General features: G+C 36.1%; 1 protein-coding gene, 1 long non-coding RNA gene and 1 other non-coding gene across 4 annotated transcripts; 2 read left to right on the top strand and 1 right to left on the bottom strand.

The window, feature by feature from the left end:
• Nucleotides 1-28,281: 28,281 nt before the first annotated feature.
• On the bottom strand, nt 28,282-78,513 carry SAMSN1 (SAM domain, SH3 domain and nuclear localization signals 1). Of its 2 annotated transcripts, none has more exons than XM_030328822.1 (8): nt 78,387-78,513; nt 56,559-56,630; nt 52,977-53,126; nt 48,568-48,697; nt 45,896-46,047; nt 42,575-42,781; nt 40,501-40,651; nt 28,282-29,179 (listed from the first exon to the last, which is right to left on the bottom strand). In XM_030328822.1, the coding sequence occupies exons 1-8, from the start codon at nt 78,441-78,443 to the stop codon at nt 28,977-28,979; spliced, it is 1,122 nt and encodes a 373-aa protein (XP_030184682.1). In that variant the 5' UTR covers nt 78,444-78,513; the 3' UTR covers nt 28,282-28,976. The 2 variants fall into 2 exon arrangements, with proteins under 2 accessions (XP_030184682.1, XP_030184683.1); XM_030328823.1 differs by having other exon boundaries at nt 56,559-56,625; nt 78,387-78,507.
• LOC115523126 lies at nt 33,395-43,268 on the top strand. Its single transcript, XR_003971648.1, has 3 exons — nt 33,395-33,478; nt 38,313-38,322; nt 43,257-43,268. It is a non-coding gene; the product is annotated as an uncharacterized LOC115523126 (long non-coding RNA).
• A 7,379-nt stretch (nt 78,514-85,892) lies between the features above and the next one.
• Nucleotides 85,893-85,994, top strand: LOC115524311. The gene has a single exon (XR_003972024.1). It is a non-coding gene; the product is annotated as a U6 spliceosomal RNA (small nuclear RNA).
• Nucleotides 85,995-144,179: the final 58,185 nt, after the last annotated feature.

The following is a 144,179-nucleotide window of genomic DNA, read 5'->3' on the forward strand; positions in this document are numbered from 1 at the left end:
CTTTTTCTTTCTGTTCCAAGTTCTTCTTTGCTCAAGCTCCAGATTGTTCTTTTGTGTTTTATTTTCCCCTTTAAGATTTTCCTTGATTCCCACAATCTCTCTTCTTCAGGTAGGTGATATATCTCTGCTCTGTCTGGATTTGCTCCATGATCTTGAGAGAAACCTGAATTTAACCATATTTCTTAACTAGGGATTCTCAAGAGAGGGGTTTAAAGACAACTAGGCAATGACTTAAGATGATTAAAACAAAGAGATGTGTGGTTAGGCACTCATTTGCCTTTTTATGTTGTTCTGTCCCTCATCAAAAACTGTTTGGGAATCATGGTTTTATAAAAGAAAAGTGAACTAACAGTTTTATAATGCTTTCTAAATTTTTTAAACATGCAAGAGTTTTCAATGGAAATTCAACATAGTTTATAACATTCAGACCAAATGCCCAAGTGGTTCAGTCAGATTAATAACAAAGTCAGGAAAATAGTCTACAAACTAAGAATGCATCCCACTTTAAAACAGAATCTGAACCAGGGTGCCTGGGTGGCTCAGTTGGTTAGGCATCTGACTTCAGCTCAGGTCATGATCTCACAGTTTGTGAGTTCAAGCCCTGCATTGGGCTCTGTGCTGACAGCTCAGAGCCTGGAACCTGCTTTAGATTCTGTGTCTCCCTCTCTCTCTGCCCCTCTGCTGCTCTTGCTCTATCTTTCTCTTTCTCTCTCTCTCTCAAAAATAAATAAACATTATTTTTTTAATAGAATATGAAGCTTATGTTATTTACAGCATGATTTTAACTGCTTTAATGTGGGACATTTTTCCCAACGGAGACACCTTTACCAATCAGTCTTTGCTGCTCTGAAAGAAGCCATTGTAAATTTTTGGGTAAACAGTATTTCAACAGAGTGCAATGTTTAATCTCAGATATGCATTTGACTCTTAAAATTGTCTTTTTAGTCTGATTAAATGTGAATTTTTCATATTTAGTCCTAGGTTATGACATAAAGATGTAACTTCACCTTTTATTCCCTCCCCCCCTTTCAACTCTTCTCCCTTAGTAAGTTACAAGAAAGCAGTTAATTACAATTTGTAAATGGTGATCATAGTGATTCAAAACATGAGACATTCAAAGTACTCACTGAACTCATTTTTGATTCCATCACAAATCAATTTTATTTTCATATCATCTTTAGAAACTACGACGTGAAGAGGGGGAAAAAGATGGAACCCGTGAGCCATACCTACCTCTACAACCTCTGCCAATGCCTGCAGCTCCAGAATCTTCACTTCCCTGGCTGGGCCCAGGGAAGTTTTGTGCTTAATTTGAGACAACAGAACGGAGGAAAAAAGGTAGGAGAATGAATTTTGTTCTGTTTGGCTTATAAACTGTGTTAGATAGAATCAGTGGGAAAAAATAGACAAGTTATCTTTTAAAAAGTATTTTTATTTCAAAAATAATACATGTTCCCACAGAAAATACTGAAAAAAAATTTTAAAGAATTTAAGTATCTCTAAGAATCTCTAAAGGATAAAATATCCAATCCCATGACCTAGAGAACTCCTATTAATGTTTTTTCAACTTTTGTGTAGGTTTTTCTTATATGTACATACATACAGTGTATAATATGTATAGAAGCCGCTTTTAGGCAACAGGCTTGAGCAACAGAAACTTAATCAGCGCAAAAGGGCCCAGAGTGACCCCAACCTCATGACTGAATACAAACGGGCCCATTAAGCGGCCCATCTCAAAATATCCATAAACCCTAGCTGACCAATGGACTATTACAACCAGGCAGGAAAAATGCCATATGTCCCCATACCTTCTCACCCCCCCTTTAAATACAGCCCTCACCCACTGCCTCTTTGTAGACTTCTCCTTTGCTGTCTTGCCTGCTGCTCCCTTGCAGTATGTTCAGTGTATTTAATATACTTACATCTCCTTTGTCCTGCCTATGTCGCTGGCTTCCAGCTGATGGGGTTGCCCCACATTTAGAGGCCCCCATCCAGTCAGGAGAAACACCACAATATATATGTGTGTGTTTCATATATATATGCCCATATGCACACATATATACATTTATACAGCTGTGCATTTTATTTTATAATTTTAATAAGCTAGTAATAAATGATACATTCCAATGCTATTATATATAATCCTCTGTCCCCAAAAGCAAACAAATAAGCTAACCATTTCTCCATTGCATATTTTAGGTTTTACCCATTCACTATATGTTGAGTCTCTACTCAGTGTTAAGGATACAATTTTTGCTCTGGAGAGCAATCAAATTAACAGAGAGTGTAAACACACAATTTCCTGAGAGTGATAAATGCTGTAGTAGAAGAATGCCCAGAATTATATGGGAGCACACACATCAGGCTATTGAATCATAGTGAGGATATCTGGGACATTCTTTCAGAAAATGTTAGTATCTGAGCTAAGTCTTGAAGGCTGATGAAGAATTTCAGTAAAAGGAGCAGTCCTAGATATGGGGAGCAAGGGGGTGTGAACCAGTTTGAAAGGTTTGAGAGCAAAGCACATTGAAAAATTAAAAGCAATCTCCTATCACAAGAGGATAGGGTAATGAGGTAGGAGTGGTGGAGTGATGAATGATGAAGCTGGAGAATTAGGTAGAAGCAGATAATTAAAAATCAGTGTAAATGTTTGAATTCCTTTTAGATAAAGTACTTGAGAACCAGGGAAGGATTTTCAGTTGGGGAGTGGTGTAATCAGGATATATTAGGATATAGGATACAGTCTGGGGAATGGATTGGAGAAGATCAAGTATGGAGTTACTGAGATTAGTTGGAATTTTGATGGTATAATTTTGAAAAAGGAGATAATTACATGTCCTGAGGCTGAGGCAGTGGGCAGGAAGGGGAAGGAATAAGTTTGGAGTATAATGTTTTGGCATTGGTGGGAGAGGAAAGAATCAATGGTAATTTGGATTTCTTTCTTTTTTTTTTTCTTTTCATTTTTATATTTCTAATTGGAATCTGGGTGGATGATGGAGCACTGGTAGAGAATAAAGTTTTGGAAAGAAGGTAGTGAATTTAATTTTGAATAGGCTAAGTTGGAAATTCATGTGAGACATTGAAAGTAAATCATTGAATTGAAGGGCTGGGCTGAAAATCTAGAATGGATAGAATCACTGAGGTAAGTGAAAATATTGTTTTAGTTATTTTGGATACAGATCTGGGAGTGGAATTGCTGAGTCATATTGTAAGTCTACAATTTAACTCCATGGGACCTCTATTTGAAGAACTGCCAAAATGTTTTCTGAAGGGGTTGTGCCATTTCACATTCTTACCACTATGCCTGAGGGTTCCAATTTCTCCACACTCTTAACATTCGTTATCATCTGTCCTTTTGATTCTAACCATCCCAATCAGTGTGAAGTAATATCTCAGTGTGGTTTTGATTTTCATTTCCCTCATCACTAATGATATTGAGTGTGTTCTCATGTGCTTTGGGGTCATGCATATATCTCCTGGAGAATGTTTGTTCAAATCCTTTACTCATTTTTTAATTGGGTTATTTAGTTTTCTATTATTGAGTTGTAAGGATTCTTCATACTTTATGGATACAAATCTATTATCGGATATAGGATTTGTAAATATTCCCCCCAGTCTGTGGATTGTCTTTATATTTTTTTGGTAGTATTTTTAAAAAAGTATCCTAAAAAATGATTAATTTTAAGATTAATTCTTAAGCGTTGTATTATTTTCCGTACATTTTTCCAATTGAATAGTTTTCTTGATTTCCTTTTGGGATTATTCACTACAATTGTAAAGGAATGCAGTTGCTTTTTTAATATTGATCTTGTATCCTCCTTCATTACCAAACTCATTTATTCTATTTTTTAAATGTGGAGAGGGAGAAAGCATTCATTCTTTTACCATTAACTAGGATGTTTTATATATATATATATATATATATATATATATATATATATATATACTAATAAGTGTTTTTATCACGAAAGTGTTGAGTTTTGTAAAATACTTTTTACTGAATCTGTTGAGATTATAGAGATGATAAATTTTTCTTCATTCTATTAATGTGATGTATTATATAAATGGCTTTTTTTTTTATGTCAAAACACCCTTGCATCCTTGTGATAAATCCCACCTGGTCATGATTTATAATCCTTTTTATATGTTGTTGTATCTGTCTTGCTAGTATTCTGTTGAGGGTTACTGCCTCTATATTCATAAAGAATATTTATTTGTAGTTTTCTTTCCCTTGTAGTATGTTTTAAGCTTTTGTATCAGAATAATACCAGCTTTATAGAATAATTTGGGAAGTTTTCCATTCTTTTATTTTGGGGGAGATTTTCAAAATATTGATGTTAAATATTCTTTAAATGTTTGATAGAACTCACTGGTAAAGCTATTTGGTTGTCGGCTTTTTTTTTGTGGGAAGGTTTTGAATATTAATTCAATTTCTTATCATGCTATAGTTCTAGTTGAATTTTGTTTCCTCTTGAGTCAGTTTCAATAATTTGTTTCTTTGTAGGAATTTTTCTATTTCATCTAAGTTATCTAGTTTGTTGGCATGCAATTTTTCACAATATTTTTTATGATTCCTTTTGTTTCTGTGTAGGCAGTAATCACATCCTCTTATTCTTGATTTTACTAAATTGATTCTTTCTATTTAACTTCGTTTAGTTTAACAAAATTAGATTTATTAATTTTGTTGTTTATGTTAGTTGTTGATTTTTTTCAAAGAACTAGCTTTAAATTTGTTGATTTGGGGGCACATGGGTGGCTTGGTTCGTTAATTGTCCAACTTCAGTGCAGGTCATGATGTCACAGTTCAGGGATTCGAGCCCCGTGTCAGGCTTTGTGCTGACAACTAGGAGCCTGGAGCCTACTTTGAATTCTGTCTCCCTCTCTCTCTGCCCCTCCCCTGCTTGCACTCTGTCTCTCTCTGTCTCTCAAAAATAAATAAATAAGAAACTTAAAAAATTTAAGTTTGTTGTGTTTTTTTGTTACTTTCTATTCTTAAAAAAATTTTTTTTTCAACGTTTATTTATTTTTGGGACAGAGAGAGACAGAGCATGAACGGGGGAGGGGCAGAGAGAGAGGGAGACACAGAATCGGAAACAGGCTCCAGGCTCTGAGCCATCAGCCCAGAGCCTGACGCGGGGCTCGAACTCCCGGACCGCGAGATCGTGACCTGGCTGAAGTCGGACGCTTAACCGACTGCGCCACCCAGGCGCCCCTTGTTACTTTCTATTCTTTATTTTATTTATTTCTCCTCTAATCTTTATTATTTTCTTCCATCAGCCTGCTTTGGGTTTAGTCTACTCTTCTTAGTTCCTTAAAATAGAAGGCTAAATTATTAATTTGAGATCATTCTTCTTTTTCAGTATAGACATTTACCCTATCAGTTTCACTCTAAACATGGTTTTTGCTGCATACACTAAAACTTGTCATGTTGTATTTTCATTTTCATTCATCTCAAAGTATTTACTAATTTCCCTGGTGATCTTTCACCCACTGATTATGTAGAAGTATGTTGTTTAGTTTCCACATATTTTTGAATTCCCCAAATATCTATTGGTTCCTAATTCATTCCACTATGATCAGAGAGCACACTTTGTATTTTTGCAAATTTCCAATTTAAAAAGAATTATCACGTAGCTGTATACTCAAGAATGTTCCATCTGCCTTTGAGAAAAATGTGTATTCTTCTGTTTATATGGAGTGTTGTATAGATTTCTGTTAAGCCTACTTGGCCTATTGTGTTATTGAAATCTTCTATTTAGTGAATGACCTTTTGCCTAGTTGTTTAAATGTCACTGTTTTTATCTTTTTAATAATAAAATTTAACATAAAATCTATTTGGTCTGAAATTTAAAAAGCCAGTTTAGTTCTCTTTTGCTTAACTCTGCATATATTTTCCTGTCCTTTTGCTTTCATCCGACTTGTGTCTTTGAACTGGAAGTGTGTCTCATGTCAACAGTATACAGTTGAATCGTGTTTTCTAAAAGTCCATTCTGCCAAAAGGTCTTTTTATTTTTTATTATTTTTATTTTTTTAACTAAGTTTCTTATTTTAATTCCAGTATAGTTAACATACAACATTATGTTAGTATCAGTTGTAAAATATAGTGAGTTAACAATTCTGTACCTTACTCAGTGCTCATCGTAAGTGTACTCTTAATCCCCAGCACCTATTTAACCCATCCCCCTACCCACTCCCCTTCTGATAACTGTAAGTTTGTTCTCTGCAGTTAAGAGTCTGTGTCTTGGTTTGTCTCTCTCTCTTCTTCTTTGCTCATTTGTTTTGTTTACTAAATTCCACATATGAGTGCAATCATATGGTATTTGTCTTTCTGTGACTTTTTTCACTTAACATTGTACTCTCTAGTTCCATCTATGTTGTTGCAAATGGCAAGATTTCATTCTTTTTTTTATGACTGAATATATGCCATTCCTTCTTTATGCTTTCATCTATTGATTAGCACTTGGGCTGATTACATAATTTGGCTATTGTAAATAATGCTGCAGTAAACATAGGGATGCATGTATCCCTTTGAATTAGTGTTTTTATATTTTGGGGGGGCACATACCCAGTAGTGAGATTGCTGGATCATAGGGCAGTTCTATTTTTAACTTTGTGAAGAACCCTCCATACTGTTTTCCAGAGTAGGTGCAACAGTTTGCATTCCCACCAACAGTGTAAGAGGGTTCCCTTTTCTCCACATCCTTGTCAACACCTATTGTTTGTTTCTTGTGTTGTTGATTTTAGCCATTCTGACAGGTGCGAAATGATATCTCATTATGGTTTTAATTTGCTTTTCCCTGATGATGAGTGACGTTTAACATCTTTTCATGTGTCTGCATGTATTCTTCATCTGTTCATGTCTTCTACCCATTTTTAGTTGGGTTATTTGTTTTTTGTGTGTTGAGTTGTATCAGCTCTTTATATATTTTGATTACTAACATTTTATCAAATATATTTTTTGCAGATATCTTCTCTCATTCAGTAGGATTGCCTTTTAATAGAGTTGATTGTTTCCTTTGCTGTGCAGACCTTCTTATTTTCATGTAGTCCCAATAGTTTATATTTGCTTTTGTTTCCATTGCCGCAGGAGACATATCTAGAAAAATGTTGCTACTGCTGATGTCAGAGAAATTACCGCCTGTGCTCTCTTCTAAGAGTTTTATGGTTCAGGTTTCACATTTAGGTATTTAATCCATTTTGAGTTTATTTTTGTGTATGGTGAAAGAAAGTGGTCCAGTTTCATTCTTTTGCATGTAGCTGTCCAGTTTTCTCAACACCATCTTTTGAAGAGACTGTCTTTTTCTCATTGGGTATTCTTTCTTTCTTTGTTGAGGATTAATTGACCATATAATTGTGTGTTTATTTCCAGGTTTTTTATTCTATTCCATTGATCTATGTGTCTATTTTTGTGTTAGTACCGTGCTTTTTGATTACTACAACTTTTTAAATATAACTTGAAGTTTTCCAACTTTGTTTCTCTTTTTCAAGATTACTTTGGCTACTTGGGGTCTTTTGTGGTTCTATACAAATTTTAGTACATGCGCTGTTGAAGTCAGTGCTCTGTACAAAGTTTAGTATTGTTTATTCTAGTTCTGTGAAAAATGCTGTTGGTATTTTGATAAGGATTGCATTAAATGTCTACATTGCTTTGAGACTCTAGGCATTTTAACAATATTTGTTCTTTCAATCCATGAGCATGGAACATATTTCCATTTCTTTGTGTCATCTTCAGTTTCTTTTACTAGTGTTTTTTGTTTTGTTTTGTTTTGTTTTGTTTTTCAGTTTTCAGAGTACAGGTCTTTCACCTCCTTGGTTAAGTTTATTCCTAGTTATTTTATTAATTTGGGGTCAGTTATAGATGAGATTGTTTTCTTAATTTCTCTTTCTGCTGCTTCATTATTAGTGTATGGAAATGGAACAGATTTCTGACATTAATTTTGTATCCTGCAACTTTAGTGAATTCATTTATCAGTTCTAGTAGTTTTGATTGACTCATTCAGGTTTTCTATATAGAGTATCATGTCGTCTGCAAATAATAAAGATTTTACTTCTTTCTTACCAATTTGGATGCCTTTTATGTATGTATTTATTTATTTTTTGTTTGATTGTTGTGGTTAGGACTTCTAGTGCTATGTTGAATAAAAGTGGTGAGAGTGGACATCCTTGTCTTGTTTCTGGCCTTAGGGGAAAGCTCTCAGTTTTTCCTCCATTGAGTATAGTGCTCACTGTGGGCTTTTCATACAAGGCTTTTATTATGTTGAAGTCTTTTTCCTCTAAACCTACTTTGTTGAGGGCTCTGCAAATTCTGTCTTTTAATTGGAATATTTAAACTATTTACATTTAACTTAATTACTGGTAAGGTAGGATTTCTGTATGTAGTGTCTTTGTGTTCATTTATTTCTCCATTACTTCCTTCTTTTGTGATGTATAGATGTTTTGAATTAGACTGTTAAAATTTCTGTTTATTTTACTTTAAAGATTTTCTTAATAATTGTACTGAGGATTACAAAGTTGTAAATTTTTAAAAATTTAATTCTTATTAATAGAAGTTTAACTCAAATAGTTTGTAAACACTTATTCCATTATAGCCCTGTTCTCTCTCACTTTTTGTGCCATTATTGTCATACAGATTAAATTTTTACATGTTATAAGGCAGTCAACAGCTTTATAGTTATTGTTTTCTGTAATTTAAATCAAATAGCAGAAAAAAGTTACAAATTAAATACATTTATAATGTTTTTTATATTAATGTGCGCACTTATCTTTACCAGTGATCTTTATTTGTTCTTGCACATTTTAGTTATTGTTTAGTGCCTCTCATAGCCTGAAACACTCCCTTAGTATTACTTATAAAGCAGATCTGCCAGCAATATATTCTTTCAGTTTACAATTACTGAGAATATCTTCATTTCTCCTTCCTTTTTGCAGGATAGTTTTGCTGAACATAGAATTCTTGAGAACATTGGTCAACAATGTTTTTCTTTCAGTGCCCTGTACCTGTCATCCTACTTCCTCCTAGAACCTACGGTTTCTCATGAGAAACTAACTACCTGTTGATCTTTGAGGAACTTTGTACATTATAAAATACGTTTATTTTGCTACTTTCAAGATCATCTCTTTTCCTTGGCTTTTGACAATTTACTCTAATTTGTCTAGGAATGAATCTGTCTGAGTTTATCCTACCTGGAATTTATGTTGCTTCCTAGGTGTGCATGTTCATGTTTTTTTTTTTTAATCAAATTGGGAAGTTTCTGGCCTCAGTTTCTTCAAATTGTTTGTTTGTTTGTTGTTTTGCTTTGTTTTTTACCTTCTCTGTCTCCTTTTTTTTCTGGAACAACCATGATGTGCATATTGGTATGCTTATTGGTATCACACAGTCTCTGAGGCTCTGTTAATTTTTCTTCATTAACTGTCCTTCTGTTCTTCAGCCTGAATAATCTAAGGTGTTCTGTCTTAAGATTCTGCCATTTCAAATCTGCTGTTAAATCCCTGTAATTAATTTTTTCATTTCAGTTTTTATACTTTTAATTTCCAGAATTTTTATTTGACCCTTTTAAAAACAATTTTTTTCCTTTTATTGATATTCTCTATTTGGTAAGATATAGCCCTTAAATTTTCCTTTAATTCTTTAGACATGGTTTTATTTAGTTCTTAGAACATATTTATAATAGCTATTTTAATGTCTTTGTCTAGTAAGTCCAGTATCTGAGCTCCTCAAAGACAGTTTCTTTTCACTTATTTTTTTTTTCCTTTTTATGGTCTATAGCTTCCTGTTTCCTTGCATGTGTTATAGTTCCCCCATGCCTCACCCTTGAAAAATAAATCTTTCTGACTCTGGAAATCCAGCTCCCTCCTCCCCCTCCCACAATCCTTGTAGTTTTGTTGTTTGGTATTGATTTGGTTGTTATGGATGTTGGTTTGTTTATTCAGTTTCCTGAGCAAATTCTGTAGAGTCTGAATTCTTTGTCTTGTATAAAACTCAACATCTCTTCTCAGTTAGTGTAGTGGTCAGCTAATGATTGGACAGAAATCTCCTTGAATGTACTAAACCAGTAAGTCTTCCCAACTTTGTTGAGGGATTTGTGTGTGTTGGGGAGGAATATTTCAATACTCCAGTAGGCAGTTTAAAACACTACAATAGCCTTCACTTCTTGCTTGTGCAGACTCACAGGCATCTACACATGGGAGATTAGAGCCTCCTCAACGTTTCTCCTGAGCATGTGCACATTCTTGCACATGCATATGGCCTTTTAGATTTCCAGGAATATGTCGAATATTTTCAACATCCCACATAAAAATTTCATTCCCTGGTTTTCCTTTATAATATTTTAGTCAGTTTCTTACTTAACCCAACTGGTATTGCTACCTCAGGCACCTGAATTTTTAAACGATTGACATTGATTTTCTTTTGACAAATGCTGTAGGGGCAGGTCTGTTCACACCGAGTGAGCTAAGTCAAGTTTGATTCAGCAGTCACGCAGGTTAACAAAAAATAAGTGCTGAGAATGGAGATACAAGACAGGTAAATAGTGACAATTCTCTAGGGATGCAATTTTTTTGGGGGGGAGGAGTAACTCCAAACCTGTTCTGTTTGTTCCAGTGGCTGATAGGTTGCTGTTTTCACAATGAATAAAATCATATAGCTTTTGGTTTGAAGGCTACAACAGAGATTGGGGGGTAGGGGTAGGGATAGGAAGAATCAAAATGCCACAAAACTTTGTTCTTACCAAGTTTCAGCTATTTTTCTTGAATAAATGCTTCTTATATTTTTGAAAACCTTTGATTAATTTCCAGAGTTCTGAAAAAGTTTATTTTGCCTATTTTTGCTAATATTCTCATTTCTTTTATGGAGGAGTGGATACATGGAGGCCTTTACTCTGCCTTTTAAAGTGTTAGAATTTTAAAAGCTCCCTATGGACAGCTTCTAATGTGCAGGCAAAGTTGAAACCCACTTATTTTTTAGAGAAAGGTTCAAGGGCCTGATTATAGAAAACACAAGGCATTTAAGACCAGGACAAAAACAAGGAGCTTATGAATGAGTCAGATAGGGATTGGTTCAGAGATGGATGGGGCTTATAAAAAACAAAAGAGAAAAGAGTTTTAGGAAGAGAATAGTCAAAGCTATTGAATGCTGCCCACATAGTTCAGAAAATGGTTTGAAAACTACGGATTTGAATGGTCTACTAAGAGGTCACTGTGATCTTTGTTAGAGCAATTGCAGTGGGGTGGAAAGGCAGAATCTTAACTGCAGTAATTTGTAACATGAATAGGAGGTAAAAAAGAGAAAACAAGTTTAGCATGAAGAGCCTGGACTGTGAACAAAAGGAGAGATAATATAGGTCAGTAGCTGGAATAGAATGTGAAGTCAAAAAAGTTGCTTTGTCCTAGGGATCATTTTAACCACTTTACTCTTATTCACAATTTTTTTCTTTTGGTCTCGACCCTAGACCATAGGGCCATCACTAGTGGCTTGTATTTGAGGATAAGAAAAGTGACTTTTCTTCCATTGTATGGGAAAGAAATGTGACCTTAGACAGATAAATTTTGCCTCAAAACAGATTCTCAGTGAAACTGTATGACTGGCATTGTGAGGGGTAGTGGACTGGGACATATATAAAGTCTGAGAAAACTGAGTTGAAATCCCAGCTCCATCACTTTACTGGTTCTAGCTGCGTGATTTTAGTGGAGCTACTTGGCTCTTTCAGCCTCACTTGTCTCATGTGGATAGGAATACCAATCTTTTGAGATTGTTGTGTGGATTAATTTATATAATACCTAGGTTTTACAGTAAAGAAGTGGATGTTATATAAGGAAGAAAAAGTTAGCCATTTAATTTCAGTTTTCTCACCTATACCATAAAAGAGTTGTATTATGTAATCTCCATGATGTGTTTTAGCTCTAACCAAATGGGCCCCCAATATCTTTTCATTCAGTACTATTCTGAACGAAACCTCTATTCTGGACGAGGTAGATATTTGGAATTGGTTGATGACCTACACCATTCTGTGTAAGATAGTTTCCATTAGAAAAGACATTTAGAATTCCAAAGGATTGACTTACAAATAAATTTGAAGGATAGCTTTGCTGAGCCGGGGTGTACTTTTAAATAGATGAGCTCATCCCAGGACATATAAGAGAGAGCACTCAACAAAGCATATTTTAGATCCTTGAGAAATGAGCTTTCAGGAGATATACATCTGGCATGCTATCAGATCCCAAAGATACCATATCTGTATTTGGGAATACAGATTGATTGTTCTGGATTGATTGTTCTACTTAAAATATTTGTGTTTGTGAATGTTTATAACTGCTAGTTTTGGGCAGTTGAGGAAACTTTGAAACAATAAGCCACATGAAGAAGAAAGGCAGGTTTGAAACCAGCCAGAAAGTGCTCAGGGAAAGAAATAAAAGGTGAAGCAAGAATGAGTCAATGTATATAGGAGGCTTGTGAGACCAACAGAGCAAAATGAGAGTAGGATTAGATAAGGGACTCAGAGATACAGGAAAAAGTGAAACCAGAGGCCAATTGAGGCTGAACTGGACTAGAACAAGAAGAACGAAACAAAAATGATTTGCCTCGTCAGAGGCTGATTTATTCTTCCTACCAATGCTCTCAGCTTGTTTTGTTGAGTTCACTGATATATTTTGGTAGAATTTTATTTGGGTAGACATAGGGGGAGTGCCTCTCATTTCTGGCAAGCATTGAAAACTTGCTCATTTTCTATTAGCAGATTAGTGATGTAAAGATTAAGAAAATATGCCCTGTGATTTCAAAGATGAAACGCCTGTAAAATAAGAACACTGAAACACGGTGCCATATTTATTGTAATTTTATTAAAACCACTCTCCATGAAACTGAATCCACAGTGTCTCAGATACAGCTTCTTTCTGAATTATGAAAGATTGTACTTTGGTTCTTTTTTTTTCTTCCTCTGCTGATTCTTCTCAATTGGCTGTACCATAACTTTACTTTTAAAATTAACTATAGTTGGCAAATTTTGCTTTAGAAGTGCCCCAGTTTCACACTACTTCTTCAAATGACTCGAATTGTCCAGGGTGGACTGTTGATCTATCTTGTCTACTTTACCAGAGGCTTCATATCCGTTCAAGACACTTTGCTCACATGTAACTTTTGGCAAAAGAGGATGACTGGCAGGTCATTGGATGGCCCCTTGTCAAAGTGGACTCTTTAGATAGGACTATTGATGAGCAGGGGCTTTATAGGCAGCTGGGCAACACTGCAGCCCGAGCGATCTTCCTCGGCAACCTGCAAAGGAAACTAATGTTACGAAGGATTTCTCCAAAGACAGACATCTTAAATTAGGCAAAGTCCTATAACAGGACACATCTCAGGAAGATTTAAGGCAGAGCTGGTCGCTGTGCCAGCCCAGGGGCCTGCTCTGCCAGTTGAAAGGCAAGCACATCCTTCCCTGCCACCTTGCAACGAGCTCGTTCTTGCCGTGACAGCACATCTACCATGCATGTTTGATTTAAGGCCCGCCATTACCATGCGTTTGTAATTATCATCAGGCGATGACGAGCCCTGGGAAAGGTAGAAGTCTTAAATATGGAGATCCAGGAGCCTAATCAAAATGCAATGCATAGAATATATCTTTCTTCTTGATGCTCCACCTCTTTTCAACCAAGCGTTACTGGTTTGAGGAAAACTGTAGCACAACCCTTTGCCAATGATTGTGATTCATTTTCACTTCGCTAATCAAAATGTGTTTCATAAGGTCCTGACGGCGTTCAAGACTTCTTAAAGGAGGTATGACTTTTCTCTCAGTTGACTGGCATAGGTTTCATAATTTACACGCAGATGTGGCAAAGATTTGTGAAAGCCTCCTTGAGCTTATAAATTCTCTTATTCTCTATTAGCATCCTCATAGATTCTTATAGATTCTCATCAGGATTCTATATGGGCAAACATTATACTGCTGACAATTTCTATTTTGTTATTACTTTGGGTCAATGATGTCCAAACTAGTGATTCTACTTTTTTCCTACTTAGGAACCATATGTTATTGTATAGTGTATGTATGTATAACACAGAGTTTAGAGGATTTGTATAGGTGAGAGAAGTTACTTGTTCTTGATAAGACATAACTTCAGTCAGCGAAATTATGTTAAATATTCAACTTTACCTGGTACCCTGTGTTACTCCTATGGTGAAGCAGCATGCTATGAAGGAAAGATACCTGGAGTTAATTCCAGAAGATCTCAATGCAAATCTGAACTTTTCTCATTTGTGAATAGATGTTATCATGGATGGACCTTTATTCCTCTAGGCCTCCATCTCTTCTACACCATGATGGCATTGGAACAGACCCTCTCCAAGTCCCCTTCATGTCTGACATCTATGATTCCTTGAAGTCAAGAGTCCCTTCTTTTAAGGATATAGCCATTAGTATTCAATATTAAGTATATAATTTGTAAAAGTCATTCTTTATGACACTCAAGTGACTAATATATAGGAACTCCTTTCTCCCAAGATGTCACCCCTACCTGTATTGTATTATTGCAGATATTTGAAATTTGAGGGAATTTGAAATAGAAGAAGGCTTTATTTGCACCATTTCCACATTCATGGATCCAGGGTTACAATAAGAATGGCTTCTTTTGGTTTGAGGAGTATTATAACCACTGAGACACTTGTGTCTGACAGATTCATTCAGCCTTTAATGTATGCCTCCCTTGTATTATTGTGTCATATATAAAACCTGACCTCCTAAACAGAAGATAAGTCCCTGAAGGTCTGGGAGTATGTTTACGGGTTATGAATCTCCCTAACACCTACCGTTTAACATTTAGCCCCACAACTAATCACTTATTATGTTATATGACATGATATTTTTGTGTATAAAAATGCTTATGGAAAAATTATATAGGCTAAAGATTGCCTTTTATCACTGAAATGTAAAAAATTTTCCACAAAAATAAATGAAAATGGAATGTAGAAATGAATAATTTGGTCTACGGTGGGACATTGAAATTCACTCTGGGGTGATTAGTGGTTATTCAGTTTTTAACTGACAATAACTCACATAAGTCATATTGTATACAACTAAGTAGTTGGTACTTCAAAAATAGCTTACCTAGTATATGGTTATATAGTAAGTGTCTGTTTGGTTTCCGCCTCATTCCCCCCCAAAAATCTATATATTGAGGACCAGAGTGTCTCAGTTTAGAAGGCAAATATCCTATCTCCCAACATTTAGCAGTGTCTCCCTTCTTTGAACTCTACAGCTATTACTTTGTCCTGTTGGCTTGGCACTATGATGCATCTCTTGTTACAGGATTCTGTTGCTATGATACTTTTTGATATTTGTCATGCCTCTTCAGCTAGACTGCAAACATGTTGAGAGAAAACACCATGTATCCTATGATCATATATTCCAAAGTGTCTAATAGAGTTTTAATTATCTAAAAAATATTCAATTTGTATTTGCTGGAATTATATAGATAGGGCAAGAGACACATTGTCCATTGCAAGTTCACAATAAAATCAACAAACATTTATCTACTTATTGAACTTCCTAATTCATGAAACATCCTTACTGCATAAACAGCTATTTTTCTCTTATAGAATTTAACTTCTCTAAATTTTTGTCATTCTGTTTCTCTTATATCAAAAAGTATATTTAGGTCTTTTAGATATTACCACAGTTTAGTCTGGGATCTTTTGTGGGAATTGGGTATTTCAACATTTAAAATACCTTTAATTCATCTAAAATAACAATTTATTGGATAAATGAGTTTTTTATCAACATGCAGTACACATTAAGATTTGAGACAGCTTTCTAATTATTGAAAAAAGATAGTTGATTTTTATTAATAGAAATTTATGTGCTATCTGATTCTTGTTTCAAAAATGCACTAGTAAAGAATCCTTAAATTTACATACTTTGCCTACATTTTAAAGAGTTTTGGGGCTTTATTCAGAGGAAAACTATCCTAGACCTCTTAAAGCATAGTAAATAAAACATTTATAAAGGCAGTATAAAAGGTACACTCTAGGAAAATCTACATAAATCATAGTTCCCAGAGTCCTTTTTAAGATTCAGGATAAGAAAGTAATTTCTCTCATTTAACTCCCTTGGTGTGAATATGATACTTCAATATTTCATAAATATTTAATGAATTATTATTTCCTACAACTTATGAGTATTTGGACAATTGAAAGAATTATTTGAAATACACGTATATGTCTGGCTGTGTGGAAAAAAGGGTGATTATAAATGCTTGACACTGTGTGTCTTTAAAAAAATTGGGGAAAAATAATTTCTAAATTTTAAAGAGGGCAGGAAGGATGTTCGGTAAGATTCTTTATTATATAAATTTGAAAGTGCCTGGGAGTGCGTCTTCATTCTTAATTTTTTTTAATGTTCATTTATTTTTGAGAGAGAGAGAGAGAGAGAGAGAGCAGATGGTAAGTGGGGGAGGAGCAGAGAGACAGAGGGAGACACAGAATCTGAAGCAGGCTCCATGCTCTGAGCTGTCAGCACAGACCCCAATTCAGGGCTCGAACTCACCAACCATGAGATCATGACCTGAGCTGAAATTGGACACTTAGCCAACTGAGCCACCCAGGCGCCCCTTCATTCTTAATTCTTAAAGTATTATTACCAAAGATAATATCACTAATACAAACAATGGCCCTGACAGAGGTAAAACATTGCAGATATCATGCTAGGTGCCTTACTTGTTCAAGTTTGTTTAAGATACAACTCTGCAATGTAGGCACTAATGTTTCTTTTACACTGGAATAAACTAGAAGAGCTTAAAACAAATAAGTGCTGAAACCAAGTCTTATTCCAAATCTCTCACATTCCAAAAATCTATGCTTTTAAATTGCATCTTGTTCATTTCCTGTGTTGAGGAAAAGTTATTTTTCTTTTATTATCTAAAATATAGGTAGTTCTTTGCATACTGTTTCTGGCACTGTCTCACACAGGAGCTTCCAATAACTGCCAGTCACATGGTGACAATTATGCTTGATTAAGCAGATCCAGTAAGTACTTGATCGACTTTTTCCCATAAATGCTGACATTCTGCAGCCAAAGGGAAAAGAACGCTTGCCATTATTCTAAGCACTCTGGCCATCTCCCCTTGTCCCTCCCAGTAACACCAAACCAAGTTTCCTAAGAGCAGTGTCCCCAGATGCTTAGACTCAGCCCAGATTCCAAGGTTTCTATCAAATACTTACTTGGGTAATCTGAATTATTGAGGTCTGTGAGTCCTATAAGCTGACAGGTGACAATTTGTGAGATTTGAAAGGGATGTTTGACAAAGTGTCATTGTTGCTATTGATCATTCTATCCCTGATAATCCACTGCTATAAATTTTGAAGTCTTTACAATGTCCCAGAATCCTCTAAAATTACATAAGAAAGAGTGCTTTGGAAACTATAAAATCAAATAAAAAAGAAAGTAAATTATAAATTCATGTTATTATAAGAATGTAAAGAACTCCATGAGGTAATACCATAGCTATTGACTAGCACATAGATTTATAGTCAACTGAGAAGATGACTTTAGTCATTGTTCTCAAAAGATGTTTCAGAATCGCTCAATGAACTAAATATCGGTCTGGGTCCTATGCTCCTTGTCTCAGACTATCATACTACCAAACATAGAGTATTAGGATAATAATAAGTGGCTTAAGACATTAAAGTTTAATTTTGTGTGGCACTCTAATATGGGTCAAACAGCATAAAGAGCCTGAAAGGTTGTCCTCCAAAAATGACCCGGGGGTTCAGGCTTTTCCTATAATGGGCTCTTTGGTTAGGAGTTCATTGTTTCCAGCTATACAAATAAAGGAGTGGGAAAGTACAGGAAAGAATAAGGGAAACCTAGTGAGGTGAGAACATGAACCTCAAAGGAGATCTTAGGAGCTAGGTCCTAACTTTGGCCAGAACTTGTCACACAAACCCAACTGAGTGTAAGAGGGCTGATAGACACAGTTTAATGAAACGATAGCATTTTTTCCTGCTTCATAGGTTAGATAAGTTTGTATAAAGCAGAGAAAAGAGAAATCAAGCAAGCATGAAAAATTTTGATCATGATAGAATTTTAATGGGTCCCCAACAATGCCTTTATAGTTAACATAGGCCTGTGCAAAAAAATATATGACCATAATGTGACTTTTAGGCAGGTTATTCTCATTTTCATAATCTATAATATGGCCCTTGGGACAATCCAAATGGGGACAATTGATAAGGAATATCTGAAACCAGGACTAGTTTTACGGACATGTAGCCTGTGTTGTTGCACAGGACTCTGTTCCCACAAAGGCTCCGTATTTTTTTAATGCTCTGCTACTACTGTTTTAAGAGTCTTAATAATTTTGAATATGGGGCTCTGCATTTTGATTTTGTGCTAGGCCATTATTCTAAGCTCTCGACATCCCCCATTACATAGCTAGTCCCACCTGAAACTTATGCTTAAAATCTTTAAGATAAATAGTTAATGCTAATTAATGTTTTAAAGAAGACAAGTTACAATAGCAAAGTGTATGTGCATGCATATAAATATACGCCCACGCAGGAATGTATCTTTTTAAGAAAGAGTTTATTGGGAGGAATTTGTTTTAATTGATATTCATTGAGCATCATCCCATTGCTTATTGTTAGTTACTCATGTGAAGAGTTGGTTGATGTCTATAGCACAAGCATTTGTTTCAGATAAATGGATGTTTCAGTTGGATAAGTTTTAATTAAGCAACCTTTATTGTACAAGTAGTTGTTTTTGAAACCATGAGAAAACCACTGTAATTTGCTAATTCCGTCATCCAAAATCTGAAGGTGTTGCATCTTGTCTATAACCTTGAATACAGTTTTGTCTATAAATGTCTCAAATAAGGAATAAGAAACTTTTCCACTGTAATGTTAAATTCTTTTTCTACCAAGACACAACTTAACTCTTCTCAAGCTCATAGAATCATCTAAAGTGAATGATTTATTTTTAGATCCTGCTTCCACACCACTTGCTACGGTCACTACTTTAGCATTTCACATTTCATAGGAATTTACTTATTTACACATTTGCCAAAGGAGTAAACTGAACTCTTTAACTCCTTGAGAACAGGTGGTGTTGCTGTTCATCTTGCTATTTCCAGAGCCTGGTATAGTTTCCAGGCACCCAGAACATGTTCAATCAATATTTAATGAAGGAACGAAGGAATGAAGGATGAAATAAGTCATACAAAAACATTTTTGTTTCAGCAAAACATATATTTCCAAGTCTTAAAGAAGGTTATACTCTTAATAAAGCCAAAATTAGCTTTTGTTTTGTTTTGTTTTACAAGAATGTTTTAAACTTGCATTATCCTTTAGCTCATAACAGCTGTATTCCAGGGGAGGATGAAAGAAAGTATACTCCTATTAAGTGAAATTTTAAAACATCTGAAGGGTAAGAATAGTACGTATTTAAGTCATATTTATAAATTAGGTATTTTAATAAAAGAGCTTTTTTTTCCTATTAAAAAATGAGTTGCTTGAATACATTCACCTAACACATGTAAAAGTAAGGAAGAACAATATACACAGGTTTCAGCAGATATATATGTTAATATTCCTTTGTATTAAATTGGTTGTTAATACTGTAATTTTTTTTTTCCATTGTCTACTAGTAATACCCATGTATAGGGGTTACTATCCTTCTCTTTAAGGCTGGGAATGGTTTGTCCATGGTATTAGTTACTTGTGGCTGCTATAACAAGTTATCACAAACTTGGTGGCTTAAATTTATTTTCCCCTAGTTCTGGAAGTCGGAAGTCCCGAATCAGTTATCACTGCACCACAACTCAAAACATGTCTGGAGACCTACACTTCCTCTAGAGGCTGCAGAAAAGAATCTGTTTCCTGACTGTTCCAGTTTCTGGTAGCTGCCAGAATCCCTTGGTTTATGGCCACATCACTCAATCATCAAAGCCAGCATCTTCAAATCTCTTTGCTCTATCTTCACACTACATTTTCTTCCTTGTGTAAGAAATCTTTTTCTATTATAAGGATACTTGTAATTATTTGTAGGGCCCACCAAGATAATACAGCAGAATCTCTCTATACAAAGATCCTTAATTAATCACATCTGCAAAGACCCTTTACCCAAATAAGGCAATATTTATGAGGCTCTGTGCACTAGGATCTTCTGTCTTTGGGAATGGTTAATCAGCCTACTATACTTTTACCCTGCCCATTTTTGCATTACTGACTAAGAGGTGGAATTCTAGATGATGTATAATAGTATATTTTTCTCTATGCTCACTGACACAGGAATGAGGGTGCCATACAGTAAGTGAGTGCTGGAGAACTATAAACTAAATAGTTCTATAAAGGAAATGCTGCCTAAAGAAGCAGGCTTTGGCAAGTAGGGCTCAGAGAGGGAGCTCATAACTTCATGATAATACTTCACATAAATTAAAGTAATGTTAATTGTCTCTTCCAAAACAAGGCCATTAAGCAGTTTATTGCTCCTACCTTAAGAATTTATTTTGGTCTTTCTTGTGGTCCTACCTTTCCAATGGTATTTTACTTTTTACCCAGTGGGGATATAAACACCTCCATGACAGTCCTTTCTGGTATATTTCATCTCTAAGGATAACAAGAGGAGGAAATAAATGACCAAATAGGTCCCGATAAGCTCTGCAGCAATCAAAAAACAAAAGTCTCCAGGAAGATATCAGTAGGTGGAGCTTCATTTTGAAATACAGTTCCTAACAAATGGAAAGAATAAGTTTGTCTACATTGCCTAGTTGTGAACAGCTGAACTGTCAGTGACCTTGTGCCTGAACAGGGAAGAATTTTGTTTCATTTTTTCCACTGTGTGGAGGTAAGATATTTGAACCAGGAGAGAAGATGTTTTATTTTTTTGGCCCATTTTTATTCATCTCCTACTATGCGCCAGCTATTATGTGTAAAGCCTTGGTTAATACAATTGCTTTCTTTGTCCCTCTGTCAGTGGTCTTCCATTTCATTTTCAAGTTTCTCAAAACTTTGCAGTCTTATGCTTGGTCATCTACAACTGATCCAAGGTCACAAAAAGGACAGCTTAGCTGGAAGGGAAAAAGAAGAAGAAGAAGAAGAAAAAAACAAGAACGCTAAGAAGTTACATAAATGTCCTCTAGCACATTCCCTGTTCTGAGGGCTAATGTACTGTAGCAATTCATCAGTCATTCTAATAGTCTTTTAACTTCTGTCAGAAAGCCTACTAAATGCTAACATCTTAAATGTTTAATATTCTAAAACATATTTTCATTAATCATGCAAATTATCTGGGCATCCATATTTTACGATAACCTCTTTTGAGATTAAGAGTCCTGAGGCTTTGTGTATGAGAGACCCATGTTAGCAAATGATATTGTAGGTGAAATATAACTTAGAATTAAAGAATTTTAGCAATGAAAAGTCACTAGTAAAATTCCAGTATCAATGTGCCATCTCATTTATAAAAAGACCAAAATGCTATTAATGTCAGATATTTTTGATTAGGTAGCAAGCAGCTAAAATATGCATTTGCTTCATTCTATTTTATTACATAGTTGATGGATGAATATTAATGTTGGTAGATTGTATATTATCCCAGTAGAAATGATCCTATGTTTCACAGCAAAGTAGACTGTTATTAGGAAAGGATAGAACATGTGTTCCATGCATTTAGGTTGGTATGAACTGCACCATGAAAACCTTCATTTTTATGCTGCCAATCCTATTCCAGTGATTCTTAGCTGCTTGGAAAAAGGAGAAATATGTGCATGGGCCTCATTAAACAGATTGATAAGAAATTGAAAAGGGTAAAGGGCATGAGTTTTGGTAGTGTTAGTGGAAATGCTTTACCTTAAAGCTATTTGTCAGTAGGGATGGAGGCTGGTAGTGAAACAGATAGAAATGACCTGAGACCATGTAAATGTAGTTATGCTGGAGTCATGGAGCAAAGCTCATTAGACTCAAGAACATGACCTAAGTAACTGAAAGTCATGAGCAATGATAGATCAGTACACTAGTCCGGCTACCAAAAGGAAGCAGATGGCACAATCAAATTAGGATAATTCAAGGAAGGCTGATTTATAAAGGGACTAATTGCAACAGTATAGGCACAGTGAAGGGTAAAGGAACCATTAAAGGCTGTGCAGGTAGTGAGCTAACAGCCACAGAACAGTTATTAAATCTAAGCCTTTAGAAGTAAGAGGAAAGGAACAATTACCAGAATCTGAAGGAAGGAGAATCATGTACAGAATGACACTTTTAGACCTTTCCTTAAGGGAGACAGGCAACATAAGGTGATCTCATGGGGTGAGCAAATACCCTGACCTCATTCCTCTCTCTCCCTCCAGTCTCTTGATGGGGCTTCCCATTCATTGAGCCCAACAGGAACCCGAGGGTACAGATCAAGGATGTTGTCCATACAGATGAGCCTCTCTAAAAGGATATCAGGGCGTCACATGTGGAGAGTGGATCTGAAGGGAGACATGCAGGGTCAGAAACATCTAATTTTGGTATGAATACAACCTCTTTGGTTTTGTGACCAAAATTCATAGTTACACTTTGAATGATTTTCTTATGTCTCCCCCCCTTTTTTTACCCATTTCTTAAATTTTCTTTTATGGTTATTCTCTTTCAGAATATCTCCTGAGGCTGTTTTCATTAACAAAATTTCTAGTAGCAACGCTACTTACCCAGTACACACAAAGGAACAACCTTAGCCTCTGAGTAAATATATGTATGTGTATATATATATATATATATATATATATATATATAAAATAGCTAAATGCTATCCAGACAGTTTATTATTCTCTCTATATAGCTTTTTTTAGTATATCAGTGTGAATTTTTTTTTTACATTTATTTATTTTTGAGAGACAGAGTGAGCAGGGGAGGGGCAGAGAGAGAGGGAGACACAGAATCAGAAGTAGGCTCCAGGCTCCGAGCTGTCAGCACAGAGCCCGACACGGGGCTCGAACCCATGAACTGTGAGATTATGACCTAAGCCGAAGTTGGACGCTTAACTGACTGAGCCACCCAGGCGCCCATATCAGCGTGAATTTTAATGTCTGTAGTCTGTATTGCTAAAGCGATGGTGAAGTCTTCACTTTTCTACGTGGTTTGCCTTCTAATTGTATTTCTCTGGTACAATATTTAACCATCATTTCCTCAATCATGGGTTCTAAGGTGCAATGAAAAAAAAATCTAAAGGGAAATATATTTTTTACTTTTCAAAAAGATTTTTTTCTGGAGCATTTTCAATGATTGCTGCAGGAATGAATGAGTAAAGGTTTCAAGAATGAATAGTTGCAGAAAACCAACTTACTTTTGTACAGAAGTCCATGCAGCAGCCCCCCAGGGTAGAAGTACTTTTGTATCTCCTTTTGTTGAGTTCTCTATTTTTTTATGAATATGCATATTGGGGGAAAAACTTCCATCTGCTCTCTTTTAGCTGATTATATCACATTTTGGAGCTGCACATCGTTATGGAGCTTCAGAGAAAGATGATCATTTACATTACATATGGATATAAAGTAGAGAAGGAGTTGATGAATTGCAAACAAGTATAATTTATATGGACAAAGTGTGCCAGAAGTGCTTTTCACCCCATTTTACTCTGCAAATGGAATGATTCCTGCCCATTCACTTGGCACGGTTCCCAAAAACTCAAAGAGGAAAACGATCCCGTTAGCCTTCTGCATCAGGATTCCACTCCTTCCCTAAGAGGAGACAGTGCTCTGCCCTCAGGCCCACCAGGGACCCCAGAAGGCCAAAGGAGATCTCTGAACACACTAATGTCACTTTTAAGATTTTTCCGTCATGGCTTCTTAATTTATAATCTACATCACGCAGACAACCTAATACTCAGAACTGTTGTTAATTCAAACGTGAGAAGTTTGCATGATGAAGAAAGAAAGGGAGAATAATGAAAAGCTCATATTTTCCTCTGTGCTGTGATTTTCCCATGGCAGATCATTTGCCTAAATGCCTGTAAGCTTTGTAAATATGTGAAAATCTACAGTTAAGGTGTCTTTCTAAGGGCTTCTGTGTGGGCTATTGCACAGTCAGCTGTGACTCCATACTGTAAAGACCTGGGCCCAAGATGCAGTAATAAAAGTAATAACCCCAAATCTTGTTTTATGTTATTTAATTAATTAATGTGGGCATTTAATTATATATTCAATCATTCAGTCCTCAAAAGTGATTATTCCTATTATGTGTCAAGAGTGAGGAGTCAAAGCTAAATACCATACAGCCTCTTCCTAAACTGTCATAACTCAACAAAGAAATATTCTGTCAGGACAAAACAGTCATTTATCTGTGAAGTTCTGGTGAATCAGCTGATTCTCATTGCTACTGGAAGACACAGTTGTCCTAGCCCTCATACAATCTGGGTCTGAAGAATTTCAATTAGTACGAGCCTAAGCCCATCCTATGGTAGCGTATGCACCACTTTTATTTTATGTTCAGATATTAGTTTTTATGCATGCAGTGCATGCACTGTACTGAGTGTTTTGCACACAGTATCTCATTTAATCAACACAGAAATATGAAATATTAGTATTATAGCATTTGTATTTCACAGAGGAGGGAAAAAAAAGCTTGGAGGATAAGTGATCCACCCAAAGTCACATAATCCTCAAACCAGGACCTCTGGGTCAACATTGGGTGTGATCAGATGAATTCAATGGTAAGATAGGAGGTAGCCTAAAGTAAGGGTTACTTCCATCTTAGTTCTGTAGGCAGAAAACCTGGTCAAATTTAGAAACTGCTGTTCTTTTACCTATATTTAGTCCCTATTCATTTTTCTCTCAACCTTTACATAATTTTAGCATGACTTCCCACTTTAGGAAGGAGTTCTTGAAGTGTGCATGCTGATTAGTTACACAGTTTTCTTTGGTGGTGGTGGGGGAATGGAAGCGTGTGTGTGTGTGTGTGTGTGTGTGGCGTGACAGAGTATCTAAAATTTCTTCATGTTATTTTTCTCAGAACTTAGGCCTGTAACGGAAGTTTCTCAACATGAAATGTCATCAATTTGGCCTCACACAGGAAGTTGCAAGGTGCTTGACTAACCTCAGTGAACTGGATGTTGTCTAAAACCTGATAATCTTTAGCTATCACTTTAGAAGTTTTAAAAGTTATTTTATTTCTTAACTCATTATCTTAGAAATGTAACTGATAAAAAAGAAAAGCTTCTGATAACAATTTCAGGGTTAAGGTATATTGGTACTTATATCAGGAAAAGAATCGGATGAGGGGGCAGAATTTAAATGATCTCATTTTTGTTCTTATTATCAAAAAATTATAAGGATTTTATCCATACTTAGAATAAAATTTCTCTAACCATGCATACTTCACATCATACTTGAATTTGTAATTTCTGATTCCTGGGATCAGAATAATCATTGCATCCCAGAACAGTTTTACAACATTTCTGTACTGAAAGACTCAGCTTGTTCCAGTGAGAGACTATGGCAAGATTTTAATGCAGATTATCTGAGCCGAAGAGCCTTTATTGGCATAGTCTTGGGGAGCATATATGTCTTGGGGAGCAAATAAATGAACAAGACTGGGATTCTCTTGAAACCAGGTTTCAACCTAGAACCAGTGTGATCATCTGGTAACCATTAAAATGTCAACTTTCTAACCATCTTCACATCCACTCTCGAAAGGCTCAGATTCTTGTCTATCTTCTAGTCAAGGGCAGTGGAAGGCCTAAGTCTCTCAACTGCCTCACAACCTTGGATGAACTATGTCTTGCCTTTTCACTCCTCTTTATCCAGCTTCCATAGTTGAGAGAAAAACCTAAGGAAAATGAGCTTCAGGGATCCAGTCTGTGAAATGAAGGCAGCAGTACTCTCTTTAGTGTGGTGTATATGACTACAGGTATCCTTTTCAGTGCTGTGCTGTGTGATGGGGTCATCCTTCTGGTAACTGGAACCTCATGGAATCCAGTCTCTCTTCTTCTTCAATCTCCTCATGGCCTTTGCGGCATTTCTGCTCATAAGCGTTTCCATAAATCCTTGACTGGATGCCAGATATTCATTTTAAAAGGATAGAAATCATGGCTGAGGACATTTCACCAGCAATTTCCACCATTTTACATTTAAGCGGTTCCTTAGATGGTTCCTAACCTACAATTTCTTGGTATCTTCATAAAGAAGCTGTACTCTCTGGAACTCCCTGAGGCAGCAGGTTGATGAAAATTTAAAAATTATGGTCAGTGGCTACGCAGTGTCCAAGGAGGTCCTAGAATAATCTATTTGGAGTGCTGACCATGGCCGGGAGTGGGGCCATGATGCAAGAAGCATGTTAGAGGTTTGAAACTGAAACACTATTTCCTGCTGTGAAGAGAGAAGTAGGCATGTGATTTACTCCTGACCTGGGCGCTGCATATAGGATTAAATCTCATGGATCTGGAAAAATACACTAGAGATTAACAGTGTAATATTGTCTCCCAGCATTTGAAATAACATTTTGTGTTTCCTGATTTTTCCTAAAGTATTGTGTTTTACATATTTAAGAAACTTTTAGATCACTTTGGCAGGCATTTACCTATAGACTAAGTACATTGATTTAAACATAAATATAGAATTGTTATATGGGAATGATTCCATTCAATGCACTTCAGCAAACATTTCCTAAGTTCCCATTCTGTACCCAGTATTGTACCAGGCACCAGGGATCTCTTTCACAAAAAGATCACAGTGTTGTGGAAGGGTAAGTGCCTTTCAAATAGATAAAGTATAATATGTTAAGTGCCATAACCAACAGAGATACAAGTTGCTATGGAAACACAGAGAAGTACACCGAAGGAAATCACGGAACACTTCACAGAGTAAGTGACTTTTGTGATGTGTCTTAAGAGGAAAAACAGAGGGAGTCTCCTAGACGTAGAAATTCATAGTAGCCACTCCAGGAAAATAAATAGCATAAGAAAAGTCACAAAAGAAATAGTGAATTTGTAGAATTGCAACTAGATTGTTATGGCTGCAGAGCGTAGAATGAGAGAAAGGAGAGGAAAGATACAACTCATAGGTTAGGTAAAAAAATGGTTGTGAAGAACCTTATGTATCTTGGAAGAAAGTTTAAATATTATACTAAAGATAGTGAGGAGCTAAAAAAAAATTTCAAGCTGGAAGTACATGATTTGATATACAGGTTAGATCTTTCTGGAAGCTGTTGGGAGGATGGATTAAAAGGTAGGGCACAGGTAGAACAGGGGTGAGTTGGAAAGCCATTGCACTATTTAATATATGAGATAATGACATTCCAAAGCAATACAGTAGCCATGGGAATGGATAGAAAGCCATGAATGGCAGAGCACATCTAGAGGTCAGACTTGATTACATATTGAATCTGTATGAGAAATGTATGAGTGAGATGAAGTGAGAAATGATTTTCTGTTTTGGGTAACTGGGTATTGGTGCCATTAAAGAGAGAGCTTTGTTTGGAATAAAAAAGGAGAGGCAAATTTGTAGAGAAAATCAAAGATTAGGTATGTTGAGTTGAAGCTTCTAGAGTGTTATGGGCTGAACTGGACCCCTCTCCCCACAAAGTTCATATGTTGAAGCTCTCACCCCCAGTGTATGGTACCAGTGTATGGTATTTATAGATGGGGTTTTGAGGAGATAATTAGTTTAAATAAGGCTGTAAGGGTGGGGCCTTCATGATTGGACCAGTGCCCTTCTAAGAAAAAACACCAGAAAGCTTACTGTTTCTGATGTGTGAGGACACATTGAGAAGGTAGCTATCTGTAAGCCAGGAAGAGCTCTCATTAAAGTCCACCCATGCTGCAGCCCCATCTTGGACTTTTGGCCTCCAGAACTGTAAGAAATTAAATTTCTATTGTTTAAGCCACCCAATCTGTGGTATTTTGTTACACAGCCTGAGCTAAGACATAGAAGTATTCAGGAAGTTGGATGACACAGATCTATCAGGAGGAGACAGATTGAAGTGTTGATTGATTTGGAAATTTTATATATATATATAAAATATATATAATAAAATATATATATTAAAATAATATATATAACTATATATATTGTTTCCATAAGTAAACAATGTATTTGTTTATTATTAAAGAGATATTTACACTCAGATATTCAAGCCTGGCTATCCTAGAAGATAAAGTTTGCCTTTTCTTTTGCTCACTTGCAGTTTTGTGGGATTCATATATATATATATATATATATATATATATGGAGAGAGAGAGAGAGAGACTGACTATAAAACCTTGTATGGCAAGAGATATTTTGTCTAGAAGTCAAAACATTAAAAAATACCTTAAGCACCACTCGTGTGGAAAAGAGTAAATGCACCTAGTTCTTTTTGTTATTAAAATTAGGCTATTTCAAAATTTAAAATATTTATAATTAAAAATGAAACATCTGTACAATTATTAAAATTAGTTTTACTAAATAAGAATTGACAACATCTTGTTAACTCTTCTTTTATAGCAGATAACAGTGAAGAAATCAACAAAAAATAATTACTAAAACTCCACTCTGGATCAAGAGAAAATGTCTCCAGTATCAACTCACACTTTCCTATTAAGTATAAAAATGAGTGTAACTGCTGCTTGGACAATTGGTTATACAGATACTCTCTCCATTACTATTTGTTCAATAACGTACATAAGTTCAAAACTGGCAGGGATGAGAAAATGAGTTTTCCCTGCAGAATTTTTCATGTTGCACTTAGAAAATAAAGATGAATAAATCTTATCGCACACACACCAAAGACTTACACCATACCTCTTCTCATACAGGCAAATGAAATATTAACATGTAGCATTCAAAATAATAAATATACATACTATTTACAATAATTGGGAATGTTGGAGACATGAACTTTTGTGTAAAATCATTCTGATTAAAATATTTTAACTTCAGGTTGTATTCGCAAATACTTCTCTTTCTCTCCTATTTGATCTTTTAGCTCAAATAGAATTAAAGTGGAATGTGTCTGTAGATATAAAGTTGAGAATGTGTATTCAGTCACTTGGCTCTGTGATAGTAATCTTCTGTACCATGTCAGAGAGATTTTCAGACTCCACATCTTCTTTGCCATTATCTGAATTTTCTGATGAGATATAACAACCAGAGTCCCTTGGGCAGTCCTCTAACTGTGACTTATTTAAGGAGGTGTCTGGGCTTAAGGATAGGGGCACAGATTCATTTTCTTGCTCTTGAATAGCTGTAAATGGAAAAGAGGGCAGTAGTTAGGAGAAGCCAAGACAAGTTTTATTCATGCACTCATTCATCTTTGAGCCATTTTAACTGTACCAACCTTGACTTCATTACATTTGAAACTTCCATAAGTAAACAATGTATTTGTTTATTATTAAAGAGATATTTACACTCAGATATTCAAGCCTGGCTATCCTAGAAGATAAAGTTTGCCCTCTTTTTTGCTCACTTGCAGTTTTGTGGGATTCATGTGAACTGCTTGCATAAGCGAAGATCAATATGGACTCTCATTTTACATTAGTGATAAGTTGCCAGAGAAAGCAGATTGTATCCACAGTTTGACTGATGCCTTGTCCAAATACTCCTTAAAGTAACATTAGAAAAAGTCTTTTGTAGTTTAACTGTACAATACACCTCAATGGTGATCTTTGTGAACGATTCTAGAATCACAATAATGTAGATTAATGAAAAAAAAATCTCTGTGGGCAACAATGTACAGTTAGACTTCAATTACTTGGAATTTAACTAATAAAACTTAAAGCACTCAGATTTTCCTATGTTTGCATTCAACAGAAAAATCAGCATAAGAACCAGGTTGCTTTTAGATAGTAAAACACCACCATTTTCATTGGATCTGAATTGTTGGGTTTGTCTTCTACATCTTTGTAGTTCTGGATAACAATTATTTATATTCAGATTGGTGACTCTGTTATCACAGCAGTATTCTAGATTCCACAGACAGTTTCTTTGAAAAAAAATTGATATTAGAGATGTAACAAAATATATATTTACTTTTTGTAATATTTTTCATGTTTATAAATTTTGAGAGAGAGAGAGAGAGCATGAGGAGGGGAGGGCCAGAGAGAGAGAGAGAGAGAGAGAGAGAGAGAGAGAGAATCTCAAGCAGGCTCCAAACTGTCAGTGCAGAGCCTGATGTGGGGCTCGAATTCATGAACTGTGAGATCATGACCTGAGCCAAAATCAAGAGCCAGAGTCCTCAACTGGTTGAGCTACCCAGGTACCCCAGGAAGTATTTTTAAAGAACCTAAGCAGCACTATAAAGCGTTACTCTTCTCAAGAATCCTTCAGCATCAATGTTCTCTTTGTCAATGCAAAGTTTCTTTCTATGACTTCCCTGATACCAGTAAATGTGTGTTTCTCCGCATCACGAGATGGGGTCCTCAGGGAGGAGATGTATCTTAGGTCACCACCTGTCAGCAGTATCAGCATGTCTAGCTCTTTCCCCTTCTAACCCCAGAGCTTCCCCACGTTGCATGAAGTGAGTAACTCCACTTTGGAAGAACCAAACACATGCATTTCAGGGTGGGACAAGACCTCTGCTGTCAGAGACTATGTACTTCATCCTATTCTAGTGAGGAGAAAATAAATCCCAACTTCAAAATCCTGGAAGAAGGAAACTGTAATTTTCCTCAATAGACTTTTAAAAAGTAAAATGCTAAGTAATTTATCTTTAAGAAATCCACCCCTTGTCTTCTCTACAAATATCCCGCTTTTTGAATGCAGTTTCTAGGCTCCAGGTATCTTGTCAACATTATGTTCTACTGTGTATCCAATTGTTATCAACATCCTTTATGGGAAAGAATTGAGCCCTGGTGCCCTGAAGCATCCTTGTATGTAATGAATTAACTTCAATGTATCTAGAATGGTACTCTTTTACATAGCATCCATGGAAGAATGGAGAAAAGAGTCACATTATTTTTTGTATTCTGTGGTTTGGATGAGGAACACGGGTTGAGAAAGTTTGGGGAAAAGGATAAAGATCATTTTAGTCTACTCATCTTCAAAATGAATAACAGTTCTTTTAACCTTTTCCTCAAAGCTTTAATTTCCAACAATAAAATGTTTATGCCATTATTCTGAACCTTTGCTATATTTGCCACAACTTTATTTTTTGTTTATTTATTCTTTTTATTGAGAGAGAGAGAGAGAGAGAGAAGGAGAGAAAGAGTTAGTGGGGGAGGGGCAAAGGGAGAGGGAGAGAGAGAGAGAATCTTAAGCAGGCTCCAAATCCAGTGCTGAGCCCAACTCAGAGCTTCATCTCAAGATAGATCGTGAGATGATGACCTGAGCCGAAATCAGGATCCCCATGCCACAACTTTATTGAAGTGTGGATTCAAGAATCAGATATTTAAGTCTGGTGATGTTTTAACTATTTCTAGGTATAAGGAGCTTTAATTTTAATATGTATCAGTTGAGATTGTTATTTAAAAATTTTAGCTACCATGAAACATTTTCTCTTTGTTAGTCTTAGCAACTTTTTAAGTTTAGGAGGAATCTTCTTAACTTCATTAGTGTTTGTGAATAAGGGTCATTAGGTTTTGTTTCCAAGCCCTTCTGCTATGAAAAGACAGCGATGAAATGGGACCGCATTCTCTGAAGAAAACCTAGCTCCCCTGCCTCTGCTTTTGTATCTTATTGCCACTGAAATGAAAGAACAAGCTCTGAGTTTTATTATCCAAGTGTTTCTGGAAAAGGCCGGAGAAATTAGTCCTTTTGTAATGCTTCCTGCTACATCAGCAGTGATTCACCATATTTGGAGTGTGAGCTGAGCCATATTTCCCCAGATTGTATTTGGGCCTACCACCTCAACACAAAATTAAAAGAACAGAGTTAATTCCCTTCAGACTGACATTTTAAACGGAGCTTGGCATAATAAAAACTGCTCCCAATACTGTGTTCTATTTAGATTGATTACTGATTGTGGGCCCTCTTTAAGATATAACATTTAGACTTAAAGAATTCTGATTTCCAAAACCAGCTCTTTTCCTTTCAAAAGATAAGTACTTAGCTTGTTATTTCATCCTCAGAAGGCTGTGTCCATTCACCTCAAAGGCTAACGAAGAAAACAAAGAATAAATGAAAATCTGACTTTAACAGAGACTATGTCATTTTTTAATAAAATGTATTTGTTTGTTTTTAGTTTCACACGAGAAATGCTATATCACATTCTCTCAATTCTAGGAATTGGTTTGTTTTAAATACAGATTATTTATTGTAGAAACCTTTTATCTGCAATTTCTATGGAAAAAGGAAATAGTTTCTCAGTATGAAAGTTATGCAGCACAGTAATTTACAGAACAGCAGTAATTTGCTAAATGATTTCCTAGTGAAGTGAAAACATGACTATGCGTCCTCAAACACTTCCCACCAGGCTAGCAATAATTTCAGGCAGGTGATCAGCTAGAGCCCCTCAACTGTAACTATAAAAAGAAAAGGCAGGCCATTATGTTATATTATGGGAATGAAAGCTATATAGTATTCAGTTTTTGTGTTTGGAGGTCAAGGTTTTCCTTTTCTTCTTTTTTTGTTTTGTTTTTGTTTTTTCCATCTTGACACTAATGGCTTCGGGATTGGCACAAACCTAGGTCTAGTGCTATGGATAGTTTTTCCAGCACAGGGGATGAATTCATGCTAATATATCCGTATTTTCTTTCTAAATCATTTAGTCCCTTCATGTGCCCGTGAAACAGAGTAAAGCTAACTGACCTACCTAGACCTGATGCTAACTGATAACCTTCTTCGGTTTTGGCCCATGTTCCAATCATCTGAGCTAACCAGGCAAATAACACATTGGAATAAGGAACAGTTTGCCTCCAAAATTATAGACTTACCATTATGAGATATGAGTGCATCTTTGTTTAATATCAAAGTGTTTTCTGATAATATGTCAAGTTAAAAAAATCAGTATATATGATTAAGTATTCTATTATCAACATTATGTGACAACATATAGGCATATGCATATAATTCACAAATGAAAGTGTTAAAATTTTAGATAGATTTCCTCTTTATTTCTCACATCACCATAATGTTTTGTGTTTTAATAAAAAACAAAACAAAACAAAAAAATAAAATGGTACATGGGGCGCCTGGGTGGCGCAGTCGGTTAAGCGTCCGACTTCAGCCAGGTCACGATCTCGCGGTCCGTGAGTTCGAGCCCCGCGTCGGGCTCTGTGCTGACTGCTCAGAGCCTGGAGCCTGTTTCCGATTCTGTGTCTCCCTCTCTCTCTGCCCCTCCCCCGTTCATGCTCTGTCTCGCTCTGTCCCAAAAATAAATAAACGTTGAAAAAAAAAAATAAATTAAAAAAAATAAAATAAAATGGTACAGTTTTTCAATAAGCCCCCGAATGGTTTGCAAATACTCCAAAGACTATACATTTTCAAATCTGGGTATATTGGGGAATTATTAAATAATTTGAAAAGGGTGTCTCTTATCACTGCCAGTTAACAGCAGGAATACTCAGAAGGCCAGAAAGCAGCCCCAAACAGTTCTGTACTCTATATAGTGAAAATAAAATAATTATGTTAAGAAAAAATTATTGAGGAAATATTTTGTCATAAAGAGCTAATCTGAATATTAAAATATTTTATTTCTTACCAAAATGTTTATGGAATTGTGTAAAGCCCATAGTTCAACATTTTAAGATAGTCATCAATAAAGATAAAAAGTGGCATGGTGATTAAAACAGAAGACAGCTAATATAATTATTCATAAAATAATTATATTGGAATTGTGACATTTAATTAATTAAATATAGGCAATTTCAATTATACTAAAAGTGAAGAAAGCTTTAAGGAAATCAAACTAAATCCTAATGCTGGAGAAAAGTTCTCATATTCTAAAGAGAGAAATCTGTCCTATATTTACATAGGTTTCTTTCTCAGGTTTCTTTACCCAAATATTTCAGATTTTAACTTTACTGTCTTGTGTGTCTTGGGTATGATGCTTCTGCCTCCTTTGGGCTTCTGTTTCATTATAACATAATGCAATCTAGAGGGCATAGGAAAATGCCTGGCCAGGGAAAGTGCTCAATAAACATATTTTTTAAATAAAAAGAACTTGATGTTCAGATTAATTAAAGGAAATAGGCACTAAAGATCAAATAAGAAATGTTGTTGAAATTCAAATGAATACGCCTCTTGGCTTTTTGAATTACTATCCTCTTTTTCTCTACTGGTGCCGGCTCCAAAGAGAAAAAGCCAAAGTTATGTCATCCTCTTTGAGGATGGCTCAAAACCTCACCCTCATGTTGGAGCCCCACTTGAGTCTTTCAGAATAAAACTCAGGCATTCTCCGGGTAACTACAGCTGCATTTATTTGTGCATGTGCAGTGTTGTCCAAGGAGGAGCATTCGGTAGACAATACGGCACAACTTGTAGTTGTTTCTGATTTTGTTTTAAGCACACCCTTAAATTATCTGAACATGTTGATTTTATAATTATAATGAATGTTTGGTATTCGTTTCATTTAAATACTAACCTACCTTTTAGAAAAATCCCAAATTAAAAACAAGAGTCCCTTCCTGGAATAACCAGTTGCTATTGTTTTCTGGAGGCCACGAGAACACAGGAGCTGAAATGATCTCCCTCTTTCTGCACTTCTCTCTTTGCATCTTAACATCCTAGTCCACCTTGTAATGAAATGTGGGCCAGGGGGTGATCTTTTCACTCACATCCGCAGCACCTTCCACTTCCAGCATGCTGGCTGCTTCACGAAGGTCAGAGGCAAACTCCCCTGAGAGCTAATCACTCAGAACCAGCACAGATGCTACTCTGGGCAATCAGACGCCCTTGTGGAAGGCTTTGGTCCCAAGAAATATTTACCCTTGGTTGAGTTGTCATACTGGGCAATTTTGATAAGAATCTTTTAAATAAGATCAAAAACTATCATTACATACTGCTTAATTATGGGCCTTGGGAAATGAGTTTCATTTCTCTTATAGATTCAATTACTTGGTATAGTGAAAAAAAAACACCTAATTTCATTATTTTAAAGCTTATTTGACAAAAATAGGGTTACCCTGCATGTCACTGATTTACAATTTGCTTGTACTATTTTAATATGTTTTGGACATATTTTTATATCAGTATGCATTACATTCTCTTAATATCTTCATTCTACTTTATTGTTTGCATATACTAATTAATTTAACAATTAATTATTACTGGAAGTTCACACTTAATTAAAAGTACTAGTAATTTAGCTAGTATTTCTACACATTTATATGTTGAAGTTAATCAAATTTCTGGATACAAAAGTTTGCACATTTCAAACTTGATAGCTTTTACATTATTGACCTCTAGAAAAGTGCTCATATGTACTTGTGCATATACAGGCACACGTGGTTAGCATATACATAACACACATTTTGACCACACATACAAACACCCATCTGCCTACTAAAAAACTTTTATGTGCGGGGTGGGGTGACCAGGGACTTAAAGCTTTACAATCAGAAAAACGTTTGCCTACGATTTATAAAACTCTTCATCCCCTCACTCAATGATGATTCATTGTACTTGTAAACCATCCACTCAATGCAAAGCACAGAACTAGGGGCTTTGGGAACACACTTGGTAAGAGAGGATTCAGTCCCGTTTGACCAGGGTCATCCTCACAAAGTCACCCCTAGTACACAAACATAGTACAATGTAAAAACAAGCACATTACAAGTTCCTTAGGTGACTGAGGTTAAAATTCTGCGGGCTTTTTACTCCGGGAGTGGTTCTCTGATAGAAGAGTAAACACGTTTACATTTCATTTTGTTGTTTTGTGTATCATATGGAATATGGCATCGATTGTAAATTAAATCTTGGTTTTGGGGGAGGGGCAGTAAAACCGAAGAGTAATCTGAAGAAATTGAATTGCATAAAGCCCGACAGCTCTGACTAGAAATACGTATTTTTTTAATTTAACAATTTATAAACATAAGTACATAGGAATAAAATGGCTGTGTGCCTTCTCTAGTGTGTATATGTGGATGGTTAGCATATCTTTTCTTAAAAGCTGTACCTTTCTTGAATCTAGATTCAAATCATATGGCAAGCGGGTTGGAAACACCAGGCATGCATGTCAGGGGCTAGGGCACCAAGCTACCCTGGCACGCTGTCAGGTCAACTGCTGGACTGCTGCTTGGCAGAACTACAACTCTCCCCGCTGGCAGCTCGTGTTCCAGGCTCCTGGCTGGGCTTCGCCTCTTGCCCTGCATCGTTTTGGGCAGGTAGGCAGGCAGGAAGGCACAACTTGGGATAGCTGAGCAATGTGGAGCTGCTGTGACCACAGCTGGTGCCAACATCCTGGCACGCAACCCGCCCCACCCCTTTCCTCCTCACCAAGCCCTGCAAACAAAGGTTGCAGTTAACTAAAATATATTATACACAGCTTCTCGTACAGTGTGCTTATGCGGTTACTCAGTTGTTGTTTTTTTCCCCTCCAATTTAAAAGTTAATTATTTCTGTGCTATAGGGACAACAAGATATTTCCATCACCCATTTTCCCTGAGGACAATGTACACATTCTCATAGACACACTTTTAAAACACATCAAAGTGCCTCTAAATGTGGGAAAAGAGGAACAAGTTCAGAATAAAGAGATAATATTTACTATAAATAGCAGTTAACTTTCTTATTATTTGTAAGAGGCATTTATTAGCTAGGCAAAAGGGTCTTGGAGGTTGTGTTTATGAACAACACACACACACACACACACACACATTCTCTGTTCTTACTGGGGATATTTATTCAAAGCAAACAAAGCATTTTAAAATTCAGATGATAAATAGAGAAACCCTAATGTGCACAAAATAAACAGATTCTGCTCTTTTGCTCCTTCAAAAGCCGAGTCTCACCCCAGTTTTTCTTCTTCTATCCTCATCTAGATTCCCAGCTGAGGGAGCCAGTGACCTAATTCTGCTCAGTTCTAATGCAACACGGGAGTGAATTCAGAATATCTCGGTACTGGCCTTGCTGGGATTGCAGAACCCCAAAGTCTTTCTCCTGATGCAGAGGTAATCCTGTAATCAGCGCTAACACCACTCACCAACCCTTCTAACAGCTTGTAGGAGAAACCCCTTTACCTCCTGTCAAGCAGTGACCTAAAACACTTTAATCCACTTTACATTCTCAAGGTCAGAGTGGGTACAATGCTATCTATTTTGGCCTAAGAGAAAAGGAAAATTTCTTGCTCTAAGTATTAGATTTCTATTGTCCCACCCTCTTGGTCCTTCTAGATGTATGAAAGGCTCACATGGGGCTTGTAGTATTCCCTTCATCATCTCAAAATTTTAACTCGCCCTCGAAACAGATGCCCCTTCTCCTTAATTTTTATACTGAAAAAATGGCAAGCAAAACTTCCCAGTTCCCAACCTAAGAAGCTCTAAACTAGGAATTTATTGACATTCCCCAAGTTGGCTTTATTCAATGATCAAGATAAAATGCATGCATAAAATCCTGGCCAATTTGCATACCTTATTCTTACACACACACACACACACACACAGCTAACTATTTTTTAACCTGTGACTGTGACTGTGACATACATTTGTTTTTAATAATATCTTAGTTTTATATAACCATATATTCAAGGTCTTTATCATTCAAGGTACATGAAGGTTGTGCATTTAATCTTCAGCATGGTTGTAGAAGATATGATTCACAGAGTAGAGAATAGATAAAAATAAGCATGCAGCAGCATGGTGCCGAATCATCAGAACTCACCATCTTATCAACAAATAGAAGTCATTCTTCTTTATTTCTTGAGCAAAGCAGTTTCATATAAGATAAATAGCTTTCAGTCAGAATAGCCTAACATGCAATATGCATCTTTTTGACATGTATATTCTAGCACTACTTTAGACCGTAAGATTAAAATAAGAAAAATCTCAGCGTTGTGTGTTGACAACAAACACTGGTTGCATCAGGATTTTTTTCTAGTTTTCATCCCCCAGAATTTGACTCAGTGTATGTAGGTTTGTACATTCCTGGCTATTGCTGAATGGTCAGTTTCTAGTGACCTTCAAATACCATTTTCTAAAGTCTTATAAGGGAAATAATTTGGGGGATTTGTACTTTTTTATATTAAACATTGAAAGTCACATCGTGCTTTGGAGATACTGTGTTTCATTTTCAGAGATCAGGGCATAGTAGAATATGTTTATAATAGATTTAGGAGGCTGGGTTCTAGATATGTGACCTTGAGAAGGCCATTTAGCTAATCTAGTTTTAGTTTCTCCATCTTGCAAAGGAAGCATTTGGGTCAGATGGTTTTTCAAATTACACCTAGCTCTAATACGATGTCATTTATACATTATTGTTCTTTTGTTAACATAGAAAGTAAATAGGGAATAGGACGTGGATGAATAAATTAAGTAGACGCCTTCCATGGCCCAAGCCTTTGGCACTGGACCAATCTTCCCTCCGTGGGTCCAGACTGACCACTGTTTTATGGCTAAAAACCCTTCTCACCCAGGCTGTCTAAACCCCTCCTATTCTCAAGTCCTGTTGCAATGCAGCCACAGTAGCCTTGCACCTTTAAGGCAGTGATGTTGCTGCAAGGTTTCTGTTCTCACTGAAATATTAACTTCTACTTTCTGAGACGGAAAACCTAACTGAAGCCCTTGAGAAAACTGGCGTCATAGAAAACTTCAATTTTCAAATATTCATTGTTCTTTCTATATTTACCAGTTTGCATGTGTGGAAGAAAGAACTTGGATTTTTACAGCAGACTGCCTTTGCTTAAAACTCCAGCTCTGTTACTTATCTAGCTCTTTGGCCTCTTTGCAACTCAGCTCTGAAATATTTTCTCATCTGTAAGATGGACAAAATACCCACATGGATAGTATTATAGAAGAAAAGTAATGTATTTACAAGTGTTCAAAAAATGCTCTCCTTCCTCGCTCTACTTCAACATCAAATTATTTGGGAGGGTATTGACAACGATACCGAACATTCTCATTTACAAGAAATCTACAGAATCTCTTTTGTAGCCTGTTATTTAGTGAGAATCCATGTTTTGAAATGATAAGGGTGAAATAAACTGCCTCATTTACTGAAAGATACTGCTACATCAGTTGACACTGATCAGTTTTGTTTTGTCTTGTACTATTGAGTAAATTGGCTCCTTTCTTAAGGCTGACCTTTGTCTGCCTCTGTGACCCCATCTCCCTCTCCTAGTCTCCACAACTTCAAAGAATGCGTGTAAACACATAGGCCTAAGATTAAATAAATTCTGCAGGTGCCAAATTAGTCTTACATGTGAAAGCTCTTTGAAAAGAATGAAGCTCTATGCAAACTCAAGAGAACTGAAATACAGTTTCCAAAAGAGTACATTTATTCCTACTAGATAAAAGGCCAGTGTGGAAACACGTACTGTGCCCGTTTTGGAGCAGAGGAGGTCTAGGATATAGGCAAACGTACTGAGAGACACTCAGGAGGCCTGGGTCCTAAATACAACTTTCCTCCTTGCTCTCCATCTGGGCTGTTATTTGTGGAAAGTATAGTAGCATCACAAACACTGGTCCTGGCTCTCCAATTCGCTACGTGTGTGAACTTGGACAAGTTACTCATCTTCTCAGTTTCTCGTTATAAATATAGGGATAGTACTATCGAACTCACAGAAATGTGGAGTGCATGGAAGAAGATAATAAATGTAACGATCTTGGATCAAGTTTTCCTCAGAATATACATTCAAAAAAAGTAGCTAATGATCATGATTCATATCATTTTTGAAAGAGAACAGTTGAATTAGACAGTGTAAGTTCTTTTTCATCTTTAAAAGTCGACACCTTCCTCTTTTCTTCCTAATAAAATATTCCTTGTGGAGTTTGGCATGTTCTGAGCTCAGGGTTTCAGAAGGCTGAGCAGATTTAGAAAGACGAGTGTTCAGATTGGGCAACTGTAAAAACAAAAGCTATCCTATCTTTACAAACCCAGTCGGTAAGTGAATGTGCATGAATTACTCCATCTCCAGTTTATACGTTACAAATACAGAGAACCATCTCAGATAATAAAAGTGAGTGCTGAATATTTTTGCAAGCTATTATAACATTTTGAAGGAATACTATAAACACATACAAGATGTGACTATATGGTAATGAAATGAATTTTCCTGTGTGGCGCGAAAGCTCATTAGCTTAGAGCCTTGTTCTGTGCTGTTCTGCAGAAGTTGCATATGACATTTCTCACTAATGGCTCATGCTGTCACTAAATATTTGTCTCGAACTCCCTCAGTCTTTGGGAATGCAGACATCCACTTGTGTGTAAATTAATAGCTCTGCAGAATCTAAATGAGATGCCCGGAAAAGTCCTTTTCATTTGCTGAGTCCAATAAGGAAAAAAAAAGTCCTTTTCCTAATTATAGACTTGGCCAGAGTTGTTGTTTCCAAATAGATAAGAAAATACTTATTCTATGGGAAAGGATGCTTTGTATGATTCTCAGTAAATAAAACTGGGGCTTTGTTTTTAATAATTCTACTCTTTACATTGAAATGTGATTTTCAGCAAAGGAGAAAAGTAGGTGTGTACACTTACTTTCTTCATCAAGGAGATTTTCAGCAGCTGATAGTAACCTCATCCTGTCTTCTGGGTTTTTAATGTTTAATTCAATGAGATGACTCTCTTTTATATCCTTTAAATCTTCTAGGGTCTCATAACCGTTGAGTAACAGTGTTGAGGTATATTCCTATGAGGGAGAAAAAAATATGTATGGTATAAACTAGCCAGATTCAAATATTTTATTTTTAGTTCTCTTTAGATTTAAGGAAAGTGTAGAAATGCATATGGAAACCAAAGGCACTGATAGGACTTTTGTGTAACTTTATTTAACTGGTACTAGTTTTCCATATCTGAACTCTAGGGCATTTAGAAGAGTATGTTGGATAATTCTCACCTTCTGGAAGGACAAATGTAAAGAAGAAATAATTACCTTAAGCTGTGCAGCGCTAAATCATGGATCAATTAAATAGCTGGATCATTCATCCCATTTGGCACTTTTTCACTTCTCAGATAGCTCAATTGACAAAGCTAGGGTGTCCTTATGTCTATCAATAAAATGCCTCTGGAAGAGTAATTATAGTAATATTTCTGAATCTCCATCTCTCCTTGTTTGCTGGCTTGAAAAATATTTGCCCTCACTAACTTCTTGGGGTAGTTTGAAAAGTGAATATGAAACAGGCACAATTCTTTATAAAAAATAGACCTAGCATTTTGTGAAATCATTATATAAACTGAAGGAACTCCAGACTTTCTATTTAATTAAAAGCTTTTATTAAGCATAAAAGCATTGTGGTTGGGAAAAGTATTGTTTCCTTTTCTCAGCATGTATATTTTTGTCCATCATTTGCATCAATATATATTAGTTTAAAATTCATAGGCTTCTGATTTCTGAGTCTGTATGTTATTTATGTAACCTCTGTTCTCTCTAACGGAATAAAAATGCAAAGTGAAGTTGCTTTACAACTTCCTCAAAACTTCCTTCCATTTTACTTGATCATAATTTCAATATCCTTATTTTGGTTACTAAAACTGAATAAGAGGAGGTATAAAAGTTTTAAGCAATTGGAAAGAACTACCAGCCCCTTTTTACAAAAGAAAGAAAAAGAAAGAAAAAGTACGACTTCTTTTTAAAAAATAATGTCTCCTAGATGGAGTACTAAGTTAGAACAGAGAAACCAAAATTCCCATTCTGACTTATGTCTGATTGTGGGTTCTTGAGTAAGTTATTTCACTTCCTCAGACCTGGGTTTTCTCATAGGTCACAGGGCAAACAAAAAGAAGAAGCAGGGTTTAAACTTGTACTTCATCCAAGCAGTGCCCCATTTGAGGGGCACCCATCGTAATGTAGGAAGGCCGAGGTAGTTTGTCTACAGACAGGAGTATAACTAGATAATTCAAGAGAAATAATTAAGGAAAGTTTAATTGGCTATTGCCTTGATGAATCTTGAAAATTATCAAAGTACTGCTGCATTAATTTTAGAAATGGATTGCAAAACAGTAAATTGAGTGAGGCTAGGTAAATTGTATGTACACACCATTGAACAAGGTAGATATTTCATAGAAATTTTGCTAATATAACAAGAAAATAATTGGATTATAAATATAAACAACACAGTTTCCTTAACACAATCATCATGGGGGTTTAATGATCACTATTTCCTAACAAATTGCTTTTGGAACAATTATATTTATTTGTCTTCTCTTGACTTGCTTTTGATTTCTGCCCTATAGAAAATGCAATTTTCTTTTCATTTTTCCTTTCAATTCTCTGGATTTTTACCTTTACTCTTCATACTCCATCATTCTCATTTACATGTTTTCTCTGGGCCTTTTATCCTCCAAGGTATTTTCATTTTTCACTGCACTTTCTCAACATTAATCTCTACTGTCACTGCTAAGTACCATTAGAGTTTAGTCCAAGGGATGTTATATCAAGACCTGTCCTTGCATAATAAAAGTAATAAAGGAGAAATAAGAACTCTTCTTGGAAAACAGATTTCCCTTTGCTGTAAGTCATATATTTTTTTAACACTATACAAACACTGATCCATTCTCCTCATTTATTCCATCCAGATGCCACCAGAATCAAACAGGCCACAAGTTTGCTAACCTGAAGGTCAATCCTCTGTAAGAACTCCTGCAGAGTCTTGGGTTTTTCCTTTCCACTCCTTCGGTGTGCCTTTATTTTCTTGGGGGCTGCTTCCTCTTCTGAGATGACATCCACATAAATAAATTTGAAGTTTCCCACCTTATTGTTCAGCATTCCTGTCCACATCCCCATTGGTGTTTTGCAGATAATGTCTATTATGTCTCCTTTCTAAAGACAAATAAATATACCAATCAGTTTTCAGAGAACTCTGGTGCTATAACAATTGGTAGAAAGAATAGAATCATAGAAAACTAGAATAATGAGGGAATATGCTAAGGGGGGGGTACTGATAACAGAAATAAATCTAAGAGAAAAATTCTTTTAAAAGTTCAAGGGAACTATTTGCTAGTAATAATGAAGAAAATTTCAACCAACTTGAAAAAAGCTCTTACATACATTTGATGATATCTTTATGTTTTTGGTATATCAATTTATGAACTTAAAATTGTAGAGCACAATGGAATTTAGAAATACTTTTGCATATACTGAGTCATTTTATGCCCATGATACACTTCTTAGGTACATATACAAGGTTTCATTATTACTCTAAATATTAGAGAAAAAAATGCAAACATTAAATTAAATTTTGAAAATCATGGCAGTTGTCTGAATTCAAATGACAGAACCAGAACTCAAGTCTAAGTCGTCTGAACTCAAAAATGATGCTCTTTTCATTCATCTTGTCAGAGCAATAGATATGTAACCAAGCTCAAGCCATGATTCCTGAAGGAGCTCCCGAATAAGGAAGGGGAAAAAAAAGAAGTCTGTATCTCAGTCCATGCTTCTAGTTCATCTGAAAATTTTACCTACAGTATAAAATAAACCATCTAAGTGTAGCATTCATCTAAAATAAGGAAACTGTTAAGAATTTTGTATATACCAACTATGTAAGAAAAGTATGTGTGCACTATGGATAAATTATGCTACTTAATTATTTTAAAGAAGACAATACTTAGATTTAGTTCCACACCAAAGTTGGATTGATGTATGACTGAGCACATAAGCATGGACAAACCAATTGGTCTTTTTCTTTATTCACATCTGAGACTCTAATTGGTTATAGGCTGCTAGTTATTGGCAAGAGTAGAAAACACACAGGGGTACTTCTTTATAAGGAAAATTGATTTCTATGCAAATACAGTGCCTACATTTAAAAGTCATAGCTACTCCTTTGAGACTTATAAGTTTCTACCCCAGAGAGGACATTATAGATTTGATATTTTTACCATTTTAGGGGTCTACCCTCAAGCAAAGCATTAAGTCTGCTACTAAAAGTACTTTTTTACTGATGCTCTATGAATGTGTATTCTATCTAAAACACAAATTGTATTTTTAATAGTGGGATTCAAGGTGATCAAAAGATCTGATCTTTCTGATTTGTGATCATCTGCTTGTTTGACCCTATCAGCTTTCATCTCGTTCTTCCTGCCTCTAACTACGGGGAATCAAATCCTGGGCTTGATAGGATCAGCTAAGCAGACCTAGAAAATCCCCAGAAGCTCTAAGGGAAGTTGCTAAGCATGGGAGCTCTCTGCTGCATCCTTCCTATTATCCTTTAAACTCATAAAAAGTATACATTCCAGGAAAGCCCATAGGTCACCAAGCAAAGACCCAATTTCATTGTGGATAAGACCCCTGATATAAACAATAGCATTCAATCCCCAGTGGTAACTGTGGGATTTTTATTGTGTCCTACAAGAGCTCTACAAATATCACCTTAGGCAGGACAAGTGGTGATGCACTGGTATAGCATTGTAGGGAAGGCGAAAAGCTTTCCTGAGTCAAATGGGTTCAATTTATTCCTTTATACAGTCCTTCCCCAACTATGGCTACTAGGCTACAAGCATTCTTCCCCCCAAGTCTTGAACTTAGACTTCGAATTATTTCATTCCAAAGATTGAGGAGCTAACTATGAAGAATAATGTTTTCTTCATTCTCCAGCTGAGCTTACTCTGATTTATTATCCTAAAAGGGATAAAGAGAAAAGCTGAGTGTCTTGAATATTAGATAATAACATCAACACTTCATAACTTATCATAATTACTGGTTAATACTGGCTTGATGTTGGTAGTATAGAGAATTCATCGTTTTTGTCCTTTTAGCTATATCTATTTGTGTTGCTAAAAGGAATAATTTAACATGTATAAAATGCTTTGGTACTAAACCTTCTATTTGTACTATTGCAACAGCACCTCCCTTTTAGTGTGAGTAGAACTACAAAAATAATAGATCTCATACCCACAATTATGTTGTATTATATGACACAAGGGACTATGCAGATATAATTAATGTCCCAAATTAGTTAATTTTGTAATTAAAAGAGAGCTTATCTGGATGTTTCCAACTTTATCATGTAGAAGCCCCCAAAAATAAAGAGATTTGAAACATGAGTGAGTTTTTCTTCTGAAGGCTTTGAAGGAACAAACTGCCATGTTATAAAGAGGACTATGGCTGGCAGCCTCAAGGGGCTGAGAATGGCTCCCAGACAGTATCCAACAAGAAAGCAGGAACCTCAGTCCTACAACCACAAGCAACTGAATTCTGCCAATAGCCAGTGAGCTTGGAGGAGGACACTAAGCCCTGGGTGAGGACACATAGCCCCAGCTAACACCTTGATTGCAGCCCAGTGAGACCTTAAGCAGGGAACCCAATGGAGCCATGACCAATGGATGGCCCACAGAACTGTGAGGTAATAATACATTTGTGTTGTTTAAAAAGCCTCTGAGTTTGTGGAAATTTATTACACATCAATGGAAAATACAGATAATAAGAGTAGGAAGAGGGAATTCAAGAGATAATATCGTTGGGAGAAGGATATATGGTCACTCATAGCAACCAACTTAAGTACTAAATTTGCCCAGCCAAGTCTGGTTCCCAAGGGAGTTGCTCTGCACGGCTCTTGCCAGATATCTCCAACTCTTTTCTCTCCCTCCTTTTACTCCAGCAAGCATCAGGCAGGGCTGGGCACCTCCAGTAACCTGTGAGGCTTTTGGCTTTCAGAAAAATGTAGACAATTTCTTCTCCCCTGACAGGCTTTGATTCTGCAGTATCTATATAACAGCGACATATGTTATGGCCTCAACAGATGGATTCCCTTACCCACCTCTCATGTTTTGTTCAAATTCTTGCAACATTAAACCAGTGCTCAGTTCTACTGCTGGGAAGAACACATTTAACCACCCCACCCCCCACACACCCGGTTCCCACTGTGCATTTCCTGACACAGATCATACAGCTAGCACTAGACAGACCATACAGAATACAGATATGATGTGCACACACCTTGATTTTGAGGGAGTCAGTGTCATAGGGGCTTGGTGTAAAATCAGTATGTACTCTGGCACGGCCACAGAATGGTCCAGAGTATGGGCCATCATCATCAAGTCGAAAACTGTCCCGGTTACTTGTACCATCTGAACAACTTGTGACTCCACCTGATGAAAGCAAAGCAGAGGTTAACGGTTCTCCCTGAAGGTTCACAAAATTCTGAACCATCGTCTGGATACAGCTAAGCAAGGACAATGCTGAAACGTCGGCTGCCAGCCTTTTGAGGGGGTTCTAAGGGATGGATTCTTATTTTTTTTTCTGCCTCCCAGTCACTCTCCATTCATGACCTCTGTTCTCTGAGCCATAGCTGAACTTTCTCCAGATAATCTGACTCCTCTTTCCTCAAACACTAACCAAAAACACCCTCTCACTTCAGTCTTTATGATCTGATCTAGTAGCATAGTGTTTTGAGCACTGAACACTTGCTAAAGAGGCAGACAGTATAGGCTTAACTCTCTGTGCAGGCCAGACAATTAATTTTGTACCTGTAAACAAAGACAAAAACCTATAGCAACAGTTTGATCTTTGTATGCTACCGATCACAAATGTTCAAAGAATAAGACCACAAGTTTCCCCATGCTTATCACAATACAGCTGGAATAACTCTCCCAAACTTCATATTATGTACCACAAGCCATTTTGAAGCAACATCTCTATGCATAAAAGATAATGCTTTTGCTTGTTGTTTGAGTGTGAAGGAAGGAGGATATGTGCCTGTACCCAAGTGGTTCTAAACTTTCTAAACTGGGCTTTTAAAACTGCTCCAAATCCTTGTTCTCTGATCCTTTTACCTTCTGAGTTGGAAGCTCAGGGAAAAAAGAGAAAACGGATTCCATTTTGGATGCTTATGAGATGGAGGCTAGAATGGTTCCCAGTGGAAGTAACTCTGTTTGTCCACCACTCTCCGTTGTCACCTCACTTTTTCTTTCAGTATGGCCCTTCAGTGTTCTGTTCAATGATGGAACAGTTTCTCTATGTATTCAAATAATTGTGGCAATATGTAAAGAACCTTAAAGATGCTCCATATTGTATATGAACTGGTATAAAAGAAAGGTGAGCTGCATGTAATTACAGAAATTAAGCCGCATATTACAACAGCTAAGTGGGCCACTGTTTCCTCACACCCTTCCTTCCATGACCACTTCAGGCCTCGGCTTTAAACGGTATGCTCTAGTTAGTAAAATTCTACCCACATTCAGCATTACAGTTTAGAATTTTAAAACTTCCGGCAGAAATGAATACTAATGAAATCTGAGTTTCACGCATGCAGAAATATATCCTTCAAATGTTTCTGCATTAGCTTTTTTTTTTTCACAAAATAACTGTTGTACAGCCAATAGCAAAATAAAAATATAATTCACGATGTTTGGAACATCTGGTCTTTGTGATCTGTCTTCAAATAAGAGAAAGTTGATTTCAAAGGAAATACAAGATAAATAAACCTTGTGCAACAACAACAACAACAACATTTAAAGCCCAGAAGAAATTAGAAGGATGTATAACAGTATACATATAATAAGTTATAAGGCATCCTTCAGTTATCAGTAGTTTCATCCAACTATTGTAGTAGATATGTGACTGAAACCTGAATGAATTCCTTCTTAGAAACACATGCTGATTCATTTCTGTCACCTAATTAGTGGTATTCCTTCTATTTAGTATTTACATAGTATTTCACTCTTTACTCATAATGCTGGATGGAGACCTAAAAAGTAAATGTCAGAATTGATGCATATGTCCTGCTCTTTTCAGAATACTTCAGGTAAAATGGAAGGACAAAAATGAGAGAGGACAGGAGAGGGAAGAAAGAAAGAAAGAAAGAAAGAAAGAAAGAAAGAAAGAAAGAAAAAAGAGGGAAGGAAGGAAGAGAAAGAAAGAAAGAAAGGGAAGGGGAGGGTGGGAGGAAGGAGAGAAGAAAGAAAGAGGAAAGAAGAAAGGAAGGAAAACAAAAGGAGGAATAAAGAAAAGGAAAAGAAGGAGAAAGAGAGGGAGGGAAGAAGAGATAGAAAACAGGATTTTGTTTTTCTGAATTCTTCAACTCATGTTAGTAATTATGATGCAAGACAATCCTAGTTCTCCCAAGCATACATTTTTTTATCTTAAGGATGAGGATTTAGTTACCAACGTGATCTTTTTGAGACATGCCCCTAAGAGCCCTGCCAACTACAAAATGAAGTTTCAAAATAATTCATAATTCTATCTAATATGTTGTATTTTAACAACATATCATTTTAAACAATAGCAATTTTATGGATTCATCACATCCTACATTTTCACTATTTCTCTTATGAAGTAGCTGGAACCTTGTTGCTAATGTGATGAGCCCCAAATCTATTGTTGTTTTTCATTTGCAATTTGTTTCTTTTGCATTGTTTTTTATTTTAATTCTGTTAGTATTAACATCCAATGTTATATCAGTTTCAGGTATACAACATAGTGATTCAACACTTCAGTACATTACACAGAACTCATCATGATAAATGTACTCTTTAATCCCTATCACCTACATCATCCGTTTCCCCACCCACCTTCCCTCTGGTAACCATCAGTTTGTTCTCTATAGTTAAAATCTGTTTTTAATTAACTTAACTCAGGCCTCCCAGTTATCCCTTATTCTATAGCCTTACTTGATGAACTCCGCCCACTGTAGAGACTATCCATGGAGTCACTGGCTTCGAGGGAGATCTTCTCTGTGTGAGATCCAATCATTGGGTCACTGTTCCGGTACGGGAGGGTATCCTCTCCATCCTCCTCATCCTTCAGAAAAACATCAGAGGTTAAGTGCAGAGAACTGATTTCCTTGGAGATATTCACTGTGTGCATTGATTTACCAAACGAGACATATTTTAGCAATAAAATGCTTAGGAATACATCAGCATAAAATATGAGAGTCATTAATCTTTAGTTCAATTTCTAGCAAAACATATTATACTTGGAAAAATTCTTTAGATGAAACATTCCACATTATGGAATTCAACTGAAATTATAATAGTTCATTTGTAAATTAGGATGAATATCACATCAAGACTATTTAATCAGAAATGTTAGATTTATTAACATCTATGCTTTATCCGTGAAAGCATTTTTATTTCTTCATGTTCTTATCATCTATTTACCACCATTACTAATCCTTTGAGATCTGATATTACAAGTTTAAATTCTGCATAGTTGTTTCATGTCAGTTATTTGCACCCTACCAGATCACTAGATATGAATAAAACATGTACATTTTGCAATTCTAAAGCAAAGCTTATCTAAGAAGCTTTACAAATCTCATACCGTGCTTGCACACCTAGTCAAGTGAAAAGCAAATCCCGCATAAAATTAGGAAAGACAGACAATTTCAAAACAAATTACATCTGCTTGAAAACATCTCAAATGTCTTCCATATTTAGATTTTTGGACAAAACCTATACATTTCTTAATACTCATCAAAATGTAATTCAATATTCCTCATTTATGAGCATTTCTAAACATTGATGAAGTTTCAGAATACATATATGCTATGTATTCAGTTTGATTCTCTGTTTTTATCCATTCTTTTATTCACTTGTTCAGTCATTCCCCATATGTTTATAGAATACCTTGTAAGTACCTCTCATGTTTTTTGGAACCAGAGATACCATAGCAAACAAGGTAACAGGGTCCCTGCTCTAATAAAGTACGTTTAGTGTGATGGGCTGTGTGTGTGTGTGTGTGTGTGTGTGTGTATGTGTGTGTGTGTGTGTGTGTGTGTTGTGTTTGGGGACATGTGTGTAAACAAAATGGGCAAGAAAATTGCAGAGAATAGGTGCTATGAAGGAAATAAAACAGTGATATCAGAGGATTAGATACTAAGATTAAGGTTGGGGAAGGATAGCTGATTTAGATGGAGTAGTCTCCAAAGACTTCCTCTATAAGGTAATTTATGTTCTGAATTTTTGACCTGAATGCTAATATATAACATATGTGAAGATTTGGAGGCAGTTTTCTAAGAAAAAGGAAAAGTGAGAACAAAATAATTAAATTCAGAATTAGTTTGGGTTATGCACAGGAAGACAAAGCCAATGTAGCTGGAGCTGAGTGAAAGCAGGGACAGTTTTAGGAGATGAGCTGTGAGATGGAGACTGGAACCAGATAAGGAAGAGCTTTATAGACCATGTGTGGTGGTCATGGAAATGTGCCACTCAGATCTTTTGCTGCAGGACCCTTCTTTGCCAACAGCCCAGCTACCGAATCCACCACTGTGTCTGCATGGAAGCCATGCTCTCTGCCAATCACTGAAACAATGTGGGTACCATTTGAGTCGATCTGGGAGGATATCGGTCTCCTCTAGTGAAAAACTTTGGTTCAAGGACTACCAATCTGGCTAAAGCTTTGTTCCTCTCCTTTCACAGGTGTCAAACTTGCACTGTAGTCTGAAAGCTTTCCCTACCCATTTATTCTTTCTCTACTTTATCCTTCACAGACATTTTCCCCAATAATCTTTGGTGTGTCTATTCCTTTCTTAGGCTCTGTTTCTCAGAGCACTGGAATGAACATACCATAGTAAAAGAATGCATTGTGAAGGCATTGTAAAAAAAATTTAATCAAGGGGAGTGATGTATTCTGAATTCTACTTTTCAGAGGTCTTTCTAGCTTTCATTGGAGAATGGTTTTTATGGAGGAAAGAATGGAAGAAAGACAACCAATTAGGTGATTATTATGGTACTCGAGGCAAGAGAAGTTGTTGTTATTGTTTTTGTTTATTTGTTTGTCTAAAGCAGGAATAGTTTACATGGAGGAATTAGGGGTTTTAGATAATGCTTTGAAGTTTGAACCAAGAGGATGTGCTGATGAATTAGTGTGAAAAATGAGAGAAAGAAGGAGTTTTGAATGATTCTTAGGCTTCTTTCTCCTCTCCTCTCCTCTCCTCTCCTCTCCTCTCCTGTCCTCTCCTCTCCTCTCCTTTCCTTCCCTGCATCTAGAGTTATGGTAGTGTTGTCTATTACTACTAGGAAGACTGCACAAGAAACATTTTTTTTGGTAGAGCATAGAGAATTAATAATCCAGTTTTGGATATATTGGGTTCCAGTATCTATTGTACATTTAAGTGATGATATCAAATTCACAAGTGGTTGTTTAAGCACAACAGATAAGATGTCATAGCTAAAGATATAATTATGAAAAGCAGTCATGACATTGGATGAGATCACTTAGGAGGAGAGAGTACATTGAGTAGAGCCTCTAGGAACAAGCCTCAGGAAGACTCAATATTTAGAGAGACAGGAAAAAAAAGCAAAGCCAAGAAAGGAAACTCTGAGAAAGAAAGAAAGCCAGAAGAACACTCAGTTAGATGAACCAAGAAAAGATGATGTTTAATATATATTGAAATCATCACTTGTCAAATAGAGTTGAAAAGTAATGTAAGAAGAAAGAAAAGTTATCAGTGAATTTGACCACACAGAGGTCAACACTGATTGTGACTACTGTTTTAATGGAGTACTGGGGACAGAAGTCCTATTAAAAGGGGTTAAAAAGAGAATGAACATAAGACATACATATCAATGTAATAGAATTGAGAGTCAGAAATTAACCCCTATATTTATTGCCCGTAATTATGGCCATGTATTTATTATCAATTGATTTTCAACAAGGGTGCCAAGAAAATACAATAGGAAAATCGTTGTCTTTTTACCAAATTAGTGTTGAGACAACTGGATATACACATGCAAAAGAAGGAAGTTGGACTCCTACTATATTCCATAGAAAAATTAGTAGACCATACACCAAAATTTAAGAACTACAACTATAAACTCTTAGAAAAAAACACAGGAGTAAATCTTTGTAACCTTAGGTTAAGCAATAGTTTTTTTTTAAATACAATACTTAAATTTCAAATTAAAAAAAAAGATCAGTTGGGTTACAACAAATTATAAACATTTGTGCTGCAAATGTTACCATCAAAAAAATGAAAATACAATGCACAGAATGGAAGAAAATATATCATACTGCAAATCATATATCTGATAAGGACCTGTATCCAGAACATATTTTTGAAAACTTTAGTGTCAACAGTAAAAAATAAATAAATAAATAACCCAACATGCCTGGGTGGCTCAGCTGGTTAAGCATCTGACACTTGATTTTGACTCAGGTCACAATCTCATGGTTCCTGAGATCAAGGCCCACGTCAAGCTCTGCGCTGACAGCATGGAGCCTGCTTGGGATTCTCTCTCTCCGTCTCACTCTCTGTCCCTCCCTTTCTCTCTCTCTCTCACTCTCTCTCTCAAAAATAGATAAATAAACTTTAAAAAACCCAAATAACCCAATTATAAAGTGGGAAAATATTTGAATAGATATTCCTTTAAAGAAGATATATACAAATGGCTCATAAGAACATGAAAGATTCCCAACATCCTTAGTCATCAGGGAAGTACAAATCAAAGCCATATTGAGATTCCACTTCACACCTATTAGGATGGCTAGCAACAAAAAGACAGTAACAAGTGCTGACAAGCATGTGCAGATATTGGAATGTTCACACATTACTAGTGGGAGTGTAAAATGATCAGCTGCTTGGGTAAGCAGTTGCTAATTTCTCAAAATATCAGATTGTTACCATATTCCCAAGAGAAATGAAAGAATATCTCCACACGAAAACTCACACACGAATATTTATAGCAGCATTATTTACAATGGCCAGAAAGTGGAAACAACCCAAATATCTATCAACTGATGAAAGGAAAAATAAAATCTAGTTTACCTATAAAATGGAATCTTAGTTGGCAATAAAAATAAATGAAGCACTGATGTTTGTTACAACATATGACATACTGTTCTTCATGTACTATATGTGTGATCTTTCCAAGTGTCTGTTTCTTCTATTAAAATAGGAGTAATAATGTTGTTGCTGTTGTTTTCCATCCAACTTCTGGGAAAAATTATTGAGGGAGAAAATAGATGTTTGAAGTCCTCCCTAAAACATCAAGTAATTCTATGTCTATAAGAAGAATCTTTGACTATTTTAAGAAAAAATTTAACAGAAAAATACACATGATTAACAGAGGGTGCTTACCTTTTCCTCAGAAAGCGCTTTGATGTATTTTTTACCCACTTTTTTCTTCATTGTCCAGGAAATAGCTCTCATTTTTTTCCCTAAACCTCCTCCATTATTTGAAGTTTTATTTTGTTCTCCATTTTCATTTATGGATTCCCCTTCATACACCTAGTTAGGATTGTTTACAAAAGATAGAATAAAAATCATATGACTTCACTCATATGAGGACTTTAAGAGATGAAACAGATGAACATAAGGGAAGGGAGACAAAAATAATATAAAAACAGGGAGGGGGACAAAACAGAAGAGAGTCATAAATACGGAGAACAAACTGAGGGTTATAGGAGGGGTTGTGGGAGGGGGAATGGGCTAAATGAGTAAGGGGCACTAAGGAATCTACTCCTGAAATCATTGTTGCACTATAGGCTAATTTGGGCATAAATTTTAAAAAAATAAAAAATAAAAGATGGAATAATAAAGCAATAAAAATCATCTATTTGAAAACATTATTAGAGGGAAGATTCCAAATTTGTGAACTTCATATACATCGTATACCGCAGCTTCCAAAGTTTCAATCTGGACATAATACATATTTTTAAAGTTGTCCAAGCCTGCTTACATGTGTTATGAATTCAGAAAATCAAACTTCTGATGTCGAAGGACCTGAGCTTCACATCTAAATTTTTTTAAAGAATTTAGCTATTCTTTAAATACCTGTACAGTAGAGCCACTTTAGTTTTACCCATTTTGAGATGCCAAAAATAGAATTAAATGCCAGGAATAATGAGTGGCTAAGTCTACAGAGATGGGAGATACTTTATTGGAGGCTTTAGAAAGGTTATAGTGGGCCTTAAAATATCCTCTTGATCCTTATAGAAATAGAAATGGTCATTTCTTAAAAAGTTTTGGAATTAAGTAAATCCACTGAGAAAGTGCATTTTTTTTTATCTTTCAGTTAAGTATCCCATACATATTTCCCACATTGTCAAGCAATAGTAAATATGAACTTCGTCCAGCCATTGGTACAAAAATCTTCAAGTAGTTAACATGTAATTTATTCTTCTAAGTATTTAACATTACCTGATAATATATTTGTTTCTTTGATTGATTATTGCCTGCATCTCCCACTACGAGATAGGCTCCATGAGACTAGAGATTTTGTATTTCTTACTTATTCTAAATGTCTAGAATACTTCCAGGAACTGACAATATTTTTTGAATAAGTTAAACTTCTCATGTAGAACTTTGGAGTGACTTTTTTTTCTTGAAGGACATACTTGGGTTATATATCCTTAATATTTCAGATTGGCAAGAAAAGACCCTTTAAGGTCATCTAAGCATTGCCCACCATTCTCAGTGGATGGACAGCCAGATATTTCTTGCATATACAGAAATCAGGGAAACTTCTCTTTAGTGAACATGAATATTTTAATATGAAGGTTTAACCACAAAATTAACATCATTATTAATAAATATTATGTTTTGCTTCATATCTTACCCCAAATTGCCTGTGATAAATATGAATGGACAGCCAATTTAAGTACTTATTGAACTTTATTAATTTCTACATTCAAAGTTATAAAGGCAAAGAGTTTTTGCTTAATCCAAAAGCCCTGAATAAAATATAACTTGGAAACACTTTAAATTTTTAAAGTTAGCCCTTTTCTTCTGTCTTCTCCCTATGTAAACTCTACCTTCTTTGTAAAATTACAAACTTAAAAAATAATAATAATTAAATAAATAAGAAAGTATATTTTTTATTACCACCAGTGTTAAATTACCATTGCCTAAGCATCAAAAAAGTATCACAAATATTTGTAATTTTAGGTTTTACTATCATTCTTTACAGAAGTTTCAAAGAAACTACCTCAGCATATTTTAAACTTGCACATTTTTCTATAATGTTCTCTTTCATAGCCTGGATTACAACTTTATTAGGTATTTATTTACAATTGTTGTTGCTTTTCTAAGATCTGTCTCTCCCTCTAGACTTTAGGCTTCATGTATTAGGGATCTTCATCGGTTATTGCAGTAGTAATTTCTGAGTGCCTACTGGAAACCCTGTCATAGAGTAGGTGTTAATAAACACTTGTTAAATGAATGAATGCTGAATTGCTGAAAAATGTGTGAACTACTTTTTCAGGTTCACTAAATTCTTTCACAAGTTACTAAGTCACCATTCCTAATCAATGAACCTGAATGAGCCTAAACTACTTTTACAGGTTAACTCTAGAATTATAAAGTAAATAGTAGTAGAATATATCTATGTGTGGTTATGGAAAGTTGAAAGTGTATATAAGATTATAATTGGAAATGAAATATACGCTTTCTCACATAGGTCTGTGTATATAAATATATATATATATATATATATATATATATACGGATAAAAGACGATATATGTAATATACATATGTATAAAAGGGGATATATGACCCACATGCATATATGTATACTAATGGATATATTTAGAAAGTAATAATAGATGCCATTCTATTTTAATTTCTTTTGTTTAGAATTTCCATTACTGAAATAAAATTATTTAAAAATATAGATATATACACATAAGAACCTGAAAAGTATGTTGAGAAATTAGATATGATAAATGGAAAAATTCCTTACAAAAAACAAAAAGTAAGCATACAATAATGACAATGAGTAACTAAAAAATAGGTAAGCTCCAAAACCTACTGATCTAAAATGTATCACATGTGGAGTTGTTGAATCACGTTCAATGATAAACATGTATTCTTAATTTTCTCAATATATATCCTCCTTTTTATCAATTTATTAGTTGTTTTACCTTTCATTAATCACTTATCACAGTTGACCTTTCATTTGTGAGATAGTATAACAGAATGGCAAACTTGAAGTCAGACAAGAAGTTGACTTCTGTCTTTGTCATTTATTAACTGTGTAATTTAGAAGTAATTTTCCTCAATGAAATGTCTTTCTTCAATGGTAAAATAGTAATGTTAATAGTTCCTACATTATAAGTAGGTAAAGTGTTTAGTGTTGTGCTTATATGATGATGTGTTCAATTAAATGTAGATATTATTAGAACTATTACTATTATTATTATTTACACTTAATTTTATGGGAAGCTTTTCTCGTGCTACATCTAAAGTGTTCATGATTTGCAAACGTTTATGTAATGGTCACCTATGAGACATTTAAATGCATATGGTGGAAATGTGAGTACAACTGAACAACTGTATGCTCTCCTTGACAAACTTGCAACTAAGCTATTTAATTATGCAATTAAATTAAAGCAATTACAATTACATAAAATTTAACATATGCATTGTTTTATTGTGGAAATGCTCAGAAAATTTGGGAATATCTGTATTACTTTACATTGTAACTCTTCATAAGTTCATGTTCTGCTTTTCCTAATATGTTAGGTTTCTTAGATAGCTGTTGACTTTTAACACCCAGCATGGTTTAAGTACTAAATTGTTTGTTCATTTATCATAAAAATATTGGCAGGACTGTGATTTTCAAATACACTTATTTTTCTTACTGTACTTTGCAAAAGTGATATTGGCTTCATAATTTTTCATAATGTGTTTGCCTAACAATTGTAACAAAAATACTAACCTCAGTTGAATCATCTGGTTTTGAAATGGAATGATTCCGAAAACGATCGAAATTCCCAAAACTGCTGCTGCGCTACGAAATAGGAAAGAGAAAGGAAAGGGCATTTAGGATTTGTGACTTTCGCTGATAAAATTGCTAAATATATTAGATTATGGTTCAATAAGTGTCAGTATAGTGCAATGATCGGATTAAAAAAACTTTCTCTCTGGAATATCTAAAGGCACTGAAGGTATAACTATTATTAATATTATAATATTTACGGTTGATTAAATGCCTTCATATGTTTTATGCCATAGTGTTAAGCACCTTGGAGAAAATCTATTAAATTATTTTCAATTGATAGTGTTACTTCTGCTCTTGGGAATGGCAGCTGAAGAATCTAAGAATTCTAAGCTGAGCCTTCTTGAAGTGAGTCAACCACAAACTTATTTCCATGAGGGAATGGCAAGAATTGAGAACTAACCAACTAATAAATATATAACAACTAAACAAACAAACACAGACATCTAAGTAGATCCATCAGTATGCCTCATAAAGATCATATTTGTCAAAAAGCCAAAACTGAACACAAATACATTTATCACTGATAACTTGATCATTTGAGACTCTCCACTTGGTGTCAGAAAGAGAAGGCATACACAGAGACCTGTTCATAAATTGAGAGCAGCGTTTAGGCGTACACAGTCTAAGGCTGGGAGTAAAACAGACTTTGTCCACATTTAACATGGAATAAAATGAGACCTCTGGGGAAATTTCATTCACTGGTTTTGACAAAACCTCAACATGTTAATAGAAGACTTGTTCCCTTGGATACTTTTTGCCTACAAAACTAAATTTTTATTCTCATGTATGTAACTCATTCTAGGCAGGTAATTATAAATAATCCCTGATATGTTACAAAGTAAATTATTATCCTAAATACATGTTCAACAATCTTTAGGGTCATTGAGTCAAAACACTGATGTGTCTTTACTGCCTGTTTACTTTTATCTATTGTTTGGAATGGTGGCTATCTGATATTATGCCCTTTATGTACCCATAAATCCTCAGAATATGTTCTATATAGAGAATTTAACTTCATTCCAATCTTATGATATTTTCAAAACAAGCTGGTGGTATTGCAAAGCAACCTGGTGATTTGAAAAGTTAACAATGGGCGTCTGTAATTGATAAAACCTTGTATTGTCTTTTCAGAAGTCACAGCCCAGATTAGTTCAAGTCAGTTTCAAAGGCTCTTCATTCTTCCACGCACTCTTAGACTTATGTTTCCCCACCAGCTATCTTTGAAACTCCCTGTTTCCCTTTTAAATGAGCTGAAAATAAAAAGATCCTGACGTGTGACAAGGGGTTAGCTTGATAGACAGTGTGATACATAATACCGCTCGGAGGATGCTGGCTGTGTTAGACACAATTAACGCCTTTTGCTGACTCGCCACCCCTGCTGAACCAGCCCTTCGGCTTGTGGAGAGAAGAGAGAAAGACAAGGGCTGAGACTGAGAACCACACTGGAAAATACGAAGTCTTCTCATGCAGGGCTGACTAACCTAGAATGACTTCCCGAGCATTAATCACTTCAACCTGCCTAGTAGGCATTTCCATGAGGCTATCACCGCCCAGAGATCACGAAAGGGAATTGAATGTATTGTTGTCCTGCTTATAAACAATTGAACACAGGGAAATCTGTTACTCTTATATACTTGAAACATTCTGATGGCCTATTGGAGCCTATGCCTGGGGCAATTTTGTAGCCTGCATCCAGCCTGTGTCCTGCCTATTAAATATTAATGAGGGTTACAGCATGATTTCCACCACTGGATAATGGGTCCTGTTGCCCAGGAGGGCACAGAATAGGCTCACTTCAGCATTTCTCAACACTATCTTCTGCCATTAAGTAATCAATAGTCACCACCTTTTAAAATTAATTCTCCCCTCATTATATCAATAAAGAGAAGCAGATTTAGAAGTAGTGGCTTAAGAAGTCTCTAGACTATTACTTTGGGTTTTGTCAGTCATCTCATTGTGAATCACTCAACAGCTTTAAGCCAGAGGAGTATAATATCAATCCATGATAAGACACCGTTAAGAAGTGAATCAAAGCATTTAAAATGCTGTTTTAAAATTTTCATTATTCTCTAGTCTAAAAGTTAGTGACTTTCTGAGGTGGTTTCATAATGTATAGGTTACGGCTTATGATGAAAGGGCTAATGCCTACTATGAGGTATGCACAACGAACAAATTTGTAATTTGTCCTATTAAGTTTCTAACAAAAAGGTGAATCATGTGGAAGCAAGCTGGCTTCCCAGATAATAGTCCTTGATAAATGAGAATGTATTTGAATATCAATAATTTTGCATTATAATCATAATGGATTATCTTTAGCAAATATTATCTTGTGACAGAAGCTCCCATCAAGACAGAGCTGTTATATAAACGAATAGCTATCAATGGGAACAGTAACTTAAATAAAACTGCAATTCATGTTTCAGATAAGTCTTTGTTTCTGTTGACATTAGATAATATTTAGTTTTAATTCCACTCTTTCTCTATTTATGCAATTTTTCCTTCTGCAATTAGATATGCATTTGTAAAATGGCACAACATTTATGGAGGGTAATTTGGCAAAACTAACAAAATGACATATATATTTGCCCTTTGACCCAGGAATTCCATATACCAGAGTATACCAGAGATACTCTTAGCTATAAACTGATTTACACATCCACATTCGTTGTAAAATTTCTATATTATAAAAAAGCTGTAAACCCTAATGTTCATCAAGATAGGTTGAATAATTTATGGTAAATCCAAACAATAAAACAATGCAACTGTAGAAAGTTAAAATGTATCTCTTTATACTGCTATGGAATGATCTCCAGGATATAGTGTAAGTGAAAAAAGCCAAATGTATGTAGAGAAAAATGTACGTAGCAGGCTGCCACTTATCTAAGGATTTAAATATATGCTTAAGTTTTAATACAGGCAAATACATATTTTCTTTCTTAGAGAAATGGGGCAAAATGAATATACCTTGTTTTGTAGATTTGACTTTAAAACTATGTAACTTTTACATATTTTTAGCAGAAGTAAATAAAATAAAATAAAAACAATCCTGAGGTAGGGGGGGCACCTGGGTGGCTCAGTCAGTTAAGTGTCAGACTCTTGATTTTAGGTCAGGTTGTGATCTCATAGTTCCTATGAGTTCAAGCCCCTCATCAGGCTCTGCACTGGCGGTACGGAGCCTGCTTGGGATTCTGTCTCCCTCTCTCTCTCTGCCCCTCCCCTACTTGTGTTCTCTCTCTCTCTCTCTCTCTCTCTTTATCTCTCTCTTTCAAAAATAAGTGAATAAACATAAAAACAAAAACAAAAACAAAATTTTGCCTGGGTGAATCAGTCCTTTGAACATCTGACTCGATTTTGGCTCAGGTCATGATGTCACGAATGGGCTCCCCACTAACAATGTGGAAACTGCTTAGGATTCTCTCTCTCCTTCTCTCTCTGCCCTTCTGCTCACACGCATGCTCTCTCTCTCTCTCTCACAAAATAAGTAAACTTTAAAAAGATCAAATAAAAAATAAAAACAATCCCTAAAAATTTCAAATAAAAATGAAACAAATGAACCTAATTGTATGTTGAATTGGTGGCTTAGAGAGAATTCTTTTAAGTGATTTTTAAGAACAGTATTTTGACTGTCCAAAGAAAAGAAAACAATGACAAATTAAATGTTAACCCATTTTCAGTAATCATATTGTTATTAATACTATCAGTATATATAAATACATATGTTGAGGGACAATGAAAATAAGTAATGATGTTAATGACATTTGCAATTAAGATTCTCAGTCAAAATTCTCATAGTGATCATAGCATAAAACAATAAGCTTTCAAAGCCTACTATAGCTAAGTCAAAACAACACAGGGGCCATTCTGAAGATATTCTCACTGCGATAGATTGTATCCAAAGATGGGATAATTTTTGTATCAATGGGAATAATAAGTGAATATTGAAATATATCAAAGTTCATGAGTTCATAATGATACCAAAAGAAAAAAAAAACAGTGGCCACATTTGGAAACATTACAGTTATATTATGAAAACTGGCAAATAAAGGGAAATACTTAAATATTTAATCTGCTTTTCATGTATGAAATATATTTCAGAGTAAATAGTTTATGAAAAAAGTTTATCTTTGTGTGTGTGTATTCTAGCTAATCAATTAAGAATGGTGAAATTATGGAATTACTGAAACCCCTGAGGAAATAATGGATCCCAGCAATAATACTCAATAGCTCCTAGAATTTCAAAAAGAAAGAACCAGAGTATGTGTTTCATAATAGTAACACCTAATCCCACTAGTGAAGAACCTAGTAAATAAATAAACAAAAGCACTCACACCAAACTTCTGTATGTAACTACCAGATTACATAAAATACAGAGACAAGGGAGCATCTTAAATGACATCAAAAAGATGCAGTGAATCAGAAAAATCTAGACAATGAGAAAATCCACAGGACAAATAGCCTGGTTTCTTCAACTAATCGATAGAAAGAAGGAACACATAGATTAATAACCTCTAAGAATTGTATGATCAAATATAGCCCATGGATCTTGTTTAGATATAGATTAAATAAACCACTATAACAAAAACAGCCAGGATAAAACTGAGGACATTTTTTAAATAACTAGCTATTTGATGATATTGAGAAAATACTGTTATTTTTTAGTTGTAATTCAAGGTAACCTAGTGAGAATATGAAATGTATGAGAATATGAGAATAAAGTGTATGAGAATAAAGAAAAAATATGACTGGTCCTTATTTAATGATTAACCAGGTGATAGATACATGAGGTAGATTGTAGTAACCTCTTTTTACATATTCTTGAAGCTTTCCCTAGGAAAATGTTAGGCTAAAAGAAAAAGAGAGAGAGAGATGCACCTATAAAATATCTAAAAAATAATTTACAAAGAGTTAATCACGTGTGGGGGCAGAGAGGTTCATGGGAAACTGTACTTCCCTCTCAATTTTGCTGAAAATCTAAAATTACTCTACAAAATAGTCTTTTAAAAAAAGTTGATGGTCGGGCGCCTGGGTGGCGCAGTCGGTTAAGCCTCCGACTTCAGCCAGGTCACGATCTCGCGGTCCGTGAGTTCGAGCCCCGCGTCAGGCTCTGGGCTGATGGCTCAGAGCCTGGAGCCTGTTTCCGATTCTGTGTCTCCCTCTCTCTCTGCCCCTCCCCCGTCCATGCTCTGTCTCTCTCTGTCCCAAAAATAAATAAACGTTGAAAAAAAAAATTAAAAAAAAAAAAGTTGATGGTCACATAACTTTCTAGGGAAACAATTTGTAAAAATATCATCAATATTTCTTAGCTCATAGTTGTTTGGAAGTATAGACATGTTTAAGGAGAAAATAAAGTTTTGCTTTCCAAGTTTATTTTAGAACAACCAACTTTCTGACGTTGATGCACGTTATTAGATTGACTTTTGAATACTATCTGCAATTACATGAAGCAGATTACTTTCTTCCACTTAGTCTACTTGGTTTCCACCTAAAAGGGCTGAGCAAGTGTCATTTGGTGTGTTTGAACATGTGTGTGTGTCCCTACCCATGCAATGAATAATATAAAAGAACTTAAGAGGATTCATTTTTTTTTTTTTAGTCAAAATTTTTCTCTAGTTTTGTTTAACAATTCTAATCATTACAGAATGTCATTACATGATATACAGCTGACAGGGTTCTTGGAAGTGATCTAATCCTTCTCAGTGAGGAAACTTATGGGAACAAGAACTTGCAAAAATAAGTTCCTTCTTTTTCAATTCTTCACACTGATGTGCTCTCAACTATGACATTCCATTCTAAAGTTTTGATATTGTCTTCCATTTTCAAAGAAACTTGCTATCTAAACAGGGTGGAAATTTGGAAAGTTAGCTTGATAGAGCAAATGGAACTAAATAGAATTCTTAGAACAATGGCGAGCCTAAATTTATCAACATGAAGGACAACTGGCGGCGGCAGGGGGGGGGGTCTCTTTTTGGAAATGTGAATCAACTTTTTGGCCAAGGCCAAGAGAACTTGACCCTTATTTTCATTTCTTAACCAGCCATCAACTTTAAGGGTATTTAAGTAAAATCTTATCTCCAGCCATTTGGGTAAGGAACTGGTGGAAAAGTTTCACAGTCTATTTCAAAGAAAAAATTTGCATATCTGACTCAGACATCGCAGTATTTTGAAATGTACTGGCAAATTAAAAATTACACACACTCTGCCAATGCGTTCTCACATCTTCTAAATACTGCACATAAAGCAATGGTTAGTAATATGCTCTTGAAGATCAGAATTGTTTCAGCATGCACTTGTGTGAATATTTTCCGATAATACTATGCTAAATCTCAATAAGCTTTTCAGCCTTTATCCAAAGGCATTCGAGGATTTGATTGTCCTAACTTAATTAAGGTGCTGAGATCTTTTGAAGAGTGCGAAACAAATTTAACTCACTTAGAATAACCTGTTAGGATTGGTTCAGTGTTAAATAATTACACTATCATGTGGTGCCAATGGAAGATGGTTGTGTGGAGTGTCAGGGGGCTGCAAACTAAAAGACTGCCTGAGCTGTGAAACATAACCTTCAACACTAACATTTTAACCTTGAGTAAAGGCCACCCAATGTTCAAGCATATATCAATGCTCTAAATATTATTAATGTAGATCTGGGCTCTTAGAACAAAAGTTAGTTTACTTGATCTTTCTGGTTCAGTGTCTTTTCTGTCAACTTCAAAATATCTAAAGGAAATGCAGATTCTGACTCTGCTTTAGTGTTTTAAAGTTGTGTCAAAATTTCCATGTGAAGCTTCACTTTCAAAAGTCGATGTGCACTAGAGATGTTTTCTGCAAATTGAAACTGCCTTAAAGAAAATTACCCAAATGAAAGAAACTAGAATTAAAAAAAAAAATCAATGCAGAATGATCCATTACCTGTAAAATGGTTATTCATATCAGCCTATTTAATGTAACAAAACAAGTTCTGCGAGTAAAAAAGACTCAGATATTTAAAATTCTCAATTGTACCTCTGCATGATTTATTACTGTATGTTATGATTTACATTACATTCCCAGATTGTAAGTCATGCTGCAGTTGTAAGAACTGAATGGAAATTAAGATAGTCTATTTTAGTTGAAAAGAGTTTTGAAAATAAATAACATCGATAGGTCTTAAATATCTTTTTTCAGGTAAAAAGCATAATGTGGAAAAAGTTCGGTCACCTGATATCACCAATTCTTACAAAATCCTGTAGAATAAAAAGGAGATGAAAAACTTTGTAAAATGTGACCATGATCAGACTACCCTGAACTGTTCAGCTTCTTGGTTTCCCTATTGTACAGCTTCTGCTTGGCTCGCTCACTCCTAGACTATTGTTATATATAGTACACTGTCTATTCCTTCATTCTCTCTTTCTCCAACTACTAAACCCATTAACAAATACACTAAACGGTCCCTCTTGATCCTCCTGGAATTGTTTCATTATACCACTGCTTCCTTGAAATCTTCAAGAATTTCTCCAGGGAACCCACATTCATAGCTGCTCTAGGCCGCAGTGGCTTCTCTGCCTGCCTTCGTGCTGGAAGGCAGATGTACCAACCAAGGGCTCTTTCTGCTTGTATCCAGTTGCCCCTGAGGATCTGCTTTGATTTTGCCTTCTGAGCCATCTCCCTGCGCTCTTGGAAACCTGTATTTGCTCACTTTGGGAACTTTGGCCATATAATGGCCAATATACCACGCACGCAGCCTTTCAGCCTCCACATCTGGTCAATTCTTCCTTGAAATCTCTGTTTTAGGCATTTATTTTCATTACTGCTGGTCAAATATGTGCTGATAGCCTCATTCCTGAGCCAACCCACTAACATTCAGCTTCTTAGTCCCCAAACTCTTGCTTTTCCAATCCTCTAACACCACACCATTGAACTAATTTTCCAAAAATACCTGTTCTTATCATTTGGTTCCTCTCAAAGTGTAAAGCTCACTCCATATTGTCATGATGGTTACTGAGAATTTGCTCCATGCCGAGAGATTTATCTACAATTATCTCATTAAATAAACACAATCACCCTCTGAGCTCAGTATAGATTTCTCCAGTTTACAGATGAGCAAAACTGAGTCTCATAGGGTTTAAGTAGCTCTTCCTTAGGCGATAAAATAACGCTCAAACTCAGCATGATGCACATCCACGGTTCCCCATGGTATCAGGTAATGGTAGTCAGTCTTACTCGGCAGAACTTCTGACAGTTCTTGCTGGTCGCTGTGGACACATTCACTTTTGCTTCTAAGCTGTTGCTTATGCTGGTTTTTGTTGTTTTTGTTATTTTTCCCAGGAATGTTCTTCCTCTTTTTTTTTTCCTCCCACTCTGATCCAGTCCATTCTTCAAGGGCAGGACCCAGTCCCATCTTCCCTATGAGATCACATGCCAGTGCCTCCTCAGTTTAGCACGCAGTGGTTGTTCCTGCTCTACTATGGCTCTTAAGTGCTATATAATACCTCTGCAGAAAAGTCCTACTGCCGTGAGGCGTGGGAAAACCACAGCAGATAACATCCTACATTCCTCTTCAGGGTAAATGCCTCAAAACCATATATTTCATGGTTAACACAAAAGCAAATTGTAAGCTGGTCATGTTATAGTCACAGAAGATGATTTGCTGATGTTTAATTAAAGACTGTAATTCAACATAAATATATTATGCAGTTCAACACAAATAAATTAAGTGGCTTCTATGGCTAAACTTTATAGTTGGGGTCAGGCTGTCTGCAGGAATAAGACAAGAATCTATCCTGGAGGAATTTACACTCTATTGATGCCATCAACCAAATAACTTCAATCTTTAAGAGTTAAATAGAATCATATTCAAACGAATGGTATACAAATATAGAAGCAGTTCCTTAAAGCAGATTATATTTATTCACAAAATAAATGAACGTAATAATGTATAATAGATGTCAACCTGGAAACTTATATTCATCCACTAACGAATACTAATTGGCACCCCTTAGTACATGAAAGGCATTTTGTACACATATGTCTATACCTATGTTATTTATAGTCAGCCTAAAGAAAGGCAAATTAAAATGATGAGAAATTTTTAAATTAGCTGAAATCAACACAATTTGAATTTGCCTCAAAAATTATTTACCCTGAGAGATTATGTGGTTGCTGACTGAGGGACTCTTTAAAAATCTCCAAATCCAAAGATGGTGATTGCTAAAATGATGGCAAAGAAACAAAAAGGTGATGGGCCACACACTATATATTGAATGGAGTACTGAATAACAAAAATGTGTCTAATATAATTATTTCTTGAACTCTTCAAGGGTTGTTTCTAGTGAACATAGTAATTTTGGTCATTATAAGTGTGTATTCGGTACAAGAATATTTCACTGGGATTTTTCCATTGTCTGGAAGGACTTTCTCTCAAAACCAAAATTGGCAATAAGTTTTCAATTCTTGCACCAGCACAGTTTGTTTAAAGCTTCACAAAAAGCTGTGTTGAGATGAGTGAGAAGAGTTCTGAAGCCACGTTCAGGCTTAGAGTTAAAGAGATAAGGATTAACTGTGTCAACAATGGTTACAGAAGATACTATGTGTTTTAGGGAAGACAGTGGGGAGAGGGATAGGAATTATAGGTAATAACAAATTTGATGCATTTACCATCCTTACTCTCAGTAACTTTCCTGAGCATTTCTTATTACTAATTTTGTTTTCTAAGTACCTTGAAAGTGAGAAGGTGGTAACAAAGATAGATGATTTACATTTCCAGTTATAAAAATATGTATTATCTTTCCATAAATTTATAATTTGTTTTCTATTGTATGAATATTAGATTTTTTCTACTTATAACCAACTATTAAATATTTTAACTGTTTGCACATAATTATCAGCCATTTTCATCCTATAACTAAACTCCAAAAACAAATAAATACCTGTGCAAAAAATAAATAACTGTATAAATAATCTTCCTGTGTAGGATCTGGTTAACAAGAGAAGATAATAGTGAATATGAATATGATGGTGAAAGAAGGCAACAGTTATTTAGGAGAAGAATAATTTTCAAGTACTAATCATAACAGGCCTTCCTAAATTGACCATAATCTTAAGTATCAAAATTCTGGTTTTCTTAAAAAATACCTGATTCTTCTATTCTACCTTTTTTTTTAAAAGTTTATTTATTTTGAGAGAGAGGGAGTAGGGGCTTGCAGAGAGGGAGAGAGAATCCCAGGCAGGCTCCACACTGTCAGTGCAGAGCTCCACACGGAGCTTGAATTCACGAACTGTGAGACCATGACCTGAGCTGAAACCAAGAGTGGGCCGTTTAACCGACTCTGCCACCCAGGTGCCCCTTCTATTTTACCTTTTAATGAAATTATATCATATGCATTTTGCATAGTTTCGTTAATCTAAAAGACAAACGATTAAAAATATAAAAGAGAAATTGTCTTCATTTTTATCAAAGGGATTTAAAAAAGAATAAGAGTAACTTACTTAAACTGAGCATTCTCTTTCTGGATCTTAGACTTATTTTTTTTTTTTCTTTTCGATAATCAGAGAGAGGAAAAAAGTCTTGAAAGTGCTTCATTAGCTGACACATGGTGAAAGAATATACTTTTAAGTCTATTATGATACTTTTTAACAGACTTAATAGTTAAATTTTGACTAATCTTTAGGTTCCTGAACAATTTCCTACCATATTTACCAATCAAATGTTTATACCACTAAATTCAGTTACTCCAGTTTAAAAAATAAAATCATCACGAAGAAGCAAATACTCATTGTTTGGGAATAATGGTTAAATAAAGGAATGCAAATTAAGTCAGGGAAACAGAATCCATTATAAACTTCCCCGTCAAATTTTCTGGAACAAAACCTGTTACTCTCATTCGTCTTCAATGTCCTCTGCATTCACGTGGCCTCTGGGTACATAATAACCTTTCTAAAGGTCTCCTCAAGGGATATTTTAGTCATGCAGTGATCTCCTTGAACACAAGTAATGACAAACAATAAGCTAATTCTCAAAAAGTTTTTTTTTAAGTCATTTTTACTACTTTTAAATGAGTGTGTTTGATGCATGATTTTGGTCCCCCTGATTAATGGTCACCGCCGGCCCAGCTTCTGGAGTTGTAATGTTTCCGTGAGCTTCCCTCCAGCAGAGCTCGACCATTAATCCAATGGCATATGTCAGCTCAGCAGAGCAAGGTCACTCTTCTGCTTCAAGGGGAACCTTTTTAGAAATAATAAAACTGACAGAAAGTTCTTTTTTGCATGCTTTATGCCACCTGAGGTTGAGTGCTGCAGTTAATATCATAAAGCTTATAAACATTCCCATCTCAGGCAGCACCCGCTGCCACTATGGTTAGGAATTTAAACGTTTTTTCCTTAGTAAGAACAGACATGTTTATGTGGGGCAAATATACAGTATGTAATCCCAAACAGGGAAAGAATGGGTGGGAAAAAACAGTAGTAAGTTCATGCTAGGATATTTGGAAGAGATGTTAGGGTTCTATAACTTCCTTATTATCAATTACATTCTCTTTTCAGCAAATTTGGGTTTGGCTATATAAAGATTTCAGTGTATTGAGGGGTCGATAGTGATGTTGAATGTAATAGTCGTGGTAGAAATGAACTCGGTTTATGATAATACTTAAACTTACAATATCATGTCTGACAACTGTAGAACATTTACCTTGGAAAGAATTTTCTTTCCAAAATTACAAATTTGCTGTAATTATTTGTTTTATATAGGTAATGGCTGCTTTAAAATTGATAAATAATTATAGTGAGATATTTACAATCTTAAAGTAAGTTGAAACACAGATGGCCTGAGAAAAGATGATGCCTATATATGATAACTAGTAATATAAGGAATACATACCCATAAGCAGTATAAAATTTATATATTTAATTACTCATTTTATGACTTTTCCTCATTAAAAAAATCAATGCTGCACAACTGTAACCATATGAAATATTCAGAAAAAAACTTCTAGAAAAAATATCTAGATTAATGCCATGTCACTATATGTATTATAAAATAGAATTTACTGCAAGGTAAACCTGCTTTAAATCTTATCTCAGGAATTTAAAGTATTAAATTTAGGGAAAGTATAGAAAGGAAACATCATTATTTATATTGAGTTGTCTTCACTGTATGTACGTAGAGAAAAAGTGGTAACTCAGGCTCATCCATGCTCGGAAATCAGTTCCTTGGCCAGGTCTCCATGTCTAATGTCAGACCCTCACTTTATCAGGTACAGAAACTTTATTTTTCAAGCTTTCTGAAATAAACAATCTCTGAGGGACTGACTCATAAGCTAAACTAAAAAGGTAGCAAAAATAGCAATACCAAGTATTGATGAGGTATGAGAAATTCAACTGTCAGGAAAAATGCATATTCTTGTTGACTTAGCAAAGAATGTTCTCCCCTGGAGGAAACACTGTATGAGACACAAGATCACTGCTCACAGTTTGTTTCATCTGTGTAGTAAAAGCCACAGTAACTCGGCGGCATAAAGGGCTAGAGGCACGCACGAAGCTACATGGCCTGAATTGCATCTCTTACCTAAGTGAGCAAGTCTGCTGAGCCAAATGGAACATTTGCTTCGGCTGATGGATGTTGTTCTGCAGACGCAGTGGCACATTTCTACTGTCCCACTCCTTTCTAGTCTTCCAGCAAAGCAAGCCCCTTTGCTAATGCTTTTCTTTTCAGACACGTTAAATCACAATGTTTGATTATCGTTTTGTTTCATTACATTCTGATTCCAACAATGGTTACTTTGCTTTATGTGGGTGTTACCCAGATCTTTCTCAATGACCCATTTGTAAACTATGTCCTGGGGTAGAATCCTTCTTTAGGTGACTAATATTATCCATTAGTCATTCCACACTCATTGTACACACATTGAGACATCACAGTTATGTTCTATATGATAAGTGTTCTTGGCCATAGCCCAAGTGTAATAGGAAGCACATGGAGTCTGAAAGTCAGACAGACTGAGTTTAGGCCTCCTCGTTCCCCAACAAAAACTCCAGGGATGCAAATATGCATAATAAACATCCCCTGTTCTTGATGGTGACTATGGTTGGGAGAGCATAGTGGAATAAACTCTTAATAATAGTTAAGAGAAACAGTGGAGGTTGGAACAAGCACTGAGAAAACAGAACAGAAGGCGAGGTTATTAATGAAACATGTACTATGTGCTAGAAAATTTACATATGGTAATTAATTAAATCCTCACATCAATCAGATGTGACATGCTTTAATATACACTTCTCCAGATAAGCACACCGAGACTCACAAGGGGTTTAATAAAATGTGCAACGTCCCCTGGTTAGGAAATATAAAAATAGAACCTCAAAACCAAGTCTGTATGACTATTTAATGTTTACTTATTTTTGAGAGAAAGAGAAAGACAGAGCATGAACGGGGGAAGGGCAGAGAGAGAGGGAGACACAGAATCTGAAGCAGATTCCAGGCTCTGAGCTGTCAGCACAGAGCCTGACGCGGGGCTAGAACTCACAAACTGGGATATCATGACCTGAGCCGAAGTTGCACATTTAACCAACTGAGCTACCCAGGCACCCCTTATGTGACTTTAGTTCATCTTCTCTACTGCTCTGCCAGAATGCCCTCTGACACATTGCCATGGGCTAATTAGAGGCTTTGTTGCGGGCTTAACTGTCTGGCTAGACAGATGAATTTAGTATGTAGCCAGAAAGTCACTGGCCAAAGGGGTAGAGCAGATGTTTTACTTTTATTAGTTTTCAAGTGTTTCTTAATGGGGGCCTAGTGGGATGTTGCAGACGTGAGTTTAGATGGAAAGAAAGAACAAGGAAAAAGACTGGAGAGTGTGGGAGCCACTGTAGTGAGGTCAGGGTGGCTGGCTGAATGAGGGTACTGGTCAACTGGAAGTGAAGAGGGGTAGAAGGCAATTGGAAAGAAGGAAGCAGCTGAAAATCAAATCTTCACTTTTAATTAGTAGAACTTTATGGGCTATGTTGTGAATGGAACGTGTATTCCAGACCTAATCCCTCGTACCTCAGAATGTGACTGCATTGGGAGATAGGACCTTTAAAAAGGAAATTAAGTAGAAATAGGGCTGTTCTGGTGGGCTACAATCCAATCCTCTGGCATCCTTTTAGGCAGATGAGATTTGGACACATAGAAACACCAGGGATATACATGGACGGAGGAGTGAGCAAGTGAAAAGGAGCAAGCGTGGCCATCCGCAAGCCAGTGAGAGAGGCCTGGGGAGCAGATCCTTCCCTCATGACTCTCAGAGTAAGACAAACCTGCAGACACCCCGATCTTGGACTTCCAACCTCCAGAGTTGTGAGACGATACATTTCTGTTTTTGAAGTCACTCAGCCTGTGGTATTTTGTTATGGTCACCCTACCAAACCACTAGAGGCGAGATCCAGACTTCTAAGCTCATCATGTGAGGCAAGAAAGGAGACATAGCCAGCTGTGTTGACAAATGACCCTCTCTATGTATAGAAGAATCACTTCGTCTACCACTAGAGACAGCTTAAAAACCTCTTCTATTCTTACTAATCAATTCTTAATGTAGGACATTTTTGTTCTCTAAGAGGCTAATTATGAATGTCTTGTTTCTAAAAGTTCACCTAAATCCTTAACACTAGAAAGAAAGAGAAATGGATCAGTTTGGTAATGCTAAATTTGGAAACTTAGATATGTAGAGTATGGACTTAATTCCATTAGAAAAAAACAAAACAAAACACAATCTTGAGGGATAATGAAGCCATTTGTCTCCAAAGCAAGGCAAGAAAAGATTAAAGAGATGTGTCTCATTCAACTGATTTGTAACAAATCCAGTGCTTTGGTAGTCAAAGTAGTGACTTGTTGCTCTTCCTATAGGATATAATATCCAAATTTCCAAAGAAAGAGAGGCTACATTTTTGTCATTCTCTCAGCCATTTGTCTCCTGAACTTTCTGTATACTGTCTGGACACTGTTTTTCTCCAAGGAGAGCCAACCTAGTTGGCCCCCAATTTTTTGCTACTTGCTTGCAACACAATTTGATTACAGATTCAAAGCCTACAAAATGGGGAGGCTAGAATGAATTAGTGTTTTGGAGAAAAGTTTTCAAGGCAAAATTATTTAACTCTTTCAATCGAACATGACGAAATGAACAAATTAGTTCATCTCTTCTGATTGAAGTGCCCTAGAAATGAAAATTAAGGTCAACAGAAAATTGTATTTTGAAGAAAGAGGCAGAAAATTTTGGGACGTGGCACATCAATTTGGGGATGAATTTCTGGTGGCTACGACAGAGAAACATGGGCATTTCTCCTAGAATTGTGGGCACCAATTAGAAGCAATAACAGTGTAGGGCAGTGGCAACCCTTCTGTTTATTATCTTTTGGTCACATGTGGTGTGGTTAAGTTTCCTGTGCATATTCCAATGGATGCAATATGTACAAATATATCCCAAATTCAGCATCTCCTCAACATCTACCCTACCTGCTGCTCCCCTCGTGTGAGCCATCACCATCTCTTGCCTAGTTTCTGTAAAGCCTCCTAACCAGTCTCTTCTCCCTACTATGTCCAAATCTTTCAGTGTATTCGAAACACAAAAGACAGAATAACCCCACTAAAATGTTATCCAGAACGTTTTCTCACAATCTTTCAATACTAGCTCAAATCCTTATAATGACCTGGAAGCCCTCTGTGATCCTGCTGTTTGTGAACACTCTTCCCCTTATGCACTCTGTTCCACTGTTTCTCAAAACACTTGGGATGCTCCTGCCTCAAGGTTTTTAGACTCTATCTCTCTTCTGCCTGGAATACAACTTCCTCAGTCAAACTCGTGGTCAGCTCCTTCATTTCCTTCAGGTCCTTTTTCAAATTCCCATCCTCACCAAATCTTTCCTGGTGCCTTCCTTGTATCCTTCCTTCCCTTTTCAGCACTCATCATTACCTAGCATACTATATATTTAACATATTTATCTCATTTATTGTATGAGGGCAAGGATCTTTGTTTTATTCACCACTATATTCTGCACATATGGTGTATATTGTCTCTAGCAAGCACTCAATAGATATTTGTTGTATTGAAGAATGAATGAATGAACGAATGGGTAAATGGATTAATAAATTACCTACGTCTTTTGAACAGGTTAGTAGAAAAAATGTCTCCAGATGGGGTAACTAAAAATTCGTGATGCTCAGGCACATCCTATATTAGGTAATCAAAATATTTGAAGGTGGAATCCAATCATTAGTATTTCTTAAAGTTCTTCAGTGATTCAAATGTGCAACCTAGGTTGAGAACCATGGATGTGAACATCATTTCTAAACTCTGAAGTGTTCACAGGACTCCTAGGTATCTTGTTACAATATATATTCTGGGGCGCCTGGGTGGCGCAGTCGGTTAAGCGTCCGACTTCAGCCAGGTCACGATCTCGCGGTCCGGGAGTTCGAGCCCCGCGTCAGGCTCTGGGCTGATGGCTCGGAGCCTGGAGCCTGTTTCCGATTCTGTGTCTCCCTCTCTCTCTGCCCCTCCCCCGTTCATGCTCTGTCTCTCTCTGTCCCAAAAATAAATAAACGTTGAAAAAAAAAAATTTTACAATATATATTCTGATGTAATAGGTTTGGGGTAGGCCAGAGAATCAGCACTTCTAACAAACTCCTAAAATGCCAAAGCTGCTCGTCTGTATGAACACACTGAGTAGCAAGCACTTAGATCCATGTTCAACTCAGCCTTGGTGGCCCTGTAAAACCCTCTAACAGGATTTCTACTCCATTTTCACCTGAATTATTTTGTTTTAGTTTGGGATCATAATCTATTTTAACTATTTCTTGGAAAACAAATGTGACATAAATACTAAGTAAATATATAATTGAAGAGCACCTTTTGGGAGATTTGGGGGGGGGGGGTGGCGAGAAATAATAACCAAAAGCAAAAAAATATATATACATATATATTTACACCCATCATTTTTAAATGGGAAAAGTGAATTTAAAATATTACCTACATTGTATATCACATATCTTATTTGGGATCACATTGTTTGAAAATGCAAACATTCAACTGAATTCATCTAAATTAAAGTCCAAAATTATACACCAGATGAAGAAGCAAAAAGAAGTAATGGGGGGAAATCCACAGGTTTAGAAGAAGAAACTGTCCCATATAATCTTGAAAATTTTTTTTTACTAACAATGTTACCTTGAGTGAAATATTTCATATCTGCAGAACTGTTTTCTTTCCTGTAAATTGGGAGAAGAATGCCATAAGCCCCTTGTGTAAGTGCCTGGCCTCAAGTAAGCACCTGTACATGTAAACATTTCTTCCCTTTTCTTATACCTGGTTAGATAAGAGTTAAAATGTATTTTAGCAGTCTTGATAGGAAAAGCAGTGAAGAAAGCTCTTTAATGCCACAACTACGTGTCATCCTTGTCTAGGAGCATAAATTCGCACAGCGGGCAGTGCAGTGAAAACAGCTCATAATCAACTCATCACCTCTCATCATTGCTAGGATCAGATGCAAATGGGAAAGAATGCCACTTCAGTCATTGCTAGTGAAAATTAGCTTCTGTGACACTAATGGTGTCTCATTTAGTATGTACTTTAGATTTAAAAATATGGTAAAAAAAAAAAAAAGGCTATTTCCAGAACTGCCATTATTCCAGTGTTTCCCTTTAAAATAACTGTGGTATTTGAATCTTCTTTACTTAAAAAATCCTGTGTTAAAATTTATTAACAGATCATTAATCCCAGATGAATAAAGGCCAAGTTATCCTAATTATAGTTGAAAAGTTTCATTTGTCTATTCCTTTCCTGATTTTGAAGTTTCTACCATATTCCCTGACCTGGAACAAAGGTCTATAGTTATGTAATGGTGGGCCTCTCTAGAGAGTCTGGCACAGCATTTGCTGTATTGGAGTCCTTAAAATAAAACTTAAAAATAAGTTACAGTTTGCATTTACACACATACACATAAACTTTCTTATGTGCACGCTAGCAGACTTAGTGCCAAGAATAATGAAAGTACACTGCACTAAAGAGTATTTATTCCTGAACCAGGATACATAGAGTAGACTCAAGAGACTCCATTCACTTTACAAATATTTATTAGGGCCTACTACATCAAAGGTGCTATGCTAGGTGCAGGAGGGAGATACGTGGTTATACTTATCTCAGTTTTAGGCCGTTATTTTTTTTTTGACAATTTGAACATGTGAATATTTAAAAAGTTATTGTGGTTTTACAATTTTAAGCATTGACAGTTGAGTGGACACCTGGAGGGATTTTATTGGTGGAAGTCTTATACCTAATCACAGACAGGTACGGGTATCTCCAACTTCCTTTCCAACTTGCAGAGGCTCTTAAGCATATGTTCTCCCTGGTTTTCATAAAATTTAGCTGGTAATTAAGACAGAAATAGAAGAAATATCTACAGTCCCTATGCTCATAATGGCAGCATAATAAGAACAGGAGTACTGGAAATTGACATATCACACACTTTTCTTTTTCATCTGAGTATGTGTCCCTGCTCAAGTTAATTAACCGTCTCTATGCCTTCTTATCCGTGCAGCTAAATAAGAGTGATTCTCTCACAGACTTGTTAGAAATATTAAACAAATTAATGTACAAAGCCTGAGAACCACAGCAACTAGTATATAATATACTCACAATAAATATGGAAAACTAAAATACAACATTTCAGATAGAGAAACAATCACAGAAAGTTATGTTCTAAAAATTAAGCATTTATAGAGTGTAATGAGATCCTATCTTATCTACTCCGAATCCCAGATATGCTCAAAATTTTAAAAAGTCACTAGCAGCAGTGAGCAGTAGTGATGAGAAGGCAAAAACAGACTTCAAAAAAGAAAGTACAGTACTTTGCATGTATGTTAAGCAAGGCTATTTTTGAAAGATTAATCTAAATATATAACACTTAAGCACTATTCATCAAATTTCCATGTTAATTTGAAATTTGCCTATATATACCATATAGAGTTCTGAAACACAAATTAAACTTGTTGGAATTTATTAACATTCCAGTATACATAATGGGTTTCTTTGGTAATAACTCTCCAAAGCTTTTCCAGTTTCCTTCTTGGAGTATCTCTGGTCTCACTCTCTTAGCCTCCACTATGAATCTCTTATAACCACTATGAATACTATTGGTCCTATTTATGAGCTATCTGAAGGAAAGATCTCATACCAAAGATGGAGATACAGGAATAAAAGCTGAAAATGATGACACATTTATGATAAAATTAAAGATGGTAAAACTGAATTTTAATGTGTGCTTTCATTTTTTTTTTTTGAGTCATGGACATGTCTATTGGTAAGTCTTCTGAATTTAAGAAAATAATAAATTATTACATATATAGATTTATAAAATCTATCGCTACATTTTTATATCCATGAATACTTGGAACTTTCTCACAATTGTAAGATCTATTTAAAAATACTAATAACAAAGTCCTTCTCCATTGATATCCTTTTCAAATAAACAGTTTCCTAATTTTTTATTTGAGGGAACCTTAGTAATAATATGCATTCACCATTTGAATTGTGTACTAGGTCACCTGAACTATAACCCACAGGAGTTAACATGAACTAGATACTGCAATAATAGTTCCTTCATTTTCAATGCTATCGCTCTTTATTTCAACATTCACAATACAAAGCAAGCAAATCTCTCTCAGACATTCTGAAAGACTATCGTACAAGGAGTATACCTTTAGGGGTCAGGAGAGGCAAGCTATTGTTTGGTATGTACTTAATTAGCTTAGACTGTTATTCCCCATATTTCAGACAGATTTCTTGATGGTTCTGTTCTATTTTTCTAGACACAGATCCTCTGGTCCCTTCCAGTAGATGAAGGAATTTGCACTCTTCATTCTATTAGCCATTTGTTTGTAGAGATCATCATGACATCAATTTCTACCATCTCTTAGGGATTCTATTGGTTTTCCATAAAATACACAAAAATTATCCAGTAAAACAAATAAATGTGAATTAAAGAGGAGTTGTTTCTAAGACATAATTACAATAATTGGAAAAAAATTACCTCACTATAAAAAGAAAGGCTTTTGTTGACCCAAAATGTATGAAAAACACACTTGTACATATACATTCACGTATCTCTAGATTTGTATAGAATGAAACCACTCATCTAAAGATAATGGGACTTCGTTCACAACATAAGTTAATATGTTTCCAATGTGACTACTCTCTGTGATATGTTTTATTCCTATATATATATAGAGAGAGTATCAGATATATTTTTGTAAATGAGTAAAGTCAGTAGGATGAACAATACCCACTTATATTTCAATAGTTTCTTCAATTAAGGGAAATGATGATGATAGACTAAACTATTATTTTGAAAATAGTTCACTGACATAATTATGATAGTAACTCACTACATAATGCAGTCCTTGTGAGATACTTTAACTTCAGAATTTAAATACCTAAAGGAAAAGTACCAATTCATATTAACTTTTATGATCCCCTTAGAACCTACTATTGTCAACTCAATATTAGTTGCATTTAATTGAGTAAATTCTGTATACGATCAATCTTAAATATAAAAGTAAATGATGCTTTTAGAATTTTTTTTCACTCTTTGGGAAACATGCCTTTGAATTTTTATTATATTAGGGGAAAAGATAGACATCATGATATATTATCCAGCTGTATTTTTAACTGAAGATCCCTGACTTATTTTTTAAAGATTGGAAATCATTTATTTATTAGTTTACTTCAGACAGGTTGTATAGTAACTTGCAAAGACTTATAAAACATTGACCACTGTTCGATGCCTCATCAATCCAGAAGTTCGCAATCAATTCCCAACTCCTTTCTCTCAGAACAAGTGCCAAGCAAATACAGACCAATAATAGATAATAAGTCAGTCCTTTAAAAAGACATCTGAACTCAGTTATAGCTCATTCACAGATAGATTAAAAATGTTATTTATCTAAGGAACTCAAGAAATGTAAACGTATTGGAGAAAACCTTTGACACCAGTACTTCATGGTTTCTTTCACATGATTAATGAAACTAATTTAGAGTTCTACAATAGAATCTAAACTTTGTTATCTCATGCTGTACTTTTTGGTAAGTGGCAATTATTGTCAAGACAAAGGATAGCATAATGTTCCAAATAGAAACAATTAGGCAAATCTATCAATATATGGAGTTTTGGTGCTTCCTAAAATATAACCCAATCCACTCTCTAGTATAATGTTAGTTCAAGCAAGAGTGGGAAACATAATCTTTTCAACAAGCTATCATATTTTAATACAAAAAAATGAAAAAAATCAAATGCTCAGCCAAATCCTCTCTATTTACAATCTTCTCATAATTAAAAGTAATATGAGAGCTGAACCCATAAGGGATAAATTGCATTCAGTTAAATAGACATTGACAAATGTATAGTCATAAAAAATGTTCAAGAATATTTCATAATATCCACCTTTCAAGCAGAGACCACCAATTGATTTCCACGAACTTGGATCTGAGCTCCAACTTCAGTTACAAATGTAAATGATCAAATATACACTATAAGGTAAAATTACAGAAACAATAATTGTCATGTATTACTTAACCTCTAAGTTTTCAACTCATTATTTTTCACACCTGCCACGAGGCCTTTGACCCTAGGGTTGAATTAATTTATAACTGACAGCTAAGAACAATGTGTGTGTGTGTGTGTTTGTGTGTGTGTGTGTGTGTGTGTGTGTGTGTATTCTAGTGTATTCTATTAAATGGTTTGGTTTTATTTAACTGTGTATAGTTACCTTACCTTTGGTTTTTGATGTTTCTCCTTCTCTGAAGCATTGGATGGTTTTCTCTTCAACATTTTCAATTCAGACTACTCCAAGTGAGTGCACTTCCTGTTGTTACAGAAACAACTGAAGGCTGTCAGCAGTGTGCGTCTATGATGTACAGCAGATAAGTTTGAGCCTAGTGACCTGCCACTTCCTCCTTTTTGGTCAGGATATGACCTCACAACTACATGGGTAAAGGTTTTTGGTTTTTTTTAATGGTAATTCTTTGGTAACTCTTTAATGTTCTGTATTTGCTATAGTCTGAGGTAGATTCCTAAATCTCACACTTCCACATGCCTTTAGGCATAAAACTATATGATAGAGAATATTATCTCATTTATTTATCTCCCATAAAACTATATGATAGAGAATATTCATGATAGTCAGTTTTATACTTCTAAGTAAACTTTGTTATAAGATGAAATAAACTAGACTTTATGAAATACTAATCCTACTTAAAGTGTATATGCATATACTCAAAAGTAGAGCATGGATGAAATTAATATAAATAGGAATATGACTTCAGAATTAATTGATTATGCATATTGTTACTTTTTAAACACATTACTATGTTGTAAAGCCCTGATTAATGTGAAAATCAGTTAAACAGAACCCTGAATTAACCAGATGTCTTTCTGCTACAAACGATAATGCTATATCCTGATAACTGCTATTCCAGGTATGGTCCAATGGATCAATGGTACATTCACATGAAGCATCCAGTGTCTCAATTTAATAGACCTGGAATAGGGCTAACATGGCTTAGAAAGACTTTTCTCATCAAAATAAATGGTGTAATATTTTTACTATAGTGTCAAAACCAAGATACCCAGAAAGTAAAAGCAAGAAGTTCAAGCTTTCTTGTTGATGAGGGATTTACCAAAGGGAGCCTTGTGGAATGTCTAAAATTCCAGTTCAAGAAAAACAGGCTTGTTAAGGGGCGCCTGGGTGGCGCAGTCGGTTAAGCGTCCGACTTCAGCCAGGTCACGATCTCGCGGTCCCTGAGTTCGAGCCCCGCGTCAGGCTCTGGGCTGATGGCTCAGAGCCTGGAGCCTGTTTCCGATTCTGTGTCTCCCTCTCTCTCTGCCCCTCCCCTGTTCATGCTCTGTCTCTCTTTGTCCCAAAAATAAATAAACGTTGAAAAAAAAACAAAAAACAAAAAAACAGGCTTGTTAAAATCAACCTAGCTTTCCATTTATAAAACTCCAGGGTTGAAAAGCAATGGTGCCATATTCTTAATTAGCAGCTTCTCTAGGTAAAAATCAGCTGACTCTATTTCTCAGTCTTCCCTCATATCTCTGAGCCCCTCCCCCTGAGGCCCAGTTCTAAGTATTCAAATTTCACTGATCATTTAACAAATATTAAATTAAATGTTGTGTGCTGTTTGACAGTATATCATACCTCTTGATTAGCTTAAAATTATTTGTGTCCTATAATAGAATTAAAGAAATACACTTAAGGTTATGATTAATATGCTTCTTCCATGAGATATTAAGAGCACAATTCTATCTTTAGGAGTTATCAGACTGGCATTTTCAAAATAACAGTGAGGACTCTGAGGTTGGGTAATTCCCTAGAAGTATGGCTTAGGTGAAGGCAGTGACCTAAGTGTATTTTCATTTCATCTTTTCAGGAATTGAAAGTCATAACAATATATTCCTTAACAGAAACATTTGCCTCACTTTTTTTACCTGTGAATAGAAGTTTAATTCAGTTGTGGAGTTCAATCAACAATATGAGAATGATAATATTTTCACTTACTACAGTAATAGAGTTTTAGTGAGAGTAAAAGCGAATACCAATAAAGAGCATACTTATCATATGACTTAACATTTAAATACTGTTTTATGTCAAGAAACGTTTGTGGACCTTGAAGTATGAGATTTCAAATTATACTTCTACAGTGATAACTAAAGACTAGAGAACACTCACATTCATGGTGACATACATGAGCTAGACTATATGCAGTTTTAAAAAGTGTTACACCCAAGTAATTTGATAAAAACTCAATTTATGATCTCTAGGCACTTTACCATCATTAACACTATCAGAAATATTTTAAAATGTAAGTAAAACAGGAATATTTTCTTTCAGAATTACAAATGGGAGAAGCAATTTTCTCTTTCTTTTTTTAAAAGTTTATTGATTTATTTTGAGAGTCAGAGAGTGAGCTGGGGAAGGGCAGAGAGAGAGAGAGAATCTCAAGCAGGCTCCACACTGTCAGCACAGAGCCTGATGTGGGGCTTGAACTCATGAACTGGGAGATCATGACCTAAGCTAAAATCTAGACTCAGACGCCTAACCAACTGAGTCACCCAGGTGCCCTGAGAAGCAATTTTCTAACCTCTACTACTCAGGAAAACTGTTTTCTGCAGATTAAAAACATCTCAAGTCCTATCATAGTCTGTTAAACAACTTGTTCCTCAAAATATCTCAGGTGGTAAGGTAGCAAATTTTTTTTTTATCAATTATCTACTATGTTTTGGAATTCTGGGGCCACCAAGACATTTAATTAGTGACCAGAATGACCCAGAAAATTCAAAAGTCAAAGGTGAAATAAGAATGGGGTAAAGAGTAACTCTTGAGCACATCTAACTCCCTATCATGATTAAACCACTAAGCCACATGTTGCTTAAGACTTGTTCTGAAGCAGGGAAATTGCAAAACAGCAGTCTGGGTGCTTTGTTTTTACAAATTACCTTAATGGTCTTAGAAGCCAGGCAGGGCAAAGCAAGGTTGGGACTTTGTGACATACATATTACTATTTCTGCGTCATAGGTTGTGTCAAAATTTTAGAGAAACTGCAATCAAATAACGGTTATTGGGATGTAGATGTTATGAGAAAACAGAGTGCGACTATAAAGAGTTGTTTCGGTAGTTCAACAAATATTTATTGGTGGATTGCTACATGAATTATCAAATTCAAATCAGAAAAGAATAGGTAAAAGAAAATGTGGTCTGATGCCTTTCATTCTGATATCTTGATTGCCTGATGGCCTCTGTCTCTTTGTTCCCTGTCATCAGGTTGAAGACTGAAATTTGTAATGTTTGGATTAATCCTAGTCTATACTTTAAAGACACGTATATTTTTTTCAATGGAAGGAGGGTTTTCAAATCTTTTAAAATGGAACAATAATCCCCACACCCCCTTAATGTGTACACCTCCAACATGTGGACTCAGTCACAGTAAATCTAAAGCTTCCATGTGTTACTGGGGCAACCATGACCGAAAGCGATTTAAGTAACTATAACCTAAAATACTCCTGACTATACCTCAAATGTATTGTCGGAGGGGGACAACAGAGAAACATCTAAGAACTTGAAAAATAAGAGAAGTGAGATTGTTATCATGAAGTACAACTCTGAAGTTCATATTTAATGTAAGATAGAATCCTTATCTTATAGAAAAAATGGATTGTATTCCATGTAGATCTACAGACTTTAGTCACTTACGATAAAGAAAAGAAGGAGTCAATCATAAAAACACATTAAACTTGATAGTTCTGCTTTTCTTTCTGGCTCCTTGGAGCAGGTTTCTCTTTACAGATGGGGAAGAAAAGTTTATAGAAAGAAACCCAGTGGGGCTGCTCTGTTCTTGCCTGTTTATGGCTTGCTAGAAGTGGAGATCCTACACTATCATACAAATTCCAACTCTACACAGGATTTCTTGAAGCAAACGCACATATCGATCTGATGATGTTCTTGCAGATCTTTACTCAATAATTTGGTTGGTAGTTTCAAAGTCATATAGCCATATACAACATATTGGGGTTGACTTATTCTTACAATATGATGGATAAAACACCTCCTTGTTTACACTCGGGTGTTTATAGAGAAATCGTGATATGGGTATTCCCTCATACCTACAGTGGGGATGAAGGGGAGGGGCAGCTGGGGAGAATGGTGGATTTTCTGTGAATCTTCTACATTTCCTAGCTCTCTGAGGTCATTTACCAGGGTCTCTGGAGTCCCTATTTACTAACCCTTTTCTGTAAGGGACCCACCCCCTTCCCTAAGCTCTTGAAATCCCTTCTAATGTCTTTCTAATTGAAAAGTCTGACAGTGGCTTTTCTGCTTTTCCCAGGGACTTGCTTTATGGAATGATGAAGAGTTTTTGAGGAGATACTTGAGAGAAGAGAAAATTCCGATCCTAACAGCAGGTGTTAAGAAGCTATAGCGGTTTGTTTTTCTCAGGGAGGCCTGAAATTAAGCATATGTATCCCAAGGATTAATTTTCTTCCAAGAACCCATATGAAATCCATATGAGAAATTCACATTTCACCTATTAATTTCTCCTTGTGATATGATGCCCTGACTGAGTTTTATCACAGAGTTCTCATACCTTCATTAACAGTGATGGGGGTGATGGCCAAACCACTTAGAAGGTGGGAGGAAGTCTTAATTTATTTTGCCCCGCATAGAGAAAGAAGTGTAACAGAGGCAAATATTTGGTAGTATCCACTCAAGCCCCTGGGTTCAAGAAAGAGAGCTTCAGTAAACCTCGAGTATCTTAATTCTCTAACAAGATAATCCATCATGCGGAGATGGATGCATCAAGCAATTTTAGCTGGATTTCATATTTTTTATGAAACTACTATTTTTTTTTATTTTTTCTAACTACTTTCTATTTTTTATTTTTATATTTTTTCTAACTACTTCTCTTTATTTTATTTTTATTTTGAGCTCAAAGAGTAACCTTTAAATGGTGAGTGAATTCCTAGGGTAGGTCTGCCCACAGGAGGCAAATGTATTGTTCATACGGACATCAAATACCTGAGACACTGCAGTCGTATTTCTTAGTATAAGTTAATGAATTGCTATGCTGATTGATCAGAGTATGTCCCAAAAAAGGATCCACTCTTGGTATGCTCAAACATTATCCTTCTGAGATAGGAGAGCAGCTGGTCAGGCCCTAGAGATCCTGGGAAGTCTCTTGAGAGAGAGCCTGGGCCTGCAACATTATTTCATATTTTAAATTTCCCACAAGATAATTGAGAATCTTATCTCATTATCTTGGTTGTAGAAGAAATAGAGGAATGAGATAAACAAAAAGGACCAATGATCTAAGATGAATGGGGAACGTAAAGAATCATACAGTAAGAAACTGTCTTGAAAAAGACAAAGAACTTAGATCATATCTGTGCATGGCAAGAGGTTGGAAAACAACATAAAAGAAGACTTAGTAAGCAAAAAAGTGGGGTGTACCAGTTCCAAAGTGACAAAAATAATTAGGGAAGCTTAGTTTGAGATAAGTGCAAACTATTCAGATTATTCAATAGATTATAAATATATACTAAGTAGTCACCATTAGTAATGATAAAATAAAATTTCATCTCTTTATGATTCAAAGTTATAATAAATACTCATAGAGTAATCTGAGTTTCAAAGTTAAAAATAATGAGTATCAGTTTTGAGTGATTATACGGCTGCCATTATGCTGAGTACTTCAGTCATATTTTCCATGTAATCCTCAGAAAATCTCCATAAGCTGCTCTAACGTTGTCAACCTCAACTTCCAGGTGAAGTTAGGTTTGGTGTCCAGTTTGCCTAGCTGGAAGTGGTGGGATCAGGATTTAAACCAAAGCCTCAGCTCTTAACCATAATTCTCTATCATAGTTATGCATTGGCATATTTAAAGACCTGCCATAAAATGGGAGTGATTTTTTTGGGGATTAGGTTCCAAATGGTAAAGGATGTGAAGAAGGTAAGGCTGAGTGGGAGACAGTGTTTCAATCACTATGTTTATAAAATAATTTAAAATCAGTAATTGTGCAACCCATCTAGAACCCTCTTTAATTAAGACAGCACCACAGGGATACCTGCTACCACGTCATTTTCCTTCTCCAACCCAAGCTACCTTGTTTGTGACTCTAAGAAGAGTTAAGAGCCCCTCAATGCTATCTTTACTAATAATTTCACACGTGTAAAAATCAAGGTAGGAGTACAAATTAGACTCATCCACACTTTATGGAATTACCTATATTCTGAAGTACCCCCAAGATGACTTTTGATACTTTTCATCTATAAACTCATGCTATCTGTGAAGATACTACCAGGAGCACATTTTTTTCCTCCTCGATCTGGAGCAACAGCTCCCAAATTTATGTTTCTAAAATTTATGTATTATTCTCTTAATCTTTGACTCTTAATTTCACCAGTTTCTGCTTGCTTCAAGGTCACATCTAAATTATCGTCACGATTTTCACATTTCTATAATACTTTTCCCTTCAACACACCTAAATACCATTTGAAGTTCTGTAAAAATTAAAAAAAAAAACAAAAAACAAAAAAAACAGAAGCTTCCCTGTCTACTTCCAGAATTTCTACTAGTTCTTTTCCTGACTCCCTCTAGTATTAAAAGCATTTTTCTTATTGTGTACATTCATGTTTTTCTGTGATAGGCCCAAACTTTCTTGAGTATTAGACATTACTTGCTGATTCCTATTTTTATCCTTGAGGATTTTGTACTCTTTCACTCCCCAACTCCCTTATAATTGTTTAGTTAAATCAGTAGTCATTATTATTTTGTAAATATTGTCTGTGGCTAACTCAAATTGTGTTTAGTGCTTTATGCTTAAATTTTTTGTCCATTTCTAGAGCTCATGATTACTTTCCTTTTTTTAATAGTTGATTCCCTATGTATAATTATTAATATATCCCAGATAAATGCCCCAACAAATCTATCAACTGATTAGTTTTGAATCTTTAAATATAGACATCATACTTGTAATTTCAAATGCTCAAACATCTCAGGTTTATTTTTTTCTCTGTTCCAAAGGGGTCTGGTTGTTCTCTAAGTATACATGACTAAGGCTGAAATGGAACTTCTCAATTCTCTCTTGATTTGGATACTCTGTGGCCTGAGTCTCACATCATCGTACTTGTCTATTTTCTCATTTGCTAAAACACACCTCCCAAATGGCAGTGTTCTAGGTCCTTGTAGATCCTTCACATGTGGATGCTATTTTGACCTAAAATTGAATTCTACCCTTATTTTTCCTTAGAATTTAGAAGGACTCTCCATTGTCCTCTAGCCTCCAGAGTTGTTACTGAAAAGTCTAATGCCATTGTGATTCCTGGTTTATTGCATATGGACTCCCTGTCTCTAACTGTATTTCCCCTTTATGCTTGGTATGTCCTAAAATCTCATATTATGTGCCTTGATATGGGTTATTTTTTCATCCCCTATACTGTTCATTCAATGGTTCTTTCTTTTTTTTATTTTTTTTTAAATTTTTTTTTTCAACGTTTATTTTTGGGACAGAGAGAGACAGAGCATGAACGGGGGAGGGGCAGAGAGAGAGAGGGAGACACAGAATCGGAAACAGGCTCCAGGCTCTGAGCCATCAGCCCAGAGCCCGACGCAGGGCTCGAACTCACGGACCGCGAGATCGTGACCTGGCTGAAGTCGGACGCTTAACCGACTGCGCCACCCAGGCGCCCCAAATTCAATGGTTCTTTCAAAATGGAAACACACATACTCGCTTCAGCAGCAAGTATACTGAAATTGGAACGATACAGAGAAGATTAGCACGGCCCTGCACAAGGGTGATATGCAAACTCATGAAGCGTTTCAAAATGGAAACACACACCTTCTGGTCTGTGTTTGTTTAATAAATTCTTCATCTCTCTTTGTTCTCTCTTTCTGGTAATCTAATTAATCCAATGTTAGACATCCTGGATTGATATGCATATTCTTTTGTACTTCTCTGTTTCTACTTCTTTTTCTTTGTTTTGTTCTTTTTGTTGTTTTTTTTTTTTTTTTTACCTTCTAGGAAATTCCATTATTTTTTCTACTAACGACCTAATAAATATTTTTAGCTATAATATTTTATTTTGCCAAAGTTCTTTCTGATTGTTCTTTTTATAACATTCTGTTCTTTTTTATTTTTAATACCGCAGTAAAAATTAATGAAATCAACTGTCATTCAACCATATGGATAATCTTAAAAATATAATATTAAATGAAAACAAAACATTCCCAAAGGAATTACATATAGTATGATTGTCTTTAAGACACACACACACACACACACACACACTTTAAAAAAAAGGAAAGAGTAAGGAACACAGCCCTGAGTATAATGATTCACTCAGGGGAAGAGTGCAGCATAGACAGATACAGGTTATTTTCGAGGTCTCACCTCTTATTTCCTGGTTATATTTTAATAATAATATATTATTAAAACTAAAGAAAGTGGGTTTCGAAAAACATTCTGTTTTTAATCCTTGATTAGGTAGTAAAACATATTGGGTAAGAGGGTGCACCTTTGAACACAGTAGGCTACCTCATTTCAAATCCTGGCTCCACCTTTAGTAGGATGTCTTTGGAAAGTTCCTTGGCCTTTCTATAAAATGGACTTGGCAGTATTGCATACCTCAGAATACTGTGACCATTATGTTAGACATTATTATAAAATTAGTACAAAGAAGCATCTGGCATGTACTAGACACTGAGAACTAAATACATACATGAAATATGTTCTTTTTCTGAGGTCATTAATTATCATTAGTTGTTTCCCTTCTGTCCCTTTCTTTATCTTGGTCTCTCTCTGACTTCTTTCTTCTGTCTGCTTTGATCTCTTTCATCTCTGAGGCGTTCTTTAAATGTCTAGCTACCTTTGGCTGTCAGTACATCACTAAGAGCATGGTATGAAAATCGTTATTGGCTCTGTAAATGGGTGGGCTTATAAGGTGACCGGGCAGCGAGGAAGTTTTTTTCAGCAGAAGACCCCCAGATGGCAGTTTCTGGAGTTCTATTCTCCGAAAGCATTCAGGTTTGGCAGGTAATAATCATTCTGTGTCCTGGAAGGGCTGTGGGGGAGAGGGAGGAGCTTTCCTGCAGTTCTCAAACGCTGCAGCTTTTCGCTGCAGCTTTTGGGGCTCTTTGGTGTATGCTGCCTCACTGCGCTGAAGCATCCTTTTCTGCAGGTCCTGAGACTGACACTTGCTCCAGTCCTCCATTCACTTGTTATGGTCCCAAACTCTAGCTGGCATCTCTCCTCACATCTTTTTACCGAGTGTATTTGTTGGTGTGGATTTTCATCTTTCTGATAAACGTATGGAGATAATATACTACATTTAGGCAAAGTCTAGTTGTGCCAACTCTGTTTCTTCACATCTTTATCACCTCTGACTCTCTTCTTTAATTCTGTCCTTTAAAACATTTGCATCTTGGGGCACCTGAGTGGCTCATTCGGTTACGCATCTGACTTGATTTCAAGTCAGGTCATGATCTCACAATCCTGAGAGATCCTCTCATTAAGCCCTTCATCGAGCCCCGTGTCAGGCCCTGTGCTGGGCATGGAGTCTGCTTAAGATTCTTTCTCTCCCTCTCCCTTTCTCCCCTCACCCATCTCGAAAGAAAGGAAGAAAGAAAGAAAGGGAAACAAAGAAAGAAGAAAGAAAGAAAAAGAAAGAAAGAAGAAAGGAAGAAAGAAAGAAAGAAGAAAGAAAGATTTGAGTCTCTTTATCTTATTTGCCACGATTCTAATTATATGGAACATACATCTAATTACAAAAAACCAGTCCCTGTCACTACTACTCCTACCTTACGAATTCTAAGGTATACATAGGACATGGCTACTGGTATGACATGGTAGGAAGAAGCCAGGCCACAAACAGGAAGCTTTTCCATGTCAAGTCCACTCTCACATTTAAGTATTTGTGCTCTCTAGACATTTTAGATTCTTCTCATAAGCGCAGACATACAGTATCTTATGAAATAGTTTGCCTTTTAGTTCTTTATAGATAGTATAAAACAATAATAAAAAACTTATATTTCATTAAAAAAAATCTTCAAAGTAATTTTTAAACTAGGACTATAATTCAGTATCACCTGAATCATATCTCATTAGGCCGAAAGGAAATTCCGACCAAAAACTGACCAAACAAATTGAACTAACTTTGCACAAAAGTGTTTTCTAATGAACTTTTATCTGAACACTGTACACATCACATGTGCTGTTAAAATCCCCTGCTTAATTCGTACTTCTTTCCCCAGAAGTACAAGAGGAAGGTAGACTGTGCTGATCAATAGACCATGATTTCCTGTCTTCACCTACTGAAGAAAAATGCAATTAATAAAATATTGCTGAAGAGATATATATGAGTTCCTTTCCTCAGAAAACCTATTTTTAAACTGGAAGAACGAAGTCATTTCTATTTCCTTTCTCTCTTCACTCATCAGAAAAATTTACAGCCAATTCAAGAGTTACCAGACTGTTTTTCAGACCTTACCATTTGAATCTGCACTAAAACTGTAAAGCTGTAGGAGATAGTAATTGTATACCTTATCTATTTAAATAATTAAAATCCTTTATGTGATCTTCATTCCCTCAACTTTGGCTACAGTATAACATGAAATACTTTAATTGCATGTCAGTTTAATTATGAAAGAAAAAATAGAATGTGATTGCAGTGGATGTTTTTAATATAAAAATGTTTACACGGCAAAACCAAGTTTCATAGTGTCATATATATACTTATACACACATCACATACATTTGCATATACGTGTATATATGTGTGTATATATACATGGTATATATGTATGTGTGAATGTGTGTGTGTGTGTTCATTTGGATGAAATTCCTTCTTTTCTTCTTAATACAAAGGGTAATGGGAGAGCTTCTTAGGAGATCAAGTACACTGTAAATAGATACACATTGCTTTCCATGACCCAACCCACATAAAGTAAGGTTTCCATGTAAAGTGTGAAGCCACAGTGAGGCACGGCTCTTCAGAAACCCCCCTGTATTCTAATTTTAAAGCCTCTGAATTTGTCATTTCTAGGAAAGGAAAGATCAGGTGATCATTTACAGGATTTTACAAGTATGTTACCCACAGCTCAATTCTATTTTCCTTTCAATCAAGAAAATTTTCCACAACTTTTAGGCTATACTTTTGAGAAACGAAAGAACTGTCTGGTTTCCTTGTCGATCAGTAGTATTTGGTGAGGCAAAGAGCCAAGTTAATATCTGTGCCCAGTAGCCAGAGAAAACTGACAGATGAACTGGAAACTAATATCTGGTTGGAGAGAAAATTGGATTCCCTGTTTATTTTCAATGGCACAGAATTCCAACCACCCAAAGTGGTCCCTACAATAAACATTCTGGTGACTAGTCCTCTGTTGAGCAAGCCTGCCTTGGGGTCTGATTTTCCTCATACCACCCATCCTTGGGCGCCCTGTGGTGTGATGAGAACATATGCCATTTAAGTTTTTTTTAGTGTTTATTTTTAAGAGAGAGAGAGAAACAGAGTGTGAACAGGCGAGGGGTAGAGGGAGACACAAAATCTGTAGCAGTTTCCATACATGCTTGGAGCTGTCAGCAGAGGGCCTGATGTGGGGCTTGAACTCACAAAATGCGAGACTTTGACCTGAGCCAAAGTCGGACACTTAACCGATTGAGCCACTCAGGTGTCCTGAGAACATGTGAACTTTAGAGGACTGATGTAGGTCTGAACTCAGACAAGCTATATAAACTTGGGCCAAACCTTTGATCTCTCAAAGTTTCAATTTCTTCACTGGTAAAAGGGTAAAATAATATTTACTCATAACAGTATTTATATATACATATAAATATGTATACAATTCCCGACACAAAGAAGGTCTTAACAAAGGCTACTTTCATTCTTTCTCCTTCAAGTACAAAGGTAGAAAAGCATGAGATTCTTAGGGATTCAAGCCCCACCCTCATTCTGGGATGTGGTCACAGTGTGTCCCAACTTCCTGGTAACATGTTCAACCTCTGATTTCCAAAGCTCGCGCATGATGTCCTCTCATTGTCACGTGTTATAATGATATTTGAGTATGCTGTTTATCCCCTGCCAACAACCAGGGGAAATTTCTACAGGGGAACTCACTTCTACTTTCACTTAGATTGGGGAATGAACATTTAACTGTGGATTTGCAAATGCACTTAAAACAAATTCCATACTCTTTACCGTGACCAGAACATGGGAGTGTTACCCTGAACATCTATGGCCTTTGCCTATCTATGCCACTCTCCTCTCTTCTCTGACCTGGCCATATTTGTCTTCTCTCTGTGTTTGGACACCATTGAATTTGTTTGTTTGTTTGGTTGGTTGGTTACTTCAAAGGCAGAGGCTGGCATAGAGAGAAGCATAGGAAATGTTTGTTGGATGAATGAACAAACTAAACTCTACAGGTTTGCACAGGTTAGGGGCCACCTCCTTGGATTGACGAGTATCAGGATCAAAATCTCAGAATTCATACCCCTAAAAGGAGTATGGCAGGCAGAATAATTGTTTAATTAGACATTATGAGAAAAACATCTTGCAAAAAAATTTGAAATATACAGACTATAAACCACTTTATAAAATACTTTCTCCTTTATGGAGAAACACATGAGATAGATATATCAACATACCTCCTAATGATGACAATGATCTATTGTTGATTTATATAACATCTTTTCCTAAAGTTTGAGCACCTTTTAACATAAATTATCTTACCTAAACAGCTTTCCTATGAAGTACTTATCCTGTTTTTATGCATATGGGAAACTGATTATTTGAATTTCCTCTTCTATCAACTCAACCTCTGATTCCAGAACTTCTAATTCTGAGTTGATGAGCTTTCCTAAAAAACATTCATTGAAATGAAATATCTCCTTATAAGCTGTTGAAAGAAATTATATTGGTCCCATCTCCACTAAAATCTTGGCCCTCGAATTCTCTGAATATTACAGCTTGACTTATCCACTCATCCTGTGGAGAATCTTCTTTCAAAAACTAACACTTCTCCTTTGAAAGAGAGAAGAAACTTTCTTTACATGATAAATATTTAGAGGAAAAATGTGGATGTTGTTTCTAGTCCTTAGTGCAATCAGTAAGTATGTCATATGGTTCATGCAAAACCAACTTCTTTCTATCAACCAGCAAAGGTCCTATCCACTTCTGAAGATCAGTAGGTGAACAGAAACTACACAGTACCACCTCAAGAAGGTACCAGTTTGGAAACTAGACATCTGTTGCTGGTCTTTAAGTCATTGCAGCTTTGGCCACCATCTTGGAAAACCTTAATATATTTTAAGGCCTTTCCTGTGACTGACTCTTGCACTGGTGAGGAGAACTTGGTATAATCTCTCTACCTATTAAGTAGACAGAAAGAAGACTGAGTGGGATTTGAATCCCTCGCAGACGTAAGATGTTGTTTTTGTTATTCTCTTACCATTCTTATATTCTAAGATGTTGAGGACAGCCCCTCCTATTTATTTGCTTAAAAAGTATTTATTGAATGACTACCGTGGGCTTGGCATTCTGCCAGATGGGAAGGCCTGGGCACTGCCTTATAAGAATTTACAGTTTAGTGGGACCACAGGCAGACCAAGAGACAATGAGAATCCAATGTAGCACATTCTGTATGTGTGCAAGTTGCAATGTGTGGAGAAAAAAATTGAGAAAAAAATATTGCTAATTTGTGTGGAGAAATAGGGAAAAAATTCACCAAGAAAGCAATGTTTGAGGTAATAGTGAGCCAAATAGGAATTTTCTGGGCAGACAAGGAAAAAAGAAACATGCTAGCAACGATAAGAGTATATGATAGGATCAGAGGCATGAGAGTGTTTATCCTGGAGTGGACGTAAGGAGTAATTTCTTACAGCCAGTGTGTATGGTAAACAAAGAGAAAGACAGATGATGGGGCTGGCAGATGGTTTAAAGCCAGACCATGAATGGTTTGGAGGACATGTGTTATGGGTTGAATTGTATCTTCCCCCAACAAGCTACATTGTAATCTACACCCCCAGTACCTCAAAATGTGACCTTATTTGGAAATGGGGTTGCTGCAGATATAGCTGGTTAATCTGAAAACTGGAATAGGGTAAGCTCTTAGTCCAATATGGCCAGTGTCCTTAAAAGAAGAGAGAGATGTGGACACACACATGCACAGAGCAAAGACTAAGTAGAAACACACACACACACACACACACACACACACACACACACACAGAGGATGGCCATGTGAAAATGAAGGCAGAAATTGGAGTTATTCTGCCACAAGCCAGGGAACACCTGGGGTACGAGAGGCTAGAAGAGTCAAGGAAGAATTCTCCTTTTCTTCTTCTTTTTGCTTAAGTTTACTTGTTTATTTTGAAAGAGAGAGAGAGAAAGTGGGAGGGGGCAGAGAGAGAGGAAGAGAGAGAGACAGAGACAGAGACAGAGAGAGAAAGAATCCCAAGCAGGCTCTGGTTCTGTCAGTGCAAAGACCCACGTGGGACTCAATCTCATAAACTGTGAGATCATGACCTGAGTTGAAATCAGGAGTTGGATGCTTAACACACTGAGTCCCCCAGATGCCCCAGAAGAATCCTTTTCTAAAAGCTTCAGAGACAGCATGGCTGTGTCAACACCTTGATTTGTGGCTTCTAACCTCCAGAACGGTGAGACAGTAAAATATCTATGTTTTAAGTCACCCAGTTGGTGCTGCTTTATTATGGCAGCCTTGGAAACTAATACACCATACTAAAGAGTATAGATTTCAATATAATGAGAGGATACATTTGTATGGGGTGGGAATTACTGAAGAACTATTGCCGAAACAAGGGAGTGACCCAACCAGATGTGTGTTAGATAGAAAGCTCTGGCTGAAATGTGGAGCGTAGACTAGAGAAGAGGAATGGAGAAAATCTGCAAAATTTCCAAAGCTTCTTGACCACTATACTTAGGATTGCCTCACCTACGAAACAAACAAAAAGGATGGAGAAAAGGTCACTCTTCTTCTCTTAGTTTGGTTCAAAATGTTACAGCGAAGCTCTCCTCTCTGTATAATGTTACCTGGATAAGGAAGTGGTACACTTTGAAATTCATCCTGCCAGACTACCTTGTTTAGTGATGGGAAGGTCACAATGAAAAATGATAGTAGTACTAACATGATGATACAGACACTTTAAATGATTTTGATATTGATATTTTGATATTGATAAAAAATATAATTCAGTTGAAAATCTCATAACCATGAGATGAATAAAATTAATTTTCCAGTAGCAAGCCATTTGAGTTCCCAGAATGGTTTTCTTTGATCTTTATCTTAATTGGACAAACTGATTTATATCCATATTTTGAAATGTCCATTCCTATGCAAGTAAAAACTTGTGAAGAAACATACACTAAGATCAATACTAGGGATGCTGGAGTACACCTGTTGTTTCTGTTAAGTGTATTTCCTAGAAATATTATGAATTGCAGTGATAATTGGCAAATTTGATACAAACACATGACTTTTTATTTTTATTTTTTTAATTTTTTTTAATGTTTATTTATTTTTGAGACAGAGAGAGACAGAGCATGAACAGGGGAGGGTCAGAGAGAGAGGGAGACACAGAATCTGAAGCAGGCTCCAGGCTCTGAGCTGTCAGCACAGAGCCCAATGTGGGGCTCGAACTCACGGACCGTGAGATCATGACCTGAGCCGAAGTCGGACACTTAACCGACTGAGCCACCCAGGCGCCCCAACAAATGACTTTTTAATTGGAGTAGGTGGCATTCAAACCTCTGACACTTCTAAGGCTATATACCCTTTAGCTATTTCTAATCTTAAATGGTTTAAATAGATCCTATTATAAATACAGAAGGTTTGAGTATGTTTTCAGTATTTCAAGCAATGTAAATGCACACACACACACACACACACACACGCACACACACACACACTTTACAAGTGATACATCTTTACCAAAGGGATAGAATTCACTAGAGAGCAAGAAGACACTGTTAAGGCATTCTGATTCACATTCTGCCATTTCATCATAATCTCCTGAGACACATCATGTTGTACTTGCATATAGGAGTAAATAATTTGATGAATATAAAACATGTCTCAATAACTTTCATGTACTGAATATGATAATTGGTGTCACAGAAATATTAGTTTTGGGGTGCCTGGCTGGCTTAGTTGGTATAGCATGTGACTCTTGATCTTGGGGTTGTTGAGTTCAAGCCCCACATTGGGTGTGGAGCTTACTTAAAAATATATATATTAATTTCATAGCATAACCAAACATGTAAAGTACATATGTTTCTGATTGTATTATACTGAAGGAGCAATTTAACATGACTTCCCTTTGTTTTAAACACGAAGTACATAGTATGATAAATTTAAAAATCACGAGATTGTTAAATTAAGACCCTAAATAAACATAGAACACTTGTGTATGCAACTTAGTATTTGGATGTCTTGAACACTGACATATAAAAATTATAATATTCCCTTGGGAAAATTAAGGCTCAGAAAGATGAAGAGCCTTAAGTTAAGGAAACAGAGATAGCTAATGGCAGCAGTGATCTAGAGCCTGAGTCTTTTCACTTGTGGGACAAATATAGCGCTGTGCCGTTGCCACACGACTTCTTCTTCAGTGATAAGCTGTGGGTACACAAACAACAGGGGGTTCTGTACCTAGTGATTCCTACAAAATTACTTTTTAGAGAAGTTGGAAGTCTTAATCAGTATTGCGCGATAGTTTCTTATTCTGTAAAACACATTTCCTCCAAGGAAAAACAGATCTAGAATATCTGTGAGGGGCTGTGGATAAAAGTGGTAATCTCTCTGTAATTAATATTTGTGGCAGTACCAGTAGTGGTTGAAATACCTAAATAGGGAAAGGCTGAGCAAGTGATACAGGCACAATTAAGAATGGAAGTGAAAGTAAACAAAAAATACCCTGTATCTATATGGGGTGGTCATGTTAGATACATTTACCCACTGGTATTCATTCATTTTTTCATTCCTTTCTCCAAATACATTTTTTAGTGCTTACTATGTACCTAGCACTAGAGAATATCTCCATTAAAGAAAAAAATGTTTCATTTGCATATGTTACCTGGACTTCAGGAGGAAGAAAATTACTATTTCTGAACCCATGCATTTGCTTTTAAATCAGATAATCTAAAAAGAATTTAGATGCCTCTAAAACACTGACTTGAAAGAAGAGTTATATGGATATATAGACAGAGAAATATTGTTTATAAGTTAAAAAGCCACAATGCCCCATACTCACATATTCAGTCTAATTTGTTATTAAAGTACAGAAGAGACAAGAAGAGTGACGTCTTGGAAGAATAAAATGAGCAAATATTTACTGATACCCAGTTATAGGTCACTGTATCTCATTTAATCCTAACAACTGTTAAGATTATATTATATTAATTATATTATATTATATTATATTATATTATATTATATTATATTATAAACTGTTATTATCTCTTCAATTATAAAGAGGAACCTGAGGCACAAAACAGCTAACTCACCTAAAGTCAAAAGGCTAACAAGGAGTAGAGATTTGAACGCAGGCATGACTGACTCCACTGACCTACAGAGCCAAACCCTTTATGCAAAATAAAACTCAAAGCAAATTAAGGGAGAACATTGCCCGCCAAAAGCAACACCTCTCATTTCTTTGGTAGTTAGCTGTGCATATAAAACTTGGTTTTATAACTACAGAATGGGCCACCTCCTCACCTTTGTCCTCTGTCCCTTCTGGTCTATTTCCTTTCCCTACTTTCTATTTTGCACTTCTTTTCCTGGGCCTTGCTACACTACCCCTTCCTCCTAAGACCCCAGTGGAGTATTTTTCAGGATCAGTTACAGAAGGAAATTGAAGGCAGAGCACGGTAAGCTCAAAATCGAGCCAGGCGAAGTGGAAGAAGCACAAACTCACCATTTGGCGCGCAGGCTTCCAAGGGATTTAAATGCAACTGGAGACATTACTGAAATTGAGCAGAAGTGAGGGGAGAAAAACAGAAGGGATGCACCACGAGGCATGGAAAGCTAACAAGAAAACACATTTTACTCTATGTGTATCCTACAGAAGTCTTCAAAGTATCCCCAACTATTGACCCTCTATTGACCATATTGACATTTACACCAGCAGCCATACTGAGAAATTTAGAGACAGTATTAAAGTTCAAAAGCAAGTAAAGAGCTCAACAAAATGTCTCATTTACCCCTAAATTTATAATTTCCACAATGGTGTTGAGATGCAGCTTTCTAAAATATGCGTTTGTTCCATTTTAACATTGGTTCTTGGGGTTTGGGGTAACCATCTATATGCCAGGCAGAGAGCTAAATAAGCACCTTCACATAAAATATCTCTTATCATTTTAGCAATAAGTCTGGGAGAAGGGCTATATTTTGCCCACCATGCAGAAGAAGCAACCGGGGATCAGACAGTAATGTGACTGTGTATGCCATGGATTCCAAATTTAACCTCAGGATTCCTTCCATTAATGTCTAATGCCTTCCCCTTATCCCATGCTATAAAACTTCTAAGTACAAGACTAGCCACACTAAAAATGCAAAAATTTTCTATGGATACTAGGGGTTTAATAAATATTGATGATTGGCTTATGTGTTTAATTTCAAAAGGCAAGCCATTGTAGCATGTCTCCCTGTCAGTGGGGTGGGAAGTGAGGCATATGTCTAGACAATGGAAAGAACGGAGACATACCATAATTTATTCACTTCCAATTACATATGCGCAGACTGACTTTTTAATTAGTCTTATTTTTGTTACTGATAAAGATATAACCTAGCTGTTCTAATAATTTTCCCAGTTACAAAGGTCAGACTATTGCTTTGGTTGACAACTCGTTGGCAGCAACCACATTTGCACTGCGGTTCTTTTGGTTGACTTTAAATTCAATTGTATTTTAGTCAAAGGAGACTTTTCTCCACTTTCATCAGAACTGAATTAATGCACAATAAATACAGCCATCAAATTTACTAATTGTGGTGAATATGGATATTCAAGGGGTGCAGACTGTCAGGAAAAGCACATTACAGAAGCTAAGTACTCAGTTTCAAAAAGCCTTTTAACATAAATATTTCAAAATCATCAGTTTTGTTACCATTTAACACCAATGATTCTCATTTCCCACAACCTATTCTGACATTTAAAGGAACATTATAAAAAAAGAAAAACCCTATTGAATCATATACGACTACCATCATATAATGCCACTTATAATTTACGGGTTTGGAATAAAGATAAAGACAGAAGAAGGTTGGCCATGCTGAATCAAAGACAACTTTTTTCACATGTTTCTTTTTGAGTTATGTTAATGTTATCTGATGTAAAGAAACACATAATCACATATACATACACACACTGCCTCGATATCCCTTCCAAACCCATCAGCTTGGTTCAAACATTTTAGGACTTAGGGATTAAGACCAAATGAGATTGGAAATACTTACTAAAGTAAGTGGGTTGCATAATAATACTGGACATTTTCTTTAATCCTCTGACAGGAGATGACTTTTGCTCCTCAGTGATTGGGTAGAGTTTTGTGTTAGGGGCCTTAGGTCATACAGAAGTGTTGGGAGAGAGTTCCATGACTACTAGAACCATAGGAAGGCAACTCACTAAAACATCCGTACAAAGGAGGAGTTGGCAGAAAAGAGGATTGAGAAAGGCTATATAGAAAAGAGGCACCCCATAAATTGAAGAAAGTCACAAAAATGACTTGGGCAAATGGTTTTTAATCCAACTTGGATGTTAAGCTCAAAAGAACAGAGCAATGATCCAATTAAGAAAATCAGATTCTACTTACAAAGTTACTAAGGAAAATTATGATTATGTCATAATCAAAGAGTTATTTATATTCAAAAGCATTTTGTAAAATCTGGAAGATGTATGGTAAGTGGTCTGGCAGTTTGTTATATCCTTTATCTGGGGACTTTTCTGCTCTGAGATTTATCAAAAGCCCCAAACACTCTCTGACGGGTTTTAACCAAGTCAGTTTGGAAAGCACAAAACTACTTCTGGGGATTTATCAGGTGTACCCATTAGAGGCTCTGTATACTTTCATGCACGGTGATCATAAGGGTTTTGAGTACTGAGAGTTCCCAAGGGCTGCCTGGTGCATTATGTTCCTGTGTTCTGAGCATGAGGTCCACAAGATGATATGACTATCTTATAGGAGTGGGATTCAGAAGACTTTGACTGAATGTTCAGCTTGGCCCTGGAACAGAACTTGGGTAGAAGTTCCTTAATCCACACAGTCCTATTGACTCTTTCAGAAAATTGAATTATCTACTTTATATAAACACATATATATATATTTTCAAAAATACTTTCTGGAGAAGTGAAGATTAAATTGGAAAATCAGGGAATCATGAATGGTTTTCTTCTACTCAGAGGTGATTCTCAAACTTTGGTGAGCATAACAGTATCACCTGTGGAGCTTATTAAAGAATGTCCATCCTAGATATTCTAATTCAGTAAGTCTGGCATAGGTAGACCTTAGTAACGAATGCCTTAGGTGATTCTGATGCCTTTGGTTCATGGAACCATATATTCAGAAACAGTTTTAGAACACAGTATTCTAGCAAAACTGTGAAATAGATATTTTATTTGGAATCATCAGATGTGCTGCAATTCTTTCTTCCAATGTCATTTCTCTCCTTCAAACCTTCAGGTTTCCAAGAGTTTCTGATTCTCATCTAGAATGAGCTCTCTAAGTCCCTCTCAAAAATGAAACTATATCAACCTTTCAGATCCAAGCAGCATTGAGTTCTAGTAAGTGTGCAATGACAAGATACTCAAGTTAGAACACCACACTTTGCCTAATTATTTAAAATTGGGTAATAGGTTTTAACCATTTTAACTTTTAAAATGTAAGGCTCTAAGTTTAGGAATATTTTCATGGGAATTATGTCCTATCCCCAAGATAATGGCTTAATGTAATCTTCAACTGCTATTTATTCCTTCACAAAGTTGATTCATAAATATTTATCTCTGAAAGATCCCTTACTGGTTACCTGGTCTTATCCATTTATTTTACAGCTAAGGAAATTATAACCTATATTATCTGGCTTGTCCTCCAACTCAGAATCTTTGTTCTTCGCAAATGAAGAAGTTTCCCACCTAAGAGAAACCTAATTGAGAACTAAGTCTACACTTAGAAAAATTTCCCCACTGAGTCACGCTTTGCAAGCCAGCGTCGAAAAAGGAACCCAGGGCCTTAAATTATAGTAACAATTTCTTCATATAAATAGGATGCAGGATATTTAGGTTAACTTCCTTCAGAGTATTTAATTCATGGAATGAAAAGGCAAGATCATTGATTCATCTCACAAAGAAATACACTACTCCAACAAAACGAAATTACTCAGAACTCTTTTGACTTCAAGTACTGAAAATGTAGCATTAAAAAGCATTAAAAAGTCACTTTTTGTGAAAAGAGACTATCTGCCACATCCCATAGTAAAATCTGAATACCTTTTGGGTAATTGCTGCTTTGAGTATGCCCCCATTTTCCTTCCACATGTACAGAAAACTTAGAGCTGATGATATTTTTAATCTTAATCCTCATCTGCTGTTATTATAGATTATTTCTGCACTTTTCAAAATGTGTCCTGTTAACCCAGGGCCACACAGCTAGCAAAACTCCCTGGAACTCATGCCTCTAATTCTCTTCTTCAATCCTGTAAAGCTTTGAAAGATATTGATTCTGCAAATGTAAAAAAATTAACTTATCAAAAAATAGCACGTATAAAATGGGAACAGGCCAAAGAAACCCTAAGAATATTGTTTTAACTGGAAGTTGTACCATTAACTGCTACAACTTACTGTATTCCTGTTATGGCTTTTTGCGATATATTTATCATTGTGTGGGAGCAGTTTAATCTACTCCATACAGAGAGCAGTAGGAGCTCTCAGGGGCTTCAAAATATGATGGCTCTCACCACAAACAACTAATCTAAATTTCTTGCAGGTGGCAGGTCTAACTTTTTTTTTCTAAAAGGAAATAACCCTTCTCTAAAAGTCAAATTTGTTTTTAAAGCTGCGGTGTCTTTAACCACTTCTTTTTCCAGTTTTTCAGGTGACACCTTGTCATGACTTACAGTGGGTTGCATCAATCATTCTGGGTTCTTACAGAAAATATTTTGTGGTGGTGACTATCACATGCGAGAAACTAAGTGCCCTTTGTGGGTGACTGCGCAGGTACCTCTGATTTCTTGCCAAATCATTCAGAATGCCGCAAATCCATTAAATCTCTCCACAGGGAGGAAAAAATTCCCGCATCCTAGAGAGAGAATTTATGAGTTCCTTTCAATCACCACAAATGAAAGCCACCCTTAATATTCATTAGAGATTTTATGGTGGCAATATGCATTATCTATTCGTATGCCCCTCTGAAAGGCCAATTTCCCCTGAAACCTTGCATGGCTCCAAGCCACTCTTTGTGGAAACAATGGCCTATGTCCAAGTGGAATCAGGGAAAGCAAATGGATGACATTTCCTTATCCGTTGGTAATGATTCCATTAAGTCACTGTGGTGGCTCTGAGCTTCTAAGTTTTAAAAATTAAAGCACAGATTTGGAATGTGCAGTCATGTCACCGTGTCACTTCTCTGCTGTCATCTGTGACCATATGTCCTAAAATGAATGGGGCTTTTCGGTTTGCATCACAAAAAATGACTTTCAAAACCGATGTTTCTTTCCTCTGGAGAAAGGTGTGCACTAGGAATGTAAGTCTACAAGCCTGAGAGCTTTTCATTAATCTCTTCTTTCTACCACCAGAGTTCAAGCCACCGTCATCTTGCATCAATTTTCCCCTTCAATCGAGGTTTCGTCACTATGGAGAGTGATCTTTTAAAAATATAAACTTAAGCCCATATCTCACACCTTCAACAGTTAAGGAACAAACAAACAACAAAAACAGACCCTAAGCCATTGGCTTAAAACACTTCTTGTGTAGCTTCCCAATGTTTTTAAGGGACAGACAACAAAACTTAGGATAACCTATCAAACCATAAGTGACTCGTTCCTCAAACTTACCTTGTACCACATCTCCTTGCTCTCTCCCAGATGTTCTGACCATTATCTCATTCTCCCTAGCTTTGGCTAATTAACCTCCACTGTTTTCATCAGGTTTGAGTTCAGTCATCATTATCCCTGTAAGTTTTTCCTGACTCCTTGACTAGATCCAATCTGCTTCTTGTAGGCCTCCACAGAACCACAGAGCTCTCCTAGCTGTCATCAAAGGTCTAATTTCATCCTTATTTGTGTGATTATATCTTTGTTTGTCTCTTCTTGGACTGTGAGGTTCATAGTGCCTGTTTCTGCCCAACAGTTTACCCTCCCTAATGTAAATATTCCAAAACAGTGTAAATATTCCAAAAACAAATTTGTTCAGTGAATGAGTAAATGACTTCTTGAACTTCATTCATTTTCTGCCCTGGCTGAAAATCCCTTTTTACGAATGAGAGGTGGGCTTCAGTTTGGGTTGGGCTTAAGATGAGCTGCAATAAGGCCATATTTCTAATCCAATTATTTATCAGCATAGTTATATTTAATAGCTAGGAACCATGAGACCTTACACTGATCACAAAGATCTTACACTGAATGTTCATATGGGTTCTTAGAGTGAATTCAACCAGTTGCTTTACAACTTCCTAGGAAGGACAGAGAGCATCAATTTCTTGCCTTCGTTTTTCATTCTCTTCTTTAAAAAAGGTGAGTTATGCCTGAGAGTTATAGTCTGACTGTGAAATAAATATCATAAAATGCATATGTGATATGGCTATGATAAATACAGGAAAGGAGCCTTGAAAGGCTAAAATAATTTTACATAAGTAACATGCTGCTAATACAGTGATAATTTGAGGAGTCCAGAAAGGGCAGTGGTCAGCCCAGCACATACACCTCCAGCCCCACCTTCTTTTTGTCTGCATGCTTCAGAGAATCACAAGCATGAAGATACTAGAGGAACCCCAGGAAGCTAAAAGCAGAGCCTCACCCTACACATACTGTGTATATTTGAGCTAGGCAGTTCTGGCTTTCTTATCCCTAGGGAGAAAATCGGGCAAACTGTGTAAAAAAATCTTAAAAATAAGTGAAAACTAGTAATGTACATTTAATACAACATTATCTCATATGATATGATGTTGCAGGGAATTATTGATGGTGAGATGCTAATGCAAAGTACGTGTCTTAGTCATCTTTGTGGCCCCACAACCCAGCACAATACCAGATGTCTTAGACGTTATGTTGTGTTCATTGAGTGAAGGATAATTATAAATGCAGAATTGTAAATTATAATTAAATAGTAATAATTTCCACTAAAAATAGTAGCCTTTCTTCATTAAGTTCCAACTGGGTATCAGGTACAGTTAAACACTTTATGGGCAATTCACAAAGAAATCTTCGTTTTCTATTTAATAGATAAGAAACTGAAACTCAGAGAAATCAACTGGCTTAGTCACACAGTAGGCAGTGAGGCTACAATTTGAAGACCAAGCTTATTTGGCTCCAACATTCATGGAATTTCTACTCTGTATCCTTCCCCTTTACAGGCATATTTATTTCCCTTTCTGCTGAAAAATAAAAACTACTTAAAGACAACTTAGTTGTAGGAAAAGTCTGGACTGAGACTTAGGAGGCTGATGTTTAGTATCTGCCATCATCTGCTGTGGAACCTCAGGTAATTCACTTAATCTTTCTTGTGCCTCAATGTCTCCATGTGTAAAATGGCAATAAAATTTTGCCTAATTCATAGAGCAAGTATAAGATAAAATATGGGAAAAGTTATATTGTACCTTGAAGGCTGAGACTCTATTTATTAAGCTATTAAGCCCCTACCTTGAATTGACACTTTCACATGGATCATTTCATTTTTATACTGCAAGGTAGGAACTAATGTCTTCGTTTTTACAAATGACACAGGTAAGTTGCTAGCCTGGTCTCAAATGCTACAAAGCCATGATCTTTGCAGTAAACTTTTGATTCTTATAGATTTGAGCTTAAAATCCAGCTTTGCCACCTACTATTACATTGCACAAATTATTTAACCTCTTTGTGCTTCAGATTTTTATCATAAACATGGGGGTAATAACACCACCTTACTGAATCATGACACCAAGATAGCCTGTATAAAAGCTCCTGAAACACGTTCAAGTGCTAAGTCAACGGAAGCCATGATCATCATTATACTGACATGTCTGCATGGTCAGAACAAGATCTCAAGGCACACAGTACTCAAGGTGGCACTTAGTGCGTGTGTGTGCGTGTATGTAGTAGGTGATGGTGACAAAAGAGGATGTCTCACTCCAACCCGGTACTCTTTAACCCACATAGCCCCTGCTTTTCTCCTCCCTTCTACAATCTTACTTAATCACCCACCCATTTTTCGAAGCAGAATTCAGTCCTCTGAAATTATATTCAAAAGGATATTTAGAAGCTGTTCTTTGTGAGTGGCAGAAGCCTTCTTGGCTTCTGAGAATGGAAATGTAGACATTTTGGTCCATGAAGAAGATTTCATGGCTATATCCCAAGGGAAGTCAATATTCATATACACAGTTGCTGGTTCAGAACATGAGGGAGAAAGGAAGTAGCAGGGACAGAGGAAGTGCAGTTGGTCAGGAAAAATAAAAAAAAACAAAACCAAAACCCAAACCTAAAATAGCTTATGTAAAAGAAAAAAAATGGTAGAAATAAGGTCAATAATGGTCATCTGAAGAGTGAGAAAAGAGCTGCTTTTAAAAAGCTGAGAGACAGGCACCTGGGTGGCTCAGTCTGTTAAGTGTCCTACTCTTGGTTTTGGCTCAGGTCATGATCTCACAGTTCATGAGTTCAAGCCCCACATTGGACTCTGCTGACATTCAGAACCTGCTTGGGATCCTCTCTCTCCCCCTCTCTCTGCCCCTCCCCTGCTCTCTCTCTCTCTCTCTCTCTCTTTAAAAATAAATAAATACTTAAAAACTGAGAACAAACTGAGGGTTGATGGGGGGTGTGGGGGGGTGGGTGATGGGTATTGAGGAGGGCACCTTTTGGGATGAGCACTGGGTGTTGTATGGAAACCAATTTGACAATAAATTTCATATATTGAAAAAAAAATAAAAATAAATAAATAAAGTAAAAAAAAATAAACACCTGAGAGAAAATCTACTCACTAATCTTTCTGTATATAGAATTCATCATCCTCGGTGTGTCCTCATAGTCCCAAACATTGAACATAAAATTAAATAAGACCTTAAAAATAATAGTTAGTCCTCCCTCATTCTAAAGATGAGGGATTAAGCAAAGATGGAGATTAAGCAATCTCACTCACAGTGATTCTATTAAGTGACAGAGTTGAACTCACACGTGACTCTCCTGGCTTCAACCTGTGCTCCTTTGATGTGTAACATGGCCTCCAACACACCATGCTACACACTCAGAGTATGACTTTGGTCTTTAGCTTGCTTAGCAAAAGTTTGAGTTAAGTACTTCTTTCTCTTCCACAAAAGAAAATCTACCAACAGTTAGAGTGCTTTCCAAGGCTCATTATATTAAATACAATGTTCTAATAGTCAGGCTTTACTCTCAAAGGTTGATGTCCAGATTTAGTGATTTCTTTGTTCTTTTGAACCATGCAAAATAATCAGGCTCTAATTAATAATGTTATTTAGGGACGCCTGGGTGGCTCAGTTGGTTAAGCATCTGACTCTCGATTGTGGCTCAGGTCATGATCTCACAGTTGATGAGATCAAGCCCCCCAGTGGGTTCTGCACTGACAGCATGAAGTCTGCTCGGGATACTCTCTCTCTCTCTCTCTCTCTCTCTCAGCCCCTCCCTCTCCTCTCTGTTTCAAAATAAATGAGTAAACTTAAAAAAAAAAGAAAAGAAGGACATTTAGGTCTCCCAAGGCCAGTGAGTATCATTGGATCCTCTCTTCAGATTGATGCTCTTTGTCCTCCTTCCATTTGAAGATCCAGTGAAACAAATTTCAACTTTCTTGTGGAAACCAAAATGTAGTTATAATTGACCATAGTGGATCCCCTTCCATTATCACAAGAGCCATTTCAAACGACAAATATTTTATGATGACTTTAAAAAGATTTTCTTGTGAGGAGTACGAATCAACTTTCTCCCTAATTTGATGCATTTGATAAACAAGCACACAGTGAAAACAAAAACAAAAACAAAAACCAAGAGAAAAGTGGGGGAAAATCTTAGGGTGATACATGAAGGAGAAGGATTCTTTGCTTCTGTAACAGTTTTAGAACTAGATCACATGTCTCTTATTCTCACTGATATGCATGAGGTTTGTTGTAACCGGGAAAAGCCATACACCAACCCAAATAATTAGGCTGGTTTTCATTCTACCTTGTTCTGCCTCAAAAGTCTAACTTAGTGATATCTCTGGTTACCCTGGACTTGTAGAATACTACTTCACACAGAGCAATTACATTTTCTCATTTAATATTTTTTTGTTATACATAATCTTATTAGAAAAGACATTCAAAAATTTTATACACACTTACAACTTACTTCCCTCAAACTCAACCTAAAACATTTCCATTAACCTGATACCTTGTACTGTTACAATGTCTCATGATTTGTTTCTTCTATAATCTCTTTTTTTATTAATGGAAAATTTGTTTACATGTCTCACAAGTTCTTTTCCTGGATTGTTTTATATACAATTACTGCAGTGTGTTTTCCATCCTAGTGTATTTTCACACCAAGGATTGTGTGATTCTGTTCCTTTTTAACTTTTCCTTTTAACCCATAAACTCTCATTATAAATGTGAAATAGTAGATTGGCTACCCCACATACACACTTCTAAGCTCATACATTCATAGCCTCACGAGGCACTTAACGAGAATTTGCTAACGAGTGAATGAATCGATGAATGAAGGAAAAAACGAATCAATAAGCTGTTACAGCATCTCCTAGTTTTCACATTCTTCTCTTGGGTAAATGTTAATTCTCCTGCCACCAAACATCATATTGGCTACAGTTAAAAATTTGTCATGTAAAATATTTGTAATTAACTAATTTATTCTTGTTTATTTAGGCTTTTAAAATTATTTTTAGAATCTCAATGCTCAGGTTCATCAATTTCAGTGCAGAGTGTAGTAAATATAGATATATTTTGGTATTTTGGTATCATATTTTTCTATTTTTCCTTTTGATTTTCTCAGTACAGATTATTTACTTTGCCTTCCCTTTCAAAATTGTCCAAATCTACTCATTGAATCATATTCTCTTTCCATACTACTGTAATTCCAATGTTAGCAGATAAAAGTTACATGGTTTTTGTTGTCACAGTTGAACAGAGGGGCATGAAACTATGAGAAATTACGCATAGATGGTTCATAGCCCGCCTCCCTCTGGGTGGATTTGTGAGCAGTCTTCTTTGCCTGCGTTATTCAGTGGGACCACAGAGACTTTTTGGTAGGAGTCTCACATCACTAACGGACAAAGAAAATAATAGAATCTCTGAAATTAATGCTGCCTTTTTTCCCCCTAAACCGTGTGTTTCCTTACTCTCTTTTTACTGGTCGTCTCAATCTTCATTCCTTTCCATATCCATATTTTTTTCTTCAAAGTGTACACCATGGATTCTTACTTATCCATCAACACTTCTAAACTTCCATACTATTCATCAAATAGGTAGAGAAGAAAGGAAGGGCTAAATGGGGAAACAGTATAAATAAAGCTAGGAAGATGGAGAAAAATCAGTCTTTGGCAAAAAGGTGGTATCACCTTGTTGATAGCAGAGTATGTGTGTGAAAGAGATTTGTGGGGTTCTAGTTAAGGCAGATTAGGTGAATGAGTTTGCATTTAATCCTGTAGGTGTTGAGAAGATATTTAAAGGTTTGCGAGGGGTGCAGTAACATTAGATTTGAGCTTTAGAATCGTTAATCAGGTAGTCAAGTAAATTGATCTGGTAGATTACACTGGTAGTGACGTGTCATTTTGATTGAAGGAAGTAGACTCTGGTCAGAGAGACTGGGAGAGATTGCCAAGGCTGAGAAAAGAGAAATTAGACACACAAAAATAGCATATACTGGTCACTTTTCTCTCACAGATCAGTTTTCTTGGTCAGTATAAAAACTCTTATACCAACTTAGCAGTGGGTCTGTGGGTCCCAAGATCATTTCCCCTTGTCAATAATTAGAGCATACATTACTTCCCATTTGAACGATTAATTGTAAGACATGTTGTTCCTTTACTTCTCGGCGAGCATCAGCAGACATCCTGTTCCTCTCGCTGAAACAGTTCCATAAAGAAATTTTCCATTATCCACACTTTCTCTTCTGGCACAGTTTTGACAGGTTCTCATAGTACTCCAAGAAGACCTCAGATCTCTACTCTTCTCGTCTTCTTCTTATGTACCTTAAGATGCTTTAAGTAGAACTCTGTTTATTTTCTCACCCTGAGATTCTGTATATAAACTTTACTCATTTTTCTTCGATTTTTATGCAATTCTCACTATTATTTTTCTATCCACACTGCACTTGAATGATCCTGTGCTCTGAGTCTCTGTTCTGTTCCTTCAGGCCTTTACTTTCCTCCTTCCTGAAAGAGCTTTTGCTATTATCACTTTTTAAATATATCATTCTATTTTTATAAAATATTTTGGAATATCAAGGGAGAAATGCATATCTGCTCCCCCTTTTCATGTCAAGATTACTTCCATTTCTTAATATTATAAAAATAATTTATCTCTCTTATAAATCTGAAAAATTATCCCAGATTTTGAAAAATACGTTTGCTATTATCATGACATCATATTCAAGGAAGGCCTCACCTCCTCTGCAACACACAAATTTTCTTTCTTTCTTGCTCTTCTTCCCGACCAATTCTCTGACTCACTTCCCTCTTTTGTTAAGATTTTTCAAGCTCTTAGCATGCAGAGCTACGCTGTAAGTACCCTTCAATCACTCTTCTTGTAAATTGATTGTAAACACTTGGCTTCAAATATTATTTTTGGCTACCTTCACTATTACCTTTCTTAAAGCCATCTGAAACCCCCTCTCTACACCACTCATCTCGGATATGAAAAAAAGAGCTCTGCATCCTTAAGTAGTTTTTCTCTTCACACTTTTCTTGTGGAGTATACACTTTCATAAATCTGGCGTTACCCTTCTCAGTTTATATCAATTCCATAATCACATATCTCTCCCCACGCCCCAGATCCCACAGACCTTGCAAACAACTAAACTGCGCGTTAAATATCTGTGTATGTCTCGTTCCTCTCCTGTTGACTACTGTGAAAAGCCCTTCACAAATAATACATTTCCCTGTCTGGCTTCAGTTTGTTTATGGCATCTCAACTGAATAAAATGTTGCTTCTTTCCAAGTCTAGCACAAGCCTCTAGATTCTTTGGTTTGGGTATAAATATTATCGGCTATCAACTGAGTCCTGGCACCATTTTCTTTAATCTCCCCCAACAGGCTTGCATGATAGACATCAATAATCTTGTTTTACAAATGGGTGTTTTCAGCACACACAAATTCACTCAGAAGAAAGGGGATGAGCAGAGTTGGAAAGCAATGCACAGAACTGGAATTAGTGGGTTAAAGAAGGTAGAGAATTTGGCTAAGCTCACTCTGCTGGTGATGTCAGAACCGGTGTTAAACCCAGTTCTATCAGAACCAGCTTTGAGAGTATGAGCCCGCAGGGCTTAGTCGAGAATCAGACTAGGGTGAATGAAAACTTTCTGCAAGACAAGTCAGTTTCAGTCCACCTGAAAACTCTGCTTTGATAATGGCATCAAAGGAACTGGAATCTACTATTGCTGAAATATTTGAAGTTAAGGAGAAACTAGCGTCTTTGTGGATTGGTTTATTTCCCTTGAAATGTGGGGGTTTGGCTCAGCTCCAGCATATCTGTATATGTTGGTACATATTTTTTTTAAATATGGTCATACTTTCACCCTTTAAAATTGCAAAAATGTCACCTCTAACTACTTGTCATTGATGGTAAGTAACACTCATTTCAGAAGCAAAACTTTTCCCTCAACACTATTTGCCTTCTGTACTTTCTATAGAATGAAAGTTAAAGTATAACCCAAGTAATAACCCTGCAATTACTACAGAAAAAAATACCAGCTATGCTAAAATGAAACTGGGTATTTTTCAGTTGGTATTATTATAAAATATATTGTAGAATATAAAAATAATAATTTGCACTCATCCAACTCCTTTCATTCTATGTCTCAAATCCCTGAGTGTAAGTGGTCTCATTAAGTTTACCAAACCAATTTAACTCTAACATGTTCTTGAACCCTTTCTCCAAATCCAGAGAGGTTTTCCTGTCACAAATGCTGAATGTTATCATCTGAAATTGTGTGTATTCTGTAGATATGTTTGATCTTCTGCAGATAAGACTCGTTTACTTAATGATTTAGGTATGAACTATAATAGACAAAACTACCAAAAAGAAAAGAAAAATGCTACTATGTATACATACTTAGATCTATACGCACATTCACAAACACATAGGCATGATAACTGAGTTTATATAGATTGGATTAATATGAGAATAGTTAAAAGAATAAGGATAAATGTTCCATGTAGATCTATGGAAATAAAGTCTGTTGGTTTCTAAAACTCCATTTATTTAGTGAGGAAATGCTACTCAAGTATTTATTGAGTTCCCATAATACTCTAGGGATTAGAGAGCATACAAAGACAAGTATTTATAGGAAATAAACAGATGCCCAACTAATTCTACCATAGAGTAGTACTCAGTAAGGTCCATGAAGACAGGGGCAGTGTATGTATTGTTTGGCTCTGTATTCCCTAGTGTCTAATATTGTGAACTGATACAAGTGATGCCAATATGTGTTTTAAAAATATATAATAAAAGAAAAATGCCTTTAAGTTCCCTAAAAAGTTCAAAGGAAGAAGCAATTATTTTTATCTGGCACGACCCAGGTAGCGTTTCTAAAGGACAAAGTAATCTGAGGGATAGGGTAATGGTTAACGGCAAGAATAGCACGCTAGGCAGAGGCTGATACGTAAACACAAAGATAAAGAGGCAGGAAAGAGCGAGACAGTCATTAGGAAGAAGCAGATCATTCAGTTTGGCAGTCCAGCACAAGTTTTCCATAAGGAAGCTTTAGATGAAGCTGAGAAGTTAGACTGAGGTCAGACTGCTAAAATCCAGAAATGCCAAGTTAAGGAATCCAGATGTTATTCTTGAAAGAAGCTCTGAATATTTGAATTTAGATTTTTATACACCAGCTTTGCTACTTGCCGAGTAGTCCTTATTCTTGATCCTGATTCTAAAGCTGTCAGGGGGAGTCTTCAGAAGTAGATCCTAATTATATTATCAGCTGCTCTCTGAGAAAGTGCTCCGGGAGGAAGCTTGCAAAGCCCAGAAGCCCCACAGGAGAAGATGAAGACTAAGGAATTGGGAGAGACATTCCTAAAAATAATTGATGTTGGACAGTTTTATCAGTTCTGAGTCTGCTATTAGACCTGTAATATTTAATGTGGTACTTTGAACACAGATTACTTTAGCACTAGTCTGCAAAGACCTAACTTAATACACAAATCTTAAAAGAGGAAAAAGACTCCAAGCCTCTTCAGAGAGCGCTAATGCACCATGAAATATAGCCTCTAATGAGAGACTGATTCTTAAAGCCAAGTGGTGTAGAGTAGGGTTCCTGCATTCACAAAGTTGTTCCATTCACTCCCTACAAGCTCAAATGACCATGAACTGTAGAGAAATAAAGGTATATAACACGTGCCTTTAGTAACTTATAACCAAGGTGAAAAAAAATTGCTCTTAAGTGCTAGAATATTTGTACTATTTAATTTCAGTTTCCTAATTACCTCATGAATTTAATATTACTATTTCCATTTTACAGTTGATACAATTAAGATGAACATGTTTTAATATTTTGCCTAAGCTAAACAAATAGAAGAGCTTGGATCCAAACCCAAATTTCTGTAACTCCAGAGTCCACACTCTTTCTCTTGTACCATATAGCCTTAGGGCCTAGTTCAGTAGATGGGAAACACTATTATTTGGTAAAAGCAGGATCCTCAGTGTATGATTGATCTTGGTTCCACTTTTGTTGGCTCTGTGACACTGTACCTATTGCTATCTTTTTGTGTCTCATTTGTCTCAATTATAAAATGGGGGAATTAGCATTAAAATAACATTCCCTACCTTACAGGATTGTTGTGAGATTTAAATAAAAGAATGAAGTGCTTAGGGGAATGGCAGGCACATAGAAAATGCTCATTTAAATTAGCTATTATTTGTCACAGAAACTTCAGGACCACAGCAGTGATTTAGACAATTCAATCCACACCTTCTTGCGCTGAATCAACATCCAAAGTTTTCTTTCAACTAAAAAAAATTATCTCAAAAATATCGTGCAGTAGTTTATTTGAACACAAGGAATATATATACAGACTATAGTAACGTGATAGCAAAAGTCACAAGAGCTGCAATGCTTTCTGGAAAGACAACTCTAGTTTTGGTAACTTTTCCTGACACTGATACAGTTGACTGATTAGCACTTTTATTATCTGTTTCTTTCTTGCTGGTACAAACATCGAGATGAGACAGTGCATTTCCTCAGTTCACAAACTTACCCAAGAATGTGGGAGATCCATATCTGTACAAGAAGACTTAAGTTGTGGGTGGTGAGTGCAGCGCGAACAGTCGTTCCAGGGTCCAACTTGGGCAATTTGAAAATCAACACATGTCCAGAGAGGGGTTTCTGGAAAAAGCTTCCAGCTGTTCCACATCTGAACTTCACCTTCATTGTGTGATAACATTTCTGCCATATTGCCTCCAGTGGAAATGCTGGATCTAACCAGTGATGCAGAAATAGAATCCAATCTCCTCTCCATTTCTTCCTTTCCCCTTGTGCTAACATTACTAATTTTCTTTTCTTGGGATTTGGTTAATTTCATACAGGAAATTAAAGTTTCATCTTCATCTTCTGAATTACAAAGAAAAATCAGTTAAGAATATAATATGGATTTTATACTTCCTTTGATATAGTAGAAATGAATGAACATCACAGGGCAAACCAGGAATTCATTTACCTTCACAAAATAATTTAAATTGCAATTCTTTAAAGAGTAATCCTTTGTATAGTAAATGATTTGTTTTGTAAGAACAGATTGACCTAAAAGATTTTGAAGCTGTATATAACGATTATATATAGTCTGGCTACACTGACTGAAAGCCACATGCAAATAGTATACTAAAAGATATTTTAGAAAAATTACAAACTAAAAAATTCCCCATATCATAGAAACATGGTATGGTCTGCTTGCATTCTTTTTTTAATGTTTATTTATTTATTTTGAGAGAGAGCGAGGGGAGGGTCAGAGACAGAGAAGGATAGAGAGAATCCCAAGCAGACTCTGTGCTGTCAGTGTGGAGTCCAACATGGGGCTTCATTGCACAAACCATGAGATCATGACCTGAGCCAAAATCAGTGATCGGATGCTTAACCAACTGAGCCACCCAGGTGTCCTAGTGTGCTTGTATTCTTAAGTTTTTTTTTTAATTTTTGGAAATAATGTGTATAGAGAGCATCATAAGAAAGTAAATGAATTATTCCCTGTACGTAAATAAAAAATGAAATCTCAGTGGACATGGGCTGAAATACCACTGGTATTCTAATTTTTTTCTGATATCAGTCTATAAATAGATTTATGCATAAAGTGTTTCTTATAGTGAAATACTTTGGAAAAGGAAGAACAAGACTGAGAGAACAACAAAAAGAAAGTATATCTTTAATACTATGGAGTTGATTAGTGAGACCTATATTTTTACATGTGGTGAAGGGTCTGATGAAATTTCTAGGAATATATAAAACAATTACAGAAAATAGAAATACATGTGACCCATGTATGGAAATTATACCATATCACAGAATCTCTTTCAGTCAAATGCTCTACCCCTGAGCTATACCCCCTCACAGAATCTCCTTCAGTTCAAATGTTTCATTGATGTAAACCAAAGATTATGATTAATAGCATGTAATTGTGAATAAATAAATGAACTTCAAAGTTGCATGTCATGACATGCCATTTTGCTGCACTCACATTAAAATTGAAAAATACTGTTTCCCGTGGCCAAAGAATGGGAATAATGAACAATTAGGACCCTTATTATCTCGTTCTCCCACGCTATCCCCGAGTCTTGTCTTGAAGGGAAGGAGATATGGTATATAAAACAAAATTCAGGAATAGGGTAAGGATATCTGTTTCACAAATAAATTTCTAATTTAAAAACCCTGAAGATTTAATGGTTATTTTAAGACCTTATCAAAATGGCCTTCATTTTATATATGCTACTCAAATTCTTTCTCAAAGAATTTTTGGCAGCTTTTTGACTTCTTACTTACCGAGGTTTATTAATGTGGGTTTTATCTCATTCAGATTCGGCACCCTGGCTTTCTTGGTCCAAACCAGTTTCTGTAGTCTCTTTAACGTCCCCATTGATTCCGCTGGGTCACCGCCTGATCTTACAGCCTAGCACAAACACAGCTCAAGGTAGGGACAAATTATTCTTCACAAAAGATTAAATTTAAAATGTGTCGAGATCATAAATATGAGAAAATTAATAATGTGACCTCAAAACTTGTAGCCTGAGACAATTTTAAGCAATAACTTGAAAGCAGACAATTTTTTGGTTTCAAACTTGTAAAATATATTACAACCAGCCAGTCATACTAAAGTAGGGCATTTTTTTAACCTTTTTTTTAACTTCAAAATGCAACAAAATGGATTGAATCTGGTGCCACCTATGTGCTTGTGCTCAGTGTGAAATAGTGGAAAGACGCAAGGTCTTTGCAGGATAACAAAGAAGGAATAAGAGGTTTAAAGTTGCTACTTGCAAGTTGTTGGAACAGACTGATGGTATGCACAAAAAAACAAAAACAGAATTTAAATTTTCTTCATTTTTCTTCATTTTTTCTTTTGGAAATTTCTGGTAAACCAGCATTTTATTTCAAGCATGAAATGTTTTCAAATAATATACTTTTCTTTGAATATTGCTTCTTGCTTTTTAGATACACACTGAGGAAAAAAAAGACAGCCATATTGTTCTATACTGTAGTATATAAGTGTCACTGGTTTATTATAGCAAAAAATATGGATAAAAGAATTAGTAACGCTTATGACTCAAAATTTCTTCGGAAGGTACAGAAACGCTTCCCACGAGTTTAATGTTGGCAAATTTGTATTTATACTGCTTTTACTTATTATATTTAGGATAACCTACTCTTAACAATTTCACAATATTTTGGAAGCTGATATTTTATATGTTAAATTTAATACTAATTGGTAAAATAGTTGTATTCTGTGATGTTAATTAGATATGAAGTATTACATAGAGAAATACTTCTTTCTCATCCAGAAATCGCTGGACTCAGAAATATTTCTCTCTGCTTTTGCCTATCCTTTCCATTGAACGGCTGATAAATGACATCTAAACAGATACTGCAGTTTGCAAAAGGTGAATGACTTTGCTTCCTCATTAATGTTTGAATGAGAAATATTTATAATAGTGCTTTCCCATCCTTTGAGAGAGACTATAAGCCCAAAGAAATGTTTGCAAGAAAAGGCTCTCTGGCATCCAAGCATTTCCAGTCATTAGATTCAGCACTTGTTCTTGGTCTTTAAGAATGACTTTGAGCAGCCAATATAAACTTGATGCTCTGTCTCTGCATAATGGCACCTAAGTAGGAAATGTGACGTTTTGTCAGAGCAAGCCATACCTGTTTGCGTTAAATAAATGGGGAAATATTGAAATCATTTTAATCTTTCAGAGAGGCCTGGGATGAGATTTTCTTGATATGGAGAATCTTCCCTCTCTTCCAAAGGTCATGCTCAGCTCAACACAATTTCTATTGCTGTTTACTCTTGTATCATTTTCTCCTGTGTTCCTCTTCAGTATTTTCTGAGTTACTCAGTTTTACAGGCCCTGTAACTCAAGAAGAGTCATTTTCTAATCTTTAGGCTCTTCCAGAAATAATAAGCTGACATTGCACAACCACTGAACACAATTTTCTTTGTTGTACTTCTTTTCTTATAGCAACCTCTTCCCATTCCAGCCAATGCTTAATTGCTCCACTGAAACACTGGCATCAAAAATGGCCTTTTCCCTCCCCCTTCTTTGTGAAAATGACTTTCACTTGATATGGGGAAAGGTGTTACATACCAGGGTAACTGAATTCCATATTAATGATTTGCCCCTAGGAGGAAGAGAAGCATTTGTATAGTGTCTAAATTCATATAAGTGAGATCTCATGGCCCAGAGGTGTTAAAACAAACTGACCTCTCATTATTTTGTGCAAACTGTGTTATAGCCTTTTTAAAGCAGAGTCTTGTTAACTTTCGTATCTTTAATCACTCATGGAGCTTTGAGTTAATAGAGATCAGTCTATTGCATTTTATTCATTTTTCAATTACATATGTCTAGTATAGTACATGGCCTGATAAATGTTTGCTAAATGTAAATACACTTTTGAGTTCATACATATGTTTTATCTACCAAATGGATTATCCACAGTAAATTTTTTACACTAGACTGGCTACTTTCTAATAGCAAACTACTTCCAAAAAGCTTTCTCTTGCTATTAGGTAGTACATACCTGAGTAATGAAACTTAGAATAAAAATTATGATAAGAGATATAGAATCATTAAGATTATCTATTAAAAAGAAATCCTTTAGAATATTTTCAAAATTGTTATTCACTGTAGTCTCCTAATCTATTACTTATAAATTTGTGCTAAATTTGATTAAAATTACAATAATGTGCCTTTTATTCTATTTTTAAAGGTTTATTTATTTTTGAGACAGAAAGAAACAGAGTGTGAGCAGGGGAGGGGCAGAAAGAGAGGGAGACACAGAATCTGAAGCAGGCTCCAGGCTCTGAGCTGTCAGCACAGAGCCCAATGCGGGGCTTGAACTCACAAACCATGAGATCGTGACCTGAGCCAAAGTTGAATGCTTAACCGACTGAGCCACCCAGGCGCCCCATAATGTGCCTTTTAATTCCTAGATGTTTTCTAAGAAGACTGACTTTTAAATTGAACTTACCATTCAACCAATCAGCGAAAGTTTATTGAGCATCTACGATATGCCAACATTATCATGCATTCTGGGGATGTGGCATTGAGTACGTGAAATGAGACCCCTGCTTTCATACAGTCTACATTCTAGAGAGAAATGACATACCATAAACAAATAAACAAGTACATAAACAAGAAAATGTGCCATAGGCTATGCTAAGAACAGCATGACTGAGTGTAGATGGGAGGACAGTTACTAATTTACATTGGTTGATGGAGGATGTTCACTAAAACTGAGGCCTGAACCTCAGTTCAGATGTGAAGATTTGGAGACAGTTTTGAGCTCCACGGACAGTCAGGGAGGACATTTCCAGGACTATGATTTAAATAACAGAGAAGGGTCAGCTAGGCAAAGAGCAGAGGGAAGAGAATTCCTGTGAGGATAAGACATGTGCAGGGGTTCTACAGCTGAAATTCCGGGAAGAATTCTTAGCATTTGCCCCAAGGAAGAGAAAGGAGGGAAGAGGGTCATAAGATGAGCCAGAGACTTAATGAGGGGCTCTCAGGGAGGCCTTTGTAGAACAGTTGAAGAGCATGTATTTTGTTCTAATCAGGCAAGTGACACATTTGGTTTACATTTTTATTCATCTTCCCTCTTTACTGATCCCTCTTTGTGATCATCTTACTTTTTAAAGGACTTTTCCCAAAAGCATTCCAATATGCTCTGATCCGATCCATCGTTAATTTACCATATTTTATTTACCACCCTTTCTGCCCCCTTTCCCATGCATACTTCTCAGAAAAGTCAACTATGTTTACTTCCCCTAATTCCTTTCATTTCTCATCCCTTCAAATCACATCATGTACTCAGCAATCAGCTTGTGTTTCTGATATTCCATTTAGATTGCCTTTGTTTTCCAATGAACCATTCCCAAACTCCATTACTGCTTGGTATCCAGCAATACTGACCGTGACGACCTTCAAGAAACACTTTCTTTTCTTGGTTTCTGGGACACCATGTTCTCTGGTTTTCCTTTCACCAAATTTTTTGGCCATTCTTTCTCTAACCCCTACATGCTGACAATTCCTTTCTCTCAAAATTAAATGCTTAAATCCTTTACAACTAGCTCTGGGCCCTTGTCTTATATCACCATCATTCATCATTCGTTACACACACACACACACACACACACACACAATTAATGCCACTTAAATGCTGATGATTCCCGATTTATTTCTTCAGAGCTTCCTTCAGAGCTTCAGACTCACATACTCAACCGTCTATCTAAAATGATTTATAAGCCCTATCAAGACTGACCTCTAGCCCCCAAACATGATTCTCATCTGGTATTCTTCCACTCAGTGAATGCCATCTTCCTCCACCGTATTGCACATTCCGTAAATAAGATTATCACCTTTGCCACTTACTCTCCTTTGTCGACTTATATTTATTTCATTACTAACTTTGGTCCGTTCCATTACTGAGTTTGGTCTGTTCTTTAAATGTATCTTGAATCTGTTTCTTTTTCACCGTTTCCATTGTTACCACCCAACTGCAAATCTCTAATTGGTTTTCTTTTTCTTTTGCCTTCCTTCAGTTGATGCCCAATAAAATGTTAGAGTTCTCCTTGAAAGATATAAATCTGATGATATTACCATCTTGCTTAAATTACTCCAAATTTCCTGGTGTTCTTTAAATACAATCCAAAATACTTGACTCGGTCTGTATGACCTGTGTTTCCAGGCTCCCTTCACACTCACAAGGTAAATATATTTAAGTTCCCAATCTCCAGAGCTCTTTTTTCTCAGTGTTTTTATGTATGCTGCTCCCTCTGCCTGGAATGCTTGTTCTATTACTCCTGGATTAGTTAATTCCTACTCACCCCAGAAACTTCATACTAAATCCCATTTTTTCAGAGAGATCTTTCCTGACTCCCAAGCCCAAATTAGGTCCCCATTCTTTTACCTTCTTGGCTTTCACCACAGTTTCAGATTTATATTTTTGTCATCATTGGTTAAATGTCTTTCCTCCCCATAGATTCTAAACTGCAGGAAGAAGACAGGAGCCATAACCTTCCATATAGGTACCATGCAGTATCCTTAATACCTATAACATTGTTGATAGTTGGTACTCTCTATGAATTAGTTGAAGTAATGATATGAAATGAATGAATGAATGAATGAATAAACGGATGAAGACTTGATTTGGTAAAATATATTTCTTTAAAATGTAATGATGCAAAGAACAGCATTGGAAGTTGAAAATGAGAAGAGATAAGAAAATTAGTGTATTTAGTTGACTTTTAAATTTTCTCCAATAAAATGATAATTATATGTGAATATAAATTAAATATTTCCCATATGTATGTTTTGCTATGTATATTCTGTATCTTTCATATATAAGTATGTATATACTTTAATTAATTTTGTTCATATTCCTTAAATAATGTAAAAATTTGGTTAGAAGTGTTAGATTAAATACACCTCATTCTGACACTTTGCTTGACTATTAGGATGATAGAATAATTTTTAGAAAATAGCATCAATGAATTATTGAACTGGATTAGTCTTACAACCATATTTTAGGAACTAGGATGGAACATTGGACATCTAGTCTACCAGCATTTTAAAAAATGAGAAAAACCAGAGAAGCTAAGTGGCTTATCCAGAGAAAGATAATTCATTAATAATAGAGCTAGGATGAGAATCAAATATTATGACTTTTAATCCAATGTCCTTTCTCACAAGATTTTTAGAAGCTAACATAATTACTAGTTATCTAAGATTGAAAGCCAAATTAAGACCAACCAAACCCAAGGTTTTGATTTATAAATTAAATATGACTCTTCAATGGAGGATAAGTATCAGGTAGACACTCTTAGATTTATAGGCCTATTCTTTTTTATATATATATCTTCTGTTTCATGTGTATATAAATACATCATTTTTATTTTTATCTTATTTATATATTATATATTTATATACAGATATAAATATGTAAATGTATTAAACACCTCAAACACACACACACACATACACACACACACACATCTTCTTTAACATACATATTTCACTACAGGGGAATTCAATTGTTTTTTCCAATAGGATCCCTTCTTTTACACAGAAGAAATTTAGGCTTATGGAAACTAAATAAATCCAGACCACCTGTCTGAATTGAAAAGGAAGCTGGAAAGTAACGATAGACTTTGCATGAAGTAAAATAATTTCCCTTTGTTCTTTTTTTTTTTTTTGTTCTTCTGATTTAAAAAAAAGAATTGTTCCTCTCTCATGACCTTTTTAACAAGTATTCAAATAGAAAAAGTCTGATCACTTGACGTCTATTTCATATAATTTCTTCAACATGGGAAACAGAGATCTTTTAAAATTAATTATCTTGGCTTATTTTAAAGGAAGGCTGTAGTGAACACTGAAATGAAACCTCAGATCGTTTCATATATTTTGCTTTGACAATTGTTCTCAGCTCCCTAGTCTTCTGACTCTTCACTTAGTTACCAAAGATTTGCCAATTTTAGGGTTTTAGAAATGATTTTTCAATGGTCACAATACACTATTAAGTAAAAAGTCAGTACATACATTTGCACAGAAAGTATAAACACCACTCTAAGTGGCTTCCTTTTCCTTCTTTAAATAGTTTGCATTTCCCGATTTTTCTACAATAAAGACATATTACTCCTATAATTGAGAGAAATTCTATATTTTAAAAAACATATTTAGAATGCAGGGTTTTTTTGTTTTTGTTTTTGTCTTTAATGTTCTGAGACAGAGACAGAGCGCAAGAGGGGGAAGGGCAGAGAGAGAGGGAGACACAGAATCTGAAGCAGGCTCCAGGATCTGAGCTGTCAGCACAGAGCCTGATGCGGGGCTCAAACTCACAAACTGTGAGACCATGACCTGAGCCGAAGCTGGACGCTCAACCGGCTGAACCACCCAGGTACCCCTAGAATACAGGTTTTATAATCAAATCTATTTCTGCCAAGCAGAACATAAGTACCCAGTGTTTTTACTGTGAATTTATTTCTAGCCACTTGAAAAAAAAGATACCTAGGGAATGGGTAAAAATGAGGAAAGTTATCTTCATGGTAAAAACAAAAGGAATTGGTTTTAAATGGTGAGATTATTAAAACCTCGAAGCTGTATGTGCATTCACTTCTATATAAAAGTGACTACTGTCTATTTACGACTTAAAACATACTCTAAAAAGATAATTTGTAAGGTCACAGTGATCAATTAACACTTTGTAACTCAATGCACAGTAATAAAACCAAGAATTATAAACTAGAATCAATCAATGCAAACATATAAAAATAAACAAGTCTCTTTTCAGAGGATTATTTTACTGCTTTCTTGGAACTACAACTAACTAAAATGACAATTTGAGAATATTTCATCTGGGGGCACCTGGGTGGCTCAGTCGGTTAAGCGTCCGACTTCAGCTCAGGTCATGATCTCACTGTTCGTGAGTTTGAGCCCCGCGTCAAGCTCTGTGCTGACAGCTCAGAGCCTGGAGCCTGTTTCAGATTCTGTGTCTCCCTCTCTCTCTGACCCTTCCCTGTTCATGCTCTGTCTCTGTCTCAAAAATAAATAAACGTTAAAAAAAATTAAAAAAAAGAAAATATTTCATCTGTATAAATGAAATATTGATTGAAAAAATAATTGGTGGAAAAATTGCCATGTTGATGCTAGGTATTCTTATGTAATTATAATTACAAAATTTATTATTTTTTTTAATAATAGAAATTAAGATAAAACGCTGGACCAATACTTAAAATAAGGTCAAGCACAATTTTAAAAAAGGCAGTTGAATGCATATTCAATTGAATGAATTAGGGAAATAGAATACACTCTCCTAGAAGAATTATAAAATATTTATTCATTCAACACACATTTACTAAGCATATAATCTTTGGGAGATTCAGGTATTTGTCTGTCATTGCTTAGTATGAGTGATTTTAAAAATCAGTAATCTGTTTCTGTGCCTGTCCCCTCCAAGAAAAGGGTGAGCTCTTTGGGGTTCCAGAGTTATTTTGCACATCTCAAACCTGGTCTCTAATATGCTCAATAAATAGATGTGAGCTGAACAGCTGGCTAAAAATACATCTGGAAGAAAAGGTTAATGTGTGTCATGTGAGAAGTACAAATAAAATGTGATGGTTACTCACAGGAGAGAAAGGTTGCATAAGGTAAAGTGGGGAAGGGAACTGCACCTGCCTGGAGAATTAACAGACATTTGAACAGCTAAGCGCTGTAATTCCGCAAGTCTAACAAAGCCCTTTATGTAACAGTCTTATCCCACTATATAAATACAAATCACGTCCTCAAGTTCTAATACATGTTTCTGGCTCCTTCTGCTTCGTCTCAGGCAGGTTTTGGTGTTCACAATTCTGGTCATGGAATAATGTGCCACATGGGCTCTATTCTCCACAGCACAAGGAAGTTACAGCTCCATGGTCATCTCTCCTACTTCTGTCTGGGAGCCAAGGCTGCTCTTTGCTCCTTTACCCACAGGTTGGGGTCAGTCTTTTAATGTGAAGACATTGAGGCTACCTGGGGGCTGCCTGGATTACATCAAGTCAGAGATTACTTTCCATGTAATAGCGTCTGCTCTGAAATTTCAAAGAAGTTTCTAGAACTATTCATAGGAATATTTCTCTTTAGGTACATTCTTTGACTGACCCCCAAAAATGTACACAGTAGGAAATATAAGTGCCAGTATACAAATTCATTAATTTTTATTAAACATCTACTAGATTCCTAGCATACAAGGAGCTATGAATATAGGAAATTACATAGAAAACAATACAACCCTTGTATCGAGGAGTTATAATCTCTACAAGAAATAAAAATGTCAGGGAAACCCTGACTTAATAGAATCAGCCTTGGTCTGCAGATAAGCTGATGTGGGAAACAAAGGCAAAAGAAAATTAAATTTCCTTACAACTTACAGCCCATTGACAAATCCTTGAGACAGTCAGAGTGACGTTCCTCTAGGAACTCAGCTGCCTTGATGAGGACATTTTGCTAAGGGCAAGAGGCAATCTTAGCTTAACAGTAGCCTGACCGCCCCAGAGTCCTGTAAGTCTACTTTAACATATGAAAATTATTTTGGAAACTTCCTTTATGTCTACCCCCCAAATCTATGCTAGCAATCATCCACCAAGTGTATGGCACACTGACATACATCTGAAGGGTCTCATGACAGAGTTTTTACTAAACAGTAATAAATGACCTTTTCCTAACAATAGCTATCTTCCTAAAGGTCCTGGAAAGCTTGCTTCCAAAATTCCTTAGAGAATTGGGCTATCCCTAACCCCCTCCCAACTTAAAAATATATAATCAGTCACCCGTCACAATATATATCAGTCACTGATATATAATCAGTCACCTGCTCTTACTGCCCATGGGTCCTGTCCCCATGCTTTGATAAAACCACTTTTTTGCACTGAAGATGTCTCAAGAATTCTTTCTTGGCTGTTGGCTCTGAACCCCAACATTTCCACATCAAAGTGACTGTTTTGCTGTGATGTTCTGCTTCGTGACTAGCCATGTGAACTTGAACAAGCCACTTCACTTCTCTGTGCTTCTATAAAATGAGGATTTGGATCACAGGAATTCATTGTTCTTGTAATAAGTTTAGGGACATTAAACTAGATAAGTATCTTCTTTTGTTACTTTACATAAACTCTTAGACCTGAGAAGAATATCAAGGAAAAAGTAGGAATGAGCTACTATTGATCACAGATTATTAGAACTTAAAAAGATCTTTGTGTTCATCTAGTCCAATACCTTACTTTCAAAAGGAGGAAACTGAGGCACAGAAATGTGAAATTAATAGCCTAAGAACATTGGGGTAGCTCCAGATCTCTTGATCGGGTTCTCTTGATTCTGTTTCTAATTAAGTTATTTCATAGTCCTCCCAAATGCATAGCTTCGTTTTCATCTAGGAAGTCCTTTTTTGTATTCATGATGATTCGGGTTTCTTTTTTTCCTACAGCTGTTTGATATTTAACTAGTTATTAAAAAGTTAGAAGGCATGAGAACCAGCAAGGGCAGAGTACATTAGTTTTTCAGGAAATAGAAGTAATATTTAAACAGTACTTTTTCATCACTTCTTCCTACCTAGAATAGCTATCATCCCTTAGGCAAAAAAAAAAAAAAAAAAAAAAAAAAGTACTGTTGAGAAGAAAACTATTCTAGAACCTTAGATGTTAACATCTTAATTATCTTTGGGAAGAGCATGCTGTGAAAGGAGATGCCTTGAAATTATCATGTTCATCCCTACATCAAGAAACATAATTTATTGAAAGTAGCTATTTGCCACAGAATCTGCAAGTTATATTACATCTTAGGAAATAATAATCAAATAAATCTGTATCATTTACCTTGCAGTGTTCCCAAAAGCAAGTCTGGAAAAAAAATTGTAAAGAGGGCTTACAGTGTATTCAGTTCCATAACACTACAGGACTTGCTGACGTACATGAGTGTCCTGGAAATTTTCCATACCCTTTAAAACATGTCCATTTCCTGAACTTGTGTTTAGCAATGGCCAACAAGGAGAGGATGGTGGTTAATATGATCTGAGGATTTTAATACAAGAGAGAGTTGGCACACAAAGATACACTTTTTAACACTACAAAATTTTCTTTCTCTCAGGAAAAATTCCTAAATTTGGGGGAAATTTTTTTACAATAAAGACTCATCTTTCTTTAAAGGTACCGCTTTATGCTTAAGTCAGAAAGCTTTTCAATAAGAACAAGTCTTTTTTATATTCTGTAAAAACACTTCCATGTGGCAAATGTAATAAAGAACTGTAGAAAACAATTCTCATTGCATTAAAATTACAGGGAAACAGAAAAAATAGTATGATTTGGGGAGAAGTTTTCTACTATTTCTTTGGCAGTAGGTTTTACATGTCTTAAAAAATTTTTTTTAATCTTTATTTATTTTTGAGAGAGAGTGTGCATGTATGGGTGGGAGAGGAGCAGAGAGAGGGAGATACAGAATCTGAAGCAGGCTGAACTGCCAGCACAGAGCCTGACATGGGGCTCAAACTCATGAACCAACTGAGCCACCCAGATGCCCGGGTTTCACATGTCTTTGCTAACGAAAGAGACTCCACCATTTAAAGATTACCCTCTTTAGCATTAGAAAAACAAGATTGATGTTAACATTCTTTAACAAAGTAAATAAATAAAACTGCACAAAGGTGTAAAATAGTGAGGAAAGGATCCATATTCTCAATTATAATAATCAAGTTATCAAAATACATTAATGTTTCATCAAATACATACATATAAAGGTGACTATATGTGTGCCGGTGTTATATATATATATATATATATATATATATATATATATATATATATATTACATATAGAGTGGATTCACTTTCTCTAGTCCCAACACATGATCCATACCCAGAAGTTGGTAGAAAGAGTTAGAACCAAGAAAATGGCTTATGAAGCAATCTAAACCTTAATCCCCCTAACGCCCTTCACTATCAGGTATACAATAGGCATCCTTGTTGAATATCTGATAGAGTGTGAAATCGAACCACATATATATTTGGAGCTGAGTAATATCTGGAATCATAGCACAGGATATTTTAGGTTTAGTACTTGTCCATGTAATCTCCTTACTGTAGACATCTACTTGAAAAACCCATGTACCTGGTATTAAGCTAGGGGCATTGGATGGAGTTTGTAATAGAATAGACGGGAATTTCAAATTTTATTTGAGGGTAGGGCCTTCAGTAGGATTAAGAGGAGTTTAGGGAGAGGATGCAAATGTTCACTGAACATCTGGGGATAATATATGTATGCTGTTTCATTTAATATTTTTAACAACCATAAGAAGTTTTTCTCATCACCATTGGACACATAAGGAAACTGAGACACGGAGAATTTAAACAAGTTCAAAGTCAAAAGTTATAACTCATGTAAAGATAAAGCAAGTTTGGTTACTATAAGGTCCAAAGCTAAGCAGAAGTCCCACAAATCCTACCTAGTCAAGGACTGAGAAGCAAGTAGAAATACAAAATAGCTCAAGGGATTGAAGCTCATACTGAATGCCTGCATTTTATTTTGCCATTGGGCGAAGCATGTGGATTTTTAGAGGATTAGGCCAACATTTTCAGGTTTGTGTTACATTTTAATGATGTCAACTAGTACTTGGTGTTTGGCCCAGTGTAAGTTACTAGAATGTGCTCATGAGACATTTTTTGTATTGTATAACTCTTTTAAAAATGAGAATTGTGCTAAGGAATACCCAAATAACTCCTATCAACCTTTTAAAGTGGTCAAGATGGGAAAATATCTGTATATATTTAAGTTAGTTCATTCATAAAATTTATTTGTTAGAACCAGGCATTTATTTTCCTTGTATAAACTAAAAGTTGAAATGGCAACTGCTTAACCTCTTTTCCTTGTTTTATGAGGGAATAAATAGATGATAGATGATATTAGATAGGTAGATAGATAGATAGATAGATGATAGATAGATGATAGATAGACAGACAGATGGATAGAGAATGACTTCAGATACTAAAATAAGAAAATCTACTCTGATTTTAATTTCATTTCACCAGAGACAAAGATATGGATTTCATACTAACATTCAATATTTCTTTAACACCAACTAAAGCCACTCTTTCAAATCTTCTATTAAAAAAAGAAGTTTCATTTTTCTTCTATAACAAATAGAGCTCTACATTCTTTCTATCTGCAAAATGAGTTATAATATTGCTCTTGGGATATTGGGAAACTCCTCCATCTATAACGTTGTAATATTATTAGGTAGCTCTGGTGGTTTTAAAATATGTTCCTAAATTGTTCTATATTGCTCTCTTCAAAAGGTGGGTCGTAATGCCCTTATCCTTAGTATAAGCTGGATTTAATAACTTGTCTATAGTAAATAGAATAAGGTGGAAGTGATGGTGTATGACTTCTGAGACTAAGTCTTAAAAGACATTATGGTACCCTTCTTACCCTGTGCCTTGGATCACTCATTCTGTGAGAAGCCAAGTGCCATGCTATGATACACTCAAGCAGCCATATGGAAGGGTCAGCAAGATGAGGGGCTAATTCCTCCAAACAGCTATTAGCAAGGAATACAAACCCTTGGCTACAGTAGGGAGAAGGAGTTTGAAAACAGACCCTTCAGCCACAGGTAGCTTTTAGATGACATTTTGATTTCAACCTCGTATGAGACCCTGAGCTAGAATTACCAGCTATCCCCAAACTCCCGACTCTGAAACTATGAGACAATACATGTTCGTTGTTTTAAACGCCTAACTTCGGGAGTAATTTGCTATTTAGCTATAGATAACTAAGACAGTAGCAAAGTTATATAATGGATAAGAAAGTGCTTGAAAATAAGATCAATGCATAACATAATTTGTTCATTTTTATATTACATCATACATAAAAACTACTTTTTGGTTGACACTGCAAGTGCTATTTAAACAATCTGTTGGGGCGCCTGGGTGGCTCAGTCGGTTAACCATCTGACTTCGGCTCAGGTCATGATCTCACAGTTCGTGAGTTGTAGCCCCGCGTCGGGCTCTGTGCTGACAGCTCGGAGCCTGGAGCCTGCTTCGGATCCTGTGTCTCCCTCTCTCTCTGCCCCTCCCCCACTTGAGCTCTGCGTCTCTCTCTCTTTCAAAAATAAATTAACGTTAAAAAACAAATTATTAAACAATCTGTCATTCTGGTCTCTTTTTTTCCTGCCTTACCGTTTGTTCACAATCTTTGTTTAGAACCACCCCAAATCTTGTCTGATGAAAGCTAAGGAGGGACCTACCTCTCCTGCTTATTCACAGATCATGGCATAACCTTAAGGTTCTTCCCCAGCCACCTGGTGTCCAGTGCCCTCAGCTAAGTGCACCAAAAGGCAGTCCCGCTTTGATCCAACCTCCGTGTTTTTCCAACAGCGGTGTGCTGCACCGGAAACAGTTTTTAAGTCTGTACGTTGCCAATGGGTTGCATGTAGCCAAGAGGTTTTTGTTGCTGTCGCTGCTGTTAACTAATCCAGTTTTCCTCTTAAAGACTAAATGACTAACTCTCAACTCTAGATACTGATTAGACTGCACGAGAATTGGAGGAGGCTGGTTTAGATGGCACAACCAGAGCTGAGTCTAGCCACCATCTAACCCTGTGGGCAAGGTTTGGAGCAATCAAGTTTCCGCAGTAGCAAAAGTGGCAATTTCACAAACAAAATGTATTCATGAGGAACACGTCCCGCTTTGAGGGACAGAAAACCCAATCACAGCAGCTTAAACAAGTGTAAGGCTTATGTTTCCCCACAACAAGAAGTTCAAATATAGGCAACCCAATGCTGATGCAGTAACTCAGGAATGTCGCTGATGAATCAGGCTCCATGCCTGTGCCCCACCATCCTTAACATGTGCCTTTGGCCTTATGGCTGAAAGACAGCTGTTAACTCAGCAGATACCATGTCCAGCTTCCAGCAGGGAGACGGGCAAAGGGCAAAGCTTTCTTCTCATGAGGTTTTGCTTTCCCCCCCCCCCGAAAAGAACCCCCTCACCCACTCCACCACCAGGCATTTCTAGCTATAATTCACTGATCAGAATTGGATCCCATGACCACCCTAACTACAGGGGGAGCTGAGAATTCAAATACCTAGCCTTGCAGTCTCCATCAAAAAAGAAATCGGTTGAAATGGGTGTGAAGTGATGTAAACCTTAGAAGAGAACCTAACACACCCATACATATGCAGGCATACTTTTAAAAATGAATTCACTCAGCAACACTTTTTCCACTGAAGGAGCTTAGGGAGAAAATGTTTTGGTGCAGTCCTGGGTGGGGGTGCTTGACAGTGCTTAATATCACCAGCACTGAAAGTAATAAATGTTATCCCTCTTTTCTATCATGAATATGAATGACGCTCTGAAGGCTGAAAGCAACCTCAGAATTTACGTGAGAAATGAGGCATGAAACATTTTTGAAAATATATTAGCCCAAAGTCTGTATTACTGCATAGTTTATACCCTTTTCAATATGCTACAAAAGGTCTGAGCCATCAACTGAATGCTGCCAGAAAAGAACAAATAAGAGCAAGGATACAAAAATAAATGCTGGGAGTCAAGTTACCCCAAGATGTTCTTTATGGTTGGGGTAATGATCACGGTTACCAGGCTGTCTGCTGTGCTTCAAACTCTCCGCATCAGCGCTTGTCCTGCCAGCTGGGTTCTCCAGCAGGTTTATCCCAGACCCAAGTAGTCAGAAATAGTTATGGAGCTAAGTCACTATTGAAGAGAGCATTCCGTGAACACTTCCTGCTCCTACCTCCTGCCACTTGGTTCCTAGTACTTTCTTCTATGCCTTAGATCTTTCCTCTTCTTTTAAGTACATTAAAGGAACATGTCTAGTTGAGTATTTCTTTTCTTAAAAAAATTTTTAAGGTTTATTTATTTTTGACAGACAGAGAGAGAGAGAGAGAGACAGAGCATGAGTGAGGGAGGGACAGAGAGAGAGGGAGACACAGAATCCAAAGCAGGCTTCAGGCTCTGAGCTGTCAGTGCAGAGCCCGATATGGGGCTCGATCTCAGGAACCTCTAGATCATGACCTGAACCAAAGTCAGATGCTTAACGGACTGAGCCACCCAGGTGCCCCAAGTTAAGTATTTCTGATTGGAAATTCAGTTAATGTTAAAAGTTTTTATAATGAATGTTTTTTATTGTCCAAAATATATTTCGTAGGCCTAGTCACATGATAACTATGAATATGTTTTACGTCCTATGAACTTTATCTCATGTTAATGATATTCAGTAAAATTGCCAGCCATATGAAAATATTGACCCTGTTAAGATATTATTCATTATTTGTTTATTTATTTATTTTGAGAGAGAGGAGAGAGAGAATGTGAGCGGAGGAAGGGTACAGAGAGATGGGGAGAGAGAGAGAATCCCAAGCCAGGTCCATGCCATCAGTGTGGAGCCTGATGAGAGACTCAAACCCATGAACTGTGAGCTCATGATCTGAGCAAAAATCAAGAGTTGGATGCACCATGAACTGAGCCACCCAGGTACCTCTTCATTATTTTAATCATTTCTACTTTTACATGATCTTTAAATGTTCTATAATGAATATATATCATTCTCACAATAGAAGACAAAAATCAACTTCAGTTTTTCCATGAGGCTACTGTCTTGCCAGACCAGACATGAGCCAGGTTTGGGCTTGGAAAGCGAAATTGCACGGGGCATCATATCAGTAGACAAGTGCCCATCAAATGTCTGGATGCCATGGAGTCTCATGGTTCATGTACTTAGTTAGCACCATCAGGACACTCATAAAAATACCTACTCCTGGCCCCCAGACATGATAATTCATTTGGACAGGGGTGAGGCTCAGAAGTCTGCATTTTTAACAAATATCCTGATTCTGACACAGACAGTCCCCAGGCCACATTTGGAGAAATATTGCTCCGATAAGTCATTTGCTCACTTGATAAGAGGCTACAGTCTGTGCCAAAGTCCATTCTCATGGACGTCACCGACAGGTCAGTTTGCCCCTTCACACGAGAGAATGTGTCCCTCTCTCTGCCCCATCTTCCAAAGGGTAAACAGCTTTGGCTTTTCCTCAGTCACAAGGAGTTAAAAAATTAACAAATTGCATAACATTTCTTAATACTTAATAGTATCTCGTTATAATATTTTGTCATACAGAAAAAGTGTTTCTTAATTAGTTAAGTTCAATTGAATGCCCACCATGAATATGAAGAGATATACTACCCTCCAAAATGAGAATTTCTAGATTAGATATCTCCTGCTTGTCAGTCACTGCTTATGGATTTCCTCAAATGATCTTTAATGATAAACTACATAGTACAAGTGAATAGTTACTGTTCTAGAAGGATCATTTCTTAGCCAATGAAAATGCCAAAGAAATTGGTAAAGATTTACCTTGAACCCTTTTCTTCCAAGAACTTTATATATTATTTTCTTCATTCTAAGACATGGTTCTGGTTTTCTGCTAAAACCCTAAAGAAAGACTTCTCTTGGCACAATACATGTCTGGGAATTCTTACTGTAAATCAGCCTTCATTTCCTCCTGGCTATCAATGTTTCACTTAGATACTGTATCTGAGGCCTCATCTAAATTTAGGAGAATGAGACTGCATATTTCAGAAATAATCTCCCAGCCGCACTTGTGAAAGTGTCCATCCCTCTCAAAGAGTAAAAAGAGGAGGAAGGGGGAGAGAGGAGCCTTGGGGGACAACAACAATTGAATTTGTTTTAAGCATCTTCTAAATGCCAGCCATGATGCTAAGTGCTTTACTGAAGTATTTCACTTCATCCTCAGGACAGCCATGAGATAAAGTTTCTTTATAGACCAGTTTTACAGATCATGAAAACTGAGGCAGAGAGAGATTAAGTAAATTGCCCTGAATCACAGAGATACTAAGGGGCAAACTAAGATTCAGAGCTCTGTCTGTTTTCAGAGCTCTCCACCGTGCCCTGTGGGAGAGCTCACTGGTTAAAGGCCCTCAGGCAATGTGGTGTGGACCCTCAGGAGCGTAGGATTGTGACTCTGGCACTGTCAGAACAGCCAGTAGAAACTGTGGTTGATCAAAAGTTATGGTCCACTGTCTACTCCATCGGACGGCCTCCAACAGTCTCAGGTATCAGGCCGGATTGAGGAACGCGAGCTCCTTTTGCTCACCAAATCAGTCCCTCACGATTCAGACACTGTATCCCATCTTCCTATTGATAAATCTACTCACCAAGGAAGGCCAGTTTTAACTTTCTAATAAATAAAACTATCAGAATGATTAAAGAGAATCTCATGGCTGTCACAAAAATATCAAAAATCAGTATGATGCTGGAGTTGGCCCGACTGACGCACATACTATTTTTCATTACGGGGTGAATAGCAACTATTTGGCTGTTAATTAATGTTATATTATTATTACTATCAGGGAGGCCCGAGGTTCAGACATTCTTAATTGCCTGAACTCCTGGGCTAACTAATGCAATTTATAAGGGATATGTCAGAAATAATAGTATATGCTTTTATATCAAATGTAAAAACATGAGGGACATGCCCCTCACTAAAGGTTGCCAGACAGTTCTCAGCACTTAACATAGGTCTTGTCAGAGAAAATCCCAGTACATTAACTTAACAGGTTTAGAGTTACTTATCAAAAGGCTGTAGAGCATGATGTTTTGCATAATCAAAATGGCTTATCAACTCAAGGCATCAGTGAACACTTTCATTTATATTCCAATTCACAGAGACATAAGCGTATCAACTACAAAACAACCTACAATAACTAAAGATAAAATAGTTACAAGGCTAAGTATTGTACACTACATCTAGAGTATTACAGAGCTCAATAACAAGATGGTGTTCACAAAACACCACACCAAGTGTTGATTGTTCACATTACCTGACAGGAAATGCCTTGTGGTTTTTTTCCTTGAAAAGTATGCATGTAATTACTCAAAAGAAAATCCTCTTCATTTAGATCTATGAAAAGAGATAAATGTTATATATAGATCATCAGAAATTACAGGATTTTAAAAGTTTAAGTGCAATTTAATACTCATTATAGTTTCGTTTAGTCTGTTAAGGTACTACATTGCCTAGATCATAAATGTTTTATTTTCCTAAGGATATGTTATTCTCACAAGAAACAGATCAAAATAAAATACAAATTTAACAACACCACCACCAACAAAAATGAAGAATGTTGCTGGCCATCTGTGTATCTGAGCACGCCATGGAACCTCTGTGGGACTCAGTTTCCCTCTCAGTAATAAAAGAGCAGCATACTAGCTACTAAAGCCACGTCTAACTGCAACATGCTAGATTCCACGAAGTTATCTCCTCACCTGTTTCTATTAAACTAAGTTTTCCACCTCTGGCATTTTGAGCTTCATTAGCTTATGTCTTGTCAACATGGATTATTTGTATTGAAATTGTTCTATGTATGCTTTTGCAAAAGCTTTCGAATGTGGTGTCCGTTAGCTTGCAGCTACATGAAGTCTTCCAACATTTCCCTTCCAGGCTCTGGAAAAGGGGCTCCTTTTATGTAAATCTGAAATGCACATGCGCTAAAAGAGGGTAGCCCTCTACACCTCACTTAATCCAACCCGCTTGGATGAGGAAACTGAGACTACAGAAACCACCTGGCCACAAGGCCAGTGACTTTCCCTCTCACCTTCACTATTCACGTGCAATCACTGCTTCAGTTTCCCACTGTTCCTTGTTCTCATATTCACTGGGGGGAGAAAGCAGCCAACACGACCTACCCTCCACACACAGTGAAAAACACGGGCAGGTTGTCCTCCAAATCCCCATCTTGGCTCTCTTGAAAAGATAGTTCAAATTCCCAGCTCAGTCTCAGAGTTGTTTACATCACTAACAATATTTAAAATCAGAGTAACCACAAAGGATTCCAGAAAATACTTAAATGTTAAAACGAGCTGGTTTTGTGAGCTGGCTCTTTGAAGCAAGATTTTCCATTACAGTGTCAGGATGCCAGAAGCAGTTTTGGCAACTTATTATTTTTTTTTTTTAAGGATTTGTATTCAGGAAAAAAAAATCTGTGCTCTGTTCCTTCATTCCTTTTCATCTCTCCCCTTTTTGGATTCCTTTAACATGAATTTTGGAGAACTCCCTCTATAATTATCCTTCTGGGTATGGGAAAAGAACAGTAAAGTGGTCACCTCTACTCTAGAATCCGGAAGCAGCACAGGAGTGTGCACAATGCATTTACATTGCTTATGTAACAATGCAAAGTAGGAAAATGAGTGATTCAGATGCTACTGTGGGGATGGATCACTATGACTCAGGGTACTCCTGGGAGAGGTAGGGCCCCAGTGGAAGCTTGAAGCGTGGATGTAGTTTGGAAAGGTAGAAGAAAAAGCAAAATGACAAACGTAGAAGCAGTGCTATGAACGCTAACCTACAGTGTGGAATAAGTGGAACATATTTAATTAAGTGTAGAGATTGAAACTGGTCAAATGATAGGCAATTCTGAATATAGCATAGAAGGAGGTAGGGCTGGAAGAGTAAATAAAGTAAAATTTTAATAGTCCTTGAGTGCCAGGTCGACGAATTTGGACATAACCTACTAGACCAATGTTGCACACATAAATATATCTGCAGAACTCAAATAAGTAATTTAACTAAATGATGTGAATTTCGTCAAGGAGATAATGGGATACATGTGGTGAGCTGAAGAGTCACCATTGCTGTCAGCTTTCCCAACTGAAATCACCTCAGACTTTGAGCTCAGGATTGTCGGTATAAATACATGGATAGTCATGTAAAATTTCCTGATTTTTAAAATACTGTATGGTCCAAACAGACTTTTTCTCAGAATAACTTCAGTTACACGGCTACCAGTATGTGGCCTCTGCTGCAGACAATGGAAGACCTTTGAGGGTCTTGGACTAAGGAAGAGACACTGGAAAAATTGTATTTTATGAAGATTAGCCATTTGTTTTGTGGTCTTATACACTTTTATCTATTTGTAATCTCCCAAATATTACCCGATGAGAGAATATTTATAAAAACAGAAGTTGGGGCGCCTGGGTGCCGCAGTCGGTTAAGCGTCCGACTTCAGCTCAGGTCACGATCTTGCGGTCCGTGAGTTTGAGCCCCGCGTCAGGCTCTGGGCTGATGGCTCAGAGCCTGGAGCCTGCTTCCGATTCTGTGTCTCCTTCTCTCTCTGCCCCTCCCCCCTTCATGCTCTGTCTCTCTCTGTCTCAAAAATAAATAAACGTTAAAAAAAAAAATAAAATAAAAACGGAAGCAATTTGGTCCTACGTAGCAAAAGAGTTGCAGTGGATGAATTAGGCAATATGCAGTTGTGCTTTCCAAAAATGGCCACCAAAATATCTCTCATACCACATATTCTGCAATATGAACTTGGCATGCCTCTTCTTATTGAATTGAGCTAGTCTTAGTAACTCACTTGTCACAGGACAATGCAATGTAAATGATCATTTGTAAGCCCCCAAACTAAGTCAGAAGAAGCTTTACAGCTTCTGCTTTGATCATTTGGGATGCTCACTTTCCAGACACTTCTTCCATGATATGTGAGGCTCCCTTTCGTGTCCCTTCCTCTTGCAACCCAGCTCTTGGCCTGAAGAAAGCTTGTGTCTCTTGGAGAGGCCACACATTGTTCTCCAGTCAAAAGTCTTCACTGAGCCCAGCCTTCAAGTTATCCCAGAACAGGTGCCAAATATACAGGTGAAAAAGATTCTAGATGATTCCAGCCACCAGACATTGGAGTCCTCCCCAGTCAGGCAACCCTTTTCAGAAGAAGCTTCAGATATCATGAAGCACTTGTCTTGAATAGATTCCTGACCCACAAAATCCACGAGCCTAATAAAATGTTGTTTGATGCCCTTAAGTTTTGGGATAGTTTGGGGCACCTGGGTGACTCAGTCTGTTAAGCATCCAACTCTTGACTTCAACTCAGGTCATGATCTCACGGTTTGTGAGTTTGAGCCCCACGTCAGACTCTGGGCTGACAGTGTGGAACCTACTTGGGATTCTGTTTCCCTCTCTCTCCGCCCCTCCCTGCCTCTCAAAAATAAATAAATAAATAAATAAATAAATAAATAAATAAATAAATATTTTTGTTTCAAAAAAGTTTGGGGTAGTTTGTTTGCAGCAAAAAGATTATCAGAACATGCATAAACTACTTAAGTGAGTCACAAGCAATAGTATACATAGGAATGCACCATTCAACATAAACATTCAGACTCCAACTGCTCCTCAAATTCAGATGCAGGGAAAAAATGAGATTAGGTAAAAAAGCAATATTTCTAATCAGCTTTTAGGTGATTCTAATGAAGATATTTCTGACCATACTCAGGCAACTATCATCCTAGTAAGAACTCCCCTAAAGAATTAAAGGGAGATTCATTTGTACAAAACACCAAGATGCTGAACATTCTCATCACTCAATTCAGAAAGACCTCCTTGGAAGAGGCCCACTTATAGTGGCCTTTGCTCAAGGAGTTTATCCCCACAGGATGAACATGTAGATGTTCGGCTGTGAAATAGGGCTTCTCTCTGTCACTCCTCATGTAATCCAGTCTAACCAGAGTTAAATTACAGGCTCCAGGGAAACAATTTTTATTTATTTATTTTTAAATATTTATTTATTTATTTTGAGAGGGGGCGAGGAGCAGAGAGAGAGGGAGAGAGAGAATCCCAAGCAGGCTCCGCACTGTCCTCACAGAGCCTGATGTATGGCTCAATCTCCCTGTGAGTTCAGGACCTGAGCCAAAATCAAGAATTGGATGCTTAACTAACTGAGTCACCCAAGCTTCATGAGGAATCATTTTTAAATTAGACTGTGGTCCCTGAAAATTAAACAGAATGGTAAATATGTTTGCGACTTTATACATTTGCCATCTTGAATGAGAAGGTATCAGGCCAACAAAGAAAGAGAATTAATAAGGTTTGGAAAAATTAAGTCAAAATATTTGCATACTTACTCTGAAGAGGCTGGCCAAACAATAATATTGACTAGAATTCAGGAAAGGTTTCAAAGGAATGGCAATTCGAGTGCTAAACTGGAAGGCCCTAACTACATCCCTCCTCTGCTAGGTTTTTTGGATAATGAATCTCATCAAAATCACACGAAAAGGGTATTTTTAAGATAATTTCACACAGTATGGGCGAAATTAATATTCCTTTCAATACTAATCATCTTTCTTGACCTTATCCACCCCTCACTTCCTTTACTAACAGGTCAATTATTTGGGGCATATTTTACGTTTTATGGAATAGTCTGTCGTGGTCACACCGTTTGAAAAATCTCCAAATATGTTCTGCGTCCTTTTTATTATTTAAAAAAAAATTGCTTTGTTTTTATCGTTTGTACTTTCTGACATTAAATGTGAAAACCTTGTTTTGGATACTGTCTTTATTTAAATCAAAACTTGATCTTAGGTAAACTCCAATTCACAGATTTCAAAGTTTGTTCTTTTCAGACTTTTATTTCCTTTGTAAACCTAAGGCCAAAATAAATTTGAAAACTTTAAATTTGATTTTAATTTACTAAAATATGTACATGATGAATATTCTGCCTGTTTGTGATGCTGAAAATACAATTAATATGAATTACAGATTAATTTTCCTTCATACCTACACTTTGCCAATGCTTCAGTCATAAAGTCCTGAGCACTCAATTTATCCTGCATTTATTTTACAGATGTAGTCTCTTTTAACAGCACAGATGGAGGTTTAGATAAAACTCTTCTTATAAGAAGGAAATGGACTAGATAAACTAAAAATATTATGCTTCTGGCACTCAACTTATTCTGATAAATTTTGTCTTAACTGACACAACATAGTCTTTTATCAAGCTATGTGAATATCTTTGTGGATTAAAACACCAGACACAAATCCTTGGCTAAACATAGCCTGTGGACGTTTCTTTCATCAGGCCCAATAGTCTTTAGGCCTAAAATTAATATATTAATTTGTTAATTATGTTTATAATTTGCTTATATGTTATGTTTATATACATATTATGTTTATAACATGTTTATAATTAATTTGTTAATGTTAATATATGTCATGTATAAATACCATTTTGAAATTGAAATTGAGAGAAATACCTTTTTTTTTTTTTTTTTTTGGTCTTAGTGTTTGTAACAGATTCTTTAGGAGTTTTGCCACTCCTACTATTTAATTCCCTATATATTTTCTTCTATTTTATTGCGGCTGTCTTTAAAATGTCATCATTCGTGTTCAATAAAATAAAGGGCTCTGGATGATAACAACGATGCACCTTCCGGCCTTCATCTCACTAAACCTCACAGACTGCCTATCCTCAGACACAGTAAACCTCTCTGAAGTAATTATCCAATTAACAGTTGAAAAGTAGTGTTTAAAATGAGAAAGAAATATTATGGGTTGATGTGTAGGGCACTAATTGCCTTGAAATACTCTGAGCTTTCCAAATGAAGCTACCCCACCCATAAAATCCAAGTCCACAACGTGTGGCCCTCCCTCCCCACTGAATTTCTCCCCTCAATTTACAGTGGCACCGACAGCCTTGGTCTCAGGCCATCAACTCTCCCTAGCACAGCATTAATCCCTAAGAAATGTCCTGTGACTCAGCTGCTACCGCTGAAATGCCAGTTGAACTTTTAGACACACACACACACACACACACACACACACTCAGGCACAGACACACACACAGGACATAGGGTAGCTCAAGAATCCGCGAAACCAAAGCTAAGAAGCTTTCCGTAAAGGATTTCTTGTTTGTTATTCTTCTCTGGCAAAGAACACATCACTAATCAGGAACGCCACATTTTAAACCAAGATTTTTTTCTTCAGAGTAGCTGTAATAGAATCACCTGCCTATGACTCCTCAATTAAAACAAAAAAAAAATCTCAGAAAGGTAGTTTTAGCGAATAGAATTCTTGAAGACATTTGTGGCAAAATTTATAACTAAAAATAATTTATAGTGCAATTATAACTTCTTGATCCATAGGTCAATACCCAATAATCTAAAAATCGCATGTGTTTATTAAAGGGATGCACGGATGGATGATGTGGATGAGTGTTTGACTAATCTACAGAGAGTGTGAATGAAGATAGCTGGCATCCTTGGGGTGAAGATAGAATCCAATCAAAACATGATATTATTAACACATTTCCTCTGTTGTGATTAAAAGATAATATCTAGGGGGTGCCTGGGTAACTCAATTGGTTAAGCATCTGACTCTTGATTTCGGTTAAGGTCAAAAAAAAAGAAAAGAAAATATCTAAATCCCAAATGTTTCATCAATTTATTTACAATAAATTGTAAATATTTAAAAATTCAGTTAAATTTATTCAGCAAAATGTTACATAATCTTGAATAAAACTGAAATGTTTCAAAATAAATTATTTTCATAAATAATTACTTTGTAAATCTAAGAGCAGTGTTAAACAACAGGTGAGATCTGAACAGAATATAAAATCAAATTATTAAGATCCTAGTGATAAAAATGCATTATAATTTCCTTCCTCCCAAGATATTAAAAATATTTGTAATTAAAAACTAGAAATTCTTAATCAGTAACTAATATAATCAAGAATTTCTTGTTCCAGTAACTACAGAAGGAGAATGCCAAGCAGATAACTTTTTATGCTGTTGTTCATCTTCGTGAACTCTTTTTTTTAAAAAATTTTTTTTAACGTTTATTTATTTTTGAGACAGAGAGAGACAGAGCATGAACAGGGGAGGGGCAGAGAGAGAGGGAGACACAGAATCCGAAACAGGCTCCAGGCTCCGAGCTGTCAGCACAGAGCCCGACGCGGGGCTCCACCTCACGGACCGTGAGATCATGACCTGAGCCGAAGTCAGACGCTTAACCGACCAAGCCACCCAAGCGCCCCCATCTTCGCGAACTCTTAAGACTTCCTGTTTTCTTCATTACCTTCCCAAAGTTAAATAATTATAATTATGAAGTCATTTATCATTAATAAATTTTTATACCAGGCTGCTAATTTTTGCTTCTTGGGAATTTTTAAGTTATGAAATGATATAATTTTGTATTAGTAGTTGAGATTATTCTTTTGTAATCCCAAATGTAAGGATTTAAGGAAAACCTAAATGTAATAACTATTGATATACTGATGTTATTTTTAGAGGGTTTTTCTATGTGGTGATGTTTAATACATTATAAAATTCTTATAGACATTAAAGACTTTCAAATATTATTTGCAATTGATTCTTCAACAGGCAACCTAATTAGATTCCACTTCCTTTTTATATGTCTGTATGTATCTATGCACATGTAGACACACACACGTATCACATGTATATATGCTATTAACAATACGTCCTCTCTATTCTAGTTGTTTTTTCCTTTTAATTAGACCACAATGCCCAGCTTATTTTAATAGAGAAAGATGTAAATTTTTCTTACCTGCCCTTTAAACTACTTTGGGAAAATGCAAAGTCAGCTGAACTAAATTTAACAATTACCTTTTAGCTGACTGAGTCTTCTGATGTGGGAATCATTCTCTGGCTTGCTGGGTTCTTGCCAGGTTGTGTCATTCGCTATTTTCCTTTCTAAAAAAGCAGAGGATTGGTTAGCAGAATTCACGGTAACATCTGTCCAGTAAGTGTAAGAAATTTAAAATCAGAACAAGATCAGCACACAATTGTAACTTGGAAAGTGATAAGAGAGCTCTCCAAAATGGAGAGTTCTACTCCCTGGTGGACAACCCCAAGTGGCCTGTGGGCTCTAATTTATTTCCATGAACTACAAGGACCCACGCATATGTGGTAGAATGGTGCTATTGAAATACTTGTTGGTAGTTTCTGATTACATTATTCTTTGAAGTATTTCTTCTTTTTTTAATTTATTTTTTCGAATAAATAAGTTCAAATGTCCCCACCCTCCACATTCCTCATCATTTTCAACAAAATGACTAAGTGTGTACAGAGTCCATTGAGCTGTGAGAGTTTCAAGAAACTCTAATGTGAGATCTTGAGTGGAAGAACAATAACTTGCTCAGCCCTGTCCTCCCAACACCTGCAGCAGGGCCTGGGCACGCTGTGAAGGACCAGACTGCACCAGAATGAAGAGTTAAGAATCCCTTCTAATCTCCTTACCAAAGATGAATCATTCCACATGCTGTGTTATCATATTGGAAAAGTAAATTTGACATAATGCAACCAAAGCATCTCATGGAAACAAAGTCAGCATACCTGTGCTGTTTATAAAGTCACTTTTTGCTCTCATATTTGACTATGGGGAAGGCAGTCCAGCATCAAGAAATATGTTGGGATGGAAACATCTATAGCTTTGTGTGTAGAAACCACATAGCATGCTATGAGAATAAATCTAGATGGAAAACAAAACTGTGCCTTACTTCCTTTTATTTAAGATTATGCATTATTTAAATCAGGGATGATATTCAAAATGACCAATTGCCTACAAAGTCTTAACTAGTGACATAGGACATAGCCCCTGTGGACGCTGCCACTGGAAGAATATGAGACCTGATTAAAATACAGACACCCTTGGAAGCTGCATCCATTGATGATCACCACTTTGGTCTGAATGAGCTTTTCAGAGCCTACCTAGAAGACAGGCTTTTGTAAAGACAGGGAAAGGAGTTTGCGCATCCAGCTCTTAAACTCTGCTGGGGAGAAAGGGCACCCACAAGTTTGACAAAATGCATAAAAATAAATTATTGACTGAATAATCCAGATGTTTTGTCACTGTGACTATTTTATAACCAGTGACACTATACTCTGCAAGAGAAGGAGAGCCATTATCCATTAGCTTTCTAAAAGTGATTAATAGAATTAGATATTTGCTTCAGAATTAAGATAGAAATTAAGCCAATTGCCTTTATTAGTACTACAGATACTGTAATCACAAAAACAGAAAAGGTCCGGTGTTTGAAGAGTCTTTTGTAATACAAGCATTTTTTATTTATTTTTTGTTCACTCTTAGATTCATGTATCTAAGAAGATATTGAAGAGGTCACCTTGAGCATGGTCGGCCAAGCTAAAGTTGGGAAACTGGAAGATAATCATCCAATAAACCATCAAAGAGAATTATATTTTTAATGTAAAAGGAAATTGTTCTGAATAAATCAATGATTTCTTTGTCTTAGCCATTTACAGTTAGAGTGGAACCACATTCCTTTTTAAAAAATTTCTTCTATAGACTTCAAAGACAACTCAATTTGACTTCCATTAATCACTTATTGTTGCTTTATGGAAGGAGCAGAAGAAAAGAACTTTTAAGGAAACAAAACATATTATCTGCATGAGTAATCTTATAAATTACTAACCAAATCCTTTGTTTTCAGACATAGATCTCCGGATTGACCTAGAAGAATAAAAGAAACATATTTAAGTCTACATCTAGTAAATAACATTTTTGATCAGACAGAAATTAGATCACCTAGACATATTTGCAATACCTTTGAGAGCAGAAATAATTCTACCTCTAACTAAGGTCTATATATGGCCCTGAATTTTTCTGACCCTAGCTGGCAAAGTGCAGTTAATATAAGTACAATCTTGGCCTGGAAATGTCCATGCAACATTCATAAAACCCACACACACAAAAAAAGTGGGCCATTTTTACATGAAAGTGTCTCAAACTGGTCAACAGTTAATGTGGAAAAGCTCTTTTTGAAATACTTCTGTTCAATAAATACAGAAAGAATGATAGAAATTGAGTATAATCATATACGATCCCTAATGAAACAATAGATCTAAGCAATAATCAACAATCGCTGTTAAAACTTTTAATTGAAAGGCTGATGGGCAACTGTACTGGATGGATCAACCAGATACCATCTGAACCCACTAAGCAAATTCACAGTCATAAAAATAGAGACAACCAGATATATGGGCTTCCAGTGTAATGCAACAGGAAGTATATAGTCACCGATGACCTACTTTTAAAATATATATACATATATCAAACTTGAACATTATCAAGCCTTGAGATCTAACTAAAAAATTACAGGAAACATAGAGGATAAAAGAAAAAGTTTTTTTTTTTTTTTTTTAAATACCACAATGATGCAATCAACAAAATTCAAAAATATGGAAAATTCCTCAGAACAAACAATCCAGTTTCTTCAACAAATCAATAGAGAAGGACCTATGAATTAAGAGACATGAACCGAATGCATTGCATGGATCGTATTTGGATCATGATGCAAGTAAACTATTAAAAAAAGCACTTGCGACTATCAGAAAAAATTTAACAATGACTATATATTTGGTCATATTATGCAATCTTTCTTTTTTTGTTCTAGTGCAGTGGTGGTTACGTAGTTATGTTTTTAAAAATACAGTGCTTGGTTTTTAACTTGCTTTTGCATCAAGACATGAAATTACATGTCTGGGATCAGCTTTAACAAAAAATAGTGGAGATTGAAGGGCTGGGGAGTCAAATGGGTAGAAATTAAACAAGTTTGACTATAGATAGATACCTGTTCAGGCTTGGTGATGGGAGTTCATTATTATTTCATTTTTCGTGTATGATTAAAAATCTCCATAATAAAATGTCTAAAACAGAGAGGATAGGACTATGCTGACTCAATCATGTTAATTATTTTGTGCGCTCGGTGAACACACACATGTCCTGTACCTACAGTTAACTTTGTTACAGCTTAAGTGTTTTCCACTATTTATATTCTTGGTAGTCATTAAATTAAAGCCAAGTTCATCTTAAGCTCAGAAAAAACCTGCATATATAATTTTTTTCTTTACCATTTTATTTTGGTTTGTTCTTTATTTTTTTAATGCAAACACCTCTTAGCAAATAGTAAGTATTCAAAACAGCTATTTATACTATCCTAAGGTGAAGTGGGTGCATAACAACATGAGATGTTGTTCCTTTTAGAGGAGTGGTGGACAAAAGAATTAAGAAACTCAAGAGCCTTCAGTTTGATTTTATGTGGTTGGATTCCAAGGAGCACAGTAACGGATTTTGGAAAATCCTAATTCGGTCAGCATCAGGAGCTTCCCCCTCACCCATTCCCCATCCGCCCCTCCATGTTTTGGTATCCTCTAATCTACAGAAGCATCAATCATAGGCCAATGGCTGTAATCTCATTTAAGTATTTTATTTGGAATTGGTGAGTTCCTTATCCGTGAATAGAATAAAAAACTACATCGGCACGGCAGTTTTTAAGCCTGAGAGAACACTGCCAAAAAAGCTCCTTCTTCACTCCAGCTCAGGTTTAAAATGCCACTTGCGAAGTTTAAGTACTTAACTGTGGCTAAAATACAACTACCCTTGCCTAGCAGGTGCTCTAAGCTGTTAATCATCCAATTACCTACTTACTATGGATGTATTTTATATCCTTCCTGGGAGAAAGCAGGAAGGGGAGGAAAGCCTAGGAAAGCAGAGAATGCCTTGGGGGCAGGAAAGCAAGGCTGTCCAGAAAGACTACATCCGGAGAGAATTTCACCTGTTAACAATTTGGTCTCAGACCATTCCAGAGTGCAAGGAAGCTATTCTGTATCATCAGCAACCAATCTGGAAATTTCCCCATACACCAACTTCCGGCCCCTATGTATTTCCTATGTGTTAGTTAAAATCCCATTACCTTATGCAACATGTGTGTATCACATCCTCCGGCAGCTTGCTGTGCTGACTGTAAAACCAAGCCTGACCGAAATAACCCAAATCTCTTTGCAAACACATTTTTATTTGGATTAGAAGAACTCTTCAGAAGATTAACAGGTCACCAATAGAAGCGTGTTTTGGAGGAGGCTCCCACTTTAATCTGAGCCAGTTTAAACACATGTTTCTTCTTCTAGAAATTGAGTTTTCACATCCTTGTGTACAGGAATGTCACAGCACAGGTTTCCTATGCATCAGCATAAACAGAGAAATGGTAGCAAAGTAAAACCAATCTAGATTTGTGCACGACAATTTTTTAAAGCACACTTTGACAGGAAAACCACTAAAATACTCCGTTCAGCATTATAGAACTAAGAGAACAGAAAGTTTTCAAAGTAAACTTGACTTACTTTCTTTTTGGTTTGGCATTCTCAAAATTAGAAACTTCCTGAAAAATAAAAAATATAAAATAAAATAAAATAAAATAAAATAAAATAAAATAAAATAAAATAAAATAATACTACTCTAAGAAATCAGAAGGAGAATTCAAGTATGGTTCATCTTTGAGTATATTCCAAACACAGATCATTTTGCCTTTTCCTACTAAAATGACTGGTGTTTCCCCCTTGCATTTTAGTACTATGTCATAGAATCTGGGTTCAAGTTTTTCTTCCTCCTGTAATGTTTGTAACTTTGAGAAATGTAGAGTGTTTCCTTTATTAACTAGGGCTTATACCTTATTCTAAGCCCTGGTCTTTAACAAAGCATGTCTTTTAAGTAAAAAACAAAAAACAAAAAACAAAAACCATGCAACTAAATCCTCATAACCTCAACTTTCCATCCCC

This window comes from Lynx canadensis, chromosome C2 (genome assembly GCF_007474595.2).
Source record: "Lynx canadensis isolate LIC74 chromosome C2, mLynCan4.pri.v2, whole genome shotgun sequence".
In the NCBI taxonomy this organism is placed as follows: Eukaryota; Metazoa; Chordata; class Mammalia; order Carnivora; family Felidae; genus Lynx; species Lynx canadensis.

Coding starts and splice junctions, on each gene's coding strand:
- SAMSN1 (XM_030328822.1), bottom strand. CDS start 78,443: ATGTTGAAGAGAAAACCATCCAATGCTTCAGAGAAGGAGAAACATCAA. Junction 53,127..56,558: donor AACCAGATGATTCAACTGAG/GTTAGTATTTTT, acceptor AATCCTAACTAG/GTGTATGAAGGGGAATCCAT. Junction 40,652..42,574: donor TACAGAGGATTGACCTTCAG/GTTAGCAAACTT, acceptor TCTCCCTCATAG/GAATATACCTCAACACTGTT.